This window comes from Tripterygium wilfordii, chromosome 14 (assembly GCF_013401445.1).
Source record: "Tripterygium wilfordii isolate XIE 37 chromosome 14, ASM1340144v1, whole genome shotgun sequence".
Classification (NCBI taxonomy): Eukaryota; Viridiplantae; Streptophyta; class Magnoliopsida; order Celastrales; family Celastraceae; genus Tripterygium; species Tripterygium wilfordii.
This window is the reverse complement of record NC_052245.1, coordinates 4,599,252-4,739,864: the sequence shown is the minus strand read 5'-3', so window position 1 is coordinate 4,739,864 and position 140,613 is coordinate 4,599,252. Positions and strand designations below refer to the sequence as shown.

The window sequence follows — 140,613 nt, the reverse complement described above, 5'->3', positions numbered from 1 at the left end:
ATTTTACCGTGCTATACAAATAATATTTGTAATTGGGGAAAAAAGGTAAATTTATTTGTTGGATTTGTATCAAACAAAGTTTGAGACAAAGCGTGGAGCTTTATGGTGATGATTTTTTTTGATTAGTTTTGTGCCAATCCCTTTCTTTTCATGAGCTTTGGTTATTTTTTTTTTTGCAATCTGTTGTGATTTCCAAATCAACAAAATTGGATTGATTCTGTTGTCTTAAATTTTGAGAAATTGCGACTTCTGGGATTTGATTTAAGCGTGAGAGTCACAATACCAAACATCTATCTTTTGAAGTAACTTTTGGCAATCGTTTAGCATTCATAGATTATTCTTTATAATTTGGTAGCCACAGGCCAAACTGTTGTCAGTCAAGTGCTAATTTTTTGCTTTTCTATCTGTTATGCAAATTTAAGATGATTAATTCATAGTTGGCTCTTTTTTGCTTCTCTGCCTGTTATGCTCTCTCTCTCTCTTTTTTTCTTGGTAACTTTATTTATTCAGTTTCCAGTTTATTTTTTCTTTTCATTTTATCTCCTAAAGTTTGAAATGACTTTTTCTTTTAAAGGGTTTGATAATAATTTTTTTCTTAACTCTAGATTCTTCAACAGAGAAGAAATTATTGTTGAGAGCGCAAGAAGACTTTGTTTCCAATAGAGAAGTTTTGTCTGAAGATATCCATGAAAGCCCATTTCAGTATTTTGTCGTACAATAGCAGTCAACCCACTCCTTTGTTATATCATCCTGGAAGATAGGGTTTCCGTAGCCACTTTCTTGGATTCTCTACTCCTATGTCAACTTTCGTATTTCCTTTCAATCAATAGATGTCCATGTTCATGTCCAATGTGTTATGTATCTCATTGAGAACAAAATCACTGATTAACTTTCCATTAAGGCATCGGTATTCCGAAATTCGAGGCATCCTGACTTATTCAGATGAATTTTTTTGACTGGTTACAATAATGTTATGGGTTCTTTCATGGTAGCTAATGCTTCAGTATTCCGAAATTTGCTTGAATTCACAAGCTCCTGTAGTTTGGTGTCCGACTGTCGTAAAGCTAAATTGATTGATGCCTTTTTGGTTTTTAGTTGGAATAGGTTGCTGAGATGTTGACTACTGGAAATGGGTATTAACTCCCCCAAAAGGTGAATGGTGATAGCTAGTGTGGGGAAAAGAAGTGAAAACAAACATCACAAGTCATGTTTGGTGCTAAGGAACAGAAACATAGCTGACTCCTGCAAAAGCTGCATTTGATTCTATTCATAAAAACCCAGATGGTATCATATGCATCAATTCCAGTTCTCCAAATTATTATCAACAAAAGAAAGAGAGACTAATTAAGATCTATACAGATATTGATTAAAGTCTCTGATGGGTTCATGCTCTGGTGACCCCTGACTGTAGCTTTGAGGACTGTAACTGAAAGGCGTGAAGCTCTGGGCAGCAGCGAATTGAGCTGTGAGATCTAGCGATGGCAAGATCATGTTGTAGCTCAGTCATCTTTCTCTGCAACAACACAAAGGCACCAAAGCAACCATAAACAGGGTTTCTAAGCCTTGCATCAGCCACAAAAGTAAGCATATTCACTGTGTTTTTGTGCAATTCGATTGGGACTTGGATCAGGATCTTGCTGACATTGCAGGCACCCAGCACCTTGTGAAGGATCGCAAACTTTAAAGGGTCGTTGGAGGGGAAATGTGGTGCAAATATGCAGTCTGGAGTGCACCTTCTCTTTAGTTACTTACAGGCCGCACAAGAAGAGTGTGTCCTGTATATATTTCCGCCCGATAAGCTTCAGGTTGGTCCGGGTTTTGCCTAACTTAGGATCCGTTTGAGAGTGTTTTGTATTTGATCAACCGAGATGAGGTGATGTCAGGTAAAAAGCTGTGATAATGTGAGATGAGTTTTGCTGACATAAAGTGTTTGGCGCGTCACTAAAAAAACTGTGGTGACGTGAAGTGAGGTGATGTGCAGTTTAGCGTTTGACATGTATAAAAATGTGGTATGGGGTGATGTGTTCAAGACTTAAACAATTTTGTATACTATTTAGAAAATTATAATCAATTAAATTTCAGAAAGATAATGTTTCTTGTCAAATAAATATATTTTTCTAAAATTAGAATATGTTTCCCAATTTGTTCACAAATTTACAACTATTGAGTTATTTTTATAATCAATAATAATAATATCAATAATTCTAAAAAATTGATTAACAAAAAAAGTTGATTTGTATCTAAAAATAAATTAAAAAACTAGAAAATTAAAATCAATGAAATGAAAAAATCAATGCTTCTAGATAAATGAGAATGGGAGGTAGCCTGGTTGGTCAGCTTGCCTGCTCTAGACCTTGAGGTCCAGGGTTCCATTCTCGCAAGAGGGGTTGAGATTTAGGTAGTTTTCATCAGCTGTGGTGGTCTTCATGCCCCTCGGGCATGGCTTAGAGTATGTGTGGCCTATGAGCATTTCAAAAAAGAAAAAAGTAAACCAAAAATCAAAATAAAAAAATAAAAAAATTCAAATCAATTTGGGGCATGGTTTAGAGTATGTGTGGCATATGAGCCTTTCAAAAAAGAAAAAAGTAAACCATAAATCAAAATCAAAAAATAAAAAAATTCAAATCAATTTGTCATCTGCACAGAGGAGGAGCAGATCTGAGGAGATATGAGATAGTCGTCTTCTTCTTATGACTTCTCTTTCCTCTCTATGTTTTAAGAAATTTCTCTTTCTCCCTCTTTTATTTAATATTATGTGATTTTCATTTAGCAAATACAAGAATCATCTTCAAAGGTTGTATAAATTTTCAGAAATAAGAGGACTCTTTTTGGAGTGAGGATTCGGTTAGAGTTGATGGATTGGGTTTTGCGATTTTGTTTGATAAATTTCTTGGTGGGTTTGATAAGGTAGCAACAATTCTTTCTTTGAAACTCTTCCGACAATGGCAAATGTGTAAATACCAGGGGGTCTGTGTGTTTTTTTTAAGTGTGTTGTAAATCCACACCCCTATACACACCAATAATATTGTCCGTTTTGGGTTATCCGATTCTCGAGGATATATTGGATCCGCACGGCTTTGTTCCTCCGTAGCTCAGCTACTAAGGGCAAAAGTCTATGGGTCAAAGCCTAACTTACTTGGACTAGGAAAAGGCGTTGGTGGTGTAATGAGGGAGGGTTTGTCCTTATAAATTATAAGGAATTTCCCACATCTTTCGATGTGGTACTATTAACACTCCCTCACACTTGTACGCTGGGTTATGTCAAGACTTAACAAGTGGAGTAGAGGTCATGTCCAATTGGACTGAATCGCTCCGATAACATGTTGTAAATCCACACCTTCATACACACTGTAGTAACCGGTTTTCGTCCGAACAAAAAATATAAAAATGTAAAATAAAAAAATATAAAAACCAAAAAACAAAACAAAACAAAAACAAAAAAAACACAAAAAGTATAAGGGGGTGTGAGAGACAAAAGAGAGTGGAGTGAAAGAAAAAAAAAAGGGTATAAGGTGGCGTGGGAGACAAAAGAGAATGGAGAGAAAAGAGAAGAAAAAAAAAGAAGGAAAAAAAAAAAAGGGGAAGAAGAGGAGAGGAGAAAAATATAAACAAAAAAGAATGAAGAAAGGGAGAAGGAGAGAGGAGCCGCACAACAAGAAAAGGGAGAAGAAAAGGACAAAAAAAACAAAACAAAACAAAAAAAAACAAAAAGTATAAGGTGGCGTGAGAGACAAAAGAGAGTGGGGAGAAAAAGAGAAGAAAAAAAGGAAGAAAAAAAAACAAAGAGGGAAGAAGAGGGAGGCGCCGCACAAGAACAAAAGGGGGAGAAGGGAAGAAACCGGGGGAGGAGAGCAGCAGTAGAATCAGCAAGAAGAAGAAAAAGGTAACGATTCAATCACATTAATCTGGAATCTGGTTCTATTTTCTGTTTTTGTCTCCGGTGTTCTATTCCAGCGCCTCTATGCTCCCGTTCCTTTGAAGTCCTCATAATACCTTGCACTCAATTTGATTAGTTGGTGTTTGCTGGTTCGTGTTTTTGTTAAGGTGTTCATATTGTGGATTTTCTAGTCTGTGTTTCTATATTGTGTTTGCTAGTTCATTGTGTTTAGCTTGTTCATACTGTGTTCATTGTCGTTATGTTTGCTGGTTTATGGTTTTATTTTTTATTTATTTATTTTTTTTTTTGAGATCTCAATAGGTGATGTCATTGGAGGTTGATGTTAGGAGTTGTACGGTATTTGGCTTTTGAAATGAGATCTAGTTGATTATAAATGGATTTTGCTTGCATTTGATCTCATCTTCTTGTTGGAGTTTGCGCTGCATTTTCATATGCTTTCCGTGTTGATATTTAGTCGTGGTGTCTAGAAATATTAAGAGATGAGGAATTGTTTATCTTGGGAAGAACTGTCCAGAATTATTTCCAATTGATCGGGTAGATTTTGTTGGAATATAATTTTGGCATATAGGATTTCCGGATCTGAATTGAAAACATTGGATTTATATGAAAATGAAAAATCATGTTTACGTGTGTAAATCTTTTAATGTGGTTCTGATTTAAATTGGTCCTTAATGTTACATTTGGGTATCCGATTTTGACATTCCCTTTATCTTGTTTTATTTTTGGTTTGGACTGAACTTGACCCCACTTGGGCTGGAGGGCATACTTAGAAGATTTGGACCGGATTTGAGCAACGGGCCACATGGGCAATATTCGAATTGTTGTATAATATTTGTATTTCTCATTTTATATTTGTCTTTTGTACATTATTGTAAAGTGTAAGCCTTGTAATAGTGTAGCAAAAATACTAAAAATGCATACATGAATATTGTAGGGTGCTAGAAGCATATAGACATTAAGAAATGATCTTGTGAATGAGGATTGCATTAGAATGCATGCTTAGGACTTTGATTTTTCACATTATGTCATGTCTTAGACGTATGCTAGGATTATTTGAATGTCATGAAAATAAATGCAACGCGTTAGTCATTGGATTAATCCAAGCCGTCTCACACTAATAAAACACATCAAGATTAAATTATGGAATCCTTATGTTTTGATTAAATACCAAAGAGCCTTCAAGATATTGGGGTTCCATTGGCATTCATTGAAAACATTTGGATTTCGTGGATCCGGAAAGCAAATGTGTTTTTAGGGATTAGGAGAATTTATTTACGGACTCAACGGTGGGTTTAAAGATATTTGACCCATTCAATGAGCCATAAATCGATTCTTTCTTTTCTCATGAAGAACATAATTGTGAGTAAGACTTGAATTGAACATTATTCCTTGATTGTGGGCCCTTTTGGTACATCAACCAAGTCCTCAAGAGTCCTTTTTTCCAAATATCCAAATCCACTCCAAGTGGTATTCTACCCAATTTTTGGCCAAGCCGGGATTGGCTCCAATGATCCCGTGCACACCTTTTTTTCAGAATCCCCAAACCCACTCCAAGTGGTGTTTTCTCCAATCCTTGGCCAAGCCGGGAATGACCCCAATGATCCCGTGCACCTTGTTCTCCAAACCACTCCAAGTGGATTTTTTCATTTACATTCCAATAAGACCCAGCAAAATGGAATTTTCAAAAACAAATTAGAGTCAAATAGGAAAACATTTAAAGGTAACCGATTTCGGGAGTTGTGGGGTGCCTAACACCTTCCCCATGCTCAATAGACTCCCTTGCCCATTTCTCTTGTAGACCAGAACGGATGTCCAATTGCATCCTAAAAATCAATTGGTGGCGACTTCATTGTTTTTCAAGCCGGTTGCTTCAGCTGGCGACTTCACTGGGGATATCTGGTTGTTGTACCAAAGGGGTCGGGCCTTGTTGTCTTGTTGTTTTTCTATTTGGTTGATTTGTTTATTTTTGTTTCAACATTTTTGAAGAATCTAATGTGTTTGTTCATAAAATGATAGGTTTTTGGTTTCATAAAATTTCAGTGTTTGTTGAGGATAGGGTATGATCCCCCGCACACATATCACTATTCACATGCACACAAATGACCCATAAAAACCGGGTGCTACTAGTGATTAGTGAGGGTTGATCTTTGCTTTTGATGGATTTTGTCCTCACGTAAGTAAGGAAAAACATCTTCCTGGATTGACGTCCCTTCAAGATATTGGGGGATGAGTTCCACTTCCAGATATGGGGTGTGAACTAACCTGATCCAGTGGCCTCTCACGTAGCCGCGCTATAGTTAGATATGCCACCCATATGCACATTAGATAACCCTAGATCTGGTTCGAGACCTTCAGAAGTTCGTAGGAACCTGATTTTGTTTAGGAACAATGGGGGATTCTCCTATCCTTAACTCTATTTATTTCTTGTACATTTAAATACCATGTACCTTTATTCCTCATTTACACATTTATATGTACTTGATACATACCTGTGTATATACATTCATTAAACCATACATGTCCATATATACTTGAATACTCATATATGCCCATATATACTTGTACATCTGCTAATTATCCATACTTGTCCATATATACTTGTACATCTGTTAATCATCCATACATGTTCATATATACTTGTACATCTGCTAATTATCCATACATGTTCATATATACTTGTACACTTGTTTATTATCCATACTTGACCACATATACTTGCACACTTATTAAGCACCTATACACGTCCATATATACTTTCATATGCATTAGTGAACACATAAATCCACCATCATGCATAAGCATAAATAATGAAACTGATCAATTAATAAAATTTCTTTCATCAATTAGGTGGCACGGAAAAAAAGAAAAAGCATCAGTTAATTCATATCACCGTCATCCTTATCGCACCAGATTACAGTTGCGAATTGCTAGGACAATGGAGAACGAACAGCAGAAAGAACTGATCCAGAAGCAAAGCCAGGAAATTACAGATCTGAAAGAACAAATGGCTATGTTGATTACTCAGATGTCACAATTTATGAAAGGAAAAACAGTTACAGAAAGTTCAGCACAAAAAGGAGAGCCCATGCTTCAGCTTTATGACAACACGGCAATGAACTTCTCAGGAAGTGCGCCGGTAGTTGGGCCAGCTCGGGATGGTGGATTTCCATCACTGGATTCCCTACAGAAAACATATGTCATGCCCGTAGAGGCTAAAGGGGAGCAAGGAAGAGGTCTTACTGTAGAGCAATACAAAAAGATGGAAAAATGGATGAATTCAATGTAAGGATTTGGGCATGTTGGTGCTTTAAGCCCACATAAGCTATGTTTGGTGAAAGATCTGATCCTTCCTCCTGATTTCAAGCTTTCTGCTTTTACTCCCTTCGATGGTACTGGAATTCCTCTAGATCATCTGACCATGTATTATCGGAGGATGCAGCCATATGTTCATGATGAGAAGATATTGATTCACTTTTTCCAGGAAAGTTTGACGGGGAGTGCAACTCGGTGGTTTACAAGCTTAGATTCGTCTTCTGTTGAGACCTGGGAGGATCTGGCTAACTTATTCCTTAAGAAGTATGAGCATAACATGGAGAAGGTCCCTACCATCTATGATCTTCAGTGTACTGTCATGAAGGAAGGAGAAAGTTTTCGGGATTGGGCCCATAGATGGAGAGACTTAGCATCCCAGATGCACCCTCCGTTGGCGGAACAAGATCTAGTTAATGCATTCATTGACGCACTTCGAGAGCCTTATATTTCAAAAATTGCTGGAGGGGGGCATGCAGGTTTAGGAGAAATGATTCGAGCAGGGGAACGTATTGAGAGATGCATGCAAAGAGGAAATATTAGCATTAGCGTCCCGATGATTGAGAAACCAGAGTATCAGAAGGGAGGGAAGATGAAGAAGAAGGAAAACGAGGTGCATACCGTTAATTATAGCAGCAATCCCACTTATGGGTCTCCCACTTCTAATTACAGGCCGCGAAGCAATGCTCCCAGGCTGTCTAGTCCATGTAACCACTACCCAAACTCAAATTCCTACCCGCCACCTCAGCAAAATTACCAGCCACCTCAGCAAGCTTACCAAACACCCCGCCAAAATTACCAAAACTTTGAAAATAACCCCATACCCCGAAGGCAGATAGAACAGTTCGCTCTGATACCCATGACTTATGCCCAGTGTTACGACAAGTTATTGTCTAATTCAGCTATTGCACCTATCTCGGGAGGGGGACCCCAGAATCCACCTTATCCTCATTGGTACAACCCTGAGGTGACGTGTGCCTATCACGGGGATTCGCCTGGACATTCAATTGAAAATTGTCTGACCTTCAAGAGAATTGTGCAAAATATGGTCAATTCCGGATGGTTGAATTTTGATGGGATCAGGAAGCCCGATGTGACCACTAATCCTTTGCCGGATCATGGCAATGGAGGTACCAATGCTGTTGAGGGTTCAGGTGAGTTTAGGAGGAAAATTGCAGAGGTAACTATGTCTTTGAGTTTGGTGTTGGGTGCTTTGGAAAATGAAGGACTTATTAAAAGAGAGGAGTTGGACTTGACGTTGAGATACGATGGTTATGATGAGTTGAAGACTTGTGAATTTCACAAAGGAGTTGAGGGACATTCTCTGGAGAATTGTTTTCAATTTCAAGCAAAGGTGCAGGATTTGATTGATAGCAAGAAAATAGTATTTGGTGTGAAGTCAGGGTGCCTGAATGCAGTCAATGTTATTGGGGATGAATTCTATAAAGGACCAAGGCCTGGTGGGAGGACGAAGCCAATTGTTTTGCAGTACTTTTTAGAAGATCAACCGTTTGTCAAAAGTCCACATCCTTCAAGGCCTTCTTACGTGAATGATAAAGCTGTTCCATGGGTATATGAGAAAAATGATCTTGAGGTTGCTGTGGATAACATCTCAGGGGTGAGTAGGATAACCCGAACTGGACGGGTTTATTCTCGCGAGGAGTCAGGTGACCCAATGTCAGGAGCGGAAGCTGAAAGGAAAAGGAAGGGAAAGGACGTTGTAGGAGCGGAAGAGAATTTGAAAGATTTGAAGAAAGATCATATTGTATGTGAGGAAATTAAGAAAGCAGTGACTGATGTAGAAATTCAGGAGTTTCTGAAGATTATCCGTCAAAGCGAGTATATGATTGTAGACCAGTTGAAAAAGACCCCGGCAAAGATTTCCATCTTAGAATTAATCATGAGTTCGGAGCCACACCGTAGAGTGTTGTTGAGAATGTTGAATCAGGCCTATGTGTCAGAAAAGATACCGACAGAATCTTTTGACGGGATTGTCGGAAATGTGCTCGCAACTCACTTATTATCATTTACTGAAGAGGAGATTCCAGATGAGGGGATGGGCCATAAAAAAGCGTTGCATATTTCGGCCATGTGTAGGGGTTTTGAAGTGGCAAGTATTTTGATCGACAATGGATCGTCGTTGAATATCCTACCAAAGGAGACTTTTGACAGGCTGCCAATTGACAGATCATATTTGAAGCAAGTACTAGTGGTGGCTAAAGCCTTTGATGGAACCAAGAAGGAGATAATGGGGGAGATCGAGGTCCCTTTGGAGATCGCAAATGTTACATTCAATGTCCCCTTTATGGTGATGGATATATCGCCGACTTACAGTTGCCTACTAGGTAGGCCGTGGATCCATACTGCTGGTGCTGTACCATCGTCTTTACATCAGAATCTCAAATTTGCTCACGGAGGAAGAGTCTACATTGTTAAAGGCCAGTCGGAATGGATGGTGGCTAGCGTTTCAAACTCACTCCATATTGATGCGCCCCTGCAGGGGATTGAAAGCTCATTTCAATCCTTTGAGATTGCTACTGCTAGTTTTGTGAAGGAAGAGCAATTTCTGGTGCAGCCCCGTTTATCAAAAGTGGCTAAGTTTATTGGAAGAATTATGTTGAAGATGGGATTCCGACCAGGGGGAGGTTTAGGCAAAGAGGAGCAGGGGATAAAGAAGCCAATAGTTGCATTGAAACAAGCTGAGCGCTGGGGTCTTCGGTATAAGCCAAGTAGAGCTGATAAGATACAGATCCAGGCTGAGAAACAGGCAAAACGGATCGCTCGTTTTGAGGGTCGAGAGCAGGATGTTCCGAAAAATTCAATCCCCTGGCTGTATGACAGTTTCGTGTTTGGAGACTTCTTGGAAAAGGTCAATCCTCTCAATGCAGGGGCAATTCCAGGGAAATTGATCCGTAATCTTCCTGTTGATCAAGTGGAAACGAGTCGAACTGGGGCAAATTTTGGAGAGCTGTGTGAGCAGTTGGAAGATTTTCATGTTGCTGCTATAGAGGAAGATCCGAACTTTGCTGCTAAGCCTTATTTTGTCATTCCTCGGCCTCCAGGTTTTGGGCTCAACAACTGGACCAGTTTTGAACTGCCAGTCTCGATCAACAGCCTTCAAGAGTAATCTCCATATGCACTATGATCTGTGGTCTAGCTCACGGCCACTGATTGGGTTTTTGTAATGAGCATGTCTTTACTTTATCTTTTGATGAATTCGCATAGTATGGCCTTTGCATATTCTCATGTTTCTGATGATTCTGCTATGCTTATCATAAATAAAAATCTTTGTTCAAAATTCTCACATCTATTCACCTTATTTCACACATCACTTCTAAAAAAATCCAAATCTCACACATTCCATTTTAACAGGACTGAAATTGATGATAATAAAAAAGATGAACCGAATGAACCAGATTTTGGGGCACCCATTAACAATGTTGAATCTGATTCCGACACTGAGGATGAATTTGAGATGTCGCCAGAAATGTTAAGGCAAGTTAACCAAGAGGAGAAGATAGTTCAGCCGCATAACGAAATAACTGAGGTTGTTAACTTGGGAACTGAAGATCAGAAAAAGGAGGTTAGGATTGGTGCAGCTTTTGAAAGAGGAGATAGAAAAAGATTGATAGGTTTGCTACATGAATATCAGGACGTTTTTGCATGGTCATATCAAGATATGCCGGGACTTGATACAAACATAGTGGTCCATAAATTGCCATTAAAACCCGATTGTCTGCCAGTGAAGCAAAAGTTGAGAAGATTGAAGCCGGAGATGCTTTTGAAGATTAGAGATGAAGTAAAAAAGCAGTTTGATGCAGGATTCCTTGCTGTAGCAAAGTACCCCAAATGGATTGCAAATATCGTACCAGTCCCGAAAAAGGATGGTAAAGTTCGGATGTGTGTGGATTACAGGGATCTTAATCGGGCGAGCCCGAAAGATAACTTTCCTTTACCCCAAATTGACATATTAGTAGACAATACTGCTAAACATTTTGCGTTCTCCTTCATGGATGGATTCTCAGGATATAACCAGATCAAGATGGCACCGGAAGATCAGGAGAAAACTACTTTCATCACTTTATGGGGTACCTTTTGTTACAAAGTCATGCCATTTGGTCTCAAAAATGCGGGAGCTACTTATCAGCGAGCCATGGTTACTCTGTTTCATGATATGATGCATAAAGAGATTGAGGTGTATGTGGATGACATGATTGCTAAGTCAAAGGAGGATGAAGATCACGTGATTAACCTGGAGAAGTTGTTCAAGAGGCTGAGAAGGCATCAATTGAAGTTGAACCCCTCGAAATGCACATTTGGTGCAACCTCGGGGAAGTTGTTGGGTTTCATTGTCAGCAGAAGAGGTATTGAAGTGGATCCTGAGAAAGTGAAGGCGATCATGGAAATGCCGCATCCTCGCACTGAGAAAGAAGTCAGAGGTTTCTTGGGCAGACTCAATTATATTGCAAGGTTCATTTCACAGTTGACAACTACGTGTGAGCCAATTTTTAAGTTACTTCGGAAGAATAACCCATCAGAATGGAATGATGAATGTCAAAGTGCCTTTGAGAGAATCAAGCAGTATTTACAAAATCCACCGGTCTTGATGCCTCCGGTTGCTGGGAGCCCACTTATTCTCTACTTAACTGTATCGGACAATTCGATGGGATGTATGTTAGGGCAACATGATTCATCGGGGAGGATAGAGCATGCGATCTACTACTTGAGCAAGAAATTCACCAGTTGTGAGATCAACTACTCCATGTTGGAGAAGACTTGTTGTTCGTTGGCATGGGCTGCGCATAGGCTCAGGCAGTATATGTTGTATCACACCACTTGGTTGATCTCGAGGATGGACCCGATCAAGTACATTTTTGAAAAACCATCTCTTTCGGGAAGGATTGCAAAATGGCAGATGTTGTTGTCAGAATATGACATTTTGTATGTTGCCCAGAAGGCAGTGAAGGGAAGTGCAATAGCAGATTACTTAGCAGAGCAGGCGATTGATGACTCTCAACCTATGAATCCAAGGTTCCCAGATGGAGAAATCTTGTCCTTAGAAATGGAGAATCGGAAAGATATGGACGGATGGGTTATGTTGTTTGATGGCGCTTCTAATATCGTTGGTAATGGGATTGGGGCTGTGCTTATTTCTCCAGAGGGAAAAGTTACCCCGTTTACTGCTAAGCTTTATTTCAACTGTACCAATAATGTGTCTGAGTATGAGGCCTATGCCATGGGAATTCAAGCTGCTATTGATGTTGGGATTAAGAAGCTTCAGGTTTATGGTGACTCTCAATTGGTGATCAGGCAATTGTGTGACGAATGGGAAACCAGGGATGCCAAGTTAGTCCCGTATTATCAACACATCAAAGAGTTGATCAAATTTTTTGACTGTGTGGAATTTGATCATATTCCAAGAGAAGAAAACCAGATGGCAGATGCTTTGGCCACTTTGGCAGCCATGTTTGGTTTGGACCCTCGAGGAGAAGTGGAGGTTATCAAGATTGAGAAACGTGAAATTCAGGCACATTGTTTGAATGTAGTAGCAGAACCTGATGGTAAACCCTGGTATTATGATGTGAAGCAGTGTTTGGAGAAAGGAGAATACCCTCCAGAGGCCTCAGATAATGACAAACGCACCATCCGAAGGCTCTCAAGCTCTTTTTTCTTGGATAAAAATGTAGTGTATAAGAGAAGCTCGGGATTTTTGCTTCTTCGATGCATGGATACTGATGAAGCCAAGCAGATTATGGAAGAGATTCATGAAGGAATATGTGGTACTCATTCGAGTGGATATTCAATGGCAAGGAAGATATTGCGAGCCGGTTACTATTGGCTTGCCATGGAAAGAGATTGTATTAGATATGCGATCAGATGCCATAAGTGCCAGATTTATGCTGATAAAACTCATGTCCCAGTGAACCCTCTACGGGTATTAACAGCACCTTGGCCCTTTTCAATGTGGGGTATCGATGTTATTGGCCCTATCGAGCCCAAAGCTTCCAGCGGACATCGTTTCATCCTGGTTGCAATTGATTATTTTACAAAGTGGGTGGAGCAAATTCTTATGCTAAAGTGACAAGTAATGTTATCGCTCGATTCTTGAAAAAAGATATTGTATGTCGCTATGGGGTTCCCGAAAGGATTATTACTGATAATGGCACGAATTTCAACAGCAAGATAGTGAATGATTTATGCGAGCAGTTCAAGATCAAGTATCATAATTCATCTCCTTATCGTCCCAAGATGAACGGGGCTGTTGAGGCAGCTAACAAAAATATCAAGAAAATCATCCAGAAGATGACAAAGAATTACAAAGATTGGCATGAAAAGCTTCCTTTCGCCTTATATGGGTACCGGACTTCTGTACGTACATCCACTGGTGAAAGTCCTTTTGCTTTAGTATACGGGACAGAGGCTGTTCTTCTCATTGAAGTAGAGATCCCCTCGATAAGAGTAGTGGTGGAGGCCAATTTGGACGAGACTGAGTGGGTCCGAACCCGTTATGAACATCTAAATTTTATTGAGGAGAGAAGATTAGGGGCACTTTGTAGAGGACAACTTTATCAAAGGCGAATGATAAGAGCACATCACAAGAGAGTGCACCCTCGTTGTTTCAGAGAAGGGGATTTGGTACTAAAAATGATTCAACCACCGCAAAAGGATCACCGTGGAAAATGGACTCCTACCTACGAGGGACCATATGTGGTGAAGAAAGAATTCTCTGGTGGAGCGGTAATTTTGACAAGGATGGATGGAGATGATTTGCCTCACCCAGTAAATGTTGATGTTCTCAGGCGGTATTATGCTTAAAAAAAAAAAAAAGAAAAGAAAAAAAGAAAATAAAAATCCCGCTAGAGTGAAAACCCGAAAGGGCGCTCTAGGCAAAAATAAGGGACAATAAAAACTTTTATTGGAGTGAAAACTCTCACGGGTACTTTAATTATGGCTGCAAGTTTCGGTTGCAGATTGTTTGAAGAAAGGAGGTTGAGACATGAGTCTGTTGGTTGTTAGCTTGTCTTGCATTGACATTGGTGCGGAGTACAGAATCAACCTCATAGTTACCAGATTGGAGGACAGTTATTTGGGCAAGCCCCAAAACTGGGGCAGTTCTCGGGATGCTCTTTATGCTATCATTTGTTTGTTCGTTAAACAGAATGAGAAGTTTGTTGGCAGAAATGGAGGACTCAGAGACAGTCTCAGACGAGTCAGATTTGATCATTGTTAATTGGGTGCACACCAAAACTGGGGCAGTTTTGGTGGAATCTTTGAATTATTACATATTTCATCTTGGAGAAGTTGGGTTTGTCCCTTCTTCCTTTGACTTCTCTACATTCTTGTACATACCTTTGTCAATTGGCACCCATCCTTTTCAATAAAAATAGTGAAGAAATTCATTTCTGTAGTTTTGTCACTTCTGGCATCTTTTTTTTTTTTCATACCCCAACTCCATTCTCAATCCATGTTCCAAAAAGTTTATCATTTGCATTCATTAATTGACATGCATGGTTATACTATTGAATTTATCACTGATAAAGTTTTGACAGGAAATGTGGAATATGCATTAGGACGTTACTCTTGATAGGAATCTGATTAGATTTTGGCATCCTGAGCTGGAAAGGATTTGAGTGAAAGGCTTGAAGCCGAGGTAAGCATTAGCAGGAAAGAGAAGATCATATTCATATGACGTGCACAACGAAATGAAAATAAATCCAAAAGAATTGGTAGCCTTGAACTCAAAAGTGGGCACACATGCAAATAAGCATAGAAGAAGAAAAGAGATAGCTCAAGAGTTGGGTTTGGGAATGAGCGAAGGCTTTTGCTAATCAGCATAGAGAAGATGCATTGAAAATCCAGAGTCAGAAAGTCAAACCCTACAAAGAAGCAGATTTGTTCTAGCAATTCGCAACTGTACCCGTGCTTGAGGATAGCAAAGCCTTGAGAGAACATGCATTCACTCAGTAATGAGACATTCATATTTGAGCAAAATAGGTCATTACATGCATCATTTTTGCATATGGTTTGTCCTTTTTGTATTATGACAGGTTTATGCAGACGATACAGCCTGGGCATAGTCATTCTCCTCAAATCAAAGCATATCATCTGCTCGAAACATCTTTCTGTCAAGGTGAGATTACAAAAACTCCCGAATACCTTTTCTCAAAAAAAAAAAAAAAAGAGAAAAAAGAGAAAAAAGCAACAAAAACAAAAACAAAAAATCCCTTTTCAGCCAAGTCGGGAATGGCTACAGTGATCCCGAGCACCTTCTCTTCAAAAAAAAAAAAAACAAAAGCAAAAAAAATCCTTTTTCAGCCAAGCCGGGAATGGCCCCAATGATCTCGTGCAAACCTTTCTTAAAATTTACCAAACCCACTCTAAGTGAGGTTTCAAACAAAATTGTTGGCCAAGCCGGGAATGGCCCCAATGATCCCGAGCACCATCAGCCAAGCCGGGAATGACCCCAATGATCCCGAGCACCATCAGCCAAGCTGGGAATGGCTACAGTGATCCCAAGCACTTTATTGGCCAAGCCGGGGATGGCCCTATGATCCCGTGCACATTGTCTTTTTCAATTTACAAAACCCACTCCAAGAGGGATTTCATTCAAGCATTGGCCAAGCCGGGGATGGCCCTATGATCCCGTGCACATTGTCTTTTTCAATTTACAAAACCCACTCCAAGTGGGATTTCATTCAAGCATTGGCCAAGCTGGGGATGACCCTATGATCCCGAGCACACTGTTTTTTCAATTTACAAAACCCACTCCAAGTGGGATTTCATTCAAGCATTGGCCAAGCCGGGAATGGCCCCAATGATCCCGAGCACATTGTCTTTTTCAATTTACAAAACCCACTCCAAGTGGGATTTCATTCAAGCATTGGCCAAGCCGGGGATGGCCCTATGATCCCGTGCACATTGTCTTTTTCAATTTACAAAACCCACTCCAAGTGGGATTTCATTCAAGCATTGGCCAAGCCGGGGATGACCCTATGATCCCGTGCACATTGTCTTTTTCAATTTACAAAACCCACTCCAAGTGGGATTTCATTCAAGCATTGGCCAAGCCGGGGATGGCCCTATGATCCCGTGCACATTGTCTTTTTCAATTTACAAAACCCACTCCAAGTGGGATTTCATTCAAGCATTGGCCAAGCCGGGGATGACCCTATGATCCCGTGGACATTGTCTTTTTCAATTTACAACACCCACTCCAAGTGGGATTTCTTTCAAGCATTGGTCAAGCCGGGAATGGCTACAGTGATCCCGAGCATCTTTCCTTATCCTTTCCGTACGAAATTCGGTTAACTATACCTTTGTCTGCCTTTTACTTCATAAAAGACATACAAAGGGGGGCAGCTGTAGTAACCGGTTTTCGTCCGAACAAAAAATATAAAAATGTAAAATAAAAAAATATAAAAACCAAAAAACAAAACAAAAAAAAAAACACAAAAAGTATAAGGGGGTGTGAGAGACAAAAGAGAGTGGAGTGAAAGAAAAAAAAGGGTATAAGGTGGCGTGGGAGACAAAAGAGAATGGAGAGAAAAGAGAAGAAAAAAAAAGAAGGGAAAAAAAACAAAAGGGGAAGAAGAGGAGAGGAGAAAAATATAAAAAAAAAGAATGAAGAAAGGGAGAAGGAGAGAGGAGCCGCACAACAAGAAAAGGGAGAAGAAAAGGACAAATAAAAACAAAACAAAACAAAAAAAAACAAAAAGTATAAGGTGGCATGAGAGACAAAAGAGAGTGGGGAGAAAAAAAAGAAGAAAAAAGGAACGAAAAAAAGCAAAGAGGGAAGAAGAGGGAGGCGCCGCACGAGAACAAAAGGGGGAGAAGGGAAGAAACCGGGGAGGAGAGCAGCAGTAGAATCAGCAAGAAGAAGAAAAAGGTAACGATTCAATCACATTAATCTGGAATCTGGTTCTATTTTCTGTTTTTGTCTCCGGTGTTCTATTCCAGCGCCTCTATGCTCCCGTTCCTTTGAAGTCCTCATAATACCTTGCACTCAATTTGATTAGTTGGTGTTTGCTGGTTCGTGTTTTTGTTAAGGTGTTCATATTGTGGATTTTCTAGTCTGTGTTTCTATATTGTGTTTGCTAGTTCATTGTGTTTAGCTTGTTCATACTGTGTTCATTGTCGTTATGTTTGCTGGTTTCTGGTTTTATTTTTTATTTATTTTTTTTTTTTTGAGATCTCAATAGGTGATGTCATTGGAGGTTGATGTTAGGAGTTGTACGGTATTTGGTTTTTGAAATGAGATCTAGTTGATTATAAATGGATTTTGCTTGCATTTGATCTCATCTTCTTGTTGGAGTTTGCGCTGCATTTTCATATGCTTTCCGTGTTGATATTTAGTCGTGGTGTCTAGAAATATTAAGAGATGAGGAATTGTTTATCTTGGGAAGAACTGTCCAGAATTATTTCCAATTGATCGGGTAGATTTTGTTGGAATATAATTTTGGCATATAGGATTTCCGGATCTGGATTGAAAACATTGGATTTATATGAAAACGAAAAATCATGTTTACGTGTGTAAATCTTTTAATGTGGTTCTGATTTAAATTGGTCCTTAATGTTACATTTGGGTATCCGATTTTGACATTCCCTTTATCTTGTTTTATTTTTGGTTTGGACTGAACTTGACCCCACTTGGGTTGGAGGGCAAACTTAGAAGATTCGGACCGGATTTGAGCAACGGGCCACATGGGCAATATTCGAATTGTTGTATAATATTTGTATTTCTCATTTTATATTTGTCTTTTGTACATTATTGTAAAGTGTAAGCCTTGTAATAGTGTAGCAAAAATAGTAAAAATGCATACATGAATATTGTAGGGTGCTAGAAGCATATAGACATTAAGAAATGATCTTGTGAATGAGGATTGCATTAGAATGCATGCTTAGGACTTTGATTTTTCACATTATGTCATGTCTTAGACGTATGCTAGGATTATTTGAATGTCATGAAAATAAATGCAACGCGTTAGTCATTGGATTAATCCAAGCCGTCTCACACTAATAAAACACATCAAGATTAAATTATGGAATTCTTATGTTTTGATTAAATACCAAAGAGCCTTCAAGATATTGGGGTTCCATTGGCATTCATTGAAAACATTTGGATTTCGTGGATCCGGAAAGCAAATGTGTTTTTAGGGATTAGAAGAATTTATTTACGGACTCAACGGTGGGTTTAAAGATATTTGACCCATTCAATGAGCCATAAATCGATTCTTTCTTTTCTCATGAAGAACATAATTGCGAGTAAGACTTGAATTGAACATTATTCCTTGATTGTGGGCCCTTTTGGTACATCAACCAAGTCCTCAAGAGTCTTTTTTTCCAAATATCCAAATCCACTCCAAGTGGTATTCTACCCAATTTTTGGCCAAGCCGGGATTGACCCCAATGATCCCGTGCACACCTTTTTTTCAGAATCCCCAAACCCACTCCAAGTGGTGTTTTCTCCAATCCTTGGCCAAGCCGGGAATGACCCCAATGATCCCGTGCACCTTGTTCTCCAAACCACTCCAAGTGGATTTTTTCATTTACATTCCAATAAGACCTATCAAAATGGAATTTTCAAAAACAAATTAGAGTCAAATAGGAAAACATTTAAAGGTAACCGATTTCGGGAGTTGTGGGGTGCCTAACACCTTCCCCATACTCAATAGACCCCCTTGCCCATTTCTCTTGTAGACCAGAACGAATGTCCAATTGCATCCTAAAAATCAATTGGTGGCGACTTCATTGTTTTTCAAGCCGGTTGCTTCAGCTGGCGACTTCACTGGGGATGGCCCTATGATCCCGTGCACACTAGTTTTTTCAAATTACCAAACCCACTCCAAGTGGGATTTCATTCAAGCATTGGCCAAGCCGGGGATGGCCCTATGATCCCGAGCACACTGTTTTTTCAATTTACAAAACCCACTCCAAGTGGGATTTCATTCAAGCATTGGCCAAGCCGGGGATGGCCCCAATGATCCCGAGCACATTGTCTTTTTCAATTTACAAAACCCACTCCAAGTGGGATTTCATTCAAGCATTGGCCAAGCCGGGAATGGCCCCAATGATCCCGAGCACATTGTCTTTTTCAATTTACAAAACCCACTCCAAGTGGGATTTCATTCAAGCATTGGCCAAGCCGGGGATGGCCCTATGATCCCGTGCACATTGTCTTTTTCAATTTACAAAACCCACTCCAAGTGGGATTTCATTCAAGCATTGGCCAAGCCGGGGATGGCCCTATGATCCCGTGCACATTGTCTTTTTCAATTTACAAAACCCACTCCAAGTGGGATTTCATTCAAGCATTGGCCAAGCCGGGGATGGCCCTATGATCCCGTGCACATTGTCTTTTTCAATTTACAAAACCCACTCCAAGTGGGATTTCATTCAAGCATTGGCCAAGCCGGGGATGGCCCTATGATCCCGTGCACATTGTCTTTTTCAATTTACAAAACCCACTCCAAGTGGGATTTCATTCAAGCATTGGCCAAGCCGGGGATGGCCCTATGATCCCGTGCACATTGTCTTTTTCAATTTACAACACCCACTCCAAGTGGGATTTCTTTCAAGCATTGGTCAAGCCGGGGATGTCCCTATGATCCCGTGCACAAATGATCCTGAGCACCATCAGCCAAGCTGGGAATGCCTACAGTGATCCCAAGCACTTTTTCAGCCAAGCCGGGAATGGCTACAGTGATTCCGAGCATCTTTCCTTATCCTTTCCGTACGAAATTTGGTTAACTATACCTTTGTCTGCCTTTTACTTCATAAAAGACATACAAAGGGGGGCAGCTGTAGTAACCGGTTTTCGTCCGAACAAAAAATATAAAAATGTAAAATATAAAAATATAAAAACCAAAAAACAAAACAAAAAAAAACACAAAAAGTATAAGGGGGTGTGAGAGACAAAAGAGAGTGGAGTGAAAGAAAAAAAAAGGGTATAAGGTGGCGCGGGAGACAAAAGAGAATGGAGAGAAAAGAGAAGAAAAAAAAAGAAGGGAAAAAAAACAAAAGGGGAAGAAGAGGAGAGGAGAAAAATATAAAAAAAAAAGAATGAAGAAAGGGAGAAGGAGAGAGGAGCCGCACAACAAGAAAAGGGAGAAGAAAAGGACAAAAAAAAACAAAACAAAACAAAAAAAAACAAAAAGTATAAGGTGGCGTGAGAGACAAAAGAGAGTGGGGAGAAAAAGAGAAGAAAAAAAGGAAGAAAAAAAAACAAAGAGGGAAGAAGAGGGAGGCGCCGCACAAGAACAAAAGGGGGAGAAGGGAAGAAACCGGGGGAGGAGAGCAGCAGTAGAATCAGCAAGAAGAAGAAAAAGGTAACGATTCAATCACATTAATCTGGAATCTGGTTCTATTTTCTGTTTTTGTCTCCGGTGTTCTATTCCAGCGCCTCTATGCTCCCGTTCCTTTGAAGTCCTCATAATACCTTGCACTCAATTTGATTAGTTGGTGTTTGCTGGTTCGTGTTTTTGTTAAGGTGTTCATATTGTGGATTTTCTAGTCTGTGTTTCTATATTGTGTTTGCTAGTTCATTGTGTTTAGCTTGTTCATACTGTGTTCATTGTCGTTATGTTTGCTGGTTTCTGGTTTTATTTTTTATTTATTTATTTATTTTTTTGAGATCTCAATAGGTGATGTCATTGGAGGTTGATGTTAGGAGTTGTACGGTATTTGGCTTTTGAAATGAGATCTAGTTGATTATAAATGGATTTTGCTTGCATTTGATCTCATCTTCTTGTTGGAGTTTGCGCTGCATTTTCATATGCTTTCCGTGTTGATATTTAGTCGTGGTGTCTAGAAATATTAAGAGATGAGGAATTGTTTATCTTGGGAAGAACTGTCCAGAATTATTTCCAATTGATCGGGTAGATTTTGTTGGAATATAATTTTGGCATATAGGATTTCCGGATCTGAATTGAAAACATTGGATTTATATGAAAATGAAAAATCATGTTTACGTGTGTAAATCTTTTAATGTGGTTCTGATTTAAATTGGTCCTTAATGTTACATTTGGGTATCCGATTTTGACATTCCCTTTATCTTGTTTTATTTTTGGTTTGGACTGAACTTGACCCCACTTGGGCTGGAGGGCATACTTAGAAGATTTGGACCGGATTTGAGCAACGGGCCACATGGGCAATATTCGAATTGTTGTATAATATTTGTATTTCTCATTTTATATTTGTCTTTCGTACATTATTGTAAAGTGTAAGCCTTGTAATAGTGTAGCAAAAATAGTAAAAATGCATACATGAATATTGTAGGGTGCTAGAAGCATATAGACATTAAGAAATGATCTTGTGAATGAGGATTGCATTAGAATGCATGCTTAGGACTTTGATTTTTCACATTATGTCATGTCTTAGACGTATGCTAGGATTATTTGAATGTCATGAAAATAAATGCAACGCGTTAGTCATTGGATTAATCCAAGCCGTCTCACACTAATAAAACACATCAAGATTAAATTATGGAATCCTTATGTTTTGATTAAATACCAAAGAGCCTTCAAGATATTGGGGTTCCATTGGCATTCATTGAAAACATTTGGATTTCGTGGATCCGGAAAGCAAATGTGTTTTTAGGGATTAGGAGAATTTATTTACGGACTCAACGGTGGGTTTAAAGATATTTGACCCATTCAATGAGCCATAAATCGATTCTTTCTTTTCTCATGAAGAACATAATTGTGAGTAAGACTTGAATTGAACATTATTCCTTGATTGTGGGCCCTTTTGGTACATCAACCAAGTCCTCAAGAGTCCTTTTTTCCAAATATCAAAATCCACTCCAAGTGGTATTCTACCCAATTTTTGGCCAAGCCGGGATTGGCCCCAATGATCCCGTGCACACCTTTTTTTCAGAATCCCCAAACCCACTCCAAGTGGTGTTTTCTCCAATCCTTGGCCAAGCCGGGAATGACCCCAATGATCCCGTGCACCTTGTTCTCCAAACCACTCCAAGTGGATTTTTTCATTTACATTCCAATAAGACCCATCAAAATGGAATTTTCAAAAACAAATTAGAGTCAAATAGGAAAATATTTAAAGGTAACCGATTTCGGGAGTTGTGAGGTGCCTAACACCTTCCCCATGCTCAATAGACCCCCTTGCCCATTTCTCTTGTAGACCAGAACAGATGTCCAATTGCATCCTAAAAATCAATTGGTGGCGACTTCATTGTTTTTCAAGCCGGTTGCTTCATTGTTTTTTAAGCATAATACCGCCGGAGAACATCAACATTTACTGGGTGAGGCAAATCATCTCCATCCATCCTTGTCAAAATTACCGCTCCACCAGAGAATGCTTTCTTCACCACATATGGTCCCTCGTAGGTAGGAGTCCATTTTCCACGGTGATCCTTTTGCGGTGGCTGAATCATTTTTAGTACCAAATCCCCTTCTCTGAAACAACGAGGGTGCACTCTCTTGTGATGTGCTCTTATCATTCGCCTTTGATAAAGTTGTCCTCTACAAAGTGCCCCTAATCTTCTCTCCTCAATAAAATTTAGATGTTCATAACGGGTTCGGACCCACTCAGTCTCGTCCAAATTGGCCTCCACCACTACTCTTATCGAGGGGATCTCTACTTCAATGGGAAGAACAACCTCTGTCCCGTATACTAAAGCAAAAGGACTTTCACCAGTGGATGTACGTACAGAAGTCCGGTACCCATATAAGGCGAAAGGAAGCTTTTCATGCCAATCTTTGTAATTCTCTGTCATCTTCTGGATGATTTTCTTGATATTTTTGTTAGCTGCCTCAACAGCCCCGTTCATCTTGGGACGATAAGGAGATGAATTATGATGCTTGATCTTGAACTGCTCGCATAAATCATTCACTATCTTGCTGTTGAAATTCGTGCCATTATCAGTAATAATCCTTTCGGGAACCCCATAGCGACATACAATATCTTTTTTCAAGAATCGAGCGACAACATTACTTGTCACTTTAGCATAAGAATTTGCTTCCACCCACTTTGTAAAATAATCAATTGCAACCAGGATGAAACGATGTCCGTTGGAAGCTTTGGGCTCGATAGGGCCAATAACATCGATACACCACATTGAAAAGGGCCAAGGTGCTGTTAATACCCGTAGAGGGTTCACTGGGACATGAGTTTTATCAGCATAAATCTGGCACTTATGGCATCTGATCGCATATCTAATACAATCTCTTTCCATGGCAAGCCAATAGTAACCGGCTCGCAATATCTTCCTTGCCATTGAATATCCACTCGAATGAGTACCACATATTCCTTCATGAATCTCTTCCATAATCTGCTTGGCTTCATCAGTATCCATGCATCGAAGAAGCAAAAATCCCGAGCTTCTCTTATACAATACATTTTTATCCAAGAAAAAAGAGCTTGAGAGCCTTCGGATGGTGCGTTTGTCATTATCTGAGGCCTCTGGAGGGTATTCTCCTTTCTCCAAATACTGCTTCACATCATAATACCAGGGTTTACCATCAGGTTCTGCTACTACATTCAAACAATGTGCCTGAATTTCACGTTTCTCAATCTTGATAACCTCCACTTCTCCTCGAGGGTCCAAACCAAACATGGCTGCCAAAGTGGCCAAAGCATCTGCCATCTGGTTTTCTTCTCTTGGAATATGATCAAATTCCACACAGTCAAAAAATTTGATCAACTCTTTGATGTGTTGATAATACGGGACTAACTTGGCATCCCTGGTTTCCCATTCGTCACACAATTGCCTGATCACCAATTGATTTTTAGGATGCAATTGGACATCCGTTCTGGTCTACAAGAGAAATGGGCAAGGGGGTCTATTGAGCATGGGAAAGGTGTTAGGCACCCCACAACTCCCGAAATCGGTTACCTTTAAATGTTTTCCTATTTGACTCTAATTTGTTTTTGAAAATTCCATTTTGATGGGTCTTATTGGAATGTAAATGAAAAAATCCACTTGGAGTGGTTTGGAGAACAAGGTGCACGGGATCATTGGGGTCATTCCCGACTTGGCCAAGGATTGGAGAAAACACCACTTGGAGTGGGTTTGGGGATTCTGAAAAAAAAAGGTGTGCACGGGATCATTGGGGCCAATCCCGGCTTGGCCAAAAATTGGGTAGAATACCACTTGGAGTGGATTTGGATATTTGGAAAAAAGGACTCTTGAGGACTTGGTTGATGTACCAAAAGGGCCCACAATCAAGGAATAATGTTCAATTCAAGTCTTACTCACAATTATGTTCTTCATGAGAAAAGAAAGAATCGATTTATGGCTCATTGAATGGGTCAAATATCTTTAAACCCACCGTTGAGTCCGTAAATAAATTCTCCTAATCCCTAAAAACACATTTGCTTTCCGGATCCACGAAATCCAAATGTTTTCAATGAATGCCAATGGAACCCCAATATCTTGAAGGCTCTTTGGTATTTAATCAAAACATAAGGATTCCATAATTTAATCTTGATGTGTTTTATTAGTGTGAGACGGCTTGGATTAATCCAATGACTAACGCGTTGCATTTATTTTCATGACATTCAAATAATCCTAACATACGTCTAAGACATGACATAATGTGAAAAATCAAAGTCCTAAGCATGCATTCTAATGCAATCCTCATTCACAAGATCATTTCTTAATGTCTATATGCTTCTAGCACCCTACAATATTCATGTATGCATTTTTACTATTTTTGCTACACTATTACAAGGCTTACACTTTACAATAATGTACAAAAGACAAATATAAAATGAGAAATACAAATATTATACAACAATTCGAATATTGCCCATGTGGCCCGTTGCTCAAATCCGGTCCAAATCTTCTAAGTATGCCCTCCAGCCCAAGTGGGGTCAAGTTCAGTCCAAACCAAAAATAAAACAAGATAAAGGGAATGTCAAAATCGGATACCCAAATGTAACATTAAGGACCAATTTAAATCAGAACCACATTAAAAGATTTACACACGTAAACATGATTTTTCATTTTCATATAAATCCAATGTTTTCAATTCAGATCCGGAAATCCTATATGCCAAAATTATATTCCAACAAAATCTACCCGATCAATTGGAAATAATTCTGGACAGTTCTTCCCAAGATAAACAATTCCTCATCTCTTAATATTTCTAGACACCACGACTAAATATCAACACGGAAAGCATATGAAAATGCAGCGCAAACTCCAACAAGAAGATGAGATCAAATGCAAGCAAAATCCATTTATAATCAACTAGATCTCATTTCAAAAGCCAAATACCGTACAACTCCTAACATCAACCTCCAATGACATCACCTATTGAGATCTCAAAAAAAAAAATAAATAAATAAAAAATAAAACCAGAAACCAGCAAACATAACGACAATGAACACAGTATGAACAAGCTAAACACAATGAACTAGCAAACACAATATAGAAACACAGACTAGAAAATCCACAATATGAACACCTTAACAAAAACACGAACCAACAAACACCAACTAATCAAATTGAGTGCAAGGTATTATGAGGACTTCAAAGGAACGGGAGCATAGAGGCGCTGGAATAGAACACCGGAGACAAAAACAGAAAATAGAACCAGATTCCAGATTAATGTGATTGAATCGTTACCTTTTTCTTCTTCTTGCTGATTCTACTGCTGCTCTCCTCCCCCGGTTTCTTCCCTTCTCCCCCTTTTGTTCTTGTGCGGCGCCTCCCTCTTCTTCCCTCTTTGTTTTTTTTTCTTCCTTTTTTTCTTCTCTTTTTCTCCCCACTCTCTTTTGTCTCTCACGCCACCTTATACTTTTTGTTTTTTTTGTTTTGTTTTGTTTTTTTTTGTCCTTTTCTTCTCCCTTTTCTTGTTGTGCGGCTCCTCTCTCCTTCTCCCTTTCTTCATTCTTTTTTTTTTTATATTTTTCTCCTCTCCTCTTCTTCCCCTTTTGTTTTTTTTCCTTCTTTTTTTTTCTTCTCTTTTCTCTCCATTCTCTTTTGTCTCCCACGCCACCTTATACCCTTTTTTTTTCTTTCACTCCACTCTCTTTTGTCTCTCACACCCCTTATACTTTTTGTGTTTTTTTTTTGTTTTGTTTTTTGGTTTTTATATTTTTATATTTTTTTATTTTACATTTTTATATTTTTTGTTCGGACGAAAACCGGTTACTACAGCTGCCCCCCTTTGTATGTCTTTTATGAAGTAAAAGGCAGACAAAGGTATAGTTAACCGAATTTCGTACGGAAAGGATAAGGAAAGATGCTCGGGATCACTGTAGCCATTCCCGGCTTGGTTGAAAAAGTGCTTGGGATCACTGTAGGCATTCCCAGCTTGGCTGATGGTGCTCAGGATCATTTGTGCACGGGATCATAGGGACATCCCCGGCTTGACCAATGCTTGAAAGAAATCCCACTTGGAGTGGGCGTTGTAAATTGAAAAAGACAATGTGCACGGGATCATAGGGTCATCCCCGGCTTGGCCAATGCTTGAATGAAATCCCACTTGGAGTGGGTTTTGTAAATTGAAAAAGACAATGTGCACGGGATCATAGGGCCATCCCCGGCTTGGCAATGCTTGAATGAAATCCCACTTGGAGTGGGTTTTGTAAATTGAAAAAGACAATGTGCACGGGATCCTAGGGCCATCCCCGGCTTGGCCAATGCTTGAATGAAATCCCACTTGGAGTGGGTTTTGTAAATTGAAAAAGACAATGTGCACGGGATCATAGGGCCATCCCCGGCTTGGCCAATGCTTGAATGAAATCCCACTTGGAGTGGGTTTTGTAAATTGAAAAAGACAATGTGCACGGGATCATAGGGCCATCCCCGGCTTGGCCAATGCTTGAATGAAATCCCACTTGGAGTGGGTTTTGTAAATTGAAAAAGACAATGTGCTCGGGATCATTGGGGCCATTCCCGGCTTGGCCAATGCTTGAATGAAATCCCACTTGGAGTGGGTTTTGTAAATTGAAAAAACAGTGTGCTCGGGATCATAGGGCCATCCCCGGCTTGGCCAATGCTTGAATGAAATCCCACTTGGAGTGGGTTTTGTAAATTGAAAAAACAGTGTGCTCGGGATCATAGGGCCATCCCCGGCTTGGCCAATGCTTGAATGAAATCCCACTTGGAGTGGGTTTGGTAATTTGAAAAAACTAGTGTGCACGGGATCATAGGGCCATCCCCAGTGAAGTCGCCAGCTGAAGCAACCGGCTTGAAAAACAATGAAGTCGCCACCAATTGATTTTTAGGATGCAATTGGACATCCGTTCTGGTCTACAAGAGAAATGGGCAAGGGGGTCTATTGAGTATGGGGAAGGTGTTAGGCACCCCACAACTCCCGAAATCGGTTACCTTTAAATGTTTTCCTATTTGACTCTAATTTGTTTTTGAAAATTCCATTTTGATGGGTCTTATTGGAATGTAAATGAAAAAATCCACTTGGAGTGGTTTGGAGAACAAGGTGCACGGGATCATTGGGGTCATTCCCGACTTGGCCAAGGATTGGAGAAAACACCACTTGGAGTGGGTTTGGGGATTCTGAAAAAAAGGTGTGCACGGGATCATTGGGGTCAATCCCGGCTTGGCCAAAAATTGGGTAGAATACCACTTGGAGTGGATTTGGATATTTGGAAAAAAGGACTCTTGAGGACTTGGTTGATGTACCAAAAGGGCCCACAATCAAGGAATAATGTTCAATTCAAGTCTTACTCGCAATTATGTTCTTTAAGAGAAAAGAAAGAATCGATTTATGGCTCATTGAATGGGTCAAATATCTTTAAACCCACCGTTGAGTCCGTAAATAAATTCTTCTAATCCCTAAAAACACATTTGCTTTCCGGATCCACGAAATCCAAATGTTTTCAATGAATGCCAATGGAACCCCAATATCTTGAAGGCTCTTTGGTATTTAATCAAAACATAAGAATTCCATAAAGGGAATGTCAAAATCGGATTCCAGCCCAAGTGGGGTCAAGTTCAGTCCAAACCAAAAATAAAACAAGATAAAAGGAATGTCAAAATCGGATACCCAAATGTAACATTAAGGACCAATTTAAATCAGAACCACATTAAAAGATTTACACACGTAAACATGATTTTTCATTTTCATATAAATCCAATGTTTTCAATTCAGATCCGGAAATCCTATATGCCAAAATTATATTCCAACAAAATCTACCCGATCAATTGGAAATAATTCTGGACAGTTCTTCCCAAGATAAACAATTCCTCATCTCTTAATATTTCTAGACACCACGACTAAATATCAACACGGAAAGCATATGAAAATGCAGCGCAAACTCCAACAAGAAGATGAGATCAAATGCAAGCAAAATCCATTTATAATCAACTAGATCTCATTTCAAAAGCCAAATACCGTACAACTCCTAACATCAACCTCCAATGACATCACCTATTGAGATCTCAAAAAAAAAATAAATAAATAAAAAATAAAACCAGAAACCAGCAAACATAACGACAATGAACACAGTATGAACAAGCTAAACACAATGAACTAGCAAACACAATATAGAAACACAGACTAGAAAATCCACAATATGAACACCTTAACAAAAACACGAACCAGCAAACACCAACTAATCAAATTGAGTGCAAGGTATTATGAGGACTTCAAAGGAACGGGAGCATAGAGGCGCTGGAATAGAACACCGGAGACAAAAACAGAAAATAGAACCAGATTCCAGATTAATGTGATTGAATCGTTACCTTTTTCTTCTTCTTGCTGATTCTACTGCTGCTCTCCTCCCCCGGTTTCTTCCCTTCTCCCCCTTTTGTTCTTGTGCGGCGCCTCCCTCTTCTTCCCTCTTTGTTTTTTTTTCTTCCTTTTTTTCTTCTCTTTTTCTCCCCACTCTCTTTTGTCTCTCACGCCACCTTATACTTTTTGTTTTTTTTTTGTTTTGTTTTGTTTTTTTTTGTCCTTTTCTTCTCCCTTTTCTTGTTGTGCGGCTCCTCTCTCCTTCTCCCTTTCTTCATTCTTTTTTTTTTATATTTTTCTCCTCTCCTCTTCTTCCCCTTTTGTTTTTTTTTCCTTCTTTTTTTTTCTTCTCTTTTCTCTCCATTCTCTTTTGTCTCCCACGCCACCTTATACCCTTTTTTTTTTCTTTCACTCCACTCTCTTTTGTGTCTCACACCCCCTTATACTTTTTGTGTTTTTTTTGTTTTTGTTTTGTTTTGTTTATTGGTTTTTATATTTTTTTATTTTACATTTTTATATTTTTTGTTCGGACGAAAACCGGTTACTACACACACCAATAATATTGTCTGTTTTAGGTTGTCCGATTCCCGACGATACATTAGGCTCACACGATGTTATTCCTCGTTAGCCTGACTACTAAGGACCGAAGCCCATGGGTCAAAACCCAACTCACTTGGACTAGAAAAATACCTTATTGGTGTGATGAGGGAGGGACTGTCCTTATAAATTGTAAGGAATTTCCCACACATTTTGATGTGATACTTTTAACAAAATGAACCTCCGTTTTTTAAAACTCCGATAATCCTCGAAGTAGCTCTTACGCGCTTCGAATGTGAACGAGATTTTACAATCTATACTCCCTAGCATTCTGAAAAAGCCAAAAGCTTCACCTATTGCAAGTAGCCTTGCGAGATCATTGAATGTTTGTGATCGTAAGTACTCCTAACCAAACACGACAACTACAGAACTTGCAAACCTTTTTAGGCTTTCTATTACTGTGGTCTCACCGATTCTGACATATTCATCCAATCTGCTGCAACTCCATAAGCAAGCATCTGCAGTGTTATTGTTATCTTCTGGAGAGCAGATAAACCTAACTTTCCAACGACATTATGCCTTTGTTGAAAGTATGGTTCATGTGCTTCGACAGCCGTCTGAATTCGAAGGAATTACAACTCATACGAAATCTCCTTCAAAATGTAGCAGGAGGGTAAACCATATGCGCTGAAAATAGGCATTGAACAACCGATCATGACCTAACAAAGTATTACGATTGATAGACGTACGTCCTTCTCCACAACGACGATTAGAAAACGATCCTCCGATCTCCATTGCTAACCCCTTAACTAATGTCTCCTCCAGATCGTCATCATAAGGTTCGACATTGATGTTCTTCTTCTTTCTACGCCTTGAAAAGAAATCCATTACTAGTAATATTGAAGCATATATGTTGGTTTTCATATATAAAATTGTGATATTTCATTGCTTTTATAGATTTTTTGTACAACAATATCTTCCACACAATTGAACCACTCCATTTATAGCTACATAACTCAACAACTCAATTGTAGCCATACAACTCAAATGATAGCCACATAACTCATCAACTCAATTGGTAACCACACAACTTAAATACAATAGTTACCACACAACTCAACCAATACATTGGTAGCCATATAGCTCAACCACTACATTCGTATCCATACAATTCAACTACTACATTTTACATATTCATCCACAAAAATAATTTAAAATATATTAAATTAAATATTATAATTAATTGTTAATATATATTTAATTTTTGGAATAAATAAATATCAATTGATTTATTATTATGTCAATTGATTTAAATGTAAACGAAATTGAGTGTATGTAATAAAAATTGATAGTATAAATGAATATTTAAATAATTTAGAGTATGGTTTAGAGTATACGTTAAGTGGTGGTACTATTAGACAAACTGTAAATATGTGAAAAATATATTTTTACTCTAAATTTAGAGTTTTTGTTTAGAGTATCTGCTATGGATGGTCTAATATCATTTCAAGGAGGTGTATTGTTACAAATAACCTTACAAAAAAATTTTGGGGGCATTGGACCTTGCCAAAATTTATTGGGTGACTCAAATTGATATTGTTTTAATATTATCCCAGCCCAACATCATTTCCTAGCTCCGCCTCTGCGCAGCTCCACTTCAATTATTAATATTGACCATCGTGGAGTGACTTTGGTGCCACTCCTACCTACACCATTTATGATCCATTTTCACTTATCAATATTTGAGTTGTGACTTGTAATACCATCTGTAACAAATACTCTTAACAAGTTCTCTAAATTTACAGTAAAAGTACACTTTTCACAAAGTTACAGTTTCTCTAAACAATACCACCATGTAGCAGATACTCTTAAATTATTTAAATATTCATTTATACAATCAAAATTTGATTTTTTAAATCAATTCATTTTACAACTATGATATGGTGAGTTGTATGGCTATCAATTGAGCAAGTGACTTATGGCTACCAATTGTGCAGGTGATTTGTGGCTACCAATTGTGCAGGTGATTGTATGGCTACTAAATGATTTTTGAATTATGTGGTTGCAATTTAGTTGTTGATTGCTGTAAGAAAATCTATATAAACAATGCACTTGTATAACATTCTAATGACTCAAAATCAACATTTCTACTACAATTTTGCATAGCAATGGATTTCTTTCCAAGGCGTAAAAATAGAAGGAGCACCAATACCGAACCCTCTGATGATGATGTAGAGGAAACAATAGAGAAGTTACGACCACGATTGATCGTTCTCTAAAGAACTTTCTGAGTCTTTTTAGGTGCAGAGACTTTCTCACAGAAGCTAAAAACTTGGTAGTTATGTTTGGTATTGTTCTCTGCATCATCTGGGAAGGGGTCAAACTCATAATGAAGTTGATGATCCATAACTGCATGAAATAAAAAAATATAAATCAGTTATGATAATATTGCAAAGGATATCGTAATTTCAATGTTCAATAGAAAAGCTTGATAACAAAAGCCAATAGGGTATAGGGGATCGACAAATCCATTGTGAATTTAAAGACATAATCATTTAGAATTCAAATTCACAATTAAATCTCAACAGTGAATTCACAATTCATTCTTAACAGTCCCATCAATCATTAATTATTCACAATTCACCTGTGAGAGACATAGAATCATGATTCCATATTCACAGATTCAAACACCAGCCTCATCAATTATCAACCACACAAACACAAGAACTACTAAAAAGTTTCGAAAAAATTAGACTAAAAGCACCTGAATTAAAGAGCACTCGGAGAGGAAGAGAACCCTAAATTAGTTGAAGCTGTGGAGATGTTGAAACTAGATAGAGAAAGAGAGAGTGAAATATACATGTGAGAGCACATGCAGACATGAAATGGTGAAGAAAGATCAAAGGAAAAAATAAATTTAAAACTTGCCTTATAGTCGGAGCCAAGGAGAGGGCCGGAATAACAAAACCCAACTGAAAAGTTGAGAGACGGATGGTGAAATGAGAGGCAAACAGGAGGCGGGCGGTTCAATCTACTGGTGAGATGAGAGGCAACCGAGGTGGGGGTGATGAGAGGCAAGGGTGGTGCTTCGTTGCTAAGCAAGGAGAGGTTTCGAGTATGAGAGAAAAGACGACAAAAAAGAAAGTAAAAATAGACAAAAGTAATAAATATTTTGATTGAAATATTGATCCAGTTTTCTACAGTGAAACTGAGGATCTACTGTAATACTATAAAGAATGCAGTTTTCTAGTATTGACTAACATATCTAGTAAAGTGAGTTTTTTTTTGTCAAAAACTATAAATAATACTTTAAATTTATAGTATATTCCTTTTTCCTGCATCTAATGGAGGTGCTCTAAAGGCATAGAAAACATTGAAAGAAAGGCGAAATAAAGAAGTGGAAGAGAGGAATATGAGATGGGCCTAATCATGGGCTTGTGAACTTGAACTTTAGTGTACTTTCAAGTTTCAACTATTTTCTTATCTTTTTTTTGGTCTCGGTATTGTTCGTCTCAAGTATACATATGATGATGAACATTATATGCACTCTAAATTTTATTAAGCGCATCCCAATCTTAATAAATCTCAATAAAATATATATTATAATTAAGTACAACTCATTTCTTTCCCCTTAAAACTCAATCAACTGTATCCTCCTCTTCTTCACTTCTTCATCTACCTCCAAGTGACCTCCACCTCTCCATCTCACAAACTAACCATCGATATTCCACAAAGTATGAAACTAGAGCAAACGCGAGAGTGGATATGGTTTTGGCCTTTTGGGTGTTGGTTGCAGAGTCTTTTTATATTGCTGAGCAGAAAGCTAGAGAAGCATAGCCGGCTCCAAGGGGAGGCCAGACAGGCAGTCGCCTAGGGCCTCTCATGGGGGAGGGGCCTCACTTTTCATTAAATTGTATATCTTTTTAGGTGTATATAGACAGTACAATGTACTTGTCAATTGATATAAGAAAAAAATGGATTAGGAGGCTCCGCAATTAGTTTCAAATTGTAGAGTCTACAATTGGAATCCAATGGCTTGAGAGATGTGCCACATCACACTATATTTTTATTTTTTCATTTTTAAAATTTGTATGTCTTTTTCTTCAGCATTGAATATAAATTGTAGACTCTAAGGAATTGCGGAGCCCCCAAATCAGAAAAAAATCCTAATATATTGTTATTTAATAAAACAAGCCCATTAACCCAAACACAAAATGACACGCCATCACATATATAAAAATTAAAAAGTGCAATTCATTGACCTATAACTTTGATTGTGGTAACAAATCAAATCCGAACTGTACAAGTGAGGCCCCTCCCCCATGAATTATTTGGTTTAGCGTTATTTGGTTTCATTTGATGTAATAAATTTATAAGTTTGAGTCGCTTAATTTATTGGATATTGGTGATAATTTATTTGTATTCAAGAACTAATTATATTGCATTTTGAATTTATTAGATATGCTGGATTTCATATTTATAAAAAAAAAAAATTATTTTAGGTAATGAGGGCCTCAGTTTCTTAACTTGTCTAGGGCCTCCAAAATGCTACAGACGGTCTTGTAGAGAAGCAGTTGCAATGAGATCGAAAGTTCAGAAAGAGATGCTTATGAAGGAGAAGGAAAGGAAGGAGCAATAATTACGGGCATTAGAGGCAAAGAAGCGATTTGAGAAAACTGGTGTGGCCCCCCCAAACTGCCATTCCAATGGCATCAGAGAATCATGTAGTTAATGGTGCCAATATGCGAGGCAAGGACGGAGCCCCCTAGATTTTGATAAAATATTTACTATATATTCATATAAGTTTACAAATATGCAAAAGAGTGTTGTGCGGCGTAGTGGTTATGCACTTGTTTTCATTGCTCAAAACCCGGGTTCCATTCTCCAGAATTGATCATATTTTTCTGACTTATTTTGTCTCATTTTGTTTTTGTTTCTTCATTTACTGTTTTTATTTTGTCTCTTCATTTACGTTCTTCAATTTTGTGTTTTTTTATTATTATTTCATTTCATTTATTTATTTATTTTTTATTTTGCCTATTTTGTCTCTTCATTTATGGTACTCAAGAATTAGTGTTGTCCTTATTTCTTTCTCTCCATTTTTTTTTCATTTTACCTATTTTAATCTTTGAGTCACTCATTAAAAACTAATGATTGTAAAATATATTTTATTTTTCTTGTTATTTGTTAATTTCTAGTAATATAAAATAATATATATAATTCTATAGTCGTACAGTTCAAATTATATTTATTGCACTGAATGTTAATAAACGACATATAAATAGTTTAAAAAAATTTCAGGGGTAGCCCTCCTGGGTGCTCCCTCTCACTGCAAATCCTGGCTACGTCCCTAATGCAAGGGGATTATGAATCAGTGAGAGAGGACATGCCAAAGGAGACAAGGGAGAAAAGGGAAGAGCGGGTGGGACGTGAGAAAATTCATGAAGAGCGACGTCGAGAGAGGGAGAGGGGAAGAAGGTTGGACGCCAAAGATGCTGCAGCGGGGAAAGATGAATTGGACCACAATAAAGAAGAGAAGAAGGAAGCATTTAGGGTTTTATTTGGTAGGGACAATGAGATGTCATAAGGATGGATGGTTTTGACGATATTTTGAGGAGTGCTTAGTAAATCGTGGGGTGTATATAACGTTGATCTATACATATACATATACATATACATAATCCCTTACATTATTTATTTAATGGATCCATACGACAATTAACCAATATTACTTGTTAAATTTTTTTTTTCTTATTTTTGAGACGACATTTATGTTTGACCTGCTCAGAGGTTTGAGTCTCCTAATCTTCTCTTCGGCCAATAAATATCTTTTTTATAAAAAGAAAAATCATTTGCTGACAAGGTATGTCATTGGAGGCTTTTTTTTTAATGATTATTTTATTGTAAGAACAACTAATTGGACTCATATACGACACTTGCATAACAAGTAGATAAATACACAATAAATAAAATGCATTAATAGTATTTATCTGGGCAGACAAGTTTAGGTACTCATGAAGATCACACGGACACAAATAAAAGAATCAGAGGGCGACTGGTCATACAATGGTCCCTCACTACACTACATATAAATGGTCAAGTTGCAGTTCTCGTGAACTAATTTACTCACAGCCCCCAATACTTGCTAATATGACTCTTCTAGATTTGGACTCATATATTTCCCACAAACAAGAAGAAGCAACCGGACGCACAACTTTGACAATAATGTTTTATACATATATACATACATATATATATACAGAAATTCTTCTATCTGAACTAAAAAGTGTGGACCAACTTTGCGGATCAAAATCCAATGGTTATAATAAAACACAACATAAGTGGGGGCCACACATTTATTATGGGACCCATCACATCTATGGTTCAAAAACAAGTCCACAAACTTCGTGCACACTTTTGGTCTACATAAGAGAATTTCTGTATATATATAATAGATAGAATATTTAAGTGGCCAAAATAGTATGAATCCGGAAATTCCTCCAAGTGGCAGCAACCCAGGAGCCTCTCATTCGCCTATTATCCTCTTGCTGTTGGCTCTTATGTTGAACCTCTGTACAAAAAGAAATAGTCAAAAATTCATTCCACTAATTTAATTCAACAATTTTTTTAATATTACTGTTGTTTTCAATCATAAAAGTTTTCTCCGTTAATCGAAATTCCTCACAAAAGCCAGACAATATAGCAACTATGAACAGAAACAAAACTTAACCACAGTGAGAGAATATCTCCAGAATTAATGGATACAGGACTCACTCCTATCATGATTTCTTCTGGGTTCTTGCCAACTGGGTCTCTGTTGGAGTCTCTGATTCACATCTGCAGTGAGGTTTCTTCAATGGAAAAGCTTCCTTTTGTACAGGTTAGGAATATCTCAACCATGATAAGAAGAATCAAACTCCTTTGTTCTTTGTTTGAAGAAATTCAAGAAACAAACAGTCCACTTCCTCCATCTTCAATCCTATGCCTCACAGAGCTTTTCTCCGTAATTCGGAGGGTCAAGTTCTTGATCCAAGCTTGCAATGATGGTAGCTCTCTGTGGGCTTTAATACAAACGGAGCTCATATCCAATCAGTTCTATGCGTTAGTGAAGGAGATGGGGAGGGCTCTTGATATTTTGCCTCTAAGCTTGCTGAACATAACGGCAGATACCAGAGAGCAAGTTGAGCTTCTTCACAAGCAAGCAAAGAGAGTAGATTTGTCCGTCGATCCTCGAGAGCTTCAACATAGAGAAGAACTCCTTCAAATTATGGCTTCCACTAATGCGAAGAACGGAAAGAATAAAGGGTTCATTGATCTTGGAAAAGTGAAGGAAGTATTGAGCAGCATTGGGTTCAAAAGCCCATTGGATTACCAAGATGAGCTATCAAAACTTGAGGCAGAAACAACGAAGCAGGCAGGTACAGGAGGACTAATAGTTGTTTCCAATATAAACAATCTCATATCACTTGTTACCTATTCAAAGTCCATGATTTTCTGTGACGAAGAAGCTGAGATGAGAAAGGAAAGCTTGAAGCAGCGCTCGGCCTCCATGAACAGGATTTATGATTACTCTTTGGCTACTCAGTCGATTCTGTCAAATATTCCTGATGAGTATCGTTGCCCGATTTCACTTGACCTGATGAGAGACCCAGTGATTGTAGCATCTGGGCATACATATGATCGAAACTCGATCGCTCAGTGGATCAATTCAGGTCACCACACATGTCCTAAGAGCGGACAACGGCTGATTCACATGGCTCTTATACCTAACTATGCACTGAAGAGTCTGGTGCATCAATGGTGCCAGGAAAACAATGTTCCATTAATGGAATGTTCATCATCTCCATCATCCTCAAACTTGGAGAGAAGCAACAGCGAAAGGAAACAAAGTGAGAAGGCTGTTGATCACATTTCAGCAACAAAAGCTGCTGCAGATGCTGTCAAAATGACTGCCGAGTTCTTGGTGGGGAAACTAGCAATGGGAAACCCAGAAGTCCAAAAGCAGTCGGCTTATGAGCTGCGATTGCTTGCAAAAACTGGCATGGATAATCGCAGGATAATTGCTGAGGCAGGAGCTATACCATTTCTTGTAACCTTACTTGCCTCTCATGATCCAAGAAGTCAGGAGAACGCAGTCACTGCTTTGCTTAATCTCTCCATCTTCGAGAACAACAAGATTTTGATAATGGCAGCAGGAGCTATTGACAGCATAATAGATGTTCTGGAATCAGGAAAAACCATGGAGGCTAGAGAAAATGCAGCAGCTGCAATCTTTAGCTTGTCAATAGTAGATGAATACAAGGTAAGTATTGGAGCTCGTCCCAGGGCAATTCCTGGCTTGGTTGGGCTCCTTAGGGAGGGCACATCAGCCGGAAAAAGGGATGCTGCCACAGCTTTATTCAACCTTGCAGTTTATAAAAGTAACAAGGAAAGTGTTGTGCTTGCCGGGGCAGTTCCTTTGCTTGTTGACCTGTTGATGGATAGCAAGGCCGGAATAACGGACGATGCCTTGGCTGTGCTGGCTATGCTATTGGGTTGCTCTGAAGGGCTGGAGGAGATAAGGAAGAGTAGAACTCTGGTGCCTCTTCTCATTGATCTCCTAAGATTTGGATCAGCAAAAGGGAAGGAGAATTCTATAACTCTTCTTCTTGGACTGTGCAAAGATGGAGGGGAAGAGGTTGCAAGACGTCTGTTGATAAACCCACGAAGCATTCCATCCCTTCAGAGCTTGGCTGCAGATGGTTCCTTGAAAGCGCGAAGAAAGGCTGATGCCTTGCTTAGACTACTCAATCGCTGCTGCTCTCAATCTCACAATTCTGCAGGATAAAAAAGAAGGATCATTAAAAAGAGAATTGTAAATTTGTTGTTATCATAAAAGATACTGGAGTTCAATTGTTGTAATTGAATCTCTAAACACAGTTTGATTTGATGAAACTTTGGCTTTACCTACCAATCTTTTGGAATAGGAATAAATTTCAACCGAGAGCAGCCATATCAAACATCAACATACAATTCTGAGATACGATTATCCAAAGAAATCCAATAAAGTTACATTTATAGAGACCTTTATAAAGATTTAGCATGTCTATTACATCAGAAGATCCAAATACATGATTTACATCTGCTCACCCATCTCCCATAACAAAGGGGGAAAAAAACTAAAGTTTACATGAGAAGTACCTGGGATGTTACAATTATTATGAGGCTCTAATTCAATATATTGTTGGAAAAGATCCTAGATGTAAGAGGTTTAACTTGTGTTCAACCAATCAGAACTGAGTCCATGCTGTGAAGAAGAGCTCCAAATCAATCTGTGAACCATGATTCACAAGGAGCAGATTAAGGAGGTGGTCCATAATTCACAACTCTACCAATTCCAAGAGAATGTTCGTGCCCTTCTTGTTGTACTTCCAAAACCAGCTTCCAGTTTCCATCATGTCTGGTTCAATTGAATTGAGCTCGACTGCTAAACCTATATTGCAAACGTAAACCATAAATGAGTGAATCAGAAGTTTCATCAGTATGATCTGCAGCATGATGCGGATTGTCAGACACATATATTGATATACCTGTTCCAAGAGAATGATTGATGCAGATAGTTACTATGCACATGGATATAACCATTTAAAAGAAACCTTAAGTTCTACTTAGTTATCGCTGAATACAAGTAAAATTGCAGGACTGCATTTAGCTATCAAACACTATAAACCTGGATTTCCTGACGTGATCTTCAATTTGTATCCATCTGGGACTTCAAATACATGATTTCCCTGAATAAAGGAACCCCAAAAAAATTAGAAATATCATATGGAGATTCCCAATGCAACTTGTCTTTCCTTGAAAATGCAAAATAAACTCTCCGAGGAACTCTAGCTGTTTATCCTAAATGGCTAAATCTATGATCTAGTGATTCCAGGCACCATGTAAAGATAAACTTCATTGATAGCTGATAATTCAAGAAATGTTTTTCTGTGCTAAGTAATAGACTATTCCGATGTCAATCTGACCTGCAGGATTACATCATTGGCTTCAAATTCAGCATTTCCATGCAATATGACTTTAAATGCCTCGAATCTCCGCACATCATGCTTCCAAAATATATTCTCTCCCGAACTCCAGTCTATTCCTTCATTCAGAACTTTGACATTTTGCATTTTACATCTTCCACACCTGGGAAAATGGATTTGCCTCTCAAAACAGATACGAAATTCTATTACTTATAATGACTTATAAAACTGGCCTCTTTTTGTACCTGTGCCCATACTGTACAATTGGATCGCCACTTGGATCAATTCTGGGGGAACCCAAAACATTCTCAGCAATAATTATCAGGCTCCCATCGAGCTGAACAAGGAAACCAAAAAGTATGGACAACCAAACTTACATGCCTTGATTTAAATTAATCCAAATATTATGATTTAAATTAATCCAAATATTATAACCTGAACATTTCTCCACAAGAACTCTGCGACCTCAATTTGTAACTCAGATCCCTTGGATATGGATCCTCCGTTAAACTGTAAATGTTTAGATAAATAACTATATGTTACACAATCTAGTGCCTCAATCGTAAAAGTACATAGTTTGCTACCAAATAACATAAGAGCCAAAACAGCCACCCAAACATTACAGTAAAAGGAAAAGTAGGATCCAAAAATGTATTTCAGAGGACATAAACATCAACAAGGAATGCCCAACGGAGAATTTCTTACAGTGGCCGACTAGCTATTGTATACTACCAAACGGAACATGAACTAGGAACTAGGAACTCTCAGCTGAACCATGAACTAGATAACAGCCATAGCAAGCTTACCTTTTGTCTGGTGACCTCCCAAATTGGGCCAAGAGCAGGATGCAAAAGGATGAGATATGGTGGTCCAGAATCAACATATTTATCATTACCTTCAATCTGCATAAACAGAGCAAAATCCATAACCACCTAGGGGGAACTGGTTCCATAAGAAAAACAATACCTAGTGTGCAAGGCTACTCCAGTGAAACAGGGTCCAAAACAGACCCCTAGTTTGCAATGAAACAGCTCCACCACTGGGACAAGGATCCCCCTTAAACAAAGAAAATATTCCACACTGGACATAATATCTTAAGGATTTGGAAAAGTAGAAACTAGAAATGCTTGCGAAATCATGCTACAAGTAAAACAAGAAAGCTACAAATCTTAGAAACTATAATACAATTTGCAGGGAGAAACAACTCAATTCAACAATGGAATCTGATAGAGAGATTCAACATGATACCTTAGGAAGTCTAATATCACAATGGGACAGAAGATCATAGGTATTCCGCATGATATCTAACAGTGAACCATCGGGAGTCTGCATATGAAATCAAAGTATTAACATCGTAATAAACTAAATGGATTGGACTTGTTCACCAACAAATTTGTGTCACTCAGAATTTACAAAGTTTGGTTATTGATTCCACTTTTACAAACTGGAATATTGCTGGCAAATTGAAAGTTAAAGAGAAATAACAGCTTATATGAACAACTGCTTAAAATCTAGCCACTACGATAAGTTAGCTTGAAAAACCAATGAAAATAACTAAATAAGCCCTAGTGGGTATATTAAGAACTCACTCATTAGCATGGATTTTCTTGTAAGAATATTGATCATGCAAAGATAGGAGGAATAAATGTGTGAAAGAACTAAATGAGAACAGTCGGCTTAAAGACGGATGACGGAAAACAAGATGAGATAAGAGGTGTATTCTTTCTGAATTGGAGTTGGCATTGTTTAAAGGATTCAGATGTCATAATTACATTTGTCCAAAAGAGAGGAGGGATACATGAAGCAGAACAATGGAGAAACTTCAACCTGGTGCAAAGACTTGTCAGTGTGTTTTCTCTTCCTCTTCGAAGATGATGTGACCTTTCTTCGCTCATTATACACAATGAAGGTATCTAGCTTATCTGAAGAGAGAGGCAACCATAACATCAGGCTGGCACAAAAGACAATATCACACTGAAAGAAAATAATAAGTTAACAATTTTAAATGGAAACTTAGGCAAAACACCTTCTACATCCTTATAACATCTAGATGAATATGTATTGAGGAACTCGTCTGCAATATTTTGCATTGTGCACTCAAGCCTGCCACCCTGGACACTGTAAGTAGAAAGCTATAAGCAATCAATATATTGCAATCACCATCACAAACTCCTAGTTGTGATATCATAAATGTACACACCTGTGGCATTCTCCGAAATGATCCAGATATACAACTGGCTTCTTAATATTTAGTACCATTCCTGGTAAACTCTTTTTATCATTACTTGAGCCAACTAACTCTGCAGAAGGTAAATCCACATACAAAATGTTTGTGTTGGCAGGAAAATTGGCCTGCAAACTTGATTAAAAAATAAAGGATGCAAATTCAGAAATTTTAAGCCTAAGTTACATAACTTGATAGATAACTCCCGATAGAAGACCAAAAATTTGTAAGAATCTACGGATCTGAGATCCAAAACAAGCAAAGCCTTCTAGAGAAATACTATATAACAAACCTGAAAGACATAAGCAATCAATTCATAGGCGATGAAAACTCAAAGTTATTCAAACCTCAATTTGGACACCATGACCATACATTTTCAATTAGATCCCAAGCCATCAATTAAATACATTCATTTTAAAGGCGAAATGGCTTTCCTTAAATAGTTTTTCATGAACTCAAATCCTGTTCATCAGATCTCAAAACAAACAGAACCTTTGAGTTTAAAGCTTTGAATCACAGAAGCACCTAAATGCTCCTCATTCTAGCGTCATAATCCCGATGCTCTCAGTTTTACAAATGTTCTATAAGATAGCAAAGTTATATATCATCAAAGCCATGGTAAAATGCAATCATAGTCCAAACTTACAGCATTAAAATGCCAAAAACATATTGAAAATGTGTCACATGCTTCAGACATAATTGATTGTATACCCAATAGAGGAGCAAGGACCGCTTGTTATTCCAAATTTGTCAAACTCGGTGTATTCAACACAAGACAAACCATAGCCCCACTTCCCATCAAGATTCTTCTTCTCAACTAAAACATTAATTCCTTCGGTAGCCCCCGGATTCCGCTTACAGGATGCAAAGCCCAATTTCTGTTACAGATGTAATCCATGAAGATAGAATATTAGTGGAAAAAAATGTGCTTTATTATTTCTAATGTATACAACTTGTCTAATGGCAACCTACCTTCCCATGGCGTAAACCAATCCCTGCCAAAGCCAAGAGGGTCAAATCTGTAGCTGCCACAACATTACTGCAAAAACAGCAGCGCTGCTGAAGTTATGATCTGAATCCATTTTACCATACACAGCAATCCAAAAAAGCTATAGACTTCACATGCATACAAGATATATCTAACCTGACTTGTCGGACTGTTGCACCTTTTCTGCCATGGTCATAGAACCATTGGTAGATGCCTTTGTCATAAGCAAGTTTCCAAATAACACCATGCCCACCAGGCTTGCAGACAGGTGAAAATGGTCTTGCAACCAACCATTGACCATCCTCTGCGCTAACAGCAGGAACAAGAGGCTGGCAGTTCAAGAAATATTATGAAATAACCAATAATTCTTACTGAGGAAGCCAAAGAACTTAATCATATAACAATCTATGCGAGAAAAATCCTCATCGATTTCCAAGCAATACCTGTTCAAAAAATTGGAAGCTTGATCGGCCTCTCCCAAACCATGCAAGTCTTTTGCAAAGAGAAGTGACATGTTCATGGTTGTTTTTAGCTGAACTTGTCATGATCGCAACAGGTGTGATGCACTGTTTTCCATAGATCTTGTAGTACAAGAACTCCCTAGCCTTGTAATTGTGTACATATTTCATTATAAACAACATGCATAAGATTACATCCAAAATTGACAAGTAGAATGTCAGCATTATCTTCTAAAGAATAAAAGGTGTAAAATCATTTCTACGTGTACAAGAATACGAATTATACCTGAAGATCCCTTATAAGACCTTCCAATAAGGTCCGTCCACAATAAGGTAACATTGCAGCAGGCAGACATTCGCCCGTATCAGGATCAACCAAACCAAGCCTGTCTGCAGCGCCTCCCAAAGGATAGATCTCACCTAGGTCTGGTAAGCCCTAAATAGGATAAGATCTTATTATTCAAGAAAACCTCAAGCATATGCTTTGTGTAAATAGAACAATTTGATATTATATATCAACCTCAATTCCCCACATAGCAGCCTGAGATGCATATTCGGTGTTTCTAGAGAGGTCTAATACATTTGGAGCATGAATTTCCAAAAACTGGCATTCCTTAGATTTCGTTATGTGATGGGACCAATTTGTAGTCTGCCTTTCTGATGTTGATTGGGAAAGAAGCTCCAGCACCATTATCTGATAACTGCATCAAGAATTCAATTGTTTAATATACCAAAAATATTTGCTGTAGAAGCACTTTCCCTACACAGGAAGAGTTAAAGATTTAGATTGATGAACAAATCTAAATAATGGCTACCACTAAAACAAGAAAGGCATCTCAGGCACCTGTAAATTTGTTGAGTAGTTCGAAATAAACAGAGTATAATGGAAATGGAAATGCATTATTCCTTGTTTTCCACTCAAAACAAAAGCTCTATATTGAAATAATAAATATGCCAACATTAAATTTCATTAAATTCCTTTAACAGACATCTGGAAAAGGAGGAGTTGACTAGCAAAGATTCTCAAAGAAGATTTTTCACCCAAGATTATAACTTAACCAAGAAATGCAGCCCGACCCAAGCCCGGATAAAAGGGAGAGTTGCAAATAGTTCAGCAATCAGTCTAAAACTTTGCCAAATGTTTTTATGAACACGAAGATAAAAGAAAATATCTCCAAGATGCTCCTTGATTCCCAAGTGTTTCATTGGAGTTTGCAAACAAGGCAATTTGGATAATGATATGGTGATTGCAGCATCCCTCTCCACTCCCCACTTGCGTGATCTTTCTTATATACATGTGTTTCTTCTATAACGTAAACCCACTATTTGTATTGTAGACCCAACCGGACATAAGTCTTTTCAATTTACTCCAGATCTTTTTCTATAGATAGTCGCTCAACCAATGAGTAGAAAAAAGCAACACTGCACTTAATATATTACTCACTCACTAACTAACACCCTCTCACAACTTGACAAATGCTGAATCAAGCACATTTACAACTTCTTTTACGTGCATATATGGCATATCTGATTCGATCGCCGTGCACAAGTGGCTTTATAGTTTAGAGAATCTTACAGTGACAGAATGTTCCATTAACTCCAGTCAATCAGTATTTGATAGTACAGTCTTTATCTCTCGACCAATGAGTAGAAACAAGCACACTGATTTTAATATTTAACTCAATCATTCACTAACTAAGCACCCACACAACTTGACAAACGCAGAATCAAGCACATTTACAACTTCTTTAACGTGCACATATGGCATATTTGATTCGGATCGCCGTGCACATGTGGCTTTATAATTAAGAGAATCTTAAAGTGACAGAATGTTCCATTAACTCCAGTCAATCGGTATTTGATAGTATGTCTTTATCTCTCAACCAATGAATAGAAACAAACAGCACTGCACTTAATATATAACCCAATCATTCACTAACTAATCACCCTATCACAACGTGATAAACGTAGAATCAAGCACATTCACAACTTCTTTAACGTGATATATGGCATATTTAATTTGGATCATACTATCATAGTGCACATGTGGCTTTATAGTTAAAAGCATCTTACAGTGACAAACGTTCCATTAATTCCAGTCAATCAGTATTTTATAGTATCCGTAAAAAGCTGTCAATCCAACCAACAGTCATCAGCCAAATTTAGAAAACCATCAGAATCTAAATTCTAAAACCAAACAGTACACCCACTACAATGCTATTTCAAACAGTTGGCTTGACAACAGGTACAATAATACTTATGTAACCTTTCATCCTCTAACAACACGCTGAGCAACCAAATCATTCCAAGAACAATACGTTTGTGCAGCCAAATTTTGATAAACACCCTTACAAATAACAATTCAAGGATAATTACGTGCACAGAATAAATTATCTCTGAACCAAGAATGTTAGCTTAGTATCTCAAAACAAGTACTCCAGTCTCCAAAGAATACTGTCAAAACAATGCCAACGTTGAAACAACATAGTACAAATCGTACAACGCAAAGAGAGAATAACTGACCCGATAATTCCGCCAATGCAATCATAAAAGTCTTCAATCTCACTTAAAGTGTTGAACAATTGATTCAAGTCCCCTATCTCTTCGTCATTCAAGGCGTGAATTCCCTTCCCTAACCCATCATCACCACCACCACTAACATCCCAATACTCAATCATCTCCACCAGTGCATATAGCGCGCTCCTAACAGAACTCCTCGTGGACGCCTCCACTTCACTCTCCACAAACCCCACGCTAATCACGTGCTCCTGCCCTGCCGCAATTAAACACTTCAACAGATACACCTGGTAGCAATCGGCCTCCAAATCAAGCCATCCTAAAACCCTAGAGAGCCAAACTTTACGCCTATCAAAGAAGCTCTTCACTCTGGAATCCGTATCAATCACGGAGTGCTTGCCTTTGAGAGCTCCGCAACCGGCGAGCTTCAAACGCAGGGTCTTAAGGCGAGAAAGCTCCTCGTGGAAATTAGAGTCCGGCGCTGGTGACACATATTCTATCGGCGCAGTAGATACTCGGGTGACACGGAAGCATCGCGACGATAAAGACGAAGATAAAGAGAGTAACGGAGACTTGTCGGAATGGAGAGAGCTGCTGAAAGGAGTTGTCGAGTTGAAAGAGCAGAGGATGCGGCGGTGGTTGCTGTAGTGCAGAATGTTCGGAGCTGTAATGTTCGCCATTTTTAAGGCTATAGAGGTAACAGAGAAATGTATATACACATGTATGCATATACAGAGAACGACCGAGAGAGAGAGTCTTTAAGGCTTTGAGAATTGAGGAGAGGAGGATAAGACGAGATTCTGTAAGCATATACCGAAGCGGGAGGGATTAAAATCATGTGATGTCCGCGCTCGCGTGTCCGGTTGTGAAGAGAGGGATTGTTTGGCAGGCACGCACAAAAATTGCACATCCAATTTATATTAAAAAGAATATTCATCTTATTTAATGCTCAGAAATTTTTTCTAAATACCTAAATAAGTTGCATCATGTAAACAATTAGTGCAAAATGACCTATTCACTACTATTTTTAACAAATTCAATCTCCCAAGCGAGGGTCAAAGTCCAAAATGTGTAAAAAGATGCTGCCAAACACACCGTAACAAGTTATATGAAGTGTCCAAAAAGAGGCTAAGCCTCATCTCGATTGATAGTCTTGAGAGATCCGATTGGTTAGGATGGCATCTGGAGATGGTAAGGGCCCACCGCATCCAAATTGCAGCTTCTCTTCTTTGTGGGCCACTCACTGTAGAATACTGTGTGGGATTGGGCTGGGTTTGTTAGGACGACCAATTCTTCTTCAAGCCTGAAGATGTAACATGACCTTGGGCCATGGGGCCCAATATTTAATGCTGGCCCAATCAAAATGGTCAAAAAGGAAAATTTGTTAGGAAAATTATGGCTCACTGGCCTTTATCAAAGGTTTTCTTTTTTAGTTGTGTCCAAAAGAAAAAATATTTAAGTGGACATACGAATTTGGTATTTTAATTTTGGTCACTTATTAATGTTTATAATTTTTAGATTTGGATTTTATAAAAAGAATGATTGATGAAACTTCTCTAATTCTTTACTTAGTCCTCACTTCATTTAAGAATGATGGACAGAATGTATATATTACAACCTTTACAAACTACAACCTTTTTTCTTTTGCCACCCAACAAAGATTTTGTTTGAATAAGGCATAAGAACAATTCTTTCCTTACAAGGGAGAAGCATTTTGCAATCAATTGTGAAGAGGAACTAAAAATTAACCTATTTTCATTTCAATGTTGCCACAACTAGACAGGAATATAATATATATTCATTTTATTATTAGTTGTTTCTAAAGTGTGGGAGAATTCAAACCTTCAACCTATTCAAAATCCTAATGAGTTACTACTATATATTGGGCCAAAAGCTCAATCCAATAGGAATATGTACATATTATATACATTTGCGATCCTCAATCTATTTAATTATCATTATATCATAGATTATATAGAAATTAACATGTAATTGTTTGTTTGGTATCAAGGTTTGGTTGGAATGGAGACGGAGACCGGAACGGGAACGGAAATTAAAATGTCATTTTGATTTTAGATAAGAATGAGAATGTGAATGGGGAAGGAAACAATGATATTTGTAAGCAAAAAAAGATTGACCATTCCGCTGCAAATAAGCACTCTCATTCTTCTTCTTAGAAAAGTTTTTTAACTCAGTAATGCACTCCATTCCTGAGAATGGCCATTCCGATCCATTCCCGAGTCATGTTGATTACGAGTAAAAGCTTACCATTTATTAAGCTATAAAAACTATCAAACTAAATTAAGCTGAGAGATTAAAAAATTTAAAATGCAAATTACACAAAATAAACAATCAAAATAATGCTTACTTCAGAAACACAAGTAATTAATGACATTAAAATTTCAGACTATCTCATGTATCCATGCCTGCATGCACTCTCTCTTTAATTGTTGCTCAAGATCAAATAAAATACATACATAATATCCTGGCTTGCATTATATATACAAACACACACACATATCTGTATGTGTACGTGTACATGCCTTGCTATAGCTAGCTAGGTTAGTCTATATTTCCGATGTAATCAACTTTTCATGTTGTAATTAATTAAATTATAATCAAAAATTAAACCTAGTATTTCAGAAATATTGACTAATGACACTACTCTCTCTCTCTCTCTCTCTCTCTATATATATATATATATATATAAATACTATTCAAACATTTGTCCTGTCTAACACACAGAAACATACAACTTCAGATAAATAAGATTAAATACCAAAAGAAAATTGTTTCTATTTACTGAAAATATCATTTTGTGCAAAGCAATCCAATACTCCTCAATATTTATTTCTTTGTAGTTAATCAAGAAGAAATTGTCATTGACAAAGCTTATTTTGAAGCTCATAAGCTAGCTTATAAGTTTCAAAATAAGCTCTACCAAACAGGTCAGTACAAGAGTTCATTAATTAATCTTTCTAACACTGAAAAACAATATTATTTCCCACAATATTGTCCATATCTGGTAAAACTAAACATATATTCATCTACTCCTTGATATTCATGCACATAAAACATTGAACACAACAAAACAAATCATACTAGTTTAACCTTCTTACCTCCTTGAATAGAGAGACAATATGGATCATTGTCCACTGCTAGCTAGGTTTTGATGAACAAGTACTTCAAGATCTCACTTAGAATTTCTTTTTTGTCCAAAATTCATAAAGTCAGATCCAGAGTACTTGGCAGTACCACCTTGGTCTTCCTTGCATGCTTTGTTGTGGATAAAGATGATGAAGACAAAGAAAGACACAAATCACTATCCACAACATCTTCTTCTTCTTCTTCTTGATCACTTGTTCCTTCCATGCCCTTCTCATTCACCCTCAGAGAGAGATTCAAGTCCAATGTCTTCCGTTTCGCCGTGTTTTCGTCTTCTTGAATTGCTCTACAATTTCTGTCACAAGATCCATTGTTCATCAATTGATCACCTGATATTGGTTTCCTTGAACATCTTTGAAAGGACTCAACCCCTCCATCAAGTAGTATAGTTGGATGAGTACCCCTGCTGCTTCTTCTTTTGTTGTTGAGAGAAGAAATAGTAGTATTCAAATGGGAATCTCCATTAAATGAATTGTTTTTGAGTCTTCCAAAAAGTACTCTCTCGGTGATTGACCCATAAAGTCCATGTTTTGCTCTATTGAGTCCACACCTATCAATAGTACTATTGTATAGACTACAAATCTGGTTATCATGACCTCTCCAAGTGCAAGCATCCCCATAACTTTGAATATGAAAGAAACATTAAAAACTATGGTTAATAATGTACTAATTAAAAATTAAGTCAATTTAGATCTTCAAAAAGAGCAAGATTTTCATAGTTTTTCCATCATGTAAGCATTAAATAATTTACCTTAAAGAAGATAAAGATCTTTGATTGAAACTATGTAGTTTGGGGAATTGACTAGGAAAATAGAAATTATGAGCCCCACTTTCCAATGACAGACCTTGCTCTGGCATTTCTGCAATGGAGAAGAAATAAAAAAAATCAAATATTTATAAGGATCGATGATGGAAACCCTAGATGAATTATATACATCTATATAAATGAAAGCAAACTAACTAATTATTAATGGAAATTACCTAGATTGGTGTCATTGATCTTCTTACTTCTATACATCTAAGAAGAAATTAAAGAAAATGAAGAAGGAAAAATTAATAATTTATAGAAGATTAATTTATATATGCAAATTACACTCTAAAATCTGTTTCACACACACACACACACACGGATCATATATATATGTAATATAATCACCTGAAGATGGCTCTTGACATGAGCTATGCTAATGCCTTTGATGTTCATCAATTGAAGAACCAGCCTTGGTGTTGCTCCTGCAATAAATTAATTAACATATATAAATAAAATCCAATAATTAATTAATCTTGTATTATAAGCAAATATTTAACTTGATCTTATTGACTTCAGAGTAATTGGAAAAGAAACTCACTATCCTGTCCTCCAAGTCTTTCAACAGCACGAAGAAAGCAAAGATGGAGTTGGGGAGTCCATCGGAGCCTCGCCATCTTAGAACGACTATAAGGACGACGTACAGATCTGCAAGATGGAACAACAACACCACTACCTGCAGCAGCTTCTTCTGCACCCTGCACCTTGTTTTCTAATTCATTATTATTAGTACTACCGCCTTCAACTGACCTAATAATTTTGTCCACCTCTTCTTCTTCTTCTTCTTGATCTTCATCGGCGTCGCCGCGCCCTTTTTGGCTTGAAGAGTGATTATATTGGCTTGTGGATGAGGTCTTGGACCCTTCTTCAGAGCTGAAATTCTTCTTCATTTTTAGATGCCAAATTAATATTCATGAATCTATTAAATTCATGATGATCTGGGGCGGGGGTACATGACTTGTTTTGATGCTCTTATATTTGCATCGCTCTTTCTTAGCTCTGCAGAGAAGGAAGAAGAAGAGAAGGAGGTTGGAGATTTATTCTTGTATAATAAAAGGCAGATAAGAAAGCACTTGAAATTATGTTGGAAGCCCTAACTTGACATTGGGAGAAACTGCGGGTCAATTTTCTTTCTCCCTCTCGCTCTCTCTCTTTCAATTTCTTTTTCAATGTAACATTATTTTATGAATTGCCTGAATGATTTGAAGTCATGCATGGGTCAAGTGAGTTTGAAAAAAAATCAAATAAGTGCATTCAATAATGTGGAAAACACCCGATCGAATATATACATATAGTCGTCCATGCATTAAAGAATTAGGTTATACAATCAACCACATGAATACTTTTTGTGTGGATGATATGAATAACCTAATTCATTGTTAATTAAATAAAACATTAAAAAATTAAAAGTGAGACTGAGAGAGGAAAAGAAATTAAAAATTTTTGTGAGGGAAAGCATTAGTGTTGCCAGTTCAGTTGCTGGCCTGTCACTCACTCGCTGAGAGACTTTAGAAAAATATGTCACTGTGTTCCCGTCGAGAATCACGGATTTGTCTTTTGTCTCTTTCAACAATTATTTCTGACCCAATTATTCTACGTCAACCATTCTCATATATATATATATATATATATATATACACACATAAATATTCTCCTATATGAATCAACTTTCTAAACACGAAATCCAATTATTGTAATAAAACACAATAAAAGTTTGAGCAACACATTTATTGTGGAACTTATCGTATTTATGGTTAAAAATAAGTTTTCAAATTTACACTCGTAGAAAACATGTTTTTTTTGCGACGGAAATTATTAAAGATTCCGTCGCAAACTATATATTTTGCAACAGATGAAATTCCATCGTTAAAAAACTATTTTCTTGTAGTGTTAATTCACACTTTTAATTCACGTGGTATCATTTTGTTTAATTGAAATACTAGCGGAATGCATATATTTTTGATATATATTCTACACTCGTGGACTCAAAACAATGTTATTGCATTTATATTTTATACATTAATTAACCACTAACCGAATATGTCTTGCTTTTCTTTAACTCAAAACCGCTTATGTCACGGGCATCTTGAGACAAATCATCATAGCCGTCCAAAATACATTTCACTCTTTTAAAAGCTTACATTAATGGAGACCGTGTGTGGAATAATATGTCTAATGCCAACACGCTTTCTCTTTATATTTACCTCTCACGAGTGTCGTTTGTGTTTTTCAAAAAAAAAAAAAAGAAATATTTATATGCCAAGACGAAATTAAACAACTTTTAAAAAATTAGAAACAAATAGGGTCAAGAGGTGCCTAGGTCCTCAACCAAAGATGCTGGGAATCTAGTTGATTGGTAGGATCCAAATATTCATTTTCAATTGATTATTTGATCAATTTCCTGACATAAGAAGTCCAATGGGAGCATTTACGAGGCGTCTCTAGGGCGGACAAGACGGGTCATCGCCCAGGACACCCAAATTCCCATGATCCCATATTTTTTAAAAAAACACTAAACTATTAATACCGTAGTAGTCACAGAAATGTTATATGAGTAAGTTATATTGTTTATTAAAAGTGATTTGATGGAAAAAAATTTATTACACCAACAAAATTAGTAATTTTGCATTTCAAATTACTACAAGATTCATATTTTTAAGTAATTTTATACTACATTCAAAAAAAATTTCTCAAGAGGGCTCAATTTTAAAAGTTTACCCGAGATTCCGGAAAATTCAAATACGCCACCGGGGAGCAATACTTGAAATTGCAATCCATTAAAAAAAACACCAATTTTTACATCAATTAAACCTGGTCATAGCCAAAATAAAATTATTGAATAGCTTAGTACATCATAGAGTCGCTAGGCCACGAGAGACCGCATCATTTTCGATTGCAGGTCTTGAAATGTCAAGCTCTCATCATCTCTCTAAGACCAACATGGAGCTGACTCTGATTATGTGGTTTTCCACCCCATAATTTATTAAAAGAAATAATACACCTGGATGTAAAAAATCATATGATCTACACGTAAGCTAATGACAAGGCTAAACTAAGTGGCAAGCCTTCAAGAATCTTGCAAGAACAAGGGAGAAGGCAGCCCTTCATGGCCCAGAAACACTCCGACGCTCAAGTTAGTACTTTGAAGAGAATCAAAGTGAAAGTGAAATCAGAGAATTAAATGACACGTACGTTGGTTCAATCTTAACCCCCTTTATATAGGAGTTGACACGGTGAGGAGATAAAGACAATTAATATTATCGTCCTAGAATGTCATGGTAGGATCAAATCTCATGAGTTTGAACTTCTTTGGACGTTAGCTTGATATATTCCCTGGGAGGAGCTGAGAGTTATCATCTCCCAGCTTTTATTCTTAGCACGGCTTCTTAGAAGTCGTTGTAGACTTGTAGTACGTAGACTTTATTTCTATGACACCTGACATGGTGACTAGAGATGACTTATTTTTGTCATCCACAATACACATTTCTTATTCCATATGCATATATACATATATACTGGTAAAACCAAGTATTGGAAGTCAATAATTAGTAGGTTTTTTTGGCCTGCGAAAGTGTTTTGAACACGGGGTGGCTCTGACAGATTCAGTGATCAACCACCCCCAACCTGCAAAGTCAACTCTAAAGTCTAAACGTTACCTTTGTTTTTTTTTTTCTTATTTTAAATTATTTAATTTTTATTTTGCATGAGAATACGTGAACCTATTAATGCGGATCTACAGTCCTTTGAGAATGAGGATGTCTGTCTGCTTTTATAAATTAAATACTAATAAATATATTATATGCATGTATGCATGCATGACACCTATGTATGTATAAGTATGTCATTTAAATTGTACATCTCTATACACGAGTTATTAATTAGAGTGGTAAATATAATATGTTTCATCTTGATGATCAAAGTTTGAATCTCCTTTCCCGTTTTTAAAAAAAAAAGTTTTAGGTCTCTGATTGTTAATTGTTCTCTAGAAGCACATATGTTCAAATCTTGAATACAATGATTGATCTCAACTCAAGAACCCATTTTTAATAAAAAGAATCGAATTATTAATTGTGCAGGTGAAAGCTACACAGTACACACACATATATATATGCTGATTCACTAACGTGTTTTACTTAATTTGCCAGTTGATTCGTGTATGCAATAGCCTTTCACATAGACACATAGGCATGGCTTGGAAAGCAATGTAATTGAATAAAATATTTTGTCTCATTTTCAAGCATTCTTGTTGTGAAAAGTGTTGCGTACGATGTGTTATTGCTAGTAATGACAATTTTTCCTACTTCAATTTAATGGTAATCGAAGACTGCTCATCAACTCTCTAGCTCGAACAAGTTTGTAATGGGAATTGAAATTGATACATCATACATTAATAATAATAGTCCTACACTCCTACAAGTCCACAAAAGTCTAATTGTCTATTCACTATTCTTGTTGTAAACATATATATATATATATATATGTGCCTAATTTTCTACTCTTCCAGTCTTCACAACACCATTTATTATCATTTTCTCTTACTTGCCAAACCACTACGAAGGTGACGCAGAACGGAAGTAAAAAGGTTTATCAACGTAAGTACTAAGAACACGCAATTTGGAATCCACCAGGAAATTGGTTGTAAATCAAGGAAAATCTTTTATAAACTAATGTTTCAAAACAAGCTTAAATAGTCTTTGGAAACCCTAAATTAAGTAAAAGACTAAATTAGGCATTTACTAAACAAATGCAACTTAAAGCAGAAAACAAATAAAACAATAAAATTTCAACCACCCCCAGCCTGCCTTAAACAGCAAATTTGAGGATGAAAACGACCTCAACCCGGTAACCCGGTCAATAAGATATGGAGCATGGAAATCAGTTCCCGAAAACATATTATATTAGGGCAAACGGACACGCCAGCTAAAAGTTATGCCTGTGGACCAGCTCTTTTAGCCAATGTCCTATCCAACTCTTTTTCAAACTCCAAAACCAATTGTCCTACATTAGAAGGTACGAGAGAAATTGAGATCCCCTTCCTCTTTGTTTCTTTTTAAGAGTAGGGGTATCCAATTCTTCATTTTGACATTCAAAATTTCTTAAGATAAAATCTAAAAAATAATATACAATAAGTGCGTAAAATATTAAATCCAACGATATATTTTCTTCCTAAAAAAGATTCATAGGGAAAAATACATTATAAATCTGAGTTTTTTTAACCGTTAGATGTAGAATGTGTAACATATCATCCTCTTATTTTAACGGTCAAAATACTGTATACTTGTCATTTATTTTTTTAGATTTTTTTATATATATATGTCATCTTTGGAACATTTTTGGTTGACGTGAGGGCTACTAAGCTTATGCCAACTACTCTGTATCCTTCATATTTGGCGTTTACGTGAAGGCCTTCTCCCTTAATTGTAATCTCATTGTATTTACAGCCAAGCGAATTCTGAAGTAAAGAAAAGATAATTGCAGTTCACAGTGAGGATAATATTTCTCCATTTATTAGTTCCATTTAAAACCAAGTTCCTTACAACTCCTTCTATCATGTTTATGGACTTCATCAAAGCTTTTAACTAAATTGTCAACCTAACACATCTCTGCTCTGTTGGGCTTGCAATACATGACGCCAAACATCTTGGTAAGCACTGGACGTTATAATGTGTATTGTCGAACAGAATTTTTTCCTTGGGCCCATAAATATTTATCCTCCAATTGGACTCATGAAATCCTTCTTTAGACCTAGAAGTCCTGCCACAAAAAAACGTTAGAAGGTCCGATGGTCACTGTGGTGACCAAAGAATCTCCGAAAATCAAGTCAGTGTTTTATCTCAAGAGTAAGTAATTCCCAATCCACATACCTTGTGTCACCTTCCTCTATTTATAGTCCCCTTCTTTCCCCTCATTTTTAGGGATTTTCATATCCTTCATTATTTGATTGTGGAAGTTACTCCTTGATTAGGGGGATCTATTCCACAATTAGGGGGATCCATTAATGTGGCCCATTGGCCACTTTAATGGGTTAGTAAGCTAGGCCGTTCGGCCAGCTGGGTGGATCGGCCAACAAGGCAGGATACCAGGCCCATGGGTGGATTTGTGTTCTCCGCATACCCTTGAGCTCTCTTTATATGACACATGCTCGTATCCCATTGTTGATTGGGTTGGTCCTGAATCACGGGATTTTTCTCCTCTACATGTATGATCAAAATTTTCTGTTTCATCTAAACATTGAGAAAAGTCCCTCCCCTCAAAGTTTTCTTCCAATAAGAACATTCTAATAAGTTTTATTGAAACAGCTCGCTACTTACTATCCCAGTTCTCTAGGATGCATGTTAGTCATGCCAGAAGGAGTGCTCACCAAGCTGCTCACGCTATGGCTAAGTTAGCTCTCCAGGCTGATCAAGATATTTTCTTGATTGAGGAATGCCCTCAATCTGTTGCTCGAATTACTTTACAAGATGTACTTTTGATTGGGTGAGTTATAAATTGATGTTTTTATCAAAAAAAAAAAAAAGTTTTGTTCCAGAATGTTGATCAAGTTTAAAAAGTATTCTATAAAGGACAAAAAATATGAGTATTTACGTTATTAATAGAAATACGCTCATCTTCTTCATTTGACACCCAAATATGAGTTTCCAACGACGATGACTATTATGGCCAGTTAATGGGTAAAAATGGTGCGCTTAGGTATGGGTTACAATCCCGTGGTGGTGGCTTGCGGAGGCGTCACCTGCGGCCGGATCATACACTTTTCTTCACGGTTGACCGCGACTTCAAGGTCAAAATCATGTGGAATCAAGGTGACGGTAGCGAATGATGGTTGGGGGTTGGTCGTCATTCTCTGACGCTTCTATTTGGTGGGTCTGTGGCCGGACGACGATAGTCCATCATGCCCACTAATCTACATCATATGGTATCTGTTTCATCTGTTATATGTTTTCTTTATCTGTTTTATTGTATTTGTTTGAATACTGAAACATGAAAATTTCGTTTGGTAATATCGCACCATGAAGATTAAAACACAAAAATTTCGTTTAGACATATATATATATATATATATATATATATATATATAATATCATCATATCCAATACATTTATAATATCATCAAAAATAAATATAATATCAATAGATCTAAAACAAATATAATATCTACAAATCTGAAATAGATAACATATAATCAGATCTAAAATCAGAACGATTTTAGCTCATTTTATCATATCGAGTTCCAAATATGATATGCCTTGGTCCGTGGAGTTGATTGGTGGTGTTAATGGTTGCCGACGTTGGTCGTATTGATCGAATTGAGTGATAATCGACGGTCAGTGATGACGAGCCTTTAGTTGGACTTGCCTAAACTTCATTTCGATGATTCATTCATTGAAAGCAATGGCCGGACGATAAACTTTTGTCTTGCACGTCAACTAAGAAGAAGAAGACATATATGGACAAAGCTCATTGAATAACATATACGCTCTTCTTCCTTAAGAGTATATTTGAATTGAGGGATTTGGGGAAAAAAATAAAAGGAAAATGAAATTTACTTCCAATCTTCTTATTTGGATAGTTTATAAAAAATTAAGAGGGATTTGAGGGGATTTAGGATGAAGATTTCATTAAATTTTTATCAAAATTCATCCTCCCAAAAATAGAGTTAGAGATGACTAATTAAGTTATTTATATATTAAAAATCTATTTTACCCTTATACATAATAGTTAAACATAAAAAGTAAAGACAAATTAGTAAATTAAATCACTTTTATTTCTTTCTTTTTTTTTATCTATCCAAACATGAAAGAGTGAAATATATTCTCCCTTCCATCCTCTTGCCTTCTCTTCCTTCATTTTCCTTCCCCCAAATCCCTCAATCCAAACACACTCTTAGGCCTAATTTGATAAAACATTTGGAAAGTAGCAGATATGCTAGCAGAAATGATGGTAGCATAAATACTAGACAATTTTAGTAACGGATATGCTGCAAAAATGCTTAATAGTGTTTTGTTAAACTTTTACTGATAACATTTATGCTGTGTAGCATATTATGACAAATTACGTGCAGGGGTATTATGCATTTTAATTGTAACAGAGCATATAAATGTATTTAATATTTATAAATAAAAATTAATTTATAAAATAAATATTATTAATTAATTTATAAAATAAAGATTATTACTTTATTACAAATAAATATTATTAATTAATTTATAAAATAAAGATTATTAATTAATTTATAAAATATAGGTAATTAATTAATTTATAAAATAAAGATTATTAATTAATTTATAAAATAAAGATTATTAAATAAAGATAATTAATTAATTAATGGGGTGAGGGATAAAATGTGAATGACAGTGAAATACTAAGGACATAAAAGGAATAGAAATAGAAATGCTATTAAAATTGTTCAAATTGATAGCATTTTAAAAGTAACATAATACGCTATGCCTCAGATTACGTGCCCGGAAATACTCGTTTGGTTGGACAAAAGCATTTATGCTAGTTACAAGCATAAATGCTTGCAAAAATGTTTTACCAAACGTAACCTTAGGGTAAATGAATACAATCAGCATGTACATGACATTTTCAGAAGAACCAGAATAAAAAGAGCAGAAGTGACTCACCAAACCTTACCCATAGACGGTAGACCTTTACCTCTATGTACAATGATAACTTCTCATCATGCTACGATAGATACAAGTATAACCAAAACCTAAAGGCAACTGATTTTATGCCCTGCAGACTACCAAAGACGAGTGAATTCCGAGTTTCTCATACTTACAATCAGCCTGTCTGTTCTTACATTGCATCCGTCGACAATATCTCAAGCTCTGCCCACCAAAGAGGAGAAAGTTTAGGGATTGCTCCATCAGGAGTTATTCCAGTTATCTCTCTCAATCTTCCAGTAACTTCCTGCATTGCCGGTCTCTGTTGTGGATCAGGGTGCACACAAGATCTTATCAATTCATTAATCTGCTCCAGCTGCTCCTCTTGATAGGAGTCCAGAGTCGGATCCAACATTTCTTTGAGTGGTCGCTCTCCTCTAATAAGATAGTGTGATGCCCAGTCCACAAGTGAGCCATTGTCTACCAAGTAGGGAAGCCTACCTGTTAACATTTCAAACAATAGTACACCAAAGCCGTAAACATTACTTTCTTGGTCTGCTATTGGTGTGTCTAAAAGCTTCTTGCCAGCAGCTTCCCTCTCAGCAGCAGCTATTGCATTCCAAAAACTTATATCTGAGATTTTGGCTGCATTATCTTCTGTAAGATAGACAGACGAAGAGTTTAAGTTGTTGTGAGCTATGGGTGGGTTCAGCTGGTGCATATGCTGAAGGCAGTACGCCATGCCCATAGCGATTCTTATCCGCATTCCCCAGTCCAAGTGCTCAGATTCTTTTACTGCAGAAGCAACGAAAATGTATCACGCAATTTTACTATAAGTGATGACAAAAACAGTATGGCTACACTCAAACCACCTCCAAAACCCATTTCAACCCCCACCCCTCCCCACCCATCCTATCATCCCAAAAGAGAATGATGCAGCAGCATAAACATGCGTAGAAAATAAGGTGCTTACTATGTAAATGCTCAAAAAGGGTCCCATTTGGGGCATATTCAAAGACCATCATCCTTGTGAAAGGCTCCTCTTCCTCACAATATCCAAGAAGATTGACAAAATTTTTGTGATTCACTCTTGATAATGTGTCAATCTGAAATCATATTGGAAAGAGTTAGGAAAGTTCACAACAAAATTTAAGGGGAGGGCCCAAGGGCACCCAAGGTTTTGTGGTATAGAGACTCTCCACCCCATGGGCCATTGCACCAAAATACCACACACGCGCACGCCGCTGTTGTCGTCTGCTCGGGTCCGGGTCCGGGTCCGGGATAATAAAAAATAAATAAATTTAAGGGGAGCTTTTCTTAGGATACCTTATGCCGAAACTGCATCTCTAGATTCTTTGACCAATCCTTGGCAGATGTCATTGCAACTGAGGCGATAGCTATTTCAACCCCACTAGATAATGTCCCTTTGTACAATGTCCCAATTGGCGAGGAAACAATTACATTACTAAAATCTTCACTAGCAATTTCAAGCTCCGCTCTCTTAAGCTTTGGTACACCTGATATTCAAATTCCATCATACATTATACATAGATTAAAGTTATGACAATGAAGCCAAGTACCATACTCCACTTTCTCATCAACTATGAAAGAAATAACTTGATCAACCAAGAAAGAAGAATTACCTGTTACAAATACTTTCTGAAGCTGCCCACTCAACCCTGTCACCCAAGGTTTGACAATAACAACCTTATTGCTTCTATAAAGCACCATGCCCATGATAGAAGCAAGAAGAATTAAAGCACCCCCAATGCTTCCTGCTAATATTGCAACTTGATGATGTTTTAAACTAGAAATTTTATTGTCTCTTGCAGCAGATGGAGTCATAGCCGAGACTGGCGGTGGTGAAGTAGAAGAATTTGTATTCGAGGAAGTTCGATTTGGCATAATAGGGGTTGTTGAAGGAGGAGGGGCATTTAGCCCAGGGCTGAGAGAGGGTGGATCATCCATAGATGATGGAGGTGATGGTGGCAATGAAAAGGAAGTATTGCGCTTTTTTATTGGGGTAAATGGATTAAAAAAACGACCTGCTAGTCTTCCGTTGGAATCTTGTGGAAAGGGAGCTGTTACTTGTAGCTGTCTCCCATGACCTGCATTTTCAGTTTGAGTGACAGTCCTGGCAGGCATAAGAGTAGCATTAGTACACAAGAAGAAAAAAAAAAGTAATAACAATATAAATACTCAGAACATTAAAGAAGTCATGGAAGGCAAGGAAGTACTTTCACAGACCAATTCCTCCTGACAATTCAAGTCTCTCCGTTCTTATTCGAAAAATAAATGCACGCATATAATAACCCCGAACTTATTCATTTACTATTCTGGTTTGTCACTAAAAGATGTCCATTGACCACTGTACCACCTTAACTTGACTGAAATCTCGCATTTTTTTTTTGAAGGGCCTGAAATCTCACATTATCTACCTAATTGCATTAACCAGGATAAGAATAACCAAATGAACATACCATGTAACTGATCTTCCATTGCAGGATGATTTTTCAGTTGCATAAGATAGCTGGTTTTCATCTACTTGAACTTCAGATAGCATCTGAAGGTTAGAAATTTCAGGAGACAAGTTGTCAAAAAGCCCATTATTGTCCAGTAGACTGCATTGTCAACAAGAGATTGAGTCAACATTTGACTACATATACTAACGACCTCAATTACACATAAAGTGCATAAACTATCAACCTACAGGATTGCCAGTGATGGATTACTGCCAACATCGGATGGTAGTGACCCACTAAAGTTATTGTATCCCAAATCCAATACCTCCAACTCCTTCAGCGTTCCTATGCCATCAGGAATGTTACCACTAAAAGAGTTGTTGCGCAAATTTCTGCAGTGAAAACCAGGATGAGAATAACAACACCAAAAATCAAAAAAGAAAGAAAACTCAAGAATAGCTGGGACGATGAACCAACACAGCCAGGAGATTGAGTGCTAAAAGGCTTACATAGACTTAATATGGATAAGGTTTCTTAGCTCAGGTGCTAGAGTTCCTCGAAGACAAAGATTGTCCAAGTTCCTGCACATTTTGTTAACTTAACTTAGAAATTATTTCAAAAGTAGCATTAGAGATTTAGAGTACATATTATGCATGCCGAATCAAAAAATTGGCACAAAAAAAGGGCATGAAAGAAAAGGTTGCAAAAGCAACTACATGCCACCACAAGTCATGAAGTTCAAAAAGATTTGTATACATAGGTTCTTTGATATTTGCAAATATCCGCTATATTGATAAGAAAATCAAATAACAAAATGAGTACGACTAACCTATAAGACTTGATAATTTTATTTTGCCTATCTTCTAGAAATATTATCAGCAACATTGCAGGTCTCAGGCAAAACACAATGCTACAGTAATGCACATACTAAAAACATCTGCGCATGCTAGAAAATTTTCACTACCTCTCAAAAATTTGAGAAACAGTGATATTTTCAATTGGTTTTGCAAATAAATAAAAAATCATCAGCAATGATGCAGTGCAAAGACCATGTCAAAATCTGGGTTGGAATTTCCCACAAAAGCAAATTAAAGAGTTGTAGGTGTAATGAAATCCTTTGAAAATGAGCCAATCACAGCCGTCAAACATGGAATTATTTACCATGATAAAATTGTTAAAAGAAAATTTTTAAAAATCCAACACATTTTTCCATTCAATCATTCGCTGAAGCATCCATATTTCATAATCCTTTAGCAAAATACTGCTATTAGAAACAAATAAAAATTGAAAAATTCAAACAGAAAATGAAATTCGAGATCTGTGCAATCTCTTATTCAGGACTAACGGTCTAGGACTTTAAGTTACGATTCCTTTGCATTTCCTTCAATTTTCTCAGCATCCAACCAATACATGAATCTAAATAATTACCTTACATAAGGAAAAGGAAGAGAAATTACTTACAACACCACAACCTTTCCATCTGAGCACTCCACTCCAAACCACGAACAAGGATTCACCTCTCCATCAATCTCTTCCCAATTCGATAAAGCACCAAATGGATCACTCACGATTCTCTCCTTTACTCTCAACAACGCTAACCCTGCACCATCGAGGAACCAAAACAAACAACCACTTCACCATGCTCCCTCATTTTCGCGCGAAACAAATAGGTAAAAGAAAAAAAGTCAATACACAAAAAGAATGGCATGCACCTTCCTCATTGAGAGACAAACACAAGATCAATTTAACACATAAAGTAGATAACAACGCCATAGCTTTCAATCGAGTAAATCTCCAGTTCTTCTCCATGATTGGTTTCGACTTGAGCTTCGTGAAGCGAGAGCAAAACGGCGTGCAAATTCGAAAATTTTGAATGGAATCGAAGAATCTAAGCTTGATAACCTCTTTGAAGTCCAAAACAGAAGCGATTTGGATCAGAAATACCACGTTCGAGCACTTGCAGGCGAAGTTGGACTAGTGAAGGTGTTCCCCTGGTTTTCCATTTTTTTCTTTTGGAAAACGCGTATACTATTAATCTTCACAATGGGAGGGGTAAATGTGTAAAACTATAAGGTCTTGTTTGGTTGACTTTTCATTTATTTTTGTATAAAAAAAATACATTTCGAACATAAAACAAATTTATTTTTGATATTTTGACTAAATATTCACTTATTACAAAAATTATATCCTGTCCACCCTGTTACAATTAAAAATTAGTAGGAAATAAATATGTTTTTAATTAGGATCCAAACAGGGTGTTGTACAAAGAGTTAAAATGGGAGAAGTTAAAAAATGTTTATGCCGGCAAAGACCTTCTGATTTTGAAAGGAAGGAAAGAGTGTTGAGTGGTGGTCGTGGTGTCGTGTCAGGTGTGGAATGTTGTGTGTGGCCAAACAGACAATGACAACGAAAGGAAGGAAAGTAATTACAAACAAACAAGGACAACGAAAGGAAGGAAAGTAATTATGGACTTGGTCATTGATTAGGATTTAAGAATTGGACCGGACCACCCGGGCTGACCGGTGTTGGTTCCTCTGTCTGGACCGGTCTATGATATGTAAATTGATTAGTGAAAAAATGAACATATTTTGAGAGAACCGGCCGGTTCGAAGTACATAAATCGGTAAGTTTATTAAAAGACAAAGCGACATCGTTTCTAGCATTTTTGATAATAAATTTGGAATGATGTTTTTGTTGTTGCGCAAATTGTTAGTTCTGTTATACGTTTGTTGCATATTATTGATTCCGATGAAATTTCTGTCATTGCTAATATATATGATGAGATTTATAGGACAAAAATGATAATTAAGAAATTGTTTAACATGAAAAAAAATATATATATAAACCCTTACTGTGGCGCATTGTAATCAATAATTTGGAAAAAATACGTTTTGTGGTGCTGCTTGTTGGTTGAATCCAATTTTTATAACAATCCTAAGGTTTCTCGATATAGAGAATAATTACTCAAACACTACTTACAAGAATATGCGATCAGGTAATGTCACACAATTTAAATATTATTAGTTATAACTAATTAATTATCATTTGTTAATTTCATATATATCATCATTTTATATGTTTTAGATGAATGATGGAGGATTTTTGGGCATAGTGCACCAAATTTGTAAAAACTAACTATCAGAATAATTGGACAAAATATTTCATTTTCCGAGGGTGAGCAAAATTGAAATGCCTTCGAATGCATACAGAAGAAAAGAAAAGAAAAAAGGTTGGAGTATCAAAAACTCAATGATATTGTCTAGGACTCTATGTGTAATATCACTTATCTTTAAAAATAAGTAATACTTAAAGTTGTAACTTTGAAAACTCATGCTTGAGTATAGCTATGCTTAGATTTCATTTTTAATTGATTGATTTATTGAATACGTGTTTATAGGGACGAATACAAAAAAAGAGATCCTATGATCTTGTTGATCATGAATGAATTGATGCCATTGAATTTAGGATTGTTGAGAATGAGGGGATAATATATTTTGGACTATTATAATTTAGAGAGAACATTTTATGTGGATGCGAAAAATTCAACAAGTAGACAACCAACATTCACGACAGGGCAAAATAATTAAATATTATGATTTTATTTTATTTTTTACTTTATTGTTTATGAATTATATTACATTCATTTTATCAGAGTATGATTTGCTACTCCTTCAATGAATTTTTCAGATGACAATGACATTATTAATTGGGAGAATATTGAGGGCATTGACTTGACATTGTTTGATAATTATTTGCCTTTGATTTGTGTTTTTGGTTCCTTCCGCGATGTTTCCTGTGAGAGTCTGGTTTCATCAGTGACAGACTACAAAATCAGAATTTAATTATTTTAGATTTACCTTATTTTATTTTGACAATGAATAAGTCATATTTCATAGGCTATCAATTTTATTTTTTTTAAAAAAATACTTGGTGGTTTGCACGAATTTAGACTTATAATTAAATTCGAATTTAGGCTTCAAAACCAAATTTAATAACACTTCTTGTAACTAACCATGAATTCTTTTTGTTGATTAGCTTGATTAATAAAATAGAAAAACAACAACTACCACAAGGTTTAAAAAATAATCTTCATATGAAATAAATTGGTGAGAAAATTTGACATTTTCCTAACATAAATTTTGATTACACCAATGACCCCATACCAGCTCTCATTAATCTATCATGCTTTTAAACGTAGGAGCTTACTACGAATGATGATTTTGGCTTTGCCACCTAAATCTCCTTAACTATAAATTAAGGATTAATCCCCATAATTATTTTATAATAATTGGTTCGAATACAATTTTTTGTTATAATGTTATTATCTATGACCTGAATTATCAACCTCTAACCAATGTCAGGATTCAGGACTACCGTTTGGCTACAACATTATTGAAGCCAGCAACTATTGTGGGACTATAATTTATGGAGTGGAAGACGATATTAACATAGAATATCCAAACCTGGACTCGGACTCCAGTCCATCAAATTTATAATATGCATTGCAATATCTAATATTGTAAATCCACATCTCAATACACACCAACTATATTGCTTTGGGTTGTCCGATTCCTTTGAAACATTAGACCCAGGATGCATCATCCATCCAATTCCTGTGAATACATCCAGCCTACACAGCTTTGTTTCTCCATGATTAACAATTAGGTTAAGACCCAATTCACTTAACTAAAGGAAAAACGTAGCTAGTGGTTAAGGGTGAGCTTGGTTCTTATAAATATGATATATCCACACATCTCTATCGATACGGGACGACAAATGTGGATCCACCAACTATCAAATATCTGATCCGATTACCCAAGGCAGACCTGGTAAGCCGCTGGTAAGAATCCTTGTCCGAATTCCATATCCAGCCAGCCACCTGTAATTCGCAGATATACGCATAAACGACTTCAAAACGCATAAACGACTTCAAAACCATTTCCAATCTTAAGAAATTGTAAACCAGACACAAAAGATTCCAAGAATAAAAAAAAACAAAAACTCTAGAAATTAAGTAGTTTGAAAGTAGTAGTACTACAACAATGAACAAATCTAAACGCCCAGAGAGCATATCTAAAAGCCTATAGTTTCGAAGAACTCGAGCAAATACCCAACACTGCAACGCATGAAGTAGAGGAAGTGAAAAGGAAAAAAATAATATTAAGAGGGACATGAAACACTAAATGCTACCTAGGGCACATCCCACTCCCAGAACTGATTCTCACTTCACTATTATCATCATTTACGAAATTAAACAGCTGCTACCCTGGGACATGATATAGGGAAATGACATATGATTTAGATTGGCCATTCACAGAATAAAGGATCCCGTCGCAAACATGAGGAATTGCAGAGACACAAACAGACAATTATAACTGCATTCACCCAAGAGACTGACAACAAAACGAGTTATAGCAGCATCTCCCATGGGTACAAGGACTCCAAGATAGTCAACATTATTGCTGATTTTGCTGCCTCTGTTGTGCAAAATTGGGATGATTTTGTTGTGTGTTCTGAAGTGCCATCATACCAGGTTGTAAGTTCTGAGCATTTGAGGGCATATTACCAAACGCTCCTTGTGAACCATGCTGCTGTTGTTGCTGCTGCTGCTGCTGTTGTAATGGCTGTATGGGCATCATACTAGTAGGATTGGATACTCCCATATTAAACACTGCAAGAAAGACCCGATAGACATTAGAAGTGCCATGAACAAACAAAGCATTTGTCAAATAATACGCTTTCCCTGTTTGCTACACCAGAAAAAAGTGCACGCTTTGCATATCACCCCTCATCAAGAAAAACCAAGCTAAGGGTGGTATGATGGTAACTGTGTTCTTGCCCCTTGATCAATTCTTGGGTTTTAGTCACCACAACCACAACTTAGCTGTGGTAAAAAAGAGAGCACACACCAAAAAAAAAAAAAAACCATTAAGGACAAAGTTTATACTTTGGTCATTCAATATTTGGGATGCATGACTCCGCTGGGGATTGCTACCAGTTAATCCAAACTGCGTAAAAGAGTGAGCACAAGTGAATAAACCACTGCATCAATCAAAATTGTCCTGAACTTTTTATTACTTGAAATAATAAGGTAAAGCAAATTTAGATGCAATAAATTTACAGATATACATGAAGATACATTCAAATGCACAATGGCCTTGAGGATGGGTGCCAATGCAAATTTTTTCTGCAGGACTATTTAACTACTGGCTGACTTTAATACTCCCCGTAAAATGGTATTATTAGATATAAGGATGAGAGGATAATAATAATATAAGATATTTCTTCTCTTATAACACATGATAACAAAAATTTGATATCCACCCATTTCCACAGAAGATACCACTTTAAGGAATAAGGTAAATAAATGCTTCTATTAGCACAGGGAGACACTTCCAAGCCTTTTTTCACTCCCCATAACCCAACATGCAGCTGGCATATAAACAGAGGGAAAAAAAAATGCCCGCTATAACATGGTCACAGTATAATTAGGAATATGGGCATGATATTTCAATAATATTCTTGGTTTTTCCTTCCAGCTGAGGTCTGCCTAAAGTTCTAGTGCGGCTGACTAGTAAATGAAACCTTATTAAACCCCTCGCGTAAATAACTTGTACATCTATTTGGTCAAGTTCTAGAGTACAGTCTCATAAATCATTAGCTTATTATGAAATTCTATGCCTAAACTACTCATGACTCCACAGAAGCCAGTCCAACATCCAATTCAAGAGTTTCTTACGCTGAAAGGCATCATAAGAAGTAGAAAAAATGAACACAACAGAATATTGGCTACTAACCTGCATTCGAGGTAGAAGGGATTGTGAGGGCATAGCAGCTGATATATTTGGAATCTAAAATAAACAAAATGAGTTGAAGCAACAAGTTAAAGTTCCGGGGAAAAAAAAACACAAGATTTCCACCCAGATATGTTACCTCACAAGCAGGTTCAGACTCATAACAAAAGGACTAAATGTAATTAAAAGAAAGGTCCAAATGACCATCTATTTATAATCTTTGCAAATACTAATAACACTAGTATAACTCCGTCTACGCTTGCAGCCAATCCTAAGCCCATTTAAAGGATGGGTTGTGGTAGGGTCAGCATACAGCGTAAAACCTTGCCAAACCTATGAACATGAGTCAAAATGAGAAATTTGTTGGAGGGTTCCTGCGTTGCATTGAAACCCGTGTGCACTGATAAATGAGCGAGGGTTGGCATGGTGATAGGATTGTCCCACGAGGTATGGGCCTCCCTTAGTACCCAAGGTTTTCTAGTATGGGCTGGGAGGCCTTGGGTACAGCCGGCCCATATGAGTGGGTGTCGGTTGGGCCTTGGGTGCTGAGCGTGTATGGGCACGACTCTATCAATGGTATCGAAGCATGATCCTGTTGTGCCTTCAACTTGGGACCATGCCTGCGGAGTGGCCGGCCATGGTGCTTGACCAACGGGGGTGCACCTGCCGGAGTGGTTGGCCATGGTGCTCGACCAACGTGGGCGTTGGTCTTGAAGGGGAGGGTATTGATAGGATTGTCCCACGAGGTATGGGCCTCCCTTAGTACCCAAGGTTTTCTAGTATGGGCTGGGAGGCCTTGGGTACAGCCGGCTCATATGGGTGGGTGTCGGTTGGGCCTTGGGTGCTGAGCGTGTATGGGCACGACTCTATCACATGGGCATACCTCGATAGAGACGTGTTGCATCGGACCCCGGGTGTAGTGATAAGTGAGTAAATGCATGCTATGGCATCCCCACAAGCAATGCATTGCATCGGCGCCCGAGATGCGGTGAGACATAGGCAAGGGTTCCCCCATTATGGATGGGTGGAGGTAAAGAAACTAGTCCATGATTATAGGATTATGATAGGCACTTGAAACATAGGATCACTTACATGCAAATCAACTGAACTAGTTGACACCATGATTAGACGTATGGTTAACATAATGTGTCTACAACATACTCTAAAGAAATTGAAAACACATGTTATAAATTATGGTATACTCGAATGGATAGAGATAGACATGATGTAGTTAAGTAATAAGATGTCGAACTAAAAGATGTTGAATACATGAAAATGCAATATGATCTTAATGGTTAAATTGGTGATAGGGAGGAAGATAATTATAGAAGACTTTATAAGGACTGTAAAGTGATTCCGAGGAGAGTCTAACCACACAACATAGAATGGTAGTGGACATATGCTTTAAGAAATGTCCTATAAGAAATAGAGTAACACGAAAGTATAAAATTATGTGGTGGAATCTAAAAGGGGATAAGTATATAGCTTTTAGGAAGATATTACTTAAGAATGCAAATTGAAGTTTAGTAGGGGAAAGAAACTCCATGCGGAGAGAGATGGCGGCTTGTATCAAACAAATAGCATAAAAGGTACTTGGTGACTTGAAAGGCTCTATACCTAAAAACAAATAAACATAGTGGTGGAATAAGGATGTTAAAAAACAATTACGACTAAGAAAGAATGTTATAGCCTTATAGAAAATTACATAATGGTAGGGACGCGGAAAGTTATGAAAAGTACAAAATAGCTAGAAAAAAATCTAACAAGATTATAAGGAGAGATGGAAAAAGGGATATTTATAAGTTAATTAAAAACACGAGGGAAAAAACTAGGGACCTAAATCAAGTAAAATGCATCAAAGATAAAGATGATAGAGTTTGGTTAAGGATGTAGAAATTAACGAGAGGTGAAGAAGTTACTTCAATAAGCGGCTTAATGGCGGCCACGGAGGGAATATTGAAGATCTTTATATTTCTTCTCAGAATAGGGATCCTTGGTATATAAGACGTATTAGATTGACTGAAGTGAATGAAGCGTTAAGGAGAATGAAAGGGGGTAAAGCCATGGGACCCGATGGAATTTCAATTGAAGTGTGAAAATGCGTAGGAGATATATGTATAGTATGGTTAACTGAGTTATTTAATCAAATTACTAAGACTCGTAAGATGCCTGATGAATGGAGGAGAAGTACAATGGAACCTGTATACAATAATAAAGGTGATATCCAAAGTTTCAACAATTATAGAGGCATCAACCTTATGGGCCACACATTAAAACTTTGGGAAAGATTTGTGGAACGGAGATTGAAATTGGTATCTAAAATATCTAAAATATCTGAAAACCAATTTTGTTTTACGCCGGGATGATCCACAAATGGAGACAATATTTTATTAAGCAGACTTTTAGAAAAATATAAACATAAGGAAAAATACATCAATTTAGTATTTATAGACTTGGAGAAGGTATATAATAGGGTGTCTAGGAAGTAATGTCGTGAATTTTAGAGAAGAGAGGAGTGTTGATTAGTTATATTATTATGATCAATAATATGTATGGAGTCATTGCTAGTGTTAGGAGTGAAAGAGGAGTTGCAATGGAGTTTCCCATCACAATAGGTTTGCACCAAGGGTCAACACTAAGCCCATTCTTATTTTATAGTGATGGATGAATTCAAACGACATAAACAATGTGAGGTACCTTGGGGCATGTTGTTTGCGGATGATATAGTTCATGAGAGAGAGACAATATTGGGAATTAACTAAAGGCTCGAGATATGGAGGCAAGCATTAGAGTCTAAAGGAGTTAAAATAAGTTGGACTCAAACAGAATATATGAAATGTAAGTTTAGTAGAAGCAGACAAATGAACAAACAAACGATTGAATTAGATGGGAGAGAAGTAACTAAAAATAAGGTTTTTAAATATCTTGGCCCAATTTTCCAAAATGACAGAGACATTAGTGAAGATGTAGTTAATAACATTAAATATTGGTGGATTAAGTGGAGGAGTGCATTTGGGGTTTCACGCGACCGAAGGATTCCTCACGAAGGAAGATAGAATAAGAAATTAAATTATTAGATCTAAGGTACAACGTAAAGACAGCGGTGCGACGTTGAGCAGAATCAAGAGAATTTGTAGAGGAGAGAATAGGAAGCGAAGTGGAAGACCTAAACAACATGGCTTGTAGGAGTTGATGAAAGTATGATATTAGATGGAAATAAATGGCAGAAATGAATACAACTAGTGGATTCCAGTTGATTTTCTCATAGACTCATGTAGCCAACCCCAAACTTTTGAGATAAAGGCTCGGATGATGACGATAATGACTAATAACGGTAGTATATGGTCCTTGCCCCAAATTCACAATATTCTGCTCATGGAAATAACACAAGTAAACTCACTATGATAGCAAGCCATGTGAATGAAAGCAACAAAGTGCGTAATAGGGGAATAACTAATATGCACCTCCTAAACCAACACATATGCAAATAAGAATCCTTTGGCCAGCATAGGGATTAATGACATAAATACCCATGCAAGGGTGGACACCACAAGCATTATGGCGCCTTGGGGTATGGCTAGCGTGAAGCAAGTAGGAGCTGCAGTAACAGCCTTGGGCGAATGGCGACCAAAAGAACCTGTGAGCATGGTTGGCGAGGCGAGTTGAGGAAAAGCCTTGGAGTCACCAGATGCCAAGAATCCTCTCGGAGTAGTTGACAAGGCCAATGAAGGAGTATCCTTGGCGTCGCCAAGAAGAGAGCAAGAGGCAGCCCCAAGCACTGAGGTTGCAAGACGAGTAGGAAACCAAGTGAGCTGGATGCATGTCAAACCATAAGGGGTCCCGACAATCCCTAGGCAACCGTAGCTAGTATAAATAAAGCCTAACTTGCAAGATTTAGGGTTTATCGAAGAGAAGAATAGGAAACGCACAGCTGCCAAGGGAAAATCCATTGCTTGATTTGGAACTTCAAAGTGCTCTTGCTTTGATTTTCTTGGCTAAGCTTGAACCCTAATCAAGGTTCTTGTTGAACTACTTGGGCTAGTGAAGGACCCTAATCAAGGTTCAGATCTAGAGATTGTATTAGGCTTCTTTGTGTAAGTTCTATTCAATCAAATCTATCCATTTCTCAATTAGTGTCTTGTTATTGTTCTTATTTGAGAGTTGTTTTGGTGCTTTGGGTTGTTAGGTGTGGTTTGGTGTTGGATCTGGAATCGGGTCCTCATCATATGCACTGGGTGAGGTTCAAAAAGCCTTTCAAACTAATCAAGGAAGCATAACTAAAAGGAAGTAAGCAACTCAGATTTAAAACATACATGACAAGATTTGAAAAGATGAAATTACATTAATAGTCCGCAACACCATGAAATCTAAAGAAAAGATGACGGTAAAGGGACAGAAAGCATTTTAGAAAATGAATTATCAAAGTTCGAGCAAAAATTGAACAAAGACATGATTCGAAGTTTGAACAAACTGAATCAAGTTTAAAATCCCAGAGCACACTTTCTGTACAGGAGAAAAAGATGTAAACAATAAAAAAGATAATATTTCCCAAAAATGATGCAGAAAGGTAGATGCACTAACAGCAAATTGTATGATACATAGACCTCATTAAAATTTTTTGACAGACCTCATTATACAATTTTGTCTGCACCTAGATTGTAAGACCATGCCATATGCATTAATACGGGGAAAAAGGAACAGGAAACACAAAAAAAGAAGTCTGACCATCTGGGCGTTTGGAGTCCCCTGAGCTGCATTAAACAGTGCAGTATTTGCGGTTCCAGAAAAATGGCCTAAATGGCGGTTCAAATGGCTTCCCTGAGTGAGTTGGTTCTGCCCCATGTTGTGCTGAACATGTCCAGAGGATAGCTGCCTGCCCTGGAATTGCTGATGCCCCATAGAATGAGAAAATTGCATCTAGCGTTGTCCATGTAAATTAGGTGAGAAACTTTTTTACAGATAAGCAACCAATTTTATAAGTGTTTCGAGAAAAAGACAGAATATATTTTGTCATGCAAAACATGATGTTAACATATGATTGAGTGATAAAGTCAACATATATTATTTTAAATGTCTTAACATATAGTAAAAAAGAAAGACAGAAAAAAAAGGTAAAAGCATTTGACATTTTAAGATACGATTTATTACGCATGATAGGGATCTGGTAAACTAGATTTATGTGCCTTATTCTTCATTCTCTAGGGGTTAATGAGTACAACAATGATGAAATTATACATAAATGCTGGGAAGATATGCTTACAGGAGTTCGTAACTGCATGCATATATGTATACAAGAGAAAACATCCAATGACATAACATCAACAAGCATCCATAAATTACCGACTGAAACTTCTGCTGAGCCTGGCCTTGCAAATCTTGTAGTTGTGGCAGCTGGTTCTGCAAAAATGTATATCAGAATAGAGGAGGGGAACAAAAGAAAATCAAAACAGCTCTAGCTTATATTACTCAGTAAATGAGACAATTCAACAAACCTTCTGAAAATAAAAACATCTTGGATAGAGGACACTAGTCAGACATCTGAAAACATAAGTACATAAGGGCTCAAAGACATAACTACCAATCCAAGACACGGCAAGGCTTTAGAAGGAAAAACGTTTCATCCACTTCACTCAAAACATTTTCCCTCTATAGGACACCTCCATTGACTAAAAGCAGCTAGGGCCACAACTTCGTGAATGGCAAATGTAGAGTTCAACTTCCACAAAAGAAAAACAGGAAAAAAAAAACAGAGGACAAGAAAAAGAATCAAGATGCAGAATATAAACCATCTACAACCCTCGTTAAGCTACAAGAGGGAGTTCAGATTTAATGTTTCAGCTAATTTTTGAACAAACTAGCTACCTTGAGAAAGCATTACAAAATCTCAAAATTGCAGAACTTTATATTCCCCTAGATGAGAAAGTAACACTAATCAAATTTTACAAAGCACGCACTCGCGTTAAGTACATTTTAAGAATTGTGATGTATGTTAAGAATACCACATGCGTTCTGCCTCTTTAATGAATAACATGAAACATAAAAATATTCAATAACTCACTAAGTCTATCGCAAAGTAAAATGCTACATTATCAGTTCTAGAATCAAAAACAAAATTTCAGCCAATATCCCTACCTGACCAAGTCCTTGCATCTGAGCTTGCCTCAGCTGTTGAGCCAGCAGTTGCTGTTGATGCTGAGGCAATTGCATCATTTTTTGCCTTTGTTGCTGCTGCTGCTGCTGTTGTTGGGTCTGCTGCTGAGGAGAAGGTGTATTCATCATGTTTGTACCAGACCTAGGCGAGTTGGCATATGCCAATGGAGATGCTGTCGTACCATCAAAGGAAGTAACGTTTGTAGCACCAGAAGGAGATGCAGCTGATCTTCCAATGAGTTGTGCCCCAGAAGGTTGCTTTCAGATTATGAGGCAGTATACAAAACCGTGATGAAACTAGTTTAATATCTTGACATCAACAAGACGAGAAAAAAGAAAAGGAAAAGGAAAGAGAGAGAGAGAGAGAGAGAGATGTAACTAATCATCGGAAAGATGTCCAGCATAAATGCAGAGAAAAAATCGTCAATAATGGAAAGGGTAAGAGAATTTAGCAAAATCTGCATAAATGGTCACCAGACGGGATCAGGGTACTCTACTATATAGCCTGGGAGTGGTGGACTCTAATTTCTTAAATCCAAGGCTTTAAGTGAGCTAATGTCAGTTTAGGACCATATCATTAAAAGGTGAGACTCCAATCCTAAAAAGTTGCAATTTTGAGAAAGTGATAGCTGCCTTGTTCTTCATTTCAGCTGTGATTAAAAATATCAGTGCGCATGGGGCAACTATGAGAAGCCATTTTCAGAATCTTTCGATCTCTATCCTATGGAACAGCTGAAAATGATCATGTTTGCAAATCGCACATCAAAAACACATAAGAAAAATTACAAAATGTGAAATTATATCATGAAGCCCAATCACTTTTGATGCATACCAAGACTTATAAAGCAAGTCCGGGATGAAGTATTGGACCTATTGGTAAGAGTTTTCGGAGGGGGCCATTCAAGGATGGCTAATTCTCAGAGTTTCTAATGAATTTCTGATGCAGAAGTTAGGGCTTTAGTTGGCTTATTTAAATTCAAAAGTCTTCCAATAAGTTTCAAGTTAGGAAACGTAGACACGCTAGAATTAAGAGTTTAGTCATATTAGGTTTAGGGGACTTAAGAGTTAAGAGTCAAAAAATGTCTGAAGAATTTGATTTGCATTGAGGGACACAGTCAGTATCTGCAAATTTAGCAGCAGCTACCGCTTGTTTTAATAGAAAAATAGGTAGTGGAGATAATCTGGAAAAGTTTAAGATTAGGATCTATATAATTGGGTGTAAATAAGAAAATGATGTCCTCCAAAAGTATGACGTGGCATGTCCACCCCAACAAGTTGCCAGCCACATATACTTGCTGTTAAAAGCAAAACTGGACAGAAAGAGCAAAAAAAATTCATGGCGAAATCACAGGGACTATTTTTCTAATTAATCCAGATACCAAAATATACTAAAGATGGGTTGGTGGGAGGGCATGGGAAGTGACTCTTAGCTAAAAAAAATTTAAAAAAAGTTTGATGATCTAACCTGTAATAAAGTCCCCTGGCTACTCACGTTGTTGGACGATAGAGGTGGAGTATTCTTCGTGTAGATACCTGAAGGAAAGTTTTAAAACAATCTCAACAGCATTCAAATACAAACTAATATAAAAATATGAGGAACATTCATTTATGACATTTCTAGGAACATTTATGCATGTGCAAGTGATTGACTATTACCCGATGTTTCAGCAAAAGCATGCCCTCCATCACCTACAGCCAATACATCAGCCAGATGCAATGGAAGTGCACCTGTACTTTGCCTCTGGTCTCCAGGTAACCGAAGCCCTGCATGCATATACCATTTGCACAAATTGATACAAATGCATTCTTCGAGCAAGTATGGGTATCTAATGAAAAGTCGCTGATGCAGCTTTGATTTTCTACCCAAAATTTTAAAATTAAACCACATGCCTTCTTAAAGGTGAGAATATTGATTTCAACTTGTTATTGCAGTCCTGTAACTAATTTTTCAACTAAAATAGAAATTCAACATCTACTATGAGCAATAAAAAGAATTTGAGCATTAAGACAAGTGAACTTATTACTTCTTTATTAAAAGCCGAAAGGACAATCCATATTCATAAGCAACAGTAACCAGATTCATTTTTAATGGTAGGGAAAAGATAAAAATAGAAGGCTGGATCAGAGACTAAATTCTGGTGGAATAGGTGAACAATCACTGTACGGCCATAACACTTAACAGTGAGCAGCTCAACAAGGTATGACTATTATAAGCATAAGACAATGGTGATTAGTTCTAGAAAACAATTATATGCTTAGTTCTAGGATTTATGTGGGTCTAAAAGATGATCTAAATAAAACTAACTAATTGAGCTCATAAAGAAAACATCATCCTAATTATGCCCAAAAGGGGGGAGAATAGAAGGAAATAAGGGTTCACTTTCTTCCTTTTCACCAAACACCAAGATGCTACAGTTCGGATTTTTTTCTTTCTTTTTGTTGATCATTCAACTAGGATGTGGATTCAAACCCCAGCACTCAGGCAGGGTGGGGCAAGGAGTTGACCACTTGAACTAGTGACGCTCCACTTTGGATTGTTATAAGTGTGAACATCTATGAGGTAAATTCAGAACATTGTATAAGTCACGTTCAATGTAAAGAGAAAACTTCAGGAAAAGCACACAACAGGGTATGCTACAAAGAGTCGTACACACAGCAGAAGTGGCTCTATGGAGCTTTTATTGGTAAAACAAGCAATGTGAAGAAGCTACTGTTTTTAGCCTGGGCATGTACGATTCAATTAACTTCTTACCAGTAAGCAAAGCAATAATATGAAGATTGGTTACCAAGGATCTCTGCAACCACACAATTCTGATCTTATTTTCTTGACCACAAAGGTTGATGTATATAAATCTTCATGTGGCAGAACAAAGCCAAGCAACGGCTACTAATTACCATTGGGAGATGGCTAACAAATTCCTTAAAAGCCACAAAAATAATACAACTAAGGAACAACAAAGTAAAAGAAAAACTGTAAAACAAAAAAAAAATTGCACCCTACAATTCAAAATTGAATTTTTTTCAGAAATTCTAGAAACCCCTTGAAGGACGGCATGTGCTAGTCACCAACACCTAAAAGTATAAAGATGAAGAGTCATTCATTCAAATATTTTCTTTAGAGTGACCAACCCCTCATTAACGTTTTTAAAATATAAAAATGAAAACATAAAAAGGCTAATAAAACAATATTTAATGTTAAGAGTACCACCTTCACCATAATTCACTGCAGCACGGAGTAAATTCTCTTGCTCTTGAATTTTCGCAGCCTGACTCTTGTCCAAAGTTGGAATAATTGGGGGCCCTTGACGGGTACCAAAACAATAGGCTTTACGAGTATCAGCTAAAACTTTTTCCGCACTTTCACAGGCTGCTCCAATCATATCAATTCTAGTCTGTAAAATTTGAAAACTTTACGCCAAATATAAGTAATTCATAAACATAAAATTGGATGCTGAAAAAGCTTTAAATCACCTTTAACTTATCAATTTGTGTGGTTATGGGAAGGTTTTGCATCCCGTGGAGCAACTGCTCCCTCTTTGAGTTTTCATCCACTTCTATTTCTGGCAGCAGCTTTGAGGACAACATAACCGGTAATACTGTATACATAAAAAGTCAGCAACGAGTATAAAAATTTGAATTCCAAAAGTGTCAAGTTAATTGTCAGGATTCTAAACTCATATAACTAAAACACCAAATAAAAGACAAGAGAAAACTTAGCATTATTGAACAAAGACTATTGTAGAAGCAAAGGATACAAGATCAATTTGTTTTCAGGCAGGGCAATCCACCATGGAATATCTGTTTTTATATGGGAGATGTTCAAATAAAATACAGGGAAAAGAAAGAGACCTTCATTTATTTTTCTTTTCACTGATCAGGAAGGCTTGTAATACAGTACCAAGGGAAACGATGTGGTCGGTTCTAGAGAAGTGCACAATGTAGAGATGATAATGTTTCATGTTCTCATAGTTAAGAAAATCCAACAAAAGAATAGTGAAGTTTAAAAAGCCATAAATCTAATAATAAAGAAGGTATAGATGTGAAAAATTGCTAGATAATGTAGCTTAAACTGGATCGAGTGGTACAAGAAGCATACTTGTCGCATTTTCAGCATTAACATTCTTTGGATGTACAACAAAAGCCTTGGAAACCTTCTTGATTTCATCCATAATGTTGAAAAGCTCAAGATTGATCATGGAGTACTGCCCCAAAATATCTTGCCTGGTTTTAACAGAAATAACTAAACAAATCAGTATCATAATGGGCCAATGTCAAGATAAATTTAACAACTGATATAATTTCCCAACATTTTTTATCGTCTTTTTTATGTTTTAATACTTGAATCATCATTTTTCATCATTCACTATGTCACATATATGAATAAATATAGTCATGAACTTGCGTCGTTGACTACCACTAATATAAAATCCTAAACTGAAATTCAGTTTTAAAAGGAACATCTTGATATTTGGCAAGCTTAGAGCAACAAAAGAAGAATACTTAGATAAAATCAAAGAGAGCAATAACGAACGCATCAAAAAATGCAAACATCATAAAAGTTAATTTAAGTATTACCTAGCTCATAGACATAGACGGAAGTATAAATATAAGTCCCATTTATACTTATATTAACGCAGACAAGTATGCCCACATCCACAGGTCTAATATATCATCATTATTTCAAATTCCATTTCTTTCAAATGTTTAACAGAACTCCAACATTTTCTAAAATTAAATTCTATTTTACTTTCCTTCTGTTCAGATAGCCATCAAACACAGCAATGAAACGAGCAGATAAAGCATAAATCCTGAGAAAAGTATCTGAGTCACTACCCTACAGAGAATGCAGCTTCTTCAACATCAAAGTCAGAAAATATTTAATTATTAAAAATTAAGATTCTCATTGACTATGATAACCTTCAGACCTAAGGGGAATACCAAAAGAAAAATTCAAAAAAAAATTAAAATTAATAATCATGAATCTTCAAATTTTCAAATGTATGGTTCTAGTCTTGCTCATCAAATTCAATAGTAACTAAAGTTCAACAACAATCAAGTGGTGGATAATACTGCATAGATGTACACATACCATTTGGGGGTGGTGTTGGTGCGAGCATAGGCATCGAAGTCTTCAAGGATGCGAGTGATGGCTTTGAAGAGGGAGATGGCTCGTGTCTTGAGGGATTCTAAATTGAGCTGCTGCTGCAACGCCTGGTTCAGCCTCTCCACCGGGACCTGTTGTTGTTGTTGCTGTTGCTGCTGCTGTTGCTGTGGCTGTTGTTCCATTGCGGCCATTCTTTGGAAGATCAACGGATTCTTCTTTCGACCAAAAATCGGAAGAAAGAAAGGAAGAGGTCCACAAACGACGATAATTAGGGTAAGATTTGCTGTGTACGTTGTAAAGCTGAAGACGAACTCTAGAGAGAGAGGATCTGTTTGTTCGCTGAGGAGGAGAAAGCGCGAAAGAGGAACAACTGAAGAAGTGCGCGTTGGACTCTGTAAACACTAAACACAAACAAAAACGACAGATGATTTGCGTTTTGATAGCCCAAGTGACAGCCGACGTGCAATGGGCCTCTCTCGGTTTCTCTTCTACCGGATGGGCTGTTCAAAATATGGAATTCTATCATTTTAATCCAATCGATTGAGAGGTGTCATATCACACCATATTTTTTAAAAAAGATTAATTTATTTTTTCTTCATTATTAAATATAAATTATATTGAATTATAAAATCCCCAAATTCCCTTCTAATTTAAAATACCCGACTCCAATTCTTTAATACTAAAAAGATAATGCTCGAGATCTTAAAAAGTGATCCTAAAAGACCTCATTTAATGTGGAGTGTTGGATGTGAAATGGGCTTTACATATGTGTTTTTAATCAATGACTATATTAATATCACATACATTTGGGGGGCTTTTGGGAATCAAATTTTGAGGTCTTTAGCATTGTGCATGCTCAAATTCATGTACAATTTTATTTTATTTTATTTTTGATGAAATTATATCAATTTTTTTTCTATTTTTGTAATGAAAGAGTTATGTGCCTATGCCTGATATAATTTTTGGGTATTTCGATCACTTCACTCTTCTCAAAATATCTTGAGAAATCACGGAATATTAACAGAGAGAGAGTTGAGCTTGGTCCATCCCCAACCAATTCAAACTATCTTATGTTGTATCAAACACGTGATGGTTGCTCTCATTAAATCTCTTGGTAATGAAGCTTTTTTGCAACATACTTTACTGAGAGTCATTGCTAAACAAAATGGCCAGCAATCGTTTATATTTTTAGTAAAATACTAACAATTCAACATTTATGATACACGTTGATATTTGACCATAAATTATTTTCTCAACTACACCATCTGTCTGTGATGATGTATGGTATGAGTATTGGGATATTAATAGATATTTTATTCCAAAAATGTATGTAGTAGATATGCAAATGCTTTGTTGGACTTGTGGCCACACGAGGGAAGCTATGATAAGCAATGACATTATTAGATTTAAGGATAAGTGGTCCCAATTGAAGATAAATTTCGAGAAAACAGTTTAAAATGGTATGAGCATATATAATGTGGAGATAGCAGTGCAGTGATAAGAATAATCTAGAGAAATTGTATAGGAGATAGAGTAGGAAGACCTGAAAAAACATTACTTAAGTGGTAAAAAAAATATGAATTCAATAACAGTTGATGAAGTGTGTTTTTAAATAGAAATGAATGACGAAAACGAATACACATAGGGATCCCGTTGATTTTCTCATAAACGGTGTGCACCATGAAGAGCTTGATTATTTACTTTAACCGTGTGCACCATGAAGAGCTTCTAGAAGGGCAGGTTTGTGCCATGCTAAATCTGATCAATTGGCCATAAGCAAACTGGACAAATTGCTGAGGTATTTAGTGTCGTTGGACAAGGAGGAAATATTACCTCATCCCCACGAATGAGATGGTAAATGATTCTAAACTTTCTTATGATGACCTTATTGATTCACATGATGAACTTTAAGCTACATATATACAATGAAATGTGTGATTCTTTTGGTGATAATGATGCTTGAATATATAAGAATGCTAGAAAATAATTATGCAAGTCTAGAAAGATTGAGAAATTGCATGAAAATGATTGTGGTGCTTTAAGAGATAAATGTGATGAAGGTTATTGAATTGACTACTTCTCTTAATGCATTACATGAGGAAAACAAGCAATTAAAAGGAAAAATCTTGCATGATAGGTTCGGATCACCCTACTACAAATTTGGAATTGATCAAATTGAGTGAATATGATAACCTTAAGACTAGGTTGCTTGAGTTAGAAAAACAGTTGATTAAAGTCATGGGATGAATATGAGTGCACTTTATTTTCAAACACTTATTCTTTGCAAAATGAACTTGATTGCATGAAAGAAAGAAACAAAGAACTTGAACTTTAATTCTCTAATTTTGCTATGAGATCTAATTCTTTGAATATGCTTCTTGCTTCTCAAAGACATTATTTGAACAAAAGTGGATTAGGGTATGATCCTATGAAGCTACATGAGACCTTGAATGGCACAAAGGCATCACTAAAGCATCTAATGTTACGGTCAAGGATGTGACTCTCACGGGTCACACTTCCTCCACTAGGGTTACAAACCCTAAGAAAGTGAAAGCAAAGAAGGCTTGGGTTCCCATGGACCTAAAATATGAGGAAAAAAGAGCTTATGTGAAAGCAATTTTTGTTGTAAATGTTCATTTTATTGTTGTTGTACTCACTAACCTCTAAGGATCCAAGGCTTGGATACCTAAGGCTTCTTGAATTTATATGTTTAGGTATGCTTCAAGTCAAAATTCAAACAATGCAAATGGTATTTGGATAGTGGTTACTCAAGGCATATGTTCGGGGATGCCTCCCTCTTCACAACTTTGGTGGAAAAGAAATTAATCTTATGGGTTCTAAATGTGTGATTAAGAATGAATATGGTAATGCTATTTTATTTGGTAAAAAAAGTGGCTAATTTTCTAGGATTACTTGAAGATTTTCTGGAGTTACTAGATCAATTTCTGAAGAGCTTGATCAATTACTTTAACCCGTGTACACTATAAAGAGCTTCCAGAAGGGCACGCTTGTGCCATGCTAAATTATTGGGATGAGATGTGTAGGATTATGGAATGAGGTAGCAACAATGCAGTAATGGGCTTTAAATAGTAAACCAAAATGACATGTAGGACATTGTTTGGTAGCTCATGAGAGCTCAACATGTTTATTCCATTGATTTAATAAATGAAATAGTTTTATTTCTACTCTTTTATCCCATAATTCATTGTCCAAAATTTATTGTTTTAATATAGATTATTTTGTTTTTTAAAGTACAATTTAGAATTCATTATTTTAGTTTAAAATTCTTTTTTTTTGAAATTTCATTGAAAAAAACAATGGAATTAAAATTTACCCAATAAACTCATCGAAAATGAATATTGTTAGAAAGAGTTTTATACGCTGATTCTGAATATGTAATTTTTTTTTTAAAAATTTGACATGTATTTTGAGAGTTAAAACATTTTAAAATTTTGTTTAAGAGACTTGTGCTCGCATGAACTACCATTATATGGGTTACCTAGCAATAGTAAATGAGTTTGAAAATGGAATGGTGCATGTGAATGGGCCGGTTGAATATAGACTTGACATGGGCTAATGGGCCGGCAGGCAAGCATGATGGGCTGGGATGATTTAAACTAACACTATTTTGGCCAGAAAAATACATTAGAACATAAAGTGATTTAAAAATTGACATTGGTAATTTAATTATGCAAGAATATCACTTTAAACCACATTTATTGACAAAGTGTCCACAATTAGTCAATATCTTAGGTGTATATTTTGGCATTTATCAATTGTAATCCAAGGTGTCACATGACAATTATGACATTTATCAGTTGTTTCCATATCAGCAATCTATACCTATCCGCAAACATAATTTTCTATGATATTTAAAAAAAAATCTATACTTACAAATTACCAATTTTTTTAAAAAATGATAATAAAATTGCCAAGTTGCTACCACACTCCATATTCCACAAAAGATCCGTCTTTATCTTATAATTTGCATCATTACAAAATTACAAAATCTACAACACTCGAGGTTTCAATGGCACTGCTTCAATGAATTGAAATCAAAATCCGACCACGTAATATGGTCTTTTGGGTTTTTTAAGACATTACCATGAATTTGTTTTTGATAGACAATATAAAACACTCTTTTTTTTGTCAACAATCAAAATTTAAAACAATTTTCAAATTTTTCATTTTTTTTTACACCCGAACCACTAGTTGGAGTGGTAAAAGTGATGTGTATCACCCTGATAACCACGTTCAAATCCCCCCTCCTCCGTTTAATTTTTTTTTTCATTTTTTTGAAAATACCTCAATAACAAATATATTTTTCAAAAAAAAAAAAAAAAAAAAGTGACAAATCTTCTTGTATTTCACTAAGAAAACTATTGGAGGTGAAATCTATTGAATTTGTATCCTTACTTGATTGAGCTACTACGGGAGAGCAGAATGGAGTAGCATGATGGACATCTGATCAGACCGTTGTGATTGCAAGCCGTACAAGGCAAAAACCCACAAACGTCCTCGTAGTAGATCTTGTGGCTCCCATTGCAATGATCACACAAAACGAACGTCAATCCTCCACACACATTACACACACTGGGGTCCACAAGGGGCAATTCCCAAATCATCCTCTTTAACTCTCCAGTCTCATGTAACTCCTTGATCTCCTCGGCCCCACCTACGTATCTCCCACCAATGAAAACGCTCGGTAATTTCACAGCCTGCGACCCTAGAATCCTCTGCAACTCATCAATGTACATATCGTCCATCGACAAATCACGTTCGTCGATCGGAACGTGGAATCCACGGAGGAGTGATATGGCGGTCTTGCAGTCCTCATGAGTCTTGCGGACGACGTGGAGACTGGTGAAGTAAATGGTGATGCGTTGATGACGATGATCATCAGGTGGTGAAATGAAGGACTGAGATAGGGAGACAGCTCGACGTATTTTGCTGCTCCAGCCACCGGAGGAGAGCATCTGTACACGGTGGAAGACGGTGGGCTTTTTTGGCTGGCCATGTGAATTAGAATTCGTGGATCTGGATAAGGAATCTTCTCTTAAGATGTTGTGAATGTCTTTGAACGATGAACAAGAGAAGTTTCTTGGTGAGTTTGGTGTTGAGCGAGACTTTTTTGGTGTTGTTAGCCATTGTGGCCACATCACTATACCAGAGAGAGTGAGTGAGTGAGTGAGTGAGTGAGATGTTTGGTGGCTGAGGATTAGTACATTGTGAAGAAGTGGATGCCTTTTTTTTTTTCCAAAAATTATTTGTTTGCAAGGCAGAATCACAAAAGCTAATAATTCCTAGGAAGGTTATGATAAAAAAACAAAAATATTAATGGGATTTTAGTCATCTCAGTAATTCATCTTAGCCCTAAGATTTCTATCACTTCGGGATAAGTATAACAAATTTATAATTTCTACTGGATAAGTATAACTAATTTATAATTTATTCACCAAACATCGAAGGTAATAATGTGATTTCCATTACTGTAATTATGTTTTTTTTAATCCAAATACGTCATATGATTTGTCAAAGGAGTTTCATTAATTCAAAAAGACATTGCATGTGGTTAGTCCTTATGAACTCTCTGTTACTCAACCACTATAAAGTATAAACCCTATTCTCATACATGTTCTAAAGGATTCGCATAAATTTAACCCTTTTGAGATATAATATGTTTTAATTAGAGAACTTCATGGAGAAATCATTTTTCCAACTAGAGATTTATCTGGGAAGTAAACAGGTCCAACCTCCAAACCAGGGTCAAAAGCATTATAAGACAATAAAAGACATGAGAGTAAGAGTACGTGAGATTTGCATGAATGTACTTCAAGGTGTCACATGACCATTATGGTATTTATCTATTATTTCCATATCAACATTCTATACCTATAAATTACCAAAATTTTTTAAAGAAATAATGGAAGTACCTAATTGCTCCCACACTCCATTTTCCACAAAGATCCATCTTTATCTTATAATCCTCATCGTAACAAAATTACAAAATCCCTCGAGGTGTCGATGGCATTGCTGCAATGAGTTGAAATCAAAATCCGACAGCATAATATGGTCTTTTGGGTTTTAAGACATTACCATGAACTTGTTTTTGACAAACAATTGAAAACTTCCTCTTTTTTTTCAGAAAACCAAAATTTGAAAACACCTTTGATAGGTTTTCCATATTTTCGTTTTGTTTAGAAACACCTCAAAACAAACATTTTTCAAAAACAAAAATAAAATAGAATTTTCATTTTCCTTTCCCTCAACACTATATTTAAAGCAAACACGCCCTTAATATTGGACCTTGTCTCAAGCTCATGGACATGTACTGAGTTATTAATAACGAAAGGTTTCTGATAACAATTAAACATTCAAACAATAAACTACAGGAAAAGACAGGAATGCATCAGACTTGTTATGCAGGAAGGGCAGTAAAATTTTGATTATACTGCAGACGGGGCTTACATTATTTCAGAATATAAGTATAGCAAATTTCATAAAAAGGAAAAGGAGCATATCACCTACCATCCTATTTTTACTACTCTCATAATCTATAAACGTGCCCAGATTTTTTTTTGGCCCCCCAGCCGTACCTGTGAAAGTCACCCATTCTCTGTCTCCTATTAAAAAAAAAGAATGGAATGCAAGAAGGCTGAAATGACCTGTCTCACATCTTTGCTCCTTTAGAGATGAGGATGTCCCCATAAGGCACCTTCTGTTCAACTCGTAGAAAATCACGTGATGCAAGAACTGCATGCAAGTTAGACAAATATATGAAGCTCAAATCGTCACAATTCAAACAACTGTTTTAAACATCTCAAGTCACAGCAGTAATGTTGACTAGTCATTGAAAAAATTGTTAATAATTAAGATACCGCAAGTTTGATAAAAGAGCAGAGCCGCTTTAGTTCTATCCATCCCAGCTGCTAGGTTGTTCAGGGATTCTACTTGAGGCGCTCCTGGCGTTTCAAAGTATGTTTTCATCTGCCTGTAGGATTTTAAATGAAGGGAGGTCACGTTAATTTACCCAAAATGTGAGATGTAGAAGGAGAGTTTCCAAATTATTGAAAAATAATTTTACTCTCGAATGGAATCAGTTATTCTGTCAACGGGTTGAGTGTTGATTGGACGCTGGGTTTGTGTAGGTCCAGTTTCCACCAACAGTTCTGCAGAAAAATAAAAGGCCGATTTTATGTCACAGTATCAACAAAACTGTTACCACATTGTAAAAGCAGAGAGAACAAGGACATGCTATTATTGACCATGATCAGGTGGTGGGCCATTCTCAGACAGTCTTGATAACTTGAAATTTGGATCAGAAAACTGCCATGGATTGTCCTCATCAACAGGTTCGAGGCTGCTGCTGTGTCTCGATGAAGAATAAGGCTTTTTCTTGTTGGACCTGTTATATAAAGACATTGAATAATATCTAATAATGATCATTAATATTTTGTTCGGAATTAAACTCTGGCACAGTGCACACCATTTGCTCCAAGATATTTTTTAAATTTTAGGCTTAATAGCTACTCTGGAAGTTGAAAGGAAACTTTCTTTTGACATGTATATATCTAACGTGTGGTTAGAAAAAACGTTCTACTAACCGTCCTGAGTTAACTTCTGCATTATGTGAGAGGATACCGTTACCACGTCCTGAACTTGAGCTTGGGATGGATCTTAGTTCATCTCCTGTAGATTAACATGGAATAGAGTCAAAATCATCGGACAACTTCAAAGCTTCCCCAAGAAAAAGATACAATCAAAATGTACCGGAATTTCTGGGCGTGACCATCACTGCTTCAGGTATCGTCACACCATTGTTCATAAGATTGGCTCTTAGCCCCTCCATCAGTTCAGTTGGTACATCATTGCTGATAAGATTTGATCGCAACTTTTCTATGGAAAGACCCCCAGATTGCGAGCCAACTCCACTGTGAATGTCTTCAAATGCCTTTAAATTCAGAGTACCAAAACAGAAAGAGTCAAGTGTTCCTCTTGGATTTAAGCTAAAAAATAACTCAAGTCACTTACATATCCCATTGAATCTTGGTAATGCACTCTATCTTGCAATGACGAAGAGGATTCTGGAGGTGCGGTAGGGGACGGGGAGCTCCTCTCTGCTTACAAAAGCACAACACAAATTACTTATCCTTTTTATGGTAACAATATTCAGAGCAGTAATTCTAAGTAAACTCAGATAGAAAAAAGAACCATGCTGATAAGCCAATTACTTTTCCTGTAGAGCTCCAGAAGAGGTGCTGGATAATAGACATCTCTACTCCCATTTGTAAATAAGTCATCAATAAGTACCAAGTTAGGCAGCTCCATCAGGTTAGTTATCTTCCTTGTAGACATTAATGTAGTGCTTGCCTGCAGCACAGGTAGCATATAAAAGTCCCGTATCTTGAAGATAGAAAACTGAAGTGATTGTTTTCTCTACATCCACGTTTTGAATATCAAAGGTCTAAATAGCATTTATAATTTATCACCTTATTCCTTTTCATGGTAACGTAAATGATAAAGTTATTTAGTATTCTGATAATTTCTGAAAACGAGATCTACACCAATACCTTATCCAAGGTCAGCTTGCATTTTTTTTTGCCCTTTTGTTGGATGTTCAACAGGGATGGGATTTAAACCCCTGCCCAGAGGCAAGTTGGTGAGGAGCTTGACCACCCAAACTAGTGGTGTTCCTCAAGCTTGCATGTGATTTATTGACTAATAGTTTCCAATGTGCATAATTTTGGTCGTTGTATTTCATCTACAGCAGCATAGAGTGTGGGATCAGATCAATCAGTTACGAATATGATAAATCAGGGGCAAACCTTTCTCTTTCTTCCTCTTCTTGAGATAATTTCTGAAGCATCTTGAAGCCAGGACTGGTAAATGTGACCAGCAATGATGGTTTGTTCATAATCCATTGCAGGGCCTGCTTGTCCTTTGACTTTTCTTCTTTTTGGCCCTTGCCTATAATGACCCTGCTTGATCCATGATTTAGTTAGTAACTTTCATTTCCTTTTCTGCTTCCGTACTTTTTTTTTCTCTCTCTTTTGATTTTATTTCTTGATGCTTACTATGAATGCATACAAATGAATTAATATTACCTGTCTGCCTGCCTCGTATTCATCAGATTGTTGATTAGCTTGGTGTGACAGTTGCTGATCCTGGATATCGTCAGCTGCAAAGGGGTTTGGACATTAGCATGCAGTCCAGCTTAAAATTTTATGGTTAACCCTTTCTTTCTGGTAGTAAGCACAGTCAAACATCAACATTAAACATTCACCACCATTCTAGGTCTGTAGTCTCTCTATTAGTACAAACTACATTTAATTTTAAACTAATCGAAGGGAAGGATAAGCATAAAATCACAAAGTATATGTCTACACGTACTAGAACATATAATGGCACAGTAGCTGTTATATGCCTAATCAAGTTAGATCAGCCAGGCGCTAATCAGATAAAGAGTATCCTTGGACAACAAGAACAAAAGCATTCTCTCTCCAAAGACCTGAAAGGAAAAGAAAAGGGAACAGAAGAAAATTTCCAAATTTATTTGTAGTTTCTTTTCTAGATGTTTGATCTTGGGGCATTCTGGTTCAAGTGCTTCCCACATCCCTCGTTAAAAATTTATTGCTTTCCCAAGTACATTCAGGGGATGCATCCTAATCCTATTTCTAATTCCACACTTGGGAGGGAACATGGAGTATTCTTTCCATGTTATGCATGCCTATTTGTGTCGATGTTAACATATTAATAGCAAAGGATAATGTCTTAGTTTTACTCCTCATTATGCATTCTGATATTTCGATTCAAACAATCTTATTCCACAAAATAAAAGGGCACAGGGTGAATACACAATATATAGTAGTCAACAACACTAAGAAATTTCTTGGCAAGAAGAACAATTGAATAAACCAACAAAAAGTTCGTTCAATAAACGTGCACAACTCTTCACCACAACAAATTCTCAATCCTTTTCTTTTGAGGAGGGGGATGGGGGGCCATTATGTTGGTTTAATTGCAGATTTTTCAATGTTTTAGTCATTATGATTCTCTTACCTCTATGAGGCTCATCCTGCTGTGGTAGCGAGGGTATAAAACTAGTTGGCATTTGGGTATGCTCTGCCGAAGTGAAGTTCATTTGTGCCTCCTCATCTCCTTCGATATCAAATCTGTCATGCCAAAATATTACTCCACTTGTAACAAAAATGAATTGAAATTCGTGAAGTGTAAGATAAAGGGAAGTGTCTTATGAACCATAAATTAAAAAGTAAATTAATTTCCTTGAGTACACTTTTACCCATCAAAGTATATGGAAAATGTTAATGCTGAAAAACAAATTATCATAAATAAAGGTAGATAACAAGTTACCTTTCAAAGCGATTGTACATGTCTGTGTTTGCCTGGTAGGAATCATAACGTTCGAATAAAGTGATATTTTCAGCATCAGCTGAGAGACAGAGTGATGAGTTAGCTCAAAGGGACGACAGATATCAGATTGCTTTCAGAAAATATTTCTTTTTTGAATGTTAGGAAAGTTTGAGGATGGAAGAAAACCTTGATGTAAGTGTTGCGGAATATCTTCCTCCCTAAGATCATTGTTGATATAGGGCTCATCAATATTGTCAAGTTGCTACATAGAGAGAATGGTTATGCAGAGGTTAGCTATTTGAAAGTAAACAACTCTGCAGGCAACTATTTGAAAGTAAGAATATAATCCATTAGCATCTAAGAAAGTGTTCTGCATAGCTCTATTCCTAGCAGAGAAATGTTTACTTTCTCATCAAATCTTCTCAGTATTCTTAAATTTTGAAAATCAGAGGAGAATTATCGCTCTCACAGCGTGAAAGGATTTCAAAAGACATGGCAAGGTCACAATGGTGGTGGATCGGAGCACAGTTAAGTAATTTCATAAACCAGCAGAATTACAAAAATTGCTCAGAATTAATTTCATAAACCACCAGAATTACTACTGGAATAATGCCAATTCTCATTATTTTGCTCATAAGAAAGAGAAAAATAAAATTGAAATAAATTTTGTAACATTCTCTAAACGAGCAAATGTGAGTGGTATACAATTTTCTAAACACATCGAGTCTTTTGTTGCTGGATCCAAGTTGAATAATTCCACATTGTAACATGCAAGCTACTGTAATTCCCCTCCCACTATCAGAATTAAGTCATCAAATGCAGGACTGTTCTATATCCCACATATATGATGGTATGGCTGCCATCTTTGTTTCTCTGTGTTCTATTATTTTGACTACATTACTGCTCTATTAAATTTGAAGGCTTTGGAATTAGCAAATCAGTTATACAGGGTATCATAACCACAATCCACAATTGCAATCCATGCGTTGAACCTAGAAGCATTTCCAAGGATTAAAATTGCAAACGGGGGAATATTCCTGCTTCTATTTCTACGCAGCTTACCATGGTAAAGTAGGCAACGCGTTGGAACCCCATAGTTGTTGCATTGGAGAAATTAAGCGACTGCTCAGCATCTCCAATATCAGCATCCGCAATATCAGGCAATGTAACAGCTTCTTTCCTGCAGGAGGGAGACACACCACACGACACACTCAATGTCCATGCCGTTTTAGGGCTCATCTTTCACCCCCAAAACTGGCAATACGCCGCGAAAACTAGAAGGTTCCGTGTTTACTAAATTGCACCGTCCCGCGGACTATGCTATAATGCACACGAGAGGACTTTAAATTTTTGTTAACCTAATCGATGCTACCATGCGCCGAATTTAAATAAGCCCTGCTAAAATTGGAACGAAAAGTATTGGAACTGAAATAGTTGAAGAAGACGAGATACCTGGCCTGCGATCTCCTCTTGGGGAGTAAAGTGGGGTCTGGAGCAGCTTTAACCTTCCAGGCTTCGTTAATCTCCACCTGGACTCAAGAACCCAGCAAAAGAAATCATGCTTCATCGTTTCTTCATTGAAAACGGAGAATCATATTGAAGAAGGGGATATAGAGATCCGAGAGAGTACCATAAGACGGGAAACATCATCTGCAAAGAGAAGCGGATGCAAACGAAAAATCAGATATGTTTCGTTACTGAATTCAATCTGAGACTCGATTGACGAGGAGTCGGAAATTACCGTAAAGGAGTTTCACTTTTCGCTCATAGACAATTACTACTCCGCCTGAGAACAATGAAGAAGAGAATCGACTTAATTTGTTACTGCGATTTGAAAGAGATAATCACAGAGAATTAAGTAATTATTACCCATGAGAATTCCAGAGAGTCTAAGAGCCATTGGAACGGAAGGATTCAAAATCTCTTCGCTGCAAATCAAAGAAAAACTGTGAAAGTCAAGTATATCAAAGTAAACTAGTAAACGGACATTAACGAAAGAGATGTAACCAGATTTTGATGATGTTGAGCTTGTCAAGCTTCTTTCGGTTTATCTTCGCGTGCATAGTGGCCGCCATCCTTCATTAGAAATAGTAAGAAACAGAGGTTAACATCCTTTCTCGTTCTTGAAGAAATTCATGGAGGTTAAACTCTAAAAGGAGATTCACAAAACGAATTCAAAGAAGCTAAAATCTACATCGCACAAATAAGCAAACCGAACAAAATACGATGGACAACCTTGAATTGATCCACACTAAAGCATAATAAGATAAGATAACCATCAAAATTGCATGAAAGACCAGAGCAATCACAATTCCGGAACTATGAGTGATCAGAAGAAGATGCTTAACGTAGAAATCAAAATCAGCTATCCTAAGCCGAACAGAAGCATTCGGTACACTGTTGTCAAAATGATGAGCTGATTCACATAAGCACAAATTTAAAACACGGATCAGAATAACAAAAATGAAGAAGATAATCACCAGATTTGTCCAAGCGGGGCTTTGCGAGCAAGAAGCTGGTGAGAGTAGAACATCTTGATCGATCGCTCAGGGCACCGAAAATGAAAGCAGAAAGTGACACAGAGAGAAAAAGGAGCTCACTCACAGTCACAACCAGAGCGTTGTGTGTATGAGAGTGAAGAGCATGTGTTTTTGAACAATCTCGAACCCAAAACTGTGTAACTGTTTTGTTGCCCGCCATGAATTTTGCAGGAAGCGAATGGCGCGGTAGGGGTATTGCTGGAAACCTGTCATTTGTAAAAAGTTACCGATTCAGCAAGAAAAAGAATCTTGAAGGGACACGTGTATTCTGGCGTAACAAATTGAGGTAAAAGTTCAGTTTTGGGCCACCACAAGACTTCTCGTAATCACGGTCCTCTATAGTCTGATGCAGTGATGATGGTGTACATCGTCGGTTTGGTCCTATCCAGTGGCGTAGCCGTAGAGGATTTTAGTCCACACCAGTCCATCAAATTAATACAATAACTTTATTACAACCGGTCAGATGATTCTTCATTTTTTTAAAATATAGAATAATAGTGACAAGTCAATATGATTAAACGAATTCTTTTTGACGTAGACAAATAAACAATCATATAAAAATTATGCAAGCGACTTTTCACAATTTTCATAACAAAAAAAGTCATCTCAACAATAACTGTGGCAATAAGTAGAAGTAATCACTAATCTCAAATGCATATTCTAATATTTAACACTAACTCTTAAGCCTACACTTTACAAAGTTTGAATCATACCTCAAATTTGTGTAGAGCATCACAATTTGAAAATCTACGGACAAAGCAATCCCTTAATGAACTCAAAATGGCCAAAGCTCCAACTCTACAAAGGGGATTGAAGATTTGAGGCCTTGATAGGGGCCATAGGGCTAGATAAAAATTGTGGATGCAAGATACTATTACCTATGCCCGTTGGGTGAGGAAACATACGCGAACCGGCAAATTTCATAGCTTCTGAAGTTTTGTCTCTCGTCGCCAATAGGAGGGGGCACTTTGCGTTTCGACGATTTCGTCTCTCTATGAGAGGACACTTTCGTCTCTCTTTGAGGGGGCACTTTGTGTTTTGAAGGTTTCATCCCTCTACTTTAATTTTTTTTACAAAAAATTTGAGGGGGGCACGTGCCCACCTTGGTCCTTCATTAGCTATGCCATTGGTCCTATCATAAGAATCACAACAGTTAATATTTCAATCATCTTAACTGTTGAGTTGAATGTATAAGCTTTCATGTGCATGAAGTGAGATATGCAGAGGCCATAAATTCACTTAAATATTGTGTGTTCAACTTATCGGCTGAGATGATTGGAATATCAAACGGTTGGAATTTTTATCATTGCTCAGAAACGTAATAATGTTACACTTCGCATGGTATATTCCATTCGGCAAAAAGGTATTATTCGTCCCCCAACTATGGGGTGAGTTTCATTTTCGTCCCTCAACTATTGAAAAGTACAATTTTCGTCCTTCAAATGAGATTGGGTACGGAAAATGCTTACGTGGCACATCGTCTGATTAGACGAACAATAGGATGTCATATAGGATTTTTCCGTCGCCGAATTTATTCGATGGACAAACGAGGTATTTTCTCATAGTTGGGGATGAAAAAGGGAGGAAAAAAAAAAAGAAGCTAAAGAATGAAAATGAAACCCGATCAATAGTTGAGGGATGAAAAATACCGTTTTATCTATTCCATATTTCCATTCACCCGGCTCTCGGCCCACAGAATCAACGCTCTGTAAATCAAAACCACAGAATACCAGTAGAAACAGCGGACCTCCTGGTCAACAATGGAGCCAAGATGGCTGAAGCATTCGGTTATACTGATCTTCATCGTCCTAAAAAGTAACGGAGCCTGCTCAAGTTCTCTAATTCATTATGAATGATGACGTACGTTTATATTCATATTAATATGTCATTGAGCTAAAAGTTTATTGCATATCATAAACAAAAGACAAAAGTCTAATTAAATTTGATGTATTGTTCTAATTTGACTAACTAATAGTAATAATGAACACTAACTTACCACTTTTCAATTTTAAAATTCATGAATTTTACTTTAGAGTTGATCGTTCCAATGTCCACTACCCGAATCCCACAATATATAACTGATTTTTTTAGATGAATATAATTAATTAATTAATACCACTTAATATTATTAATTTGACCAACATTATTTGTCACTTGTTATATTTAACGTTAAACTCACTCTCCCTTACTTTCACACTCTCACTCTCATGTATCGTTCAAACATGTCCACATTTCTCACTCTCCTCCTCTTCTTCTCCGCCTCCTTCGTTTCTCCCTCCAACTCCGCCGCGGCCACCACCTCCTCTTCTCCTTCTCGCTATTTCAAAGCCCTCCCTCACTCTCTCCAACCTAAGAAATCCCAAGAGTACTTTGAAGTTACGAATCCTCTACCGTCCGATCATCTCGTCCCGTCATGCACCGTCCACGTCATCCACCACGCCTTCGCCAACACAATCAATCAACCTCCCTTCTCGGTCCTCTACTCTCCGCCGCAAAACTGCCCCCCGCCCTGGTCCTACGTGGTTCTCGAATTCAAAGCCAGGTGTAAGGGCGACCAGTACGACCGTATCTCTGGCTTGTGGCTCGGCGGCGCTGAACTCCTTCGCACCAGCACGGCCGAACCGTCAGAAGCCGGAATCTCCTGGAAGGTCCGAAAGGACATCACCAAGTACTCGTCTTTACTCAAGAACAAAAACCTCAATTTCACGGTGATGCTGGAGAACATCGTCAATGGCATCTACACCGGAATTTACCACGTGAAGGTGAATCTCCTCTTCTACAAAGATAACGCCGTTACTGTTCCGTTTAACAGGAAATTAGGTATTGTTTCGGGGATTAAAGCTAGAGAGCATGCGGGTGCATTGGAATTGCAAGAATCACAGGCGCCGGATCTGGTAATTCCGGTGTCGGACGATGGACGCAGAGGTCACTGGTTTTGGATTGAGAACGAATCCGATAGACATTGCAAGAAGATCGTAATTCCTAGAAACAGTTACAAGGCCGTTTTGGAGCTGTACGCGTCGTTTCACAGCAACGACGAGTTCTGGTACTCGAATCCTCCGAATTCGTACATCAGAGACAATAATCTGACTACCTCTCGTGGAAATGGAGCGTACAGGGAGGTCTACGTGAAAATCGACGGGGGATTCGTCGGATCAGTGTTTCCGTTTCCCGTCATCTTCACCGGTGGTATTAACCCATTGTTTTGGGAGCCGGTGGTGGCGATTGGGGCATTCAATTTGCCGTCTTATGACCTCGATCTGACGCCTTTTCTGGGGACGTTATTGGGCAGGAAAGGTCACGAGATCGAAATTGGAGTAACTGACGCGATTTCTTACTGGCTCGTCGATGCGAATCTTCATGTCTGGCTAGACCATTCCTCGCCGACAGCAAAGGTCGAAGCTAAATCAGTTTTTCGCGGAGAGCCTTCTTTTCTGTCAATTGAACGCGAGGAGGAGTTCCAGCAACTGGACGGAACGTTCAAAATAAAGGCGAAGAGGACGACTGTCGTGGCCGGATGGGTCAAGTCTAGCTCAGGCAATCTAACCACCATTGTCTCATCCATACTCAGCTTCAAAAACTCCATAAAATTCAAAAATAACGGTACCCTGAAGATGGTTAAGCAGAAAATCAAGTCCCATACAGAAACTCAATTGAAGAACGAAATGGGTAAGCGGATTAATCGTTCAAGTTTCAAGAGGAAATACCCTCTCAAGGTGATCACTGCTACTCTGCCTGGATCGAGAAAGGAGACGTATATGCTTGTAACAAATGTTTCTCACGCCATGAACGAGAAGCACTTCATTGGAGGCCTGTCGAGCACTGTATATAACAATCAGGTTTCCAACGGATGGATGGAGGTGAAAGATCACGACGTCCTCTCCGGTGATGCAAGGACTAATCAGAGCTTCATGTACAGGGGCAATGTGCTCGGATGCTACTGGAGGAGTGTTGCAGCAGTTAATGGAAAGCTTGTTTCGGACACTTCAGCCTATGCTTGCCCATCAATTTTGTAAATAATTTTTGTTCTTTATGATCTCTTCATTGCTCGACCTTGTGATTCAATCCCAACAAGGGTGTTGCCTTGATTTGTATATGTTAAATAAGTTCTTCCAATTCCAAAAACAAAAAAGAAAAAAAAGATGACCAATGAAAACTTATGTAACACATGCACATTTTCCAGAACTAGATTTATAAATCCCCTTGTAACATCTTTATCCATTTTTCAGTGGGAGAGGAAAATGAAGAAGAAAACAAACCAAACGTTGTTTGAAGAGCAGCAACGCCAACAAGGGTCTTGCTTAATCTTGTAATCATCCGTGAAGCTTCTTGGAAATGATCCCAAATGTCTGGATTGACTAGCCATAACAAATTAACAATCAAGGAAAAGTCATATTGCAGAACATAAGTACAGAATTTCACTCCTTATATATGTATGAAAAAAAGTGTACAGAATTTCACCCAATAACATTTGATGAATCAACAGATGTCAAACACTCACAAAGTATTAATCTTGTTTGTGTGTTTTTTCCTTCCATTTATTTACTCATAAAAGATTTTACATTTCATCGAAGTAAACTGCAAATTAGTATCTCAGACTAGTTTTGGCATTGAGAACCAAGCTTAATCCTCCTCACCAATCGCAGGCTCTAAATTGCAAGTGGAAATTTGTGTGTACTTTTGTATTCATGACTTGCTGTCACTGCTATTTTGACGCCAAAAACCCTTTCTACCAACCAAAAATTGGTCTTGGTAGAGGTTTGTCGACCAGTGTAGCGAACGCAGGACTGGACTAAACTTGTTAATCATATCCATGGTGTCCTGAACCAGAATATATCCACCTGGTCTCAATATCCGATCCACCTCCACAGCCAAATCTATGATGTCACATCTGGTAATCACAAAGTATCAGGCACCCATAACAATACAAGCAACCTACAGTCTGTAGTCTTTATAACTCACCTGATAATGTGTTAGCCAAAATATAATGCGTTGGTTTGCAGATATGCAGTAAAGCTTTAAAAATGAGTAATGACCAAAGTCCATGAATTAAGAGAGTCAAGATGCTATACCTCTGTGTCAAATTGCTGAGAAGAAAACTAGAATGCAGCAGATCATACGTTCGAGGATAGGTATTAAGAGATTCACACCAGTCGTGATATATTCCAATCAAACCCCTGTCGAAGATAATGGGTAGAGTATCTTGCACATCGATGGGGACTACGTTCATTACCCAGAGAGGCAGATTAATAAGTGCTGCAGCAAAACTGAAGACGGTAAAACCTTGGTATCAGTATGAAAATCCTTGCGGACTGATTAAGCACTGTGCAGTTAAATAAGCTGAAAGAAAAAAATTGACAAAAACTGGAAATCAAAATGCTACGTCTCTTTGGTTATGATTGTGCATCAGAGAAAGAAAGTGAGAGAGAAGATAGGAGATAAATGAATTGCCCCAAGTTCAGTGAAATAGGTGCGTTATCTAATAGAGCTGGATGTTCACCGCGGCTCCATTGTCCACCAAGACTATAACAAAAGACAATCCAATATCAGACATGACCATAATGCCTATAACAGCTTCCAACGGTCGAAAAAAAGTGCAGAAGATAATATGTTCGTAGATATCCTAGAACAGCTAGCCAAATGGTGAAAAAAAAAAGATCCAGCAATCAAAGAATGCAGGATCATATAATCAACGTAATTATTTATCTTAAATTAGGAGGCCAACAAAAGATTGTGGAAGTCAAACTGGAGCTATTACAGTTATCCAGGGCCAAGAAAACAATTATAAATGTAGATGTTTATGTAGTCATAAAGTTCCATAGGTGATGCCAGCTAGAATAGCTTATAAACAAACACTTGCTCTGCTCCTCTAGAGCCAAGCAATCCTTCTACATTTTAGACTTTAGACTTTGTTACACAACTGAATTAGAAACTGCTGCAAATGACACAATTTAAATCCACTGCCGTCACACACAAAAATCTAAAACCATTAAAAACGAGACACTGCAATGTACAAGACATTCACTAAAACAAGGCTTGCAAGACTCAACACATGAAGGTGGCGGCGTGGCGCTAGAGAATTACATGCAAATGTGATGACCACCAAAAGTGCAAGGGATAAAAAATATAAGGATTAAAGCCAGGATTCCAGATACAAGAAACCTTATATATTTTTTCAAGAAGACAATTACCTGTCATATAAAGGAAAGATAACTATATAAATAAGTTTAATAGAAGATCCAATATAATGTCTCACAACCAATCTAACTTGTTGCATCTAAATCTGTACTGGAAGCACAAGACAAAACTAGCTTGTGGCCATTGGTTTGCTTGGGAAGTAAGTTCAAGGATTACCACTTAATGTACAAACACAAGCACCTAAGTATGAAGTGCAATCTATGAAAAACTGTTGGAAATGCAGATGGCTATTTATGAGAATCAATTGCCTATCAATTTAATTGTTTTCTTCGATTGTTGAAATGCATAATTCCCTTAGTTCCAATGGCCTCTGCTTTGTGCTTGTACAGTTTCAAAAACTTTGTTGTGGTTTATGTCCTGGACTCTCTCACATTGTTCATTCTTAGTGCAGAACAAAACTACTCTAGGACACATTGATGTAAATATAAAATATTTATATAACCTAGAGTAATATCCTATATTTACGAAGTGTATCAATATATTATTTAAGTTAACAGATTGTGAACTGTCAGCCCCAAGTAGATTAGAAAAGGTTCAGAATCAGTAGTATGGATTATTTATGTATGGAGAACTTAGCGATAAAAAAAGAGTAAAAAAGAAATGTCAGCAACAAAAAAAGAAGATTCATTACTATATTTGCAGATTCGAGAGAAAATGTCTATAGAAAGGAGAAATTTGAGATGTTAACCAAGAAATCGAAGCAACAAAAGAAAAATATTTCGAAGTCTCAATTTCATTACCCTCCATAACCTGCATTCATATCCATTACGTTCCTCACACTTGTCCAGTTTACAGCAAGGCCATCCAAGTAGACATCTGACACCAGTGCTGACCAATGTTTGGTGTCCTCATAAAACATCTCTTCAGCATCTTGTTCAGCTGACAGATTTGGAGGTTTGCTGCTAAGCCTTTTGGGCCAGGGTGCAGGCCAGCTACCCTTGTCATTGACTGGAAGTTTCGGAAGACAACTAATAAGTGGCACATACCTGTAATACAATCAATAATTAGCAACAGTTATAACAATGAACTAAATAGGAAAATGAAAATCAAACCCTTTCTTTCTTCTATTTGCGTCATGCTATATTGTGATGCAATCTCTTTGGTATGTATTGCACCTTAGTTAATTGAAAAAAAGTACATGGAAATAAACATCTATATTCTCATTCTTAAATCACCAAAAATTTGGTTCCTTCTCCAACTCTGAACTGCAGCAATACTACAAAATCATACAGGCAGCGGGTCTCCCCCCTGCTCCACTGCAAAAAAAAATAGCAACCGGAGCAATATAAACTGGATGTATAGATGCCTTGTTCTGAAGCAATACCAGGAACTGTTTTGCTCATCTTTCTCAAGGCATAAAGGTGGAATGTTGTCTTTGCGTTTTTCATAACAGGAAGGGGAGACAGGCTTTTGATATATTACAAGTCCAATTCCAGATGAATCAATAGTCTTAGTGACAACCTTCCAGCATATAGATTTTGTCAAAGTTTCCATGGCTGCAAAATTAAGCAGAACAAAGTGTTACACGAAAAATTTAAAGTAAATAAACAGTTATCAATATTAGAGGTGTAAGCGGTTCACTAGATGACTAGAAGACAAACTCCTTCTGTGAAGCTAAGGATGAGATGTTATGCAAGTCTAAGAGGATAGGAGTCCAGCTGGTAGAAAAGGTTTACTTCATTTTGAAATGCAAGTGAATGCTGGCAATGGTTGACTAAGTGGTGTCTTATAAAGTTAGCCTTCCAGTGTACGAATCCCAATCCTTTGGCAGTAGAAATTCAGTGCTTGTTTATGTACCTGTTTTCCTTTATTTTTCTTAATGAAGGTATCATAGCCACCGTACTTAGGTGGTTCATGGTGCAATTCTCGCCCACAGCTCGCCATGAAATTCCTAAAATTCTAAGCGACAATGCAGCAAAACCTGAGACAAGTTCGAATCAGCTGTCAAACCATGACAGCAAGTTGGGTCATGTATTGGAGACACTGCAAGAAAAAAAGTGGAGGTAAAACCCAAGAGCCTCCATCTTCACCCTCATCTGATACCCACTCTCTTTCACATTCTTGAAATAGTAAAGCTGGCTAACAGAGGAGATTCATGTCAACAAAAAGCTTGCTCTACATACGATTGCGAACACAAACGGGAAACCTGAGATTGAGGATGGAGATACCCATGTCTTCAATCCTGAAGAAATCTAGTGTCATGGTCCTAAAAAGATTAATCAAAGAGCTGAAATTTTCCTAGAGAAGTAATGATGCTGGGTTTACAATTCCATCATATCTCAATGATGCTCAAAGTCACGCAGCCGAAGGTGGTGGCAACATCACAGGGGTCAATGTTGCTAGAATTATTAACAAACTTGATATTGCGACACCTGCCAATGAATTGGACTAGGTAAGTGATGTAAAGGACATTCTCATTTTTTACCCTGGTCGTGCATTTATCATAGAGTCACTACTGCAGGTTTGAACATCATTTGCTTTTAGCTCACTAATCCTGGGCTCCAACTTTCCAACTCCAGGTGAAAAGGTCCCTTTAACTTGATATATCACCAGGGAAAGAGGAGAAGGAGTTGAGACCAAGTTGGACTAGATTGATTTTGTGGGAAGGCTAGTCTTAGGCAACCAAAACCTGAATGTAACTAAATAGTTGTGTGATGGATTCACTAGCAGAAAAACTCTTTTTGCATGGCTGGATGAGATGTTATGCAATCTAGTAGGATAGGTGTCCACGGCCAGTGGGAAACTTTCTTTATTTTCAAATGTAAGTGATGTGGCAACGGTAAAGTATGTTGTAGCTTATAAAGCAATAAAGCTAGTCTTCTGATGTATGAATCCCCGTCTTTTGGCAATAGAAATTCAACTTACATGAATATAACACAAAGTAAATCTTTAACTCCAGGTCCTTCTAATGTTGACAGTTTGCCAATAGTACGGGTAAATAAGTAATTGAGAGCAACTCGACCATGAAAGAAAAAAATGAATGAAAGGGAGGACTATTTATCCACATATATGAGAATAACTTAAATCAAGGGATGAAGTGGGGTGCAGTGTATAGAAATGGAGTGATTTAGAGATAAGCTTACACTTCCAAACGTTGCGATCCCTTTCATCACTACGATATACTGGCGTTGCCGACCACACAAAGTAACCTCCAGGTCTCATAATCCTGTTCAGTTCCCATAATGGTTTACCACCTGAATTTTCCAACCAAGACCATCACAATCACTACTTCCACATCAGTCTAAAAAGAGGAGAAGAGATCTTTTAAGTAAATAAAAAAATGGAAGAAATGAGAAATCAATATTAAGAAGGATGACAAAGAATACCATCCCCATCCCAGTGAACCCTGCATCGAGCACAGTGAATTAAGTCATATGCATTGTCAGGGAATGTCAATCTTTGGGTTCCAATCACAGAAAGTGTAGCCGGAATCCCTCTTTCCAAAGCAAATTGTATCTGAGCTTCATGTTCATCCTTTGGGGCAAATGACATGGTTATGACATTTTTGTCCAGCAAATAGCCCCCAAAGCTAGCAACACCACAGCCAACATCTAAAATAACCCTCGCATGTTTGCCCCACTCAATATTTGGTAAAGTCTGCATTAAATTGAAGCAATAGATTCTTATCAAACAGGGATTACAATTCAGATTAGAAAGTAGTTACATATCAACTCAGAATTAATTGTGGGCAATATTGAGTTGAATATAAATCATCTTAAAATGATAACAAGTTACAGTAGTTTTCATATGCATTTTTCCTAGTTTTTGAAAAAAGAATTCTTAAGACGGAAAAGCTGCATGATACCTTCTCTATAAAGTCAATGTAGTTCTTCACTCCATCCTTGAATTGAGTTCCTCCTCCAGGAAATACAAAATAATCACCAGACTTGCGCACCCAGTTCTGGTCCTTTTTATATTCCACAAGCTTAGGATGAGGCACATTCGAATACCAAATCTGGAAGGCAAAAGTAAGACAAACAAGTCATGAACATATCCTTCACAAGTAACAATGTAACATCCACATGAGATATAGCTTTCCTGTTCGATTATATTCTACTTACTTCAACACCCAATTGCTCAAAAGTCTGCTTTAGAAGATTGGATTCTTTAACTGTAAACAGAAAAATGGACACTACTTTTTACCAAGAGAGAAGAAACCGCAACTCTTTTTCTTTTTTGCTTCTTTTTTCAATGCAAAAGCAACTTTATTAAGGGGGCACAAGGGAGAAACCACAACTCAAAATACTTTGCAGTTCAGATGCTAGTTTCCAAGGATAAACAGAAAAATGTACAGAAGTCATTTCAGAAAATCAGGAACTTAAAGGTATTAAAATAAAATTAAGCACTCAAATTTTAGGTGAGGAAGGAAACCAATCGCTTTTCATCAAATCCATCCAGTTCTTCCAAGCAGACTAGACAGGAAACAACATAGACTGATAATATGTTATAGATCAACTCAAAATAGGTATGAGTTAATTCAAGTATTCAGTAAAGTACTCTAGAAACAGCTATTTTATAATAATTAAATTTAACCCAATATGATATACAGACACAGACAAATGCTCATCCAATAATCAGCGTTCTCTTTGGGAAAGGTAAATTTCCGACATGAGACCTCAATTTAAAAGAACTATAAAAGGAAAAAACAGAACCAAAGGCCCCAATACAGTCATTTTCTAGATGTATTAAATTCTAATTTCATCACATTACCATTCTCAGCTTCAACTGAACAATCAAACACCTAGTTGTCCTCAAGGCACAAACACAAACAATCTTCTACAAACAAATGACATATATGACCAAAGTCGAAGTGAATCCCCCCAAAACTAAAAGAAACAAAATCTTACCAAAGAGTATCAAGCAATCTCACCATGTCCCTGCTCTTCGGCCACGGAACGGGGACCTTATACCCTTCAGGCAAGGGAACCAGACACCTAGGGCTTGGCTTCGGGCAATGCCTCTCCCTGTGCTCCATATGCCTCCTTGATTTCAACTCCTTAATGGCCTTCATATTATCCAAACACGGTATATAATCTACCGACATTGACCCCTTACACAGACGCCACTCCAACTCCAACTCCAAATCCACATCATTAACACCTGGTACATCAGTAACATCACTTTGCTTATCTCCGTCACGACCGTTTGCATTTCCGGTGTCCTGCCGCTCGACGAGGTCGTTTGTGGGAGGTTCGGAGCTTCGGACAGGGCGTTGTTGGAGATCGGTAAACACGGAGAGAGGAGAAGGAGAGGTGTTAGCGAAGAGCAGAAAAACAATGGCGGAGATGAGGAAGATCGTGAGCGAGAGTCCCCAAATGAAGGGGTATTTGCGTTCCTTGATTAGGTTTTGGACCGACGTCGCCATTTCTCTACTGTATTAGCCCAAACCGGCGTCGTCAACCATGAGCAAGGAGAGAGAATGTACTTGATTACTTAGCTGAACAAGATCCAGTCTGTCAGACGTAGATCACGATGCATACACAGATAAAGTTAGAGAGAGACGAGATTCGGTGACTGTACTACTAGGCTACTAGCAATTCAAATTATCGTTATCTGAGAGTGAGGTTTGTTACTGTCTGTCGGTAGTGTTAAATGGCCCAACAAATTTTATCTCAATTTCTCCCAATCTTACATGGCATTCCACAACAATCATATCACTATTTTGTCTCTATATAAACACTCACATTCTCTCTCTTTCTTATCTTTCCTCTCTTTCTCTCTCATTTTTCTCCCTTCCACTCTCACGAAACACCACCACGATCATTGTAGGTCTTCCGTCCGGCCACCGATCGGAGCAATCAACCCATCAAATGGAAGCACCCGACCATCACCATCATTTTTCGACACTCCACGCCACCCACCGCCGCTTGTATCGTCGGAAAAAAGCTCCCAAAGGACGAGATCACCATGGCACAAATCGCGTCGATCCAACCACCTCCAGTGACGTATCCGACACCCGACCTCATATTTGGACTCCAGACGTCCATTTTTCGACCAGATAACTACCAGATTCCGACAACCCTAGCAAATTGCATTGTTTCAAAAATAATGTAATTTGTCGATTCGGGCATTTAACCACCTTCAACAACATCTCCGACCACCTCCAGCAACATTCCCAGCCACCGCGACAATGTAATTTTGTTCTATTTTTTTTAGCATATTTGGAAGTTACACTGTTTTGAAAACAATGTAACATTGTGTTTACAACCATTTGAATGATTATATATGCTTTTAAAACAATGTATCTACCTTGTTATTTTTGTTTGGTTTGTGGACTATTTCTTCCTGCAGCTTATATTTGATTGTTATGGAAATTACCTTGTTTTGAAAACAATGTAATCGCAGGTCTGTATGAAAAAAAAACAATGTAATTGCATGTCTATATACAAATAAACAATGTAATTGCATTCCTTTACGGCAAAAAAAAATAATGTAATACCATTCTTTTCAATGTAATTCGTGAATATGAATGATTTATTTGTCTATTTGTGGTTAAATGAGATACGATGAAATAATGGAAGTGTGGGAGAAAATGAAGTGGGAAATAAAAGAGGGAATATTTGATTTTCAAATTTTAAACAAAAGAGAACGGAGAGAGATGGGGAAAATTTGATTTTCAAAAAAAATGGCCATGTCAGCAAATATTCCATGTCAGCATGACTATGTGGCATTACCATCTAGACTTGGGACAACTTGGGTTAAAAAAAGTTGGGTCATTTAACATTTTCGTTGTTACTGTAGTTTCCCTTGGGAGTTGGTTGATCCACGCGTCCACAGATAACCATCAACAACCAATGGTAGAATTTTGTTGGTGATAACAAAATGGATTGGATATTGTTTTATTGATGTGATTAAGCTAACGAAATATATTGGTACATGATCTAAATTCATTGTCCTTTTGGTATAATAAAGGTAGGCTCAGTATTAATTTTGGTATAAAATGTGGGGTGTCGGGGCTCTGCCTGTAGCTCCTTTGGAGTACCAAAAATTTTTATTTTATTTTTAAAAAATTATATATATGTAGTATTCGGTCTAACGAATCCAATTATATATTTTTCGTTCGAAACAAAAATCAATTTCATTACGATAAAGATATCGAAAGTTTTGAATTTATAGCCAATGGTCTAAAATTGTGATGTATTTTTCATGTTGAATATGATCAAAATATGTCGTTGGGTTCGTCATTGACACACATATATACATATTTTATCAAGGTGGGGTCTTAACTTATGGTTGTAATTCTCAGCCATTGGATCTTATTTTTTTGGAGCTTATAAGAGTTTATAAGTTAGTTTTTCTAGGGTGTTTGGTAAAGTGCTTGTTCTCATCTTATATGCTAGTTTATAAGCTCTAACAAGCGGGTTAATTTTAAATCTGCTGTTTTATTTTATAGCAAACAAAAAGTTAATCGTAATTTTACAAGTGACTCACACCCATGAAAAACAAAAATGGTATTTTTTGAATGATGAGGTGTGCTGAGAGTTAGGTGATGGGCATCAAAGGTGATAACTGATATGCCTCCCAGATTCCCTTCCTCTTTAATCAATAAAATATGGTAATATGATAATTACGCTTTATCCTCACATGTCACTACAATAAATTTTGATGACCACAAGACACCATACAATTTTGTATTTTTTGGAGACTACATTTCATACATCTAAAGAGAGACTACACATAGGATAAAGAAGCATGTGAGTGATCTTATGATCATGGATGGGTTTCTTTTATTCTTAAAGACTGTTTTTGGTAACTGTATCATGAAGCTAGACAAGAAAAAGAAACCGTTTCGCCTTTTAGAAAGATCAATTGTAGTGCTCTACAAAAAAGGTCTTTCCTCTGGCAATATTTTATGGGCACTGGGGATGCAAGATGAAGAGTCTTTCATTTGCTGTTGCAAGTTATTCGCCATCCACAGGCACTAATAATTTTCTAATAAAAATTAAATACAAACCATTATTGCAATACCAAATGAGTGGGTGGTAATCTAATTAAAAGTAAGCTGGCATGAGTAGAGATTGGGGCAGCATTACCCATCAAACTCGTCAATTCGAAGAAAAATAAAAAAAAAATCCCAACCACCTGCAGCACAAATTACCGAACACTCAACATAGCTTTGGCTCAACTCAGAGAGACTCTTCAAAGTTCAAATAGCAGCAGGGTAGAATTATAAATAGTAAACAACTAGGATTTGGTATTCTCTCAGAATCAGATTAGTATTTCATAAACTGGTAAAAAGAACTCAAGAATACTTCCAAATTGGTTCTTTACACCCGCAAAAAAGCTTGTTCATGAAGGGAGAAGAAAGTCGCACTGCCTGTGCCACTTTTCACGCTGTTATGCCAGGATTTTCTATGTCAACTTCTCCCATACCAGTGTCTTCCTCCTCTTCACTATCTTCATCACCACTTTTCTCCTCATTGTCATTATGCATGTTAGCCATGTACTCAGCGAGCAGCCTATCATCCCGTTCACTCACCTGCGTCAAATGCACCATATGAGATTTTTAGACAATTCCACGATTTGAGAAGAAAAAAAAATATTAGGGCACATTGTTGGCTGACAAAGTAATGAGTAATGACATCTGAGAATTAATTCAAGCCTCTCAAGGTCCATAGAGCTTTGGAATTTTAGCAAATCAATATTCAAGAGAGAAGACACTCACTGCTCTAGGTTGCTCCTTTACGGTAAGCTTTCCCTTCTGCTTCTCTATTGATTCAGTGCAGGCCTCAACTGCTTTAGTGAGAATTGCTATACCTTGCTCCTGCACAACAGAATTCAAAATTGAAAATAAATGGCTTTCATCATCAAAGTTGGCTAAAATTTTGACTCCATGGCACTATCCCACGGAACTCAAATAGGAAAACAATTCCAAATTGGCCAAGAATTAAAACCAAAACATTTAACAAGAAATTATTTAGTCCCTCCAAATAATGAGCAAAAATTTATGCACGCATTGAAGTCATATTTGACCTAAGTGGTTTGAATAAGAGGGAATGATGGAGCAGATTATCTACACAATCAAAGGATCAAAGCCACAACTCCACAATCAAAGGATCAAAGCCACAACTCAACTGATCTCTTACCAAACTAGGCTTCACCAGATATTCCATGTTGGAGTTATTAAGGATTGTAATTGAGTAAAATAAAGAAGTTGAGAGTAAAACATTATCTCTTCTCATCTCAGGACATAGACATTAAAAGTTAGGAGGCCAACAATTTTAGGTTGACATCAAACTAGCAGTGAGTTATAAAAAAAGGACCAGTGAATGCACAGACATGGATACACAAAAGTTAGCTTCCTGAAATTCACAGCAACAATCATAATGCCAGAACAGCACTGATATGCCAATTATATTCATATAATTGTGCATCCTTTTATATGAAATCTTGCATTGTTTAAGAGTTAATTCGAATTATATGCTGCTTAAAGAGTGTTATTTGCACATTTCAGGTTCCGGAGCATAAATGGAAGAAAAGCAGCTTAATGGATAGGAATAAGCAAGAAATTGGACCCGGAGGGAAAAACCGATCGATCGGCCCAAATGTCCGATCGATCGGATTCTGATTTAGCTGAATTGGACAGTGGAGAATTCCGATCGATCGGGCCAAAATCCGATCGATCGGCCAGAGTAGTCTCGCGAATTTTTAGGCCTTTAAATGTCCGAAATCAACCTAAAGTCAAGAAAGATCAGCTCAAAACGACATCATCCTGTGAGATAAACGACTCTGGGTCATGAGGAGTATAAAAGGAATAAGTTGCTAGGTTTTAAGGTGTGGTTGGAACTTTGGAGAAAGTCTCTCAAGCTTGGACGGCAGCCTTGGGAGCTCAAGCTGGATTTTCAGGGGTTTCATCTAATTTCTTCTCATTTCTTGTATTAAATGACTGCTAGTATGGATTCTAAGATGTATTTCGTGATTATGAGGAACTAATCCTCTAACTAGGGGTCCTAATGGAACCCTTCTTTGAATGTTGAATGAACTTGATTTTTAGTCTTTAATTCCTCTTATTGTTGTTGATTTTCTATGGATACACTTATTGCTTTCAAATGCTTGATCACCATTTGAATGATTTTTAGCTTGAGTTGAGTCCGGAAGGATAGGCCTAAGGTTGCAAGAATCCATAGAAAACATAAGTTGAATGAACCATAGAAATATAGGTTTATGACTTATGCAATTGTTAAGTGATTTCCATTGATCTTAATGGGTTTACAATGTATTAATCCGAGTGTTAGGAATAACCCGGATTTATGTTGAAAACACATTCGATGTATCTAGGAATAGAACATTGAATAGAGTGGGAAATTGATTGTCAACAACTAATTTGAGGATTGAGAGTTAAAGAATCAATGGAGTTCAATTGGATGAGAGGTGGTGAAATTAGGAACCCTAGTGTTTAACTTTCTTGGAAATTAAATTGTGTTTGTTGCTAGTTGATTGTTCAATTTGTTATTTACTTAGTGATTATGCAGTTGCTTGTTAACCTTGAATGACCACAATCACAATTCGCATTGCCAATTAGTGTAATAATTGTTTGAATTGACCTTGAAATTGAATTTGCCAAAATATCCTCGTGGGAACGATACTCTACTCATTCTTTATTACTTGTGCGACTTGTCCGCTTGCGAATAATTTCACAACAAGCACCATTATCTGGACAAAAAGACTGGCTTGCATACACATACCAGAATGCTTTTATTTTAACAAGGTAAACGATAACGTCTTCACATAGGTATGTTAAAATTCAGTGATGAGAATAATGCTTCTTTAGAAAGTTTGCTCATCTGCTGTTCTTAAGCTTGTACATAGAATTTAGGACATAAGCCATTCACACAACAGGACATACAGATCACTTGAAGCAACTCATCATAATGTAGGAAAAGAAGGGAGAAGAACATTTTCACACAAAAAGGTTCGAAACAGGATTATGACAATATCAGCCGTAAGGCAAAGAATATGCAAAACTAAATACTTCCACTCAGCATGTAGCAAAAGTATGCCATACAAAAAAAGACAACCCACAAATATTATCAGACCACATAAGTGCCCCAACATGTACTATAGTCTATAGTCTATACGCCATATCAATATTTCAACAATGCATACTTCAGAACCTCACACCCCTACTTCAAATAATAGGGTAGCAATGCTAGCATTTATAAAACAGTAACAGATAGCACAACAAGCGAAACTGCAAAAGTTCTAAGGTTTAGATCACTTCGTCATCGCTCTTACCTTATCAAGGGTCTGAGTTGTAAGAACATAAAGTGGAGGGGCAACCAGTTTAATCTTCACCGGACAGTCATCATTGCCAGCAGCTTCCGCTTTGCGCATGGCTTCCTGCATATGAAATGTAACTCTGTAAAAAAAATGGAAGACTAATTTGAGACTAAAAATTCCTACCCAAACAAAAACACAATTATCAACTAAGTACAGATCAAGGTTAAGAAATAGATGCAAAGAGAACGCAAGTAAGACCTTAATGTGAAGGACGCCATCAAATTGGAAACATTTCATCTCAATATCAGCCCGAATCTTCAAGGGCTGCGGGGTCATCCTTCGCCTAATATTCTTTATCAATGCATCTTTCACCTCTTCTGTCATAGCAGGGACCACCTTAGTCACCTGAACACGATATGCAGGGGGAATCACTAATGCTCAGAAAGATAAGCTATATAGCATCCCAAATCAAAATCTACCTCCTGTCCATCAGGGCCAATTTCTTTGACTTCACGGGTAAGGGAATTCAAAACTGAATCAGGATCTGTAACAATTGTTTTGAATGCCTGTACATACAATACTTTAGGGTCAAAGCTGCAAGTATAAAAGATAACAGAAAGTCCTGCAAATCCTCACCTCAAAAGCATGACCAAATTTTCGGTACAAAGGCCACCCAACATGAATATACAAATCCTGCAAAATAGACAAGAAATGAGCATAAACTACCAAAACCTTAAGCAGCCGTTATACAAATTGTCTAAACATATGATTTCCCAGAAGGATGAAAAGAAAGCTGGATTGCAGATACGATTAACTGAAAAGAACTTGGCAATCATTATAAATAATTCATGGCAAAGCTAATGCAAGATTCATCAAACATCACTATATACAAGCATATTATTTTTATAATTTGCTCAGCAGGAAAAAAACAGTTGAGACTGATTGACCAGAAAAGCACCAACAACTAAGTTGCCATTGTATAAACGAACATTTAGATCACTGCTTTCTTCCATTGTGACAATATTTACAGATAACAATTGAAAATGTTCAAAGAAGAGGCAGGCGGCAGAAGGATCCTTACAATTGACAATCTTCAAAGAACGAGCAATTGATGGTCAATAGATGTTAACCACACAAGGAGAAATAAGAAACTGTTAGTGTCAATCATATATATCTTCATAGCAAGTTGACTCTGAAGTTTTTGGATTAAGCATTTGAAATACTAGGGGTTTCCTGGGAAATGGCAGACGATTTCCTTTAAAGCCCGGAATTGTTTTTGCATCAGCCAAGAAAGGGAAAAAAAAAACTGTAAACACAATTCCATTGCTTGGAGGATTTGGTGGTTAAGGAACCAAACTGGCAGGGATTAGAGACTCCTATGGGAACAGCCCTAGACACATGCCTTAAAACTGACTAATTTGATAACCCTAATTGAAGCTCTGTTCTAGACTCCACTACCTTTGTCTTATGTGAATACTCAGGGAGGAACCTCCCTTATTTCCTTAATAAATTTCTTTAAAAAATTATTTTTTATGAAACAAACGAATTTAAATAACAATAGAACCCGACAGTGGTGTAGCTTCAATGCAAAAAAAAGAAAGGGTCACAAGAAAAGGAAATTATTACCAAAAAGGACCAAAAACTAATGGTCTACGAGTGATGTCAATTTAACCGGGAAACTAATGGAACCTCTCAGTTAGTTTTATAGTTTCTTTTTATATTTATATGTGTTAAATAGTTGCAGACTTGCAGGTCTTATTTCACTTAGATACATTTTTAAAACTTTTAGGAGAAGGGGTACTTTGATTATGCTCAGATTCACTGTAATAGGCAATGCACAATTCTTCTTATCATTAGCTGTTCTACTAGTATTTTTTTATGACAATTGTGTCGGGTTAAATCCAACTCAAACTCCTACCATCCTAAGGTTCAAATCAAATGCAAAAACTAAGACATTTCATATCAATTCAACAATACAAGTACTCCTAACACACACTTCTTCAGTATTAACCTATACGATTGCAGATAGCCCAAGGCTAATGTCAATTTGAAAAAATACCAGCTCCTAACACACACAACTTCAGTATTAATACATATGAAGTTAAACTTGGATGAAAGTAGTAATAGCAGTAGTACCAGTACAAGCGAGCTCTTGGAGATTTCTACGCTGCACCCTTACAAAATCTATTTAAACGACAAACATTAGCATAGAGTTTTTTTTTTCCCTCCCGAATGCAAAAAACAAGAACCTCAGCTTAGTGCTGAAGTTGTTTCACTGCAGCCTACATCTACCCAATCCCACCTTGTTGGCTTGTATTTGATTTTTTATCTTTAAATTTCCATAGAAAAACTGATAAGAGTAAAATGATTAAAAAATAATAATTGTCTTAGTTGGGGGTTTTTAAGACTTATCACATATCTTATACTATCATTTAGTGTAACAACAAACCATCAATGTATTGTAAAAGAATTATAATATACAAGCCTAATACCATTTTTTTTTCCCAAACACTAGATAGGATTAAATTATACATAAACTTATCCAATGATTAACTTATACATAGGATAGCAAAATTATATTATCCTAGAGCACCAAACAGAGCCCAAGTGTATCGGACCTAACCTCTCTCACCTCCTTCTACTTTTCACCTCATTCTTCTTCTCATCCCTCACAATTTCTTCAAATTATAACAAGATAAGATGCTTGCTCTTCCTGTAAACTGTAACTCACATAGTTCTATTTTTACACCAAAAAATGTGATGTGGGAGCTCTGCCCTAAGTCAATATGCCCAAATCAAACTTCAACTAATCATTAACAACTATACAAGAAAACCAGAAATAAAAAAAATAAAAAATCACAGTTTCCAGGGTCGTTTGCTCTAATACAAATACTAAATTAATAAACACTAAATTCATATGACAGAATTCCAAATTGTTCCTAATTTCAGCCAAGCCAGAGTCACAAATAAACTTCAAGATTACCTCTAAATCAATATTCATGGTCTCGGCCACATGACGCATGATAGAGTGGACAAGCTTGCTTTTATTGTACCTCTCTTCACAGGTCTGGATATCCTCGTCACTGACTCTTCTCTTGCTCAAGTCGATGTAGCCCTTCTCCTTGTCGACACGGAGGACCATGACGGGCTCGATGCGGCCAACCTTAATTAAACTGCTCACGCTACGAATGCGGCGACGCGAGAGCTCGGAGAAGAGGATCATTCCCTCGATGTTGTTGTACTCAAGGAGTGAGACGTAGGCCCCCATATCGGCGATGTGCTTGACCTGGATCATCACCGCCATATCCACCTCCGGGTACCTCGCCTCGTACATGCGGCACTCGAGATTAGGCGCCATGATTCGTTTATGGAAGGGAAAACAAAATTTATGTAGCAATATTAGGGTTCTTGCGAGGCTCTGTAGAGTTTTTGGGGAGCGAGAAAATGTTTGGAGATTTATTAGGGTTTTAGTCGGGCAGATGATTTTACTCCTCTATCAATGCATTAGCGAAAAAAGAAATGAAAACGTATTAATTTAAATAAAATTTATAATTTTATATAACGAAATTATAATTAGTATATAATTATTTTATTTTAGCCACAAAAATCTCCAATAATTAACAGTAACCAAAAATGGGTCATCAAAATACCTATTTTATTACTGTTATAGTATTTTAGTACCTTACTTGATTTTTCAAATAGTCACAACTCCAACCTAAAGAATCAAAAATGAATAACAATTTTTTAAATTCATTTTTAAAAACTCATTTAAATGATTAGGCCATATACGATATTAAGTTGATAAATCAAACTTGGCATAATTACATTGGAGATGCTCTAAATTATAAAAGGTTTCAGCTGATCCAAAAATCGACTTTTAACCTGGCTATTAAACTAGGATATATCATCTCTGAAATTCGTAGATTCAATTATTAATGGCGGATGCATCTTAAAAGCACTTACTTTTTAAACGACAGAACTATTTTCACCCTCAATTTTACTTATTTCACCCCCCTACTCCCCTACTTTATAAAATGATTATCTTTATTTGTCCTTTTTGTATGAAATTCAAAAAGAATCCAGTACTAGACATGTTTTTTCTCGATTTCTTGACATTTCGATAAGCATTTAATATTCTGACACAGTTTGACTGTTTGATGTGCTTTTCAAGATTGATTATCATTTATTCAAACATTTTTTAAAGCATGCATTATCATATGAAGTTTAAGATTTTTATCTCTTATGACGTGAGTTTATGCAAAAAGTCCTATTTTTTTTTTTGAATTTCAGACAAAAAAAAAATGATAGTCCTCAAACGTCCCCCTCTCTCTTATTGATGTGACAAAATAAGAAAGAGAGGGGGACGTTTTAGGGACTATCATTTTTTTGTCATTTTTTGTTTGAAATTAAAAAAAATGATTTTTTTATCTTTTTAATTTCAATAACAAAATGATTATTGATGTGACAAAATAAGAGATGGAGGGACTTTTTGTTTTAATTTCTAAAAAATAGATGATCATGTGATGACTTAGATATTCAATGTAATCTCTCACCACTTTTACAATTATGTAAATTATAATACAATGGTTTTATAAGGGAATATAGAACGTCTACATTGAATGACCTTAAATGCAAACAGATTACCTTGAGTAGATCTGTCTATTTTTTTCTTTGAAGAGGGGATATACTGATGAACAATTGTGTCTACCTGATTCCTGCGAATGAGGAAAATCATGCTGAGCGATCGCGAATGCAGGTGGATTACAACGAGTTGATTTGTCTACTTTATTATTTGAGGAGGGGCGTCCACGAATATTGATCTTCAGAACTAACACGTGAAGTGCAGACAACCATGGTCTTGGTGTTAACATGTTTTCTAAGTGTGGGGCCCTATCCAAGTGATTTGATTGAAAGAATAATGAGTATAATGACACGTGAATATAGGGTTTAGTGGAGGGGGCCCTTATGAGAAACCTATTACGACACTACTAGCTAATTGTACTTTGTTTATGATAAACTATTCAAATTCCATATGATTGTCATCTTTGAATGTTAAATCACCCAAGTTGGACTAGCTATCTAGCTAGCTAGCTAGCATGCTCATAGACACTATCACTACTGCTACCTTTTTTGTTTTTCATTATGAACGATAGTACATAATTTTTTAGGTTCTATTTGAAAGAATAATAAGTACAACACGGCCCGTGAAGTGCAACCATGGTCTTACATTGTTTTATTCGGAAGAATAATAAGTACAAATAACCAAGTGATTTGATTGAAAAAGATATAGAGAGGGGAGTTTAGAAAGTAAAAACAGAGTGTCAATTGCATCACCCTTTTTTAAAAATATCTTAGATACCATCCATAATTTCAATTATGTCTACTTTAAAACACATATTTTTTTTCCAACCCAAACTCTCTCAACACACGGTTCTCCAGGAAAAAAAATTTAGGGTTGTCAAAAAAAACCCATGTCATATCGAACTGATTGATTGGTCGATTATTGTCGAATATACATTAATGAGGACCAACTAAAAAAACCAATCAAACTGACAATCATCTACCAATCAATAAATTAAATTTATGTCAAAAAACCAATTATTGACACCCTAAGCAAATCGAAATGTAGAGACCAATCAAACCGTGAACGCATCCGGGGTGGCCAAAAGCATTATTGAAAGAAACCCAATAAAGAAGACCACAATAACTTTCAAGTTCCTCGAGCATTAATTTGAAACAATCTCGACTTTGTTTGCGAATTAGATCACCTATTCGTTGATTTTCTATTTTCGATTCGCTTCTCCTCGAAACACCAGATATGCGTCACAGTAAAAACAAGTCACAGTATTAGATGTTTGCAATGTGATAAAATCATGCACAAAGCGACATTTACCAACCACATGAACTTTACATATGAGCCAGAAATTATAGGACTCCTTCTCTACCATGCAATATGTTTTAAGTAGTAAAAAATCCTATCTGATAAGAAGGTTCTGCTCAAGAAGAGAGGCAAATTACGACAAGGGCAGGCTGATACAGCCGCTACGTAATCCTATTCCCCATCAAACAACAAAATAATTGAAGGGGGTTGAAATCTGGATCTGATGCCTCATACAAACTTCTCAATCAGATTATGGAATCCAAAAGGCCAACTCATTTTGTGTCAAAAAGCAATGTCCATGTTAGCAATGCAATCAACACAACCCAGAAAGAACTCTGCTAGGCGGAACTGATGCTGGCTGAAAACCCCATTAAGAGTGTAGAGGAAACAAGAATAGTATGTGAGAATTATTCTTCTTTCATTCTTGAACAAACTACAACTCAACATTTTGGGACTGTGCATCATCATTCCCCAGTAAGAAGAGCCGACGGAACAGCAATATTAACTTACTGGTTAGAGATTTCTGCTGTGGTTGTTCCACCTTTACAGTGCAGACTGCGTTATAGTCATGCTCTAGATGAGGAGAAACTATTCTTTCCTGGAAAGAGAACATCTCATTATCATTATCGTCTTCATTTCCAAAAAGAAAAATAAATAAGGGCAACCAATTGAACACTAGATAATAGTACAATACCTTAAAAACTTCAAATGGACAGAAGTCAGCATTATCACAACCCTACTCATGCAAACAGAATGAATATAAATACAAGTCATGCAGGCAAATAAAAGTAATTAATAAACCAATGGAAAATCAGGCCAAGTATGAAGTCCAGAAAAGAGCTTACTGGCATTGGAATGGGATGTTCGTTATGTAGTACTTGTACAAAGTACTTGCTTGACGTGTTGTTAGGACAACTGTAAAGAACCAGCATGTTATTCCCACCAAAAGGTGCTACAATGCTGCACCGCCATTTTCTATTTTGGGGAGGCTTTGGAGGGAGCTGCAGAGGTTCTTCCCTCTGTATTCGTTGGAACTCTGCAACATATAATCATCATCAAAGAACATAGAAAAGAAAACATATAAAAGAAGTAACATCGAGATTAAAAAAGAAAAACTATCATTTAAAAAAAGTGGGAAAATCAAGGATGTCTACAGCACTCACCAGATCCTTCAAGGAAAAGTCCAAGCAGACATGTAAATGGAACCACAGTTTCTGCATGAGCAAAGCGGAGTCTTGCCTTCTCATAACTTCCAGGAGCATGGTTTTCTACAGTGAAAAAAGTTTGTAAAGAAAATATCATAATCCAGAGATATGAGCATGGCTATTACGATGACCAACTTTTTCAGGTTCAATCAATCGGCCTTAACCAATAGACCAAGTTAAGTTCAAAATTGCACGAAAAGTGAAAAACTTGTCTATGCATAGAATTGAGCATTCTTAAGGCATCAAATTGGACCGTTATACTCTATTTAGTATTCTTAGAAGAATATACCTCCATCAGTAACCGAGAATAAACTAAATTTCCCAAGAAACCTATAAAACCCCATTCCTTTTGTCTTTAGGGCAAGAAGAAGAGAAGAGGAAGAGTGTTTGGAAATTAGCAGACCAAACAAGCCAATTATCAGAATGGAGCATGAATACATTGGCAACAGTGATAACCATGAATCCATGATGTAACTTCTAGAAAACTTCAAAGCACAAACCCCGAATTTCAATGCCAGGCTTAGAGTAAGTGGGAATCAACTATTAAACTAGACAGGAAGAAAAAGAAAAGTCAATGATAGGAGGGAATACAGGAAAAATGTATTTATTACATTCTTCTTTGTATTCTACACTAATTTCATAATTCTCCATGCAAAATGATCTGGGAATGGTTTGATCTAAAGCAACAGATATGTGCAGGAATTTAAAAGGAATAAGTATTTAATGTAGCATTCTGTTACCTTCTTTAGCCTTGATGGCTTGCTGCATGGATTGAACAACATCTCTCAGCAATGGTACTCCCATTCTATAGTTCAATGAATTACCATAGCCCTTTAATATAAATACCTCCAAGTCGTCCATCCACTCCAGCAAAGCAACCTATACATGCCCATACAAATACAATTTTGAGAGACAAAAAAATTGATCTAATGCTACTGCTGACATAATCTTTAGAGAAACACCTAAACAAACAAGAAGTATATGAATTATTCTTCAACTTAACATCTATAGCTTGCCAGCTATCAGCATAACCATGTATCCCTTATATGAAACAAAATTACAAGGAAGAGAGAATGCTGAAAAAAATTTATTCGCCGATTAACAAGCATCACAATCAGCAAAATAAAAGATGAAGAACACAATCTTCTCTCATCATAAAATCAGAACTCCAAAGCACACACAAGATGTTAATTTTCTGTCAGGGAAAATCAGTCCACAAAGAAACACGAATAACAACTAATTATGCATTTTAGCTCGTAAAAGAAAATATAATACTGGTTACCTCAGAAGGGCTGAAGAGACCACAAGCTTGATCAGTTATATCAAGCAAGGAAGCTTCCTGTCAAAATAAAAGTCCAGTAGGATGTTGCAAAAGATGAATATCTCAGTCAAACAAGCAACAAATAACAGATGTAGAACTCATAAAAAGATAGAATTTATTTGCCAACAGAGGCCGAAAGAAAGTACAAACCTGCTTGCACAGAAACCAGAGAGAAGAAATATCCTGCCTAGTGAAATTCAGCTCATATCGCCTTGCCAAAGCAGTGGTAATTTCATCCAGTACAGGTTCCTTAAGTCTATCAACAGCAGGTTCGTGCTTTTTCCTATAAATCTGCATCAATACATCAAAGCAATTACTCAATAATGTGGAGCCCTTGAACAATATGAAGACTTTACCAGATTGATTAAGTGATTGCTTCCACATTCCCCAATTTATAGCTTGCTAGAATTTTAAGTAGCCAAAACCAGAATGCAGCAATAGCATTTTACATCTCAAACAGAAAAAAAAAAAGAAGAAGAGGGGACATACCTTGTAGTTCTCACAACAATCGAAAAACCTCAGCATTATGTCACTAGCACGGCTTTCACTAGTAACTGCAAAAGCTCGATGACGCTCTTGGCCAAGAGTGCCTTTCTCCCTAAGGAAACCCATGCCAAATGCAACTGCGCTAGCCGATGCACGAGGAACCTATATCCTCATCAAAGAAGATAAAACAGTTTAAGTTCCACAAGGGGTGAGGGAAGAGTTAACAAGAAAATGATAAAAAACCTTGACCAATGTCATGCCATAGTGATGCAACAAAAATTTATACACACAAAACAAGGCTAAAGCAACGGGACACCAGAATGTAGTGCAAGTAGATCTCCAAAACCAATTTTCTTGGATTCATGTAGTCGATGCCAAATTGTTTGGGATAAAGAGCTTAGATGATGGTGATGAAATAAATCTCCGAAATGAGAGAAATGTGGGAGATATAGTAATTTGCCATGAATGACAAATCTAAACTTCATCATGCCACAAAGCTAAAACAACATTTCATCACAATGAGTCCTTTTTTCCTTTCTAAGAAGAACAACTCGAACTAACCTGGGTTGCTTTTATTGCACATACTTCAGGGTGGTATTCCTCGTTAAATAACTCTGGAAACCTTTCTCTAGTTCTGATTCCAAGATCATACAACTCTTCTTCTCCTTTTCTAATCAATTCTCCACCTTTCAGTTTTCCTTTCCAAGGAGATTTCCATCCCCGTAACCAGGCAGGAACTTTCTGCAGAGACAGTTTGTGTTCTTCAGCATCTCTTATAAGGACTTCGAAACGTGTAGCCAAATTGTTTAACTCTCGGATTCGCTTTTTGGTAGGAGAACGAGTTCCATGTCTTGCCTGGAAATATAAAATTGGAATTCTTCTTAAGAAACAAATAAAAAAAAAAATTAAAACAGCATATATATTAACACTCTTATGTCCCAGCAAAACTCAACATAGAACGTACAAGCAATCTGCTTACAAGGTAAATTGAGCAGAAGAGTACTTGGAATACTTAGCAAAAGCACTTCTGAATTTCTTCTTTCAGAAAGAAAATGGCCTGGCCTAGTTTAATAATTTGTATGAGAATGCCTCTTTCTGATGGATCCACACCTCAAAACTTTATTATGCATTACAATTTAGAACATGAGTGTTCACAAATCAATCGTTAGCCTGTGTCCCTAGCTACTACACTAAGGTTTGAGGAAGGATCTGCACAAGGAAGAGGAAAGATTTGAATATAAACTAAACCGACTCAATTAAGTCAGTCTAATTTCTTTTTCAAAGTAGAGTAGTAGTTATGCAGAGCTGCCCACATTTTGACTAACAAGATTTAAGCTACTTACTTTATAACATGTACAAAAACAAAATATGTGCCTAATTTTCCTGACTATGACAAAGAACATCTTTGAATTGTAAGTTTCAAATATCTGATTAATACTCATCCCAATGAGCTCAACCATAGTTCAGATGATAATTTACCTAAAAAAATGCAATGAAAACACAACCATCTGGCGACTGCTCTAGAATAACGAGTATGTTCCACACAAATAAGGGGAGAAATTAAGCTAAAAATTCTTAAAATGGCATAATTAAACAAAATAGATAATGAATGATAATCCATATGCATTGTCTCACGTCATAGCTCAACCAAGCAGTCTACCCTAATATAAGAGTGAAAAAAAGTTGTTCCTGAAATAATCGCTAGGATTGCACTTTGCTTTGCACAATTGCACACCTCTGAACAGTGCCACCATAAAAATGAAAGCAATATACATGTTAAACAACATAGCTTAAGATATGCAATGGCAAAAGATTTTAGACACTTTCCTCTCATCAATTATTAGAGACTGAACAACTGCGAAAAACAATGAAACATAAGGCTTTGCGAAAGAATAAATACCACAAGATTTAAGTGGATAGGAGTACATTGATCGGGAATATCAGAAGGAACAAACGAATTGTCTGCTATATCTTTTACAGCAGCATATCTGCAAGAAAAATAAAATAATACTGTATCAAATTAGCATGTATTTTTAAAATAAAATAAATTTTTTTTAAAAAAAAACTAGCAATCTGGTATCGTTAATTGCTTTGTCCAACATCAAAATATAACAATGCGTTCTTCCGATTTCTGCGAAAACCAAAGCAATAACGGCAATTTCACAGATCACAATCTGCTTCAGACAGTGTAATTACTAACATTTATAAATCTGCTAACAATTAAACCGGCAATCAATCTACAGCGGACAAAAAGAGAATAAAGAGAGACCTGGTGACGGTGGAGAGGTGTTGCCGAATATCAAAGCTTTGATCGTCCATTGAATATGTGAAAACAGTTAAAAATGAAAAGAAAATAAATAAAGCAGCCATGGCCGTCTTCATTTCCCTCACTGTGACTCTGCCAACAAACGATCTCTGTCTCTCTATTTGCAACCCTGAGAAACAAACTTCGAGTTTGCTCTTGAAAACTCGAAAGAAAAGCTCGATACTCTGCTTCGCGGCGCAGATAAATCGATTTGCATTCCGTGTGGGTTTTGTAAAGTTTTCGACTTAAGACGAGAATGGAGTCCGACCCATCACAGAGTGACACCTATTATTTAACAATAATATATTAATATACCGAACCCAAAAAATTAAATAAAAACAATTGACGTAATTGTCTCTTTTTTTTTTTTATAAGAAAATTTTCATTAAAAAAACAACACTACAATAGGTGAAATTGATCCTTCGTAACAAGGGGCTCAATTTCAGGAGGATAAGAATTTGACCACACTGATCGAACTCTAACCTTCTTGACCATTCTCGCAAGAGAATGAGCTACAACATTACCCGAACGAGGAGAGTGTTGACATTGAGACACCCCAAGGCGGCACATGATAGACTTAGCTTCCTTAACAAAGTGGCCCATTCGTGAGTCTAAGAAATCATCTGTTTGCAAAGCCCTTACAACATTGGAGGCATCCAACTCATTAACAAAGTCTCGAAACCCAGCTGCTTCAAGACATCGGAGAGAACACGTGACAGTGAGAAGCTCAGCAAACATAAGATCAACACGAACCATAACAATCTCAGAAAGACAAAACAGAACTCTGCCATGATGATCCCATAGGACAGCACCAACTCCTATGCCTCCACACTCCCGAAAGATAGCTCCATCAACATTCAATTTTAATCTATCATAAGAAGGAGCCAAGCAGCCCGTATTCCTTACAATGTCCTCTTGTGGACCAACTCCTCCACCATTTCGTGTAGCCACTGCAGAAAGAAATTCATTGGTGAACAGCCACACCTTTTGGAGGATATCATCATGGATAAAAGCCTTTCCTTCATGTATAGTAGCATTATGAGCATGCCATAAAACCCATATCACCGTAGCAATAGTTACTAAGTCAGAATGTGATCCATTACGAAAAGCAGCAGCCACCCAATCTGGGAAATTCAGATGCTTATCCACCCAAAGATCTGCAGTAAGGGGAATAGAATCCCACACACGGGCACCCAAGGAGCATTGTATAAACACATGCTCAACATTCTCCCATCAAACCACCACAGCCAAGACAGCCCGAAAAATTCCCAACATGATGCTTTAGCAGGTTTGAATTAGTAGGGAGGGCATTATGTACTGCAAACCACAAAAGATGTCAAATTTTTACAGGGACACCAATTGCCCATAACCTTTCCCAAGGAAAGCCCGACCCGTCACTAAATGAGCTAGTCGCCACCGATTGATTCTTCCAATTCATTGCTTGATGATAGGCACTCTTCACTGAGTAACGACCACTAGATTCCCAATGCCAAATTCTTTCATCCACCATTCTTTCCCGAGGCAAAGGGATAGAGAGAATTGTCTCCGCTTCAAAAGGTAAGAAAATGGAACGAACACGTACATCATCCCATGTCCTTGAGCTGTCAATGATCAAAGAATTAACACTGTTATCACCAATTCCAGCAGGTAAAGGAGAGATCGGTTTAAAACTGTGTAGGGTTGGAAGCCACGAATCCACTCCAATTTGTATTCCCACTCCACTACCAATCCTCCATCTAACACCCCTACGCACCAATCCGATAGATTGCCAAAGACTTCTCCAAGTATACGACGGATTTGTTCCAATGCCCGCTTCGAGAATATTGCATGTCGGGAAATAGCAAACTTTGTAAAGCCGAGCCACTAATGAGGTAGGAGATTTCAACATTCTCCAAATATTTTTCCCGAGTAGAGCATCATTAAAACACTCCAAGTATCTAAATCCCAAGCCACCATTCTTCTTAGAATTCGTCAAAGAGCTCCAGCTGGCCAAATGAATTTTCCTCTGCCCCTCTTTGGAGCCCCACCAAAAACCAGCCATCTTTTTCATAATCCATTGTGAAGTAGATCTAGGCAGTTTAAAACAAGACATAGCAAAGGAAGGAATTGCTTGAACTACGGGTTTGAGCATAACTTCCCGCCCACCACGAGATAAAAACTTCTCATTCCACCCATATAATCTTCTTGAGACATGGTCCCTAATAAAATTGAACACCTCCCTCTTCGAACGTCCGATTAGAGCCGGCAATCCCAATACCGCTCATGAGATTTTGCCACAGAAACTCCGAGAATGCAGGTAATCTCCCTCACAATGAAAGTAGGCACATTCCGACTAAAGAACACATTTGACTTCTGAATATTCACAAGCTGTCCAAAGAGTCTCTCGTAACGATAAATAACATCCAGTAGCCCTCTACACTCGACCCCATTTGCACAACAAAAAAGCAAAGAATCATGAGCAAAAAATAAATAGGTGATCCGAGGTGCCTCTCGCGCTACACGGACGCCATGAAAAACATTATTGAGATGAGCAGATTCAAGCATTCTAGACAAAGATTCAACACAAATTATCAATAAGTATGGCGAAAGAGGATCCCCTTGACGCAATCTCCTCTAAGGTCTCCAAGAGCCATGGGATTTCCCATTAATAATCATAGCATAATGAACCGACTGAATGCACTCCATAATTATACTAATCCATTTGCCATGGAACCCCATTGAGACCATTACTGATTTCAAAAAACCCCACTCAACTCGGTCATACGCCTTTGTCATATCCAATTTTAAAGCCATATAGGGGTCCAGTCCGGTACAATGAGATTTGAGGTGGTGCATGACCTCAAAAGCTATCAAAATATTGTCTGTAATAAGGCGACCTTTGACAAAAGCACTTTGTGAACTAGAAATTAGCTGCGGCAGTAAAGGCTTTAAACAATTTGCCAACACCTTCGAAATCACCTTATATAAAACATTGCATAAGCTAATAGGCCTAAACTCTGTCACCCGCTTTGGATTTGGCACCTTCGGGATCAAACATATATGAGTATCATTCACATGGTTTTTCATCTAACCTGTTTCGAAAAACTCCTGCACCAATGAATCTTAAAATGTTAGGTTTTTTATTTTTTATTTTTATCTTACAATAGAAGCATCACACATGCACCATGCATGCATCTCATAAGGAATGAACCATTGACCACCGAGTAGAAATACAAGAATAGGAACCAATTAAGCTGACATCCGACTTGTTTTGTTGGGGTTCGATGTAAAGATGGTTGGTCTTTTGATAGGGGGTTTCTACATTAAGGATTAGGGCAACAAGGGGTTCTTGTTGTTTTTTTGAAAAGCCAGGAGAAAATTCCTGGGATGTCATTCGTATAAGCTGTAAGCCAAAGAAGAACTTACACATGGTGATTGAAAATCACCACACAATACAAAGACAAAGTCTTCGAATAAACACAAGAGTGGACTAAACAATGAGCCTCCAAAACAAAGCCAAGGCTAAGAAAACTAACTCTCCTTCTTTCTATTAATCACATCCATCAAACACTCTGGACCCTCCTCAAACCAATATCTCTGTTCATTTGACTGCAGAGCCACCTTTAGCATGCAATCTTTACCGTGTGACCAGGGGCCAGGCCTCCCCTGGATTTTGGAAAAAAAAGTTAGCAATTATATATAAATCTTGTACATTACATGTTAATATTTACCAGTTGGTCTAGTGGCATCCCTTGTCGTCTTTTATATCATGGTGCTGAGTTCAATTCTTAACTCTAGCATATCTTTCTTTTTTTCTTTTTAAACCCTCTTCTCCTTTTACCAGCATTTCTCTCTTTTTTTAAACCTACAAATGTTTCTTTCTTTTTTTAAACCTATTCTTCTCCTTTGACCCATATTTCTTTCTTTTTTTAAACCTCCCAACATTGCTTTCTTTTTTTAAATGCTACCGTTTTATTGTAAGTGTCATGGCTCATATTCGAGTGCGACTTCGAGGGGATTGAGGTCCGAGAACTGAGGAGCATATGAGGTTAGGGTCTTTGTAAGTACGTGGTCTTTATGCATTCCGTGAAGTTTTTGTTTTTCACTTTAATTTTGCTATATAATCAATGAGAAATTAGTTAACTTTTCAATAAATAACCCTTAAAAAAAATTCGAGGGCGCTGCCCCCAAACCCTAGCCAACTTTTCACCCCCTCACGAAAATTCTTTGTTATGCCCCTGCGTGTGACTCTTTGGGTTTCCATAAATATTTTGCTCATCGTAATTATCTCTGACTTTTGCTTGCAGTCGTAATATTAGCATCAAATTTACTTTGATATCCCTCAACATTTATCTCCAAGATTTTAGGAAATACCTTTGCTACAATAACATTTTCCATGGATTGGACCTCTATTCTCTGATTCCTTGTCATATTTGCATTAATCATGATTCCATTTGGAGATAAGTCACTCCCTTAAAAGTTTTTTTTCCCCCTAATAAGGACACTCCAATAAGTTTTATTCCATAAGGTTCATAAAGGATTAAAACTTATAAACATTTATTTTATTGATAAAAATACCCTTATCTTCCTCATATGACACCCAAATATGAGCTTCCTCCTCCGACAACCATTCCGGCTAGCCAATAAGTGGGAATGGTGCACCTAGGTCTAGGTTACACTCTCGTGGTGGTGGCTTGTAGCGGTGGCGTCTCCGACTGTTGGATCGGAAACTTTTCTTACGGTTACCCGCGACTTCAAGGTCAAATTCTAGTGGAACTAGCAGCAGACACGCGACAAATGATGGTTGCGGGTTGGTCGTGGTGTTTCGGTGCTTCTTTTTGATTCGTCGACGGCATTGATCGGTGACCGTCCGACCGTCCACCATACCCACGGATATGGTAATTTGTTATCTATTTCATATATTATCTGCTCATATGCTATCTATTTCATTACTTGTTCTTATTGGAACACAATTTGTCCTTATGTGTAAAAAGTCCTTTCTAAAATTGAGTCTATCTCGTCAATTTACACTTTTTACGAGATACCACTTTGACTATTTGGGTTTCCATTACTATCCTGCTCCTCATTTTTCACCAGAACTAGCATTCCTCTAGCAGTTATTCTCATTTGTAGAACCTGAATAACATCACCTCAACAACGATGCTCTCATCCAGCTACCATACTCCATATGTGCCTCCTTCTTATGTAGTCAACCAGATATAACATCTGAGAAACCCCCTTTATCATGTAAGATACACTTACATTTGAAACAAAATTTCAATAGGAATTCATAGAGAAAACCAACTATGATAGATCTATCTAGAAAATCTATGATTTTTCCTCTGGGTAATGGTTTGAGGAGTGATATACATACCCAAATACATAAATGGTACCCCATCCAAGGCCATCCTTCTGGGTATTAACTTCAATACATTCACCAATTGAATTGCTAATAAGGTTACCTACCTTCTCCGACGTTGTTGCTATTAACAAGTTATGGATTTGGACCCAAAACAGTTTGAATTAAACAAGATCTGCCATAGGGGGGTCTTACCTTGCATTTCCTGTATAATCAGAAGATGTTTATCAAACAACCATGGTTTTCCTTTTAAGTATCTTCTGCTTATCCCTTTCATTGTCAAAGACATTTGCAAATAGATTATCACCAAGTTCTTGAAAATTTGGTTGAATACTCAGCCTCGAAATCTTTTTCATTGTATTTGACAAAACTTTTTTAGAAATGACTCTATCATGATGTAATCTCCCAAGGAGACTAAGCATAATTTTGGTTGAGGGGACCTCTAGATCTTCAGTATTGAGATGATTCCTTGCTCTTAGACACCCGTGAGATCGAGATAACTCCATCTTTGTAAGCTCACCCATAGATGGATCTATAAATTAAACTTAACTGTATGAGAATATACAAAAGACTTGAAACCCTTATCACTCAGAAAAAATAGATACCTACTTTTATTCGAGAGAAAAATATGTAATAAGGTATGTAAATGACTTTTAGAGTATGTATATTACAATTTACAATCTCCATTATAGAACTCCTTGTTGCACAATCTTCACCATGGTCTTTGACATTATTTTATGGGCATCCTGAATCATCTAAATAGAAGCAGTATTGACAACTACTACGATATTTGGCTATTACAATGCATTATCCTTGTCTTTGTATAGGAAAATTTAATGCTATCACAAGTTCTTCTAAATAATTTAATGACCGGTGAGCATTCGACGGTTGACTGGCCAGAATATGACCATAGTGATATATTTGTTAAAATTTAGAACGTTGAGTGATCTAATTACAAACTTTTTGAAGCTAGTGACCTAATTGCAAACACCCCATCTTTCAGTGGTCAATTTCCACTTAACCCCTTTAAATTGTGAGGTCTACACAATTTAAAGACAGTAATATATATATTGTGATTCTCAGGGAATCCTTCAATAGTAAAAAGGGGCAAAAAGGGTGTTCATTGCCGTTGGTCTAGTTCCCTCTTTTTTTTTAACACTCTTTCTCTTTCCTTATGTGATTCATATATATGGAATCAAAATTGAATTCGTACATTTATATTATGTCTTATGAACTTTGTTGGAGTGAATTTTTTTTTAAACTTTTGGGTGTAAACCAACAGTTATTCATATATATTTCCCTTCCTGACCCCTTGTTGGAATTGCTCTGACTTGATTGTGGGTTTTACAAAATGTTCGGGTTCTAATTGTTTTTATCTTCTTGAGTACTAAAAATTTAGAAATGTTTTTTGAGATTATTAATTTATAGCTTGATTGCTTTCATGATACAAGTGAAGTTATTCATTTAATATTAATAAGTTCAAGATTGCAATTGTATCCTCAAAATCAAACAATCACAAAGCTGGTTTGGATATTTTCGATAAAGATTTAGATTTTGACACCAAGATGAAACCCTCCCATCTGAAAACCAAAGATTTTAGGATTTCAGTTGAAGCTACCAAAGGAGATGAAGTCTAAGATTTTATTTGAGCCTGTCGGAAACGGTAAGCATTGACTTACAATCCAATACACAAATAACCGTGTTTGTGAGTCCCAGTTAAGGCTACTAGCGGTACGGTAAAATATCGATTATCGTACCGTCATCGATCGTTTAGTTACCGAAATTTAGGCTGCAGTGGTATACCTTTACCAATTCTTCGGTATGGTAAATTTACTGATGACTTTGGTACTGGTAACTGTAATCAAAATTTAGCAACATAAAATTTATCGATTATCGACATATATATTAAATATATATTATTATTTTAATTTTAATTTTATTGAATTATGACCATTAGATTGATCTAATTTAATCTAGATCATTGATTATTTTTAAGGTTATCATTTAGGATGAACTATGAAGGATATGTTGCTTATGTAGGAGAAAATCCATTTGTTTAGGCCTCCATTTTTTTTAAATTTCTATTTGTATTCTATTTGAGGTATTCAATGACAATTTGTAGTATTTAATTGTTAGTATCGTACTCAATTGTGTGGAATTGTACTGGATGGATGTTGGTACAAGACAAGAGACATTGGCTTGCAGAAATGCTAGGATTCTTCCTTCCATAGCGTTCAATCACATTAGTTTTCCGTTGGGTTAATACAACATATGGTCACTGAAAAATCATCAATTTTCCAATTTCATCACTGAATAGTCAAATGTTCCAACTTGGTAACCCAAAGTCTAAATTTGTTCCAAGTAGGTCACTCAGGCAATTTTTGATGATTTCGGTTAGTCAACTTGTCCACGTGGCAAGTTGGCCATTAAATACACAATTTGACGTGGAAAGAAAATTCCAACGTGATATTGGCCGAATAGTCCTGTGTGGACGAATTGGCCTTGGCAGTGCAGGTATTGAGATTACATCGTTGGTTGGACCTTTGAGAAATCTCTCCAGAATTTTTGATAATATTGTGGCTATTTATTCTTTTGATGACACCAACCATGATTTCTTTACAACTATGAGTGCTGCTCTCCATTCTCAGCAAGTAAGACAGGCAATCATTGATGTGGGATTTGTTCGAGTGCCTAAACAACCAGCTCAATGTTATCGAGGGTGAGGAGAGAGATTTAATCGATCAAACATTTCGTACCCATCCAGATTATTTTGCTATTGTCTACAGGGTAAAATTTAATCAATTACTTTTCATTTAAACATGTCTAACGTTTAATCACTGACGGATTGACATTGTTTATTAATAGTTGGCATATGAGTTGGATATTCCCATACTTCAAATATGACTACCCCTTATTTGATCAAAGGTATACTCCCCTTGTGTTATCTTGTATGTGCATTTGTCGTATGATGTTACGTAGCTGAATTTTGATGGTTTGAGAGTTGTATGCTTATGCTTATGCTTATGCATTTATCATACTTATGCTTATGTGGTGGACATGGGCCATAGTTTAGGGCTTATTATTATATACATTTCCTTGCTAGTAAAGTTATTATTATATTGCATAGTATGATAGAATAAGATTCTATGAATACAGAAGAGGTAACTGTGGCACAAATCGAACAAGGTTTTATGAAGACAATCAAATAAACTATGAGAAGTCAATTGAGTTGATTAAAGGAGGAAATTGTGGCTCAAGACCAGCAGAAATAATCAAGGGAATGGAGGTTATGAATCAACAAGAGCATTAATAGAATAGAGAGAATCATTTTATTGTTTCTCACATGTGTGCGTTGTCTCCTCGCACGACACCCTTCAACGACGACTTTCTCATCATTGTCTCACCTGAGTAAGAATCAACTCATCTTCAAATGGCTAAGTCATCGATGATGATATTTTTTTGTATTTTGGGTTTTTCATATCTATATACTTCACGATCTGGTTTGAAGTTGTTACTTTATGAGATCAATGGTATTGGTCATTTTCTATCTGGTTTGTACTATATAATAGATTGTTCATAGACGTTGGAGAGAGCCTTTAGGTTTCCAAAGGCTTTTGTTACTCTACCACGAAATTTTTATTCTCAATTTTCTCTCTCCTCTGGAATCATATTTTGCATCCAATAAAAAACATCATCATTTTCTATTACTGTATTTTTTACTGCATTGGAGGTCATATTTTGTGGTTTAGGGGAGCAAAATAGCAATTAGGCCATTTTGTTCACCATTTGCTTCTTCCGATGGAGATGCTCGACCATGAGACGAAATGACCTCCAACTCATTAACAAACAGGGTAACAAAAAATGAAAATGAAGATCCCTTCTCTTGGATGCAAAATTTGATTTCAGATGAGAGAGAAAGTGGAGATACAAAATGACAAATAGGTCCAGAAAGAGAGTTTGATTGAAAATATTGGATATGAGCTTTTTATAATGGGATAATTTAAATGGGATTGAGAAATAGTTACAAAACAATAAATAAATGGTGTTTTTAATATATATATTTTTTTGAAAAAGATCATAGAACTGATTGTATTAAGTTACCCAATAAATTAGGCAATTGATACATGTACGCAATCGAGCCACATAAAGATGGAGTATAATCAAGATGACTAAAAAAATCAGAAAATTGAAAAATAAAAACACAAAGGGGTGCCCGGGGTCTGCTGTAAAAAATTTACAGCAGACCACACCGTAATTTCATCGGACGGTGAGATGTGATCTGATTTAATCTAATGGCTGTTATTTTAAAGGCTCATAAATATTAAATAAATCTACATATTCTGTCCTCTCTCTCTAACTCTCTGGTTCTTTCTCTCTCTCTAATATTCTCTCTCAAAAATGAAAATAGATAAAGCCCCAATTACTCCATATTTGCAAACCCTAAAACCAAATCGAACACATAAATAATATAGCAAGTTCAATGATGATGTAGAGGGAGACAAAGAGATGCCACCGCTTCACCGCTTCACGAGATTGTCACACTGTAGTCAAGGAGGGAGCTGCAGACCACTTTTTCAGTGCTGAAAGAGATAAAGAGGACCTTGCATTGCAGATCTGCTTTTTTTAGTGGCCAAGAAACAAAATTTTAAGACCAAAAATTAGATCTTTTTTTTTGCAGAGCTGCTTCTTTTCTTCCAATCTGTCTCTCGATGTAGAAGCAATGGAGAAGAAAGAGAAGATAACCCAAATGGAGAAGAAAGATTGAGGGAAAATACACGTTATGGTTATCCAAATAACCCAAATTACTAGAGAGACTCACCGTCGTCATCAACTCGATGAAGATAAAATGCAAGAACAAGGCTTGCCTGAGGAAGAAGTTGCAGAAAAGGGAAAGGAAAGTGTCTCTCTAGTGAGAATATTAGTGAGAGAAAATGAAAAGAGTATTTTTGTGCCTTTAAAACACTAGCCGTTAGATTGAATTAGATCACATCTCACCGTCCAATGAAATTACGGTGTGGTCTGCTGTAAAAATTTTACAGCAGACCCCGGGCACCCAAACACAAAGACTCCCATCACCAGACACTCCCAAACGACTATTGAATGATGCGGTATTCCATTAGACTATGCCAGGTAACAAAGACTTCATAGAAAAACCAACACACAGATTACAACTTAGATCTACTACAAGGATCTTGCCTTCCCCTTCAACAAGAGAGGCCAATGTCTCTCGGATATGAAAAATCTCATCACTATAAAATGAAATATATGTCGTCGGAGCACGCCAGAAACGTCGATGAATAAAGATCCGTGATTGATGGAGGAGATCTATAGTCGGAGAAGAGAAACCCTATAAAATCCTCATTCAACACAAAAACATAAAAAATTAAACAGATCTAGATTGAGAAAAGACAGATCAAACCCATGAGAGGATGAGGAGAAGGGGTAGGGAGCAGGAGAAGATTCGGATCTCTCCTCCTCCCCAATTGGTTGTGAAGATGAGATGACGGTTGAGAGGTGTTTTTTTTCTTCCGAAACAACCTATTCCGATAATTTTACTTATCTAAATATCGGCTGTTTTTAATATTTGATTTTGTTAGATCATCAGAGAATAAGATATAGGCATAATCTAAGTCTAAGCTAGACTACACATGCAAAACACTGAGAATATTTGTCTTTTTATTTACGTGAGAATATCATCATTATCACAATAATCAGACTATATTATTATGTAAGCAATGTATAATATTTACTTTATATTAAAAAAAAAAAGTCCACCAAAGAAAATTTGTGAGAATCATTGTTTAACAGTGTTCACGCGTCTTTCCTTACCAATAAAAAAGCCGATGTTCAGTGTTCACACCTAGTTTTGGTCTGCATTGTGGCTTCCCATCTGTAAAGCAGAATATACGTCAAGTGGGGGGAGCTATACGAGTGAGCCAATGGAGATGAAGCGGTCATCTTCTTTTGTTTTACTTTGTTTCTTTTCTTTGACCATAGACAAAGTTGTAGTAATATTTTATATAGATTCGCTTTAATGATTGAAGCAAATTTACTAAAAAAACCTTTTCATTTGGTTTTCCATAATGTTTCAACAGAGATGGTTATGGCAGCATCCTCTCATAGTCAAATCATCGAACACTAGATGTTCAATAATCACAGAACAATAATGGCTTCTCCGGCACCAATCCTTGCCACAATCCTGCTACTTTTGGTCTGGATCTTCTCTTCAGTGACCTCGCTGCAGACAAACGAGTACACATGGGGTCCATTCAACAGCTCTTACTACGACGTCTTTAAGGTGGTACCTCCTGCTACAATCAGCAATGGAGCTCTTCAAATCACTCCTGATTCAGCCGGAAATTTCAGCCTCACCAACAGATCTGGCCGGGTCTTCTTCAATCAAGGGTTCAAGCTCTGGGACGAAGACGAAGGACAAGGAAATGTGGCTTCCTTCAACACTTCCTTTGACATTAACATTTACTGGATGAATCAATCGTCTCCTCCCGGAGAGGGCTTCGCCTTCCTAATTGCGCCTGACACCAGTCTTCCCCTCGCCAGCGACGGCCAGTATCTCGGATTGACCAATTCCACCATCGATGGTAACCCCAACAACCACTTCGTCGCCGTTGAATTCGACACCTTCAAGCAGGACTTTGACCCCGACGACAACCACGTTGGTCTTGACATTAACAGCATCAAATCTAACAAGACTGTGTCATTATCAAAATTGGGCCTCCAAATCGCTCCGAAGGAAGCCGAAAACTACACCGTCTGGGTCGACTACGATGGTCAAAAGAAGATCTTGGATGTGTATTTGGTTAAACAAGGAGAGACCAAGCCCGCCGTCCCCCTTTTGAGCTCGGATCTTGATCTCAAAGACATTGTCAAACAGGAATCCTACTTTGGGTTCGCAGCCTCCACCGGGACCACTATCCAGCTCAACTGCGTACTCGGATGGAATCTGACGGTGGAGGTGCTTCCCGGAAGTGGTAGTGGTGGAAATGCCGTTGACCACAATGGTGTCAAGATTGGATTGGGAATTGGGGTACCGTCTCTGTTACTCATTGTTATAGGAGTTGCAGGATTCACCTACTGGGTGTACAAGAAACGGAAAGCAGCATCAGACCCAAATATACTGGGAGCTCTCAAGAGCCTCCCTGGAACTCCAAGGGAGTTCAGCTTCAAGGACCTCAAGAAGGCAACTAACAACTTCGACGACAAGCATAAGCTTGGTCAGGGCGGTTTTGGTGTCGTCTACAAAGGTGTCCTTCCCAAAGAGGATATGGAGGTTGCTGTCAAGAAGTTCTCCAGAGACAGTATCAAAAGCAAAGACGATTTTCTTGCTGAACTCACCATCATCAACCGTCTCCGCCACAAGCATCTTGTTCGCTTACAAGGTAATGAACTTCTTTCTAAAATGATCATTATTGATTGGTGTCATATATGCATCTAAATCTGATCACTTTAATTACTATGATTAATTAGGATGGTGTCATCAGAAGGATATACTTCTTCTAGTGTATGATTACATGCCAAATGGGAGCTTGGACAATCACTTATTCAATGGCAATAAGTTGTTGGGTTGGAAGTTAAGGTACAAGATCGTATCAGGCATAGCATATGCACTACATTACCTCCACAATGAATATGACCAGAAAGTTGTGCACCGGGACCTCAAAGCGAGCAATATTATGCTAGACTCCAATTTCAATGCTCGTCTTGGTGACTTTGGGCTGGCCAGGGCTTTGGAGATTGAGAAAAGCTCTTATGTTGAGCTCGAGGGAGTGCCAGGAACCATCGGCTACATTGCACCCGAGTGCTTTCACACAGGCAAGGCCACATGTGAGTCTGATGTCTATGGGTTTGGGGCCGTACTACTTGAGGTAGTGTGTGGTCAGCGTCCGTGGACCAAGATTGCAGGCTTCCAGTTCTTGGTGGACTGGGTTTGGTGGCTGCACCGTGAGCGCCGCCTTCTCGATGCTGTGGATGAAAGGCTTAGACTTGTCAATGATTGCACAGCGGAGGAAGCTGAGAGGCTGTTGTTGTTGGGGCTGGCTTGCTCCCATCCTATTGCAAGTGAAAGGCCTAAAACACATACCATTGTCCAAATAATATCAGGGTCAGTGGCGGTGGGTCAAGTCCCATCGTTCAAGCCCGCTTTCGTGTGGCCCTCTGCTGGAGGACCGAACAGCGGCACGACAGAAGATATTTCTGCAATTACAGCTTCAACTACATCTAGTTGGACACCACAATGTGTTAGCACAGAAAGTCATAGCGGAGGATATAATTATAACTCATTATTGTGATGAGAAGGTTGTTTTTTATTTTTTGTGATCAGCTCAACCAAATCCGCATGGATTTAACATCTTTGGTTTTCCTTTTTGTTTATGGAAAATTGTCAAAATATCTGGCTTTATGCCAAGTAATTCTTTATGTAGATAGCAATGAATTTCATGCGATGATTGGACAAGTTGATTAGAGTGCTTTTGTTCGAACTTTTATTTTCTATAAGTTCATACTTTTTGGATCTCTTTTTCCCATCAAGTGTTTTTTTTTTCCTTTTCAATGCAATAAGACTAGCTATCCTGAACCGAATGCAGCGGGAGGCAACACAGATGCAACACTAGCAGATGAATCCCTTGCTTGCCGAAGAGTTCAAGGTATGCCTCCCTATGCCTCCATCCATGTTGGCAACAGGTTCCTCTAATGAAGAGGCATTGTTCCATACCATTTGGACTTTTTTTTTAATCATCATTGTAAAGATTTGTAAAGAAATCTACTGCCAACTGTTTCAGTTAAAAATGATCAAAAATTCACTCACCCGTGGAGCCTTTTAGTCTCTCAATGCGATTTTTCCTATGCCTCATTATAATTGTCGCATTGAAAAATTTTGTGTTACGGTTTCCTAAAAGATTCCATTCACTCTTAACAAGTGCGATTTTTCCTATGCCTCATACCATTTGGACTTTAATGCACATTTGGTAAGGTTTTTTTGTGCAAAAAAAAAAAAAAATTCTTCCCTATAAACATGGACAACCATACAGGAAACACACTTGTTAAGGGGATAAAGAACCCGTAGAAAATATTGTACGCTGTTGCAACGACGTCTCTCTTGTGACAAAGTGCTATTTCTTCAAAATTGTATTGAAGTGGTGGATGCCCTGCAGGTTGTTAACTTGCAATCAACTTCTGGTATTAGGCTGCTTCATCAACATTGCAGTCATGTCTTTCTCTGCATTCAATTTTTGTAGACAAACATTTTACTCATCAGATGCTAAGGGTCTGTTTGGTATCACTTTTGTTTTTTGTTTTTTGTTTTAGTTTTCAAAAAATAAAAAGCAAAAACAAAAAATATTTTTTCCAAAACTTTTAAAAACTTTTTTTTTTGTTTTCAAAAGTTTTGAAAACCTGTTTTTGGTCATAAAACCAAAACAAAAAATACAAGCAAACAATATTTTTTTGTTTTTGTTTTCTATTTTTTGAAAACTAAAACAAAAAACAAGAAACAAAAGTGATACCAAACAGACCCTAAATTTCTGACATTAGGCTACTTAACCAGAACAAGTAAAAATAATGAACACAGCGATATTATCCAGTTTCAAGGAAAACCCACAAGTGAACCACAACCGGAAGAGTTAACAGAGAAGTACCAAATACACACCCATAAGATCAAACAATATCCATAAAATAAAACTTCCAGTTTTACTGTCATTTGATTAGAGGTTGCTATTTGACAAAAGTTCATATTTCTGAAAACAGCATTTTTCACATAATATGTGAGGTTAGGTCTGTGTACATATTGCATGTGATCTGCCCACTGTGGAAGATTAATGCATGGATGTTGTTTACTTTTTTTAGATGAGCATGTGGCCTCGTGATATGGCTGCAGGGTTCAATTTTGAAAACACACCCTCCACATAATAAGGGGTTGCATACAATATATGTTGTAAACTTTTGTGTCCCAAGTCAATCGTTGGTCAGGAAATTGTGGCCTGTAGCAATTTGAAGCGAGTCTATTTCCACGAAAGAGAGCCAAATCAACCTACCTCACATTGTAAGACAGACAAGGCCATGCAGAATTGCTGACCAGGCATGCTTCATGGATCTGACTGAATCGACACCCTTGTGGTGGGGACGATGATTAGGGACCACCACGTTGCCTAAGAATTTAGACTTTTATTATGAATCACAATAAAATGGCTAAAACAAAATTGAAAAAGTAGCATACTTCAAATTTAACTGCTCTCATCATGATGTGAAAGAAACAAACAAAAGAGCCGAGAATCTCCAGGCCAGAAGCTGCAGAAATATCACAATCAAAAGGTTTTGTCTTATGTCAAATTCAGAATTCCCACAAAGTGACCATTTTTGTGATTGTGTGATTTCTGAAGACACATTATGGGCCCCAAAATAATGTGTGGGATTGGGGAAGTATGTCCAAAGCCTTAAAATTTGATGATTTAGGCTTGTGTTTGGGGACCATAAGTAGGTGCTTGGCACACAATTTTCTTCGAAAACGAAACTAAAAATTCAAGAAAAGGGCTAAGAAAACTTCCGATATCGCATAAAATAACGACCATAAGCTTGGTTTGATTCAGAAGAAGCAGTCTATCCTAAACTCCACTGAAGCATAATTCCTACGACGTCTAAACAATAAACTATGACACTGAAACACCAAATGTAATGCCATCCACCACCTCTTCATCAGGCAGCAACTTGGTCCTCATGTAGTAGCATCTGATCAAAGTGCCAGACTCCTGAGAATCAACCAAAATCACCAGTTTAGAGAAGGAAAAACTAATGGTAAATTTGAAAAACTAATAACTACTATTATCAAGCAAAGACAATTGTGAACAAGGCTTGTACCATGTCCCTTGCCGACTCTTCTTAGCTGAGCAACATACTCTGAGATTTTCTTGATGGATTCCACCTACAAGTGAAGCAATCATAGAGGTAATACCAGAATTAAAACACTTTTACTTTCATGAAAAATGATTGAGCAAAAGTGAAGGTCAAAGCAACCTGCTCAGCCAAAAACTCGCTCTCGATGAAATCTGACAACTGAGCATCATTGCTCTTCTCAGCTACCTGGTACCAAATTTACTAATGTTACTCATATAGTTCAAATATTTTATTTTATGCTCTTAAAAACTTAAAAGGCAGAATCAAATTTTAACCAAAATACTCCACAAATTTTGATATCATCAAATTTACAAGTAAGCTCTATGGAACTTTCAGAATCATATAAAAAATGAAAGAAATAACATAGACAAGGTTGAAGTATCTTACACTGTGCAGGTTCAGAAGCTTCTCATTTGTTAATTTCTCAAGTGATAATGCGAGCTCCATTGCTGTATTTAACACCATACAGAATTAGAAGTCCATCTTTAGAGAGATGTAACACAAAGCACAATTTGATCTTTATACAGTGCAATAAAACTAAACAAACAACTTAAAACCATGATATCAAATCAAAGAGCAAGAAATAGATTACGTATTGTTCTCCATCACTTTTACATTCATCATTCATCAAGTTTACTATACACTTTCAAGTTTCAAACCAAAGAAAAGTCAACAAGATCCACTTTCCCTGCTACAGTGCTTTGCAATACAAATGCAACTCCACAGATAAACAGTAATGCAAGTGTGCTGACGACTTCTTGTTCACATGGAAATATGAATAAAAATGATTTTTTTCACTGAAAAATTAGTGAACTACTACACGCAAGATGAATCCCATTTAAGCACATGCATAAGTCGACATAAACAAGGTATAAAAAAATGTATATGCTTAGCTAATTTGTAGACATGGTTCACCTCCTAAAATCTACCTACAAAATATATGAAAAGATAAAACTCAGTTGAATATCATGCAAGAGCACTTTCACATTAACAAAATCAAAAAGATTTTTGAAGACTCGTGCGAATAAAAGTTGCCAACTATGCAAAAATAGGAGAAGGGTCTTTTGCGAAACTCACCATACAATGCATCTCCTTTCTCTGCATGATCAAACTCAGAAAGAGGCATCAATATAGACTGCAGCTTCACCTTCCCACCCCTTTTGTTCTATAAGATTAAAGAAAGAAGCTTGTTGACTTAGGTTCAGATAATAGGAATATTTGAACATTTAAGTAATGTAACAATTTATAGATTCGCAATAATTAATACCTGGTACTCCATCAATTTCTCAGCATGGTCTCTTTCTTCTTCACTTGATTCCTTGAAGAACCTACTCAAAATGAGAAACATCAATAAGCTTTACTCAAAATAACCTAAAAGAAAATGACAACAAAACTTCGGAGTTTCCAAATCTTTACTTGGCAAGACCCTTGAGGGCAACGTTGTCTCTGTCAAAGTAAGCAAACAAAGCATGGTAGACGTATGAGACATTGTACTCCACACTGATATAAAGTGAGCAAACGAACAATTTGTTAGAAAGAACACAAAGAACGTACAAATTACATAACATATGAGATTAAGAATTTCTAGTCATATAATATGCAACTTTTACAGAGAAATGACCGAAAAGGTTAGAGAAAAATCGTAAGAATTTCTAGTAGCAAAACCCCACCACATAAACTCATAAATAATATAAAAGGGGCCAAAAAAGAGAGAGAAAAAAAAAAGGAACCATTTTTAAGAAAATGTCATCCCAGACTAAAACCTAAAACGCAACAAACCAAACGCACTTGATCTGTTCATTGATCGCGGCCTCACAATCATCGGTATACTTCTGGCGAGCGAGAGAAGCTTGCGGGAAAGTGGGAACCAGATTGAGCTCCTTCTTCACCTCTTCAAAGGGCTCGAACACCACCCCAGTTAACGGGCGATTGTTGGCCTCCTTGGACGCAGCGCAAACGATGGACCCGATTCCATTTTTCCCCTTCAAACTCTGCCATGAAACAGGGGAGGGCGAAAACAGAGGATTCACTAGAGTCTCCCCATGAGAAGGGACGCTCAGGATAGCAAATGCAGGAGACGCTTTGAGCAACATTTTTACAGCTATGGAAGGACAAATATATTTCAAGGGTGGCTTTGAATAGCAGAAGAAAACAATAGAAAACAAAGGGTTTCCGGTGAGGGAAATTACTAAGGTCCACTCTTATGAAAAGAGTGGACCATCCACCTCCTCTAAATAACTCTTTAAAGGTTATTACAGTCTTTACTCAGGTGAGCATCTCGAGGATATTTTTTAGATTCAATGGTGTTTGATGAAGGTGGACAAAAGGGTGGATGAAAATAGGGTGGACCTAAGAAGGTCCCTCCGGTGAGTAGTGGAGACTTGAAGAAGATATATAAAAGCGCATTGAAGCGTGTGTAATCCATTGGATTGGTAAACACGTGGATTATCAGGATTGAGTGGTGGTGCTGGGCGCATAACAGGCCCGTGTTTGTGGTTATTTCGGACCTCTGAAGAGGATTATGATAATCACGTAGATCATAACATTTTGAAAAAAAATCCAATTGTCACACAACTTTCAATCCAAAAAAGAGTAATAAAAGTAATTTGGAATTTACTTTCCCATTTTTAAGTAATAAATTTATTACTATAACCTGTATAATAATTAAGAAAAAGATTAATTTTTGGTTAATTATAATAATCAAAAGATTGAAATATGTGTAATTTAGTGCCATTAAATAATATCTAATATTGAGAAATTAATAAAAAAATTCTCTTATTTTTGAAATTTTTATTCTAATGTGATAATAACATGCTGTTATTATCACATTAGAATAGGCTTATGCCACTAAACAGCATGTTATATCGAATTACAGCACTTTGGAGTCTATCACAGTAACAATATTAGTTATTAACACTTGACCTGTAATTCGATATTATCACTGTTCATTATCTAATAAATTAATTAAGAAGTAGTCGGATTAAGTATTGGATTTAGCTCTATATATATAAATAAAATAATACAATTTTAATTTTAATAGAATTCTATGATTAAACAAACTATAATTTTTTAATAAGAAATAGGAAGAATTTCATTGCTCCAAACAAGTTATACAATCCGCAGTAATAGTAGAGATGATACAAGAATTTTAATTTTAATGACATCTGTAATATGTCCAAAATCACAGTATCCAAAGAATGAGTAATCTTCTTAATGACATCTGTAATATGTCCAAAAACTGATAGCTTGTGGGACTCAGATGTCAATGCAGACAGAATGATAAAAGAGTCTCTTTTAACAAAAATATCCTAAAAACCATATTCACTACAAATTTACAAACTCCAAAGTACAACCATAGTCTCAAAAATGATCGACTCAAACACGTCACTCACACATTTAACAAAAGTCATACAAACGCAGTCGGTATGATCTCGTAGTATTGCACCCACACCAATGGCGGACCTACGTACATGGGACTAGGGGCACGTGCCCCCAGTGAAATTTTTTTTAATACTAAATATACTATAAATTGAATGGCAAGTTAAGCCTAAGGCCCCCAATCCATTAATTTTTACTCAATCCAATAACTAGTTTTGACCCAACCCAACCTCGTAAATCCTAAGCCCAAAGTGATTTTATCATTTATTAAGCCCACCTACATCCAAGGCCCTCAAAGCCTCTCAAACGTTCAATACCTCTCATTGTGGATAAGAGCCATGGGCCCTAATCCCTCGTATTACTTTCAAAATATGAAAACTTGTAGAGAACAATTGTCATAACTACAATGTGTTTTATTATTGTTTTGAATTATTATTAGTGTGTTTTTGTGTTTGTGATCAATAATCGTAAATCGATTACATATAGAATCCAAAAAAAAATTCCGTGGGCGTTGCCGCCGAACCCCTGCAATACTTTTGTGCCGTTAGTGATTTCAATTCCTGGGTCCACCACTGACCCACACCAAAAAATTGGTGCGTTTGGTAGAGCGGATAGATTGATTTTCAATGTTAATGGAAATGCTGTAGGAAATATGTTGAGCTTAAAGCTGTGAAATATGCTGTGAGGTGTTTGACGAACTAAAAATTGATGCTAGTGGAAAATATGTTGATTAAAGTATTATAATATTAGATTTTATGATTTTTATGTTAAAATTAATT

General features: G+C 37.2%; 16 protein-coding genes across 22 annotated transcripts in view; 4 read left to right on the top strand and 12 right to left on the bottom strand.

The window, feature by feature from the left end:
- The window catches only part of LOC120015314 (pentatricopeptide repeat-containing protein At3g56030, mitochondrial), a 4,565-nt gene extending 2,480 nt beyond the window's left edge, over positions 1 to 2,085 (top strand). The window contains exon 2 of the mRNA XM_038867686.1: positions 1,096 to 2,085. The gene's annotated coding sequence lies outside the window, so the exon portion shown is untranslated. The remainder of the gene's footprint in view (positions 1 to 1,095) is intronic.
- LOC120014139 (LOB domain-containing protein 21-like) lies at positions 1,385 to 3,343 on the bottom strand. The gene is made up of 3 exons (XM_038866060.1): positions 3,274 to 3,343; positions 2,354 to 2,460; positions 1,385 to 1,738 (listed from the first exon to the last, which is right to left on the bottom strand). Exons 1-3 carry the CDS (start codon positions 3,341 to 3,343, stop codon positions 1,385 to 1,387), a joined length of 531 nt encoding a protein of 176 aa, XP_038721988.1.
- Positions 3,344 to 31,504: 28,161 nt separating this feature from the next.
- Positions 31,505 to 33,110, bottom strand: LOC120014138. The gene is made up of 3 exons (XM_038866059.1): positions 33,086 to 33,110; positions 32,335 to 32,603; positions 31,505 to 31,815 (listed from the first exon to the last, which is right to left on the bottom strand). Exons 1-3 carry the CDS (start codon positions 33,108 to 33,110, stop codon positions 31,531 to 31,533), a joined length of 579 nt encoding a protein of 192 aa, XP_038721987.1. The 3' UTR covers positions 31,505 to 31,530.
- Positions 33,111 to 36,013: 2,903 nt separating this feature from the next.
- LOC120014957 (U-box domain-containing protein 1-like) lies at positions 36,014 to 38,340 on the top strand. Its single transcript, XM_038867099.1, has one exon. The coding sequence runs from the start codon at positions 36,164 to 36,166 to the stop codon at positions 38,231 to 38,233; it is 2,070 nt and encodes a 689-aa protein (XP_038723027.1). The 5' UTR covers positions 36,014 to 36,163; the 3' UTR covers positions 38,234 to 38,340.
- Positions 38,341 to 38,442: 102 nt separating this feature from the next.
- Positions 38,443 to 46,402, bottom strand: LOC120014956 (UTP--glucose-1-phosphate uridylyltransferase 3, chloroplastic). 2 transcript variants are annotated; one of them, XM_038867097.1, is made up of 17 exons: positions 45,607 to 46,400; positions 43,604 to 43,784; positions 43,370 to 43,519; positions 43,069 to 43,230; positions 42,782 to 42,954; positions 42,610 to 42,676; positions 42,349 to 42,515; positions 41,614 to 41,772; positions 41,440 to 41,531; positions 41,241 to 41,335; positions 40,662 to 40,739; positions 40,220 to 40,315; positions 39,849 to 39,923; positions 39,659 to 39,750; positions 39,414 to 39,576; positions 39,116 to 39,176; positions 38,443 to 38,878 (listed from the first exon to the last, which is right to left on the bottom strand). In XM_038867097.1, exons 1-17 carry the CDS (start codon positions 46,278 to 46,280, stop codon positions 38,766 to 38,768), a joined length of 2,598 nt encoding a protein of 865 aa, XP_038723025.1. In that variant the 5' UTR covers positions 46,281 to 46,400; the 3' UTR covers positions 38,443 to 38,765. The 2 variants fall into 2 exon arrangements, with proteins under 2 accessions (XP_038723025.1, XP_038723026.1); XM_038867098.1 differs by lacking the exon at positions 39,116 to 39,176 and having other exon boundaries at positions 38,736 to 38,878; positions 45,607 to 46,402.
- Positions 46,403 to 48,459: 2,057 nt separating this feature from the next.
- Positions 48,460 to 50,741, bottom strand: LOC120015656 (two-component response regulator ARR2-like). Of its 2 annotated transcripts, XM_038868180.1 has the most exons (6): positions 50,324 to 50,741; positions 50,115 to 50,249; positions 49,922 to 49,998; positions 49,747 to 49,783; positions 49,517 to 49,625; positions 48,460 to 49,387 (listed from the first exon to the last, which is right to left on the bottom strand). In XM_038868180.1, the coding sequence occupies exons 1-6, from the start codon at positions 50,367 to 50,369 to the stop codon at positions 48,823 to 48,825; spliced, it is 969 nt and encodes a 322-aa protein (XP_038724108.1). In that variant the 5' UTR covers positions 50,370 to 50,741; the 3' UTR covers positions 48,460 to 48,822. The 2 variants fall into 2 exon arrangements, with proteins under 2 accessions (XP_038724108.1, XP_038724107.1); XM_038868179.1 differs by having other exon boundaries at positions 48,461 to 49,387; positions 50,115 to 50,740.
- A 7,224-nt stretch (positions 50,742 to 57,965) lies between these two features.
- Positions 57,966 to 62,650, bottom strand: LOC120014044 (probable inactive receptor-like protein kinase At3g56050). The gene is made up of 9 exons (XM_038865960.1): positions 62,354 to 62,650; positions 62,103 to 62,241; positions 61,151 to 61,222; positions 60,890 to 61,033; positions 60,660 to 60,800; positions 59,823 to 60,313; positions 59,506 to 59,696; positions 59,153 to 59,285; positions 57,966 to 58,974 (listed from the first exon to the last, which is right to left on the bottom strand). The coding sequence occupies exons 1-9, from the start codon at positions 62,448 to 62,450 to the stop codon at positions 58,373 to 58,375; spliced, it is 2,010 nt and encodes a 669-aa protein (XP_038721888.1). The 5' UTR covers positions 62,451 to 62,650; the 3' UTR covers positions 57,966 to 58,372.
- Positions 62,651 to 65,624: 2,974 nt separating this feature from the next.
- On the bottom strand, positions 65,625 to 79,089 carry LOC120014045 (mediator of RNA polymerase II transcription subunit 8). Of its 4 annotated transcripts, none has more exons than XM_038865961.1 (12): positions 78,675 to 79,089; positions 77,682 to 77,806; positions 77,057 to 77,181; positions 76,794 to 76,977; positions 75,242 to 75,349; positions 75,051 to 75,118; positions 73,568 to 73,843; positions 72,776 to 72,832; positions 72,161 to 72,352; positions 67,439 to 67,492; positions 66,589 to 66,649; positions 65,625 to 66,312 (listed from the first exon to the last, which is right to left on the bottom strand). In XM_038865961.1, exons 1-12 carry the CDS (start codon positions 78,878 to 78,880, stop codon positions 66,098 to 66,100), a joined length of 1,671 nt encoding a protein of 556 aa, XP_038721889.1. In that variant the 5' UTR covers positions 78,881 to 79,089; the 3' UTR covers positions 65,625 to 66,097. The 4 variants fall into 4 exon arrangements, with proteins under 4 accessions (XP_038721889.1, XP_038721890.1, XP_038721891.1 ...); XM_038865962.1 differs by having other exon boundaries at positions 72,161 to 72,322; positions 78,675 to 78,880; XM_038865963.1 differs by lacking the exon at positions 67,439 to 67,492 and having other exon boundaries at positions 78,675 to 78,880.
- A 3,583-nt stretch (positions 79,090 to 82,672) lies between these two features.
- LOC120015753 (uncharacterized protein At5g39865-like) lies at positions 82,673 to 83,871 on the bottom strand. The gene has a single exon (XM_038868300.1). The coding sequence runs from the start codon at positions 83,846 to 83,848 to the stop codon at positions 83,102 to 83,104; it is 747 nt and encodes a 248-aa protein (XP_038724228.1). The 5' UTR covers positions 83,849 to 83,871; the 3' UTR covers positions 82,673 to 83,101.
- Positions 83,872 to 85,103: 1,232 nt separating this feature from the next.
- Positions 85,104 to 91,781, bottom strand: LOC120015717 (sister chromatid cohesion 1 protein 1). The gene is made up of 20 exons (XM_038868256.1): positions 91,541 to 91,781; positions 91,068 to 91,136; positions 90,930 to 90,988; positions 90,802 to 90,846; positions 90,691 to 90,710; positions 90,513 to 90,589; positions 90,123 to 90,240; positions 89,247 to 89,322; positions 89,061 to 89,139; positions 88,749 to 88,861; positions 87,794 to 87,867; positions 87,515 to 87,667; positions 86,921 to 87,059; positions 86,721 to 86,806; positions 86,460 to 86,640; positions 86,294 to 86,378; positions 85,955 to 86,094; positions 85,774 to 85,858; positions 85,568 to 85,680; positions 85,104 to 85,442 (listed from the first exon to the last, which is right to left on the bottom strand). Exons 1-20 carry the CDS (start codon positions 91,591 to 91,593, stop codon positions 85,360 to 85,362), a joined length of 1,848 nt encoding a protein of 615 aa, XP_038724184.1. The 5' UTR covers positions 91,594 to 91,781; the 3' UTR covers positions 85,104 to 85,359.
- Positions 91,782 to 93,788: 2,007 nt separating this feature from the next.
- LOC120014949 (peptide-N4-(N-acetyl-beta-glucosaminyl)asparagine amidase A) lies at positions 93,789 to 95,858 on the top strand. Its single transcript, XM_038867089.1, has one exon. It carries the CDS (start codon positions 93,808 to 93,810, stop codon positions 95,614 to 95,616), a length of 1,809 nt encoding a protein of 602 aa, XP_038723017.1. The 5' UTR covers positions 93,789 to 93,807; the 3' UTR covers positions 95,617 to 95,858.
- A 151-nt stretch (positions 95,859 to 96,009) lies between these two features.
- Positions 96,010 to 103,336, bottom strand: LOC120014948 (probable methyltransferase PMT23). The gene is made up of 8 exons (XM_038867088.1): positions 102,669 to 103,336; positions 101,604 to 101,753; positions 101,125 to 101,395; positions 100,882 to 100,992; positions 99,123 to 99,294; positions 98,539 to 98,784; positions 96,673 to 96,867; positions 96,010 to 96,491 (listed from the first exon to the last, which is right to left on the bottom strand). The coding sequence occupies exons 1-8, from the start codon at positions 103,161 to 103,163 to the stop codon at positions 96,287 to 96,289; spliced, it is 1,845 nt and encodes a 614-aa protein (XP_038723016.1). The 5' UTR covers positions 103,164 to 103,336; the 3' UTR covers positions 96,010 to 96,286.
- Positions 103,337 to 105,892: 2,556 nt separating this feature from the next.
- Positions 105,893 to 112,519, bottom strand: LOC120015785 (eukaryotic translation initiation factor 2 subunit alpha homolog). Its single transcript, XM_038868338.1, has 7 exons — positions 112,002 to 112,519; positions 109,655 to 109,711; positions 109,498 to 109,584; positions 109,277 to 109,423; positions 109,034 to 109,138; positions 106,464 to 106,562; positions 105,893 to 106,277 (listed from the first exon to the last, which is right to left on the bottom strand). Exons 1-7 carry the CDS (start codon positions 112,374 to 112,376, stop codon positions 106,128 to 106,130), a joined length of 1,020 nt encoding a protein of 339 aa, XP_038724266.1. The 5' UTR covers positions 112,377 to 112,519; the 3' UTR covers positions 105,893 to 106,127.
- Positions 112,520 to 114,837: 2,318 nt separating this feature from the next.
- On the bottom strand, positions 114,838 to 120,453 carry LOC120014063 (multiple inositol polyphosphate phosphatase 1-like). 2 transcript variants are annotated; one of them, XM_038865992.1, is made up of 12 exons: positions 120,181 to 120,453; positions 119,812 to 119,899; positions 118,473 to 118,766; positions 117,915 to 118,073; positions 117,576 to 117,716; positions 117,387 to 117,443; positions 116,845 to 116,983; positions 116,063 to 116,167; positions 115,745 to 115,935; positions 115,594 to 115,635; positions 115,410 to 115,497; positions 114,838 to 115,257 (listed from the first exon to the last, which is right to left on the bottom strand). In XM_038865992.1, exons 1-12 carry the CDS (start codon positions 120,291 to 120,293, stop codon positions 115,238 to 115,240), a joined length of 1,437 nt encoding a protein of 478 aa, XP_038721920.1. In that variant the 5' UTR covers positions 120,294 to 120,453; the 3' UTR covers positions 114,838 to 115,237. The 2 variants fall into 2 exon arrangements, with proteins under 2 accessions (XP_038721920.1, XP_038721919.1); XM_038865991.1 differs by having other exon boundaries at positions 114,838 to 115,497.
- An 11,120-nt stretch (positions 120,454 to 131,573) lies between these two features.
- On the top strand, positions 131,574 to 134,049 carry LOC120015040 (probable L-type lectin-domain containing receptor kinase S.5). Its single transcript, XM_038867237.1, has 2 exons — positions 131,574 to 132,951; positions 133,040 to 134,049. Exons 1-2 carry the CDS (start codon positions 131,697 to 131,699, stop codon positions 133,858 to 133,860), a joined length of 2,076 nt encoding a protein of 691 aa, XP_038723165.1. The 5' UTR covers positions 131,574 to 131,696; the 3' UTR covers positions 133,861 to 134,049.
- Positions 134,050 to 136,068: 2,019 nt separating this feature from the next.
- LOC120015041 (ferritin-3, chloroplastic-like) lies at positions 136,069 to 138,630 on the bottom strand. Its single transcript, XM_038867238.1, has 8 exons — positions 138,245 to 138,630; positions 137,873 to 137,956; positions 137,724 to 137,784; positions 137,534 to 137,621; positions 136,844 to 136,905; positions 136,577 to 136,642; positions 136,421 to 136,484; positions 136,069 to 136,311 (listed from the first exon to the last, which is right to left on the bottom strand). Exons 1-8 carry the CDS (start codon positions 138,547 to 138,549, stop codon positions 136,259 to 136,261), a joined length of 783 nt encoding a protein of 260 aa, XP_038723166.1. The 5' UTR covers positions 138,550 to 138,630; the 3' UTR covers positions 136,069 to 136,258.
- Positions 138,631 to 140,613: the final 1,983 nt, after the last annotated feature.

Bases quoted from the DNA above. Each gene is read 5' to 3' on its own strand.
- LOC120014139 (XM_038866060.1), bottom strand. From the start codon at position 3,343: ATGAAGGTGTGGATTTACAACATGTTATCGGAGCGATTCAGTCCAATT. The intron at 2,461-3,273 runs GTTAAGTCTTGA...AAATGCTCATAG, and splicing joins ACATGACCTCTACTCCACTT to GCCACACATACTCTAAGCCA. The intron at 1,739-2,353 runs GTCTAGAGCAGG...AAGTAACTAAAG, and splicing joins ATGGAACCCTGGACCTCAAG to AGAAGGTGCACTCCAGACTG.
- LOC120014138 (XM_038866059.1), bottom strand. From the start codon at position 33,110: ATGGAGAGGTGGAGGTCACTTGGAG. The intron at 32,604-33,085 runs GTAGATGAAGAA...GTTTCACTGTAG, and splicing joins GAGGTGGAGGTCACTTGGAG to AAAACTGGATCAATATTTCA. The intron at 31,816-32,334 runs GCAAGTTTTAAA...TATTTCATGCAG, and splicing joins TCCTTGGCTCCGACTATAAG to TTATGGATCATCAACTTCAT.
- LOC120014957 (XM_038867099.1), top strand. From the start codon at position 36,164: ATGGATACAGGACTCACTCCTATCATGATTTCTTCTGGGTTCTTGCCA.
- LOC120014956 (XM_038867097.1), bottom strand. From the start codon at position 46,280: ATGGCGAACATTACAGCTCCGAACATTCTGCACTACAGCAACCACCGC. The intron at 43,520-43,603 runs GTTGATATATAA...TATCCTATTTAG, and splicing joins CTGCTATGTGGGGAATTGAG to GGCTTACCAGACCTAGGTGA. The intron at 42,516-42,609 runs GTAGGTTGCCAT...CATCTGTAACAG, and splicing joins TTGGTTTACGCCATGGGAAG to AAATTGGGCTTTGCATCCTG.
- LOC120015656 (XM_038868179.1), bottom strand. From the start codon at position 50,463: ATGAAGAAGAATTTCAGCTCTGAAGAAGGGTCCAAGACCTCATCCACA. The intron at 49,999-50,114 runs GTGAGTTTCTTT...AATTTATTGCAG, and splicing joins AAGACTTGGAGGACAGGATA to GAGCAACACCAAGGCTGGTT. The intron at 49,784-49,921 runs GTGATTATATTA...ATTTCTTCTTAG, and splicing joins ATGTCAAGAGCCATCTTCAG to ATGTATAGAAGTAAGAAGAT.
- LOC120014044 (XM_038865960.1), bottom strand. From the start codon at position 62,450: ATGGAGAAGAACTGGAGATTTACTCGATTGAAAGCTATGGCGTTGTTA. The intron at 61,223-62,102 runs GTAAGTAATTTC...CAAAATGTGCAG, and splicing joins GATGGAAAGGTTGTGGTGTT to GAACTTGGACAATCTTTGTC. The intron at 60,314-60,659 runs GTATGTTCATTT...TATGCCTGCCAG, and splicing joins AATGGAAGATCAGTTACATG to GACTGTCACTCAAACTGAAA.
- LOC120014045 (XM_038865961.1), bottom strand. From the start codon at position 78,880: ATGGCCGCAATGGAACAACAGCCACAGCAACAGCAGCAGCAACAGCAA. The intron at 75,119-75,241 runs GTAATAGTCAAT...ACTTTCCTTCAG, and splicing joins TGCTTTTGCTGAAACATCGG to GTATCTACACGAAGAATACT. The intron at 66,313-66,588 runs GTATAAACTTTG...TCTTTCTTGCAG, and splicing joins CCAAATATTGAATGACCAAA to TGTTTAATATGGGAGTATCC.
- LOC120015753 (XM_038868300.1), bottom strand. From the start codon at position 83,848: ATGTGGCCACAATGGCTAACAACACCAAAAAAGTCTCGCTCAACACCA.
- LOC120015717 (XM_038868256.1), bottom strand. From the start codon at position 91,593: ATGTTCTACTCTCACCAGCTTCTTGCTCGCAAAGCCCCGCTTGGACAA. The intron at 91,137-91,540 runs GTGATTATCTTC...TTTCTAATGAAG, and splicing joins GCCCCGCTTGGACAAATCTG to GATGGCGGCCACTATGCACG. The intron at 87,868-88,748 runs GTAAGAGAATCA...ACCCCTTTGCAG, and splicing joins GCAGGATGAGCCTCATAGAG to CTGACGATATCCAGGATCAG.
- LOC120014949 (XM_038867089.1), top strand. From the start codon at position 93,808: ATGTATCGTTCAAACATGTCCACATTTCTCACTCTCCTCCTCTTCTTC.
- LOC120014948 (XM_038867088.1), bottom strand. From the start codon at position 103,163: ATGGCGACGTCGGTCCAAAACCTAATCAAGGAACGCAAATACCCCTTC. The intron at 101,754-102,668 runs GTGAGATTGCTT...TTTGCCTTCCAG, and splicing joins GGCCGAAGAGCAGGGACATG to ATTTGGTATTCGAATGTGCC. The intron at 100,993-101,124 runs GTATTCTTTGTC...TGGAAAATTCAG, and splicing joins GGTTCACTGGGATGGGGATG to GTGGTAAACCATTATGGGAA.
- LOC120015785 (XM_038868338.1), bottom strand. From the start codon at position 112,376: ATGGCGCCTAATCTCGAGTGCCGCATGTACGAGGCGAGGTACCCGGAG. The intron at 109,585-109,654 runs GTGAGGATTTGC...TTGTATGTACAG, and splicing joins AATTTGGTCATGCTTTTGAG to GCATTCAAAACAATTGTTAC. The intron at 106,563-109,033 runs GTAAGAGCGATG...TCTGTTGTGCAG, and splicing joins CAACTCAGACCCTTGATAAG to GAGCAAGGTATAGCAATTCT.
- LOC120014063 (XM_038865991.1), bottom strand. From the start codon at position 120,293: ATGAAGACGGCCATGGCTGCTTTATTTATTTTCTTTTCATTTTTAACT. The intron at 118,767-119,811 runs GTATTTATTCTT...TTATATTTCCAG, and splicing joins CTATCCACTTAAATCTTGTG to GCAAGACATGGAACTCGTTC. The intron at 116,168-116,844 runs GTAACAGAATGC...TTTTCACTGTAG, and splicing joins AGCCATCAAGGCTAAAGAAG to AAAACCATGCTCCTGGAAGT.
- LOC120015040 (XM_038867237.1), top strand. From the start codon at position 131,697: ATGTTCAATAATCACAGAACAATAATGGCTTCTCCGGCACCAATCCTT. The intron at 132,952-133,039 runs GTAATGAACTTC...ATGATTAATTAG, and splicing joins GCATCTTGTTCGCTTACAAG to GATGGTGTCATCAGAAGGAT.
- LOC120015041 (XM_038867238.1), bottom strand. From the start codon at position 138,549: ATGTTGCTCAAAGCGTCTCCTGCATTTGCTATCCTGAGCGTCCCTTCT. The intron at 136,643-136,843 runs GTAAGATACTTC...ATTTGGTACCAG, and splicing joins AGCTTCTGAACCTGCACAGT to GTAGCTGAGAAGAGCAATGA. The intron at 136,485-136,576 runs GTTGCTTTGACC...CTTCACTTGTAG, and splicing joins GCGAGTTTTTGGCTGAGCAG to GTGGAATCCATCAAGAAAAT.